At 39.8% G+C, this 144,179-nt stretch overlaps 2 protein-coding genes across 11 annotated transcripts; one reads left to right on the top strand and one right to left on the bottom strand.

Moving 5' to 3' along the window:
* The first annotated feature begins 29,268 nt into the window (after positions 1-29,268).
* Positions 29,269-34,042, top strand: DNAJC19 (DnaJ heat shock protein family (Hsp40) member C19). The gene is made up of 6 exons (XM_010592795.3): positions 29,269-29,401; positions 30,337-30,388; positions 30,466-30,539; positions 31,526-31,605; positions 32,547-32,617; positions 33,889-34,042. The coding sequence occupies exons 1-6, from the start codon at positions 29,399-29,401 to the stop codon at positions 33,957-33,959; spliced, it is 351 nt and encodes a 116-aa protein (XP_010591097.2). The 5' UTR covers positions 29,269-29,398; the 3' UTR covers positions 33,960-34,042.
* Positions 34,043-41,726: 7,684 nt separating this feature from the next.
* Positions 41,727-112,446, bottom strand: FXR1 (FMR1 autosomal homolog 1). Of its 10 annotated transcripts, XM_023551501.2 has the most exons (20): positions 112,353-112,446; positions 112,097-112,166; positions 111,535-111,624; positions 80,216-80,268; positions 78,686-78,779; positions 71,290-71,361; positions 70,728-70,876; positions 70,404-70,497; positions 69,863-69,979; positions 68,824-68,994; positions 65,420-65,498; positions 61,515-61,624; positions 55,262-55,348; positions 53,500-53,557; positions 53,350-53,412; positions 49,771-49,974; positions 47,733-47,933; positions 46,966-47,046; positions 43,458-43,549; positions 41,727-42,754 (listed from the first exon to the last, which is right to left on the bottom strand). In XM_023551501.2, the coding sequence occupies exons 3-20, from the start codon at positions 111,583-111,585 to the stop codon at positions 42,584-42,586; spliced, it is 1,947 nt and encodes a 648-aa protein (XP_023407269.1). In that variant the 5' UTR covers positions 111,586-111,624; positions 112,097-112,166; positions 112,353-112,446; the 3' UTR covers positions 41,727-42,583. The 10 variants fall into 10 exon arrangements, with proteins under 10 accessions (XP_023407269.1, XP_023407266.1, XP_010591092.1 ...); XM_023551498.2 differs by lacking the exon at positions 46,966-47,046 and having other exon boundaries at positions 49,771-49,938; positions 112,353-112,445; XM_010592790.3 differs by lacking the exon at positions 46,966-47,046 and having other exon boundaries at positions 112,353-112,443.
* Positions 112,447-144,179: the final 31,733 nt, after the last annotated feature.

Consider the following 144,179-nt stretch of genomic DNA (forward strand, 5'->3'; position numbering starts at 1 on the left):
CGGGTCAAAAAAAGAAGTTACAAGGGAAATATGATTCTGAAATTATTCTGAATTCAATTGTAAAAAACGCAACATACGAAAATTAGTGAAAGGCAGATAAAGCAGGGTTTAGAGAGAAAAGTATAACTTTAAATCCTAGAAGGTCTAAAATTAACGATTGAGTTTTCTACCTTAAGAAGCTAGAAAAAGAACAAAGTAAACACAAAGCAAGTGGAAGAAAAGAAATTCTACAGGTAAGGGTAGAAATAAATAAAACAGAGAAGTAACCAACAGTCCTGGGTGGTGCAAAGAGCATGCTCAGCAGCTAGCTAAATGCAAGAGGTTTGAATCCCTTCAGAGTCTTCTCAGAAGAATGGCCTGGCCCTCTACCTCTAAAAACTCAGCCACTGAAAACCTCATGGAGCACACCTCTACTCTGACACACATTGGGTCTCCATGAGCCGACTACACCTTACTGACAAGTGGTTTTAACAAACAGTAAAGAAAACTTGATGAAAACAAAGCTGGTTCTTTGAAAAGAAAAGAAAAAGAAAATTGATTTTAAAAAAGGGAGAGACAGAGAGAAGATGCAACTTACCAATACCAGGAATGAAAGAGTAGGTGTCACGAAAGTTACCTCAGTGAAGTGGACTAGAGAATCGGCGTGCAGCCTCCGTATCCACTCTGCCCTCGGGGCGCAGGAAACCCACCCAGTGCTGTCGAGTCGATTCCGACTCGTAGCGACCCTATAGGACAGAGTAGAACTGCCCCATTGGGTTTCAAAGGAGCGACTGGTGGATTCGAACTGCCAACCTTTTGGTTAGCAGCTGAGCTCTTAACCACTGTGCCACCAGGGCTCCATAAAATACTTAGGAATACATTTAACCAAAGAAGTTTAAGACTTGTACAATGAAAACTGCAAAATACTGTTGAAAAAAAAATTTAAAGAAGACCTAAATAAATGGAAAGACAATCAATATTCCTGGGTTGGAAGATTCAAAATTGTTAATACGGCAATATTACTCAAATTTATCTACAGATTCTACACAACCCCTTGCAGTTGAGTTGATTCTAACTCAAAGGACAGAGTAGAACTGCCCTATAGGGTTACCAAGGAGCACTTTGTGGATTGGCAATGCCAACCTTTTGGTTAGCAGCTGTAGCTTTTAACAACTACACCACCAGGGTTTCCACATTCTACACAAGCCCTACTAAAATTCCAACTGCGTTTTTTTTTTTATAGAAATGAACAACGAAATTCAAATGGAATTACAGAGAACCCAGAATAACCAAAAAAAAAAAAAAAAAGTCCTGGAAAAAAAAAAAGTACAAAGCTGGAAGACTCACAATTCCCAATTTTAAAATTGCAACTTTTAATTCTAACTACTACAAAGTTACACAAATTTACATTTATAAAGAGTGTGATACTGGCAAAAGAATAGACATATAGAATGATGGAACAGAATTAAGATTTCAGAAATAAAACTATACCTCTATGGTCAATTGATTTTGACAAGGGTGTCAAGACAATTCCACAGGGAAAGAATAGTCTTTTCAACAAATGGTGCTGGAACAGCCTTATAAGTCACATGCAAAAGAACACAGCTGGACCCCACCTCACACCATACACAAAAATTAACACAAAATGAATCAAAGATCTAAATGTAAAAACTAAAATTGTAAAACTCTTTGACATAAACATAAATTGCACCGCCTTGGATTAGCCAGTGGTTTCTCAGATGACACAAAAAAGCATGAGCAAACAGAGAAAAAAATAGATGAACCGGACTACATCAAAACTAAAAATTTTTGAGCTTCAAAGGAAACCATCAAGAAAGCGAAAGACAACCCACAGAATGGGAGGAAATTGTTGCAAATTATTTATCTAATAAGGATCTAGTATCCAGAATATACAGGGAACTGTTACAACTTAATAGAAAGACAAATAACCCAACTTTAAAATAGGCAAAAGATTTGACTAGACAATTCCTCAAAGACAGTATACCAATAAGCACACTAAAAAATGCTCAACATTATTAGTCACCATGGAAATGCAAATCAACATCACAGTGAGATGCCACTTCATACCCAGTAGGATGGATACAATTTTTTTAAAAAGGAAAATAGCAAGTGTTGTAAAGGATGTGGAAAAACTGGATCCCTTATTCATAGTACAAGGCTGTACAATGGTGAAACCATTGTGGAAAATAGTGTGGCAGTTCCTCAAAAAGATAAACATAGAGTTTCTATATGATCCAGCAATTCTTAGGTATATACCCAAAAGACTTGGGAGCAGGGATCAAACAGATAATTGTACACCAATGTTCACTGCAGCATTATACAGTAGTCAAAAGGTGGAAACAACTCAAGTGTCCTTCAACAGACAAATGGATAAACAAAATGTGGTAAATACATACAATGGAATATTATTTAATAATAAAGAGAAATGAAGCTCTGGTACATGCTATGACATTGATGAACCTTGAAAACATTACACTGAGTGAAATAAGTCAGATGCACAAGGACAAATGTAATATGGTCCCACTTAAATGAAATATCTGGAACAGGCAAATGCACAGAGGCTAAGTTTTTAGTGGTTACTAGGGACTGGAGGGAAGGGGAAGTGACGAGTTATTGCTTAAGGGCTACTAGTTTCTGTTTGGGGTGATGAAAAACTGCTGGAAATTATAGTGAATATAATTAACATCACTGAATTGTGCACTGAAAAATGGTTAAAAATGGCAGTTTGTGTATATGTATATATACATATACAAACTGCTTTTTTAACCGTACACACACATATATATACAAACCACAATAAAATTTAAAAAAGAAGATGGAAAAAAATTGAAAGCTGAAATTAGCAAAAGATAATGACCAATTAATTGTAGGGAGTGAGAAAAAAGATAATGAGACAGAACAGATCAGGAGCAAAGCATAACTGAGGGTCTGTTCAGACCACAGAGGTTAAATATCAAGAGATTATGGTCCTGAAGTCAAAATAGGGAAGGTGGAAATTACCTTGTCTTCAAATGAGAACATAAAATTAAAAAGCCACAGTAGGTAGGCAGGAGGGAGCATACTTCTCATTGAACCACCTAGTCATAGACACAGCCTCTGATGGGGCTGTGTCCTAGAAGCTCTAGAAAAAGAAGACAATGTACCTAGACAATCCAGGCTGAAGCCTATGGAACTAACCAGGGATGAAGGTCACAGTAGCTCCTAAGGAACAATGTCTCCCCGTGACAGATACATTTTCTAAGTGATATACCAAGGTAATGAACCCAACTCAAAAGGAAAGGTTACATGAAACAATACCCAATGTTAGACAGCGGGGCTGGCAGAAACTTAGCACAGAGGTCAGGAATCCAGCAGAGCTAAGCCAGTCAACCTTTGGGGAGGTGTAGATTCCATGGGTCTGTGCCTACAAATGGTTTTCCTACCTGAGAGAAGCTGCCACTTTTCTTTCAGTGTCCAACTATCCAGTTCGATCTCATGTATTTCTCTACCCCTCCTTTCAGTGGCTCGACCTGGCTATGATAATCTTAAAATATCATCTGAATCATTTAAAAACCTTTTCTAATACGTTGCCATTTCTTGAACACCCTATCTCCGTGCAAAAAGTCTATGTGTATCTTCAGCATTCACGTATGAGGCAGGACTGGGGTCTCTATCCCCTTCTTATCCTTGCCCCATTCCATTCTTCCAGGAGGATAGGACAGTTCTCTTTCTGCTTTCCCCATGCTCACCCCAGATAGAAAGGAGGTCATTTAGAATAATAATTCATTCACCTTACACCATAACAGGTTGAGTTGTGCCCTTAATAGCAGCTGCGGTGATATGAAGCCAGGAGCTTCAGGTGGAGGATTTGTAGAACTGGGAGGAGGAAAACAAGAGGGAAGGAGAAACTTCCTCCTGCCCCAGGAAGTAAACTCCCCATTAACTGAAAGGCGACCTGGAGAGAATAAGAAAGAAAAATTTGCAGAATCCTTTGTTGTGGAGAAAAACTTGAATGCTGTTTCACGTTAAATCAGAGATGTTTATTAAGGGTTTAAAACAACTGCAACTGGGGAACTACATAGCCCATTGAAAATGGAACCAGGTAGTGCCAGGGCAGTTCCATTATACGAGTATTCTTAGGGGGTGAAAAGAGGAACTAAACCGTAGGGAGGGCAATTACAGCAAAGTCAATGAATATTGTAATAATCACACTCTAACTGGTTACTGATTATTAATAGTACAGTTAGGAATACTTTCACAGGATGCTTAGATCATGGTCACAGGATGCTTATGTGTATTTTCTTTGTCTATCTTGCCAAAATATCTTGTTGGCAACAGAACCCACACAACACTGTTTCTGAGTATATTTGAGGGTTGTAGATGATCACTTGATTTAAGACCCCTTGGGACATATGGTTTCACATCCTGGTTTTGACCACCGAGGAAAAGCATATTTTTCTCAAAAAACATAGCCGTTAGTCTAGAAATCCATATTAAAATTAGATAGCATGGTTAGCATATTATGCCTCTGTCTCACTGACTGCACTAAAAGTTGTCTTTTCCTGAGAAACTTTTCAACTCCAAATTTATCTCTGTCTCTGAGTAAGATGAATGCTTTCTAGTATTAGGGGTTGACCCATATGTCTTTCTAGCTATTGCACTTCATTTATTATAAACCAAATTTCAGTTTATTGAAAATGAATGACTCAGTTCTTAATTCCAATTTTTTTTTCTGATTTTCCTAACCCTCATTAAGCCCACCACCTGTAAGCTAATCCCATTCTGTTGCTTGACAGATTCCTTTAAGTGGGGTTCAGGTCACTGCTTCACTGTTCTTTATGTTCCACATATCCAACCAAATCAAACCCATTGCCATCGAGTCAATTCAGACTGACAGCGACCCTAAAGGACACAGTAGAACTGCCCCATAGGGTCTCCAAGAAGTGGCTGGTGGATTAAAACTGCCGACCTTTTGGTTAGCACCCAAGCTCTTAACCACTGTTAACCACCAGTACTACACATTCCACATACAGAATCCCTCAATTTTGAAATATTTAAGTCATCTCGAAACAGAAATATGAGAGACGGAGCCAAGATGGCAGAACAGACAGACACTTCCATCAAGCCCTCTTTACAATAAACACCCGAAAAAACAAGTGAAACGAGTATATTTGTGACAAGCTGGGAGACCTGAGCACCAAAGGCAAGCTTTGACAATGAACTGAGGGCCAGGGGGAGGAAGAGGACGTTCAGAAGTGGAGAGAAGTTACCGGACCTGAGTCGTGGGGAGCCCTCAGGCACTATTCCTGGAGCGGAGGCGGTGGCAGCGACAGGCTGGTCCTAGCGTTTGGCTGCAGTTTCCTCAGAGAAAAGCAGCCAGCCACACAGCCCACTCACACCTCTGGAACCTGAGGAGAACAGCGCTCCCAGCAAAAGCTAAGTACTTGCATATATTTTACCCTGCCCCCACCCCCAAGCCAGCTTCAGCAGCTGAATCCCTGTGCCTGAGATAGACCCTGGTGAGCACCTAGAGCCATCCTCCCGGCCTTGGAGGAGGAAAATATTTGCAACTGGAGGGGGAAAGATAATTTACTAGCTCCATTAACTGGGGGAGCTCAGGACAGAAGTGGTTCCTGTCCAGGCATAAAATGTCCGCAGACCTTGAGCACCTTTCCCTTCCATGTGGACCTGTGTGGGCCTATTTTAGGAGAACAGGCCCTTGTTGGCAGACTCCAACCATTTCAGCTGTGTGGTGGAGAGGTGGGTGTTTGATGTTTGACATCGCTTTGACTATTAAACAAGGTCCTCACCTACCCACATCAGGGACCTGAGGACTGGTAGCTCCACTCAGGTCATCCAGCCACCCACAACAGGGGTTCAAAGATAACTGCTACCACCCAGTCCTTACAACAAAAACTTTGATGGTCCCTCTGCAGAGCCTACCCACCAGCACTTTCTAGGGAACAAAGACGTGTTTTCCTCAGAGACACATGGAGGTCGGTTCTCAACCCCCTGCCTTGTTCAGAGCGTGACCCCCTGCTCCAATCAGATACCAGTATATATGCCAATCACCCCTGTTCCTCTAAGACTGTAGGACAGAGTCTGTACCACACACTTGATTTCAGCTACCTGGAAACCTGAGCTGAAATTCATACAAGAAAACTGAATGGACTCCTAGACTGATATACCTGAGAACATCTCTAGCCTGCGGGGAACAGGACACCAGAGCTCCAAAGGTGAAAATGATCAAGCTAGCTCACGCAAGCAACCCATAGGGGTATACCAAAACAAAGCAAGCAGCTACAACACAGTAACCAAGCATAAACTAATACAATAACTTTACAGATGGCTCAGAGACAAGAGTCAATATCAAGTCACATAAAGAAACAGACCCTGATTACCTCAACAGGCTCTCAAAACAAAGAATCAAGGGATCTTCTAGTTGAAACTGCATTCCTGGAATTATCAGATGCAGAATACAAAAGTTTAATATACAGAACCCTTCAAGACATCAGGAAGGAAATGAGGCAATACGCAGAACAAGCCAAGGAACACACAGAGAAAGCAACTGAAGAAACTAGAAAGATTATTCAGGAACATAATGAAAAGTTTAATAAGCTGGAAAATTCCATAGACAGGCAGCAATCAGAAATTTAGAAGATTAACAATAAAATTACACAATTAGATAACTCAATAGAAAGTCAGAGGAGCAGAATTGAGCAAATAGGAGCTAGAACTTCTGAACTCGAAGATAAATCACTTGGCACTAATATATTTGAAGAAAGATCAGATAAAAGAATTTTAAAAAATGAAGAAACCTTAAGAATCATGTGGAACTCTATCAAGAGAAATAACCTACGAGTGACTGGAGTACCAGAACAGGGAGGGATAACAGAAAATACAGAGAAAATTGTTGAAGATTTGTTGGCAGAAAACTTCCCTGATATTGTGAAAGATGAGAAGATATCTATCCAAGATGCTCATCAAACTCCACATAAGGTAAATCTTAAAAGAAAGTTACCAAGACATATTGTCATCAAGGTTGTCAAAACCAAAGATAAAGAGAGAATTATAAGAGGAGTGAGGGATAAATGAAAAGTCACCTACAAAGGAAACCCAATAAGAATAAGCTCGGATTATTCAGCAGAGACCATGCAGGCAAGAAGGCAATGGGATGACATATTTAAAAAACTGAAGGAAAAAGTTGCCTGCCAAGAATCATATATCCATCAAAACTGTCTCTTAAATATGAAGGTGAAATTTAGACATTTCCAGATAAAGACAAGTTGACGGAATTCATAAAAACCAAACCAAAACTGCAAGAAACACTAAAGGGAGTTCTTTGGTTAGAAAATCAATAATATCAGGTATCAGCCCAAGACTGGAACACTGGGCAGAGCAACCAGAAGTCAACCCAGACAGGGAAATCCAAAAAAACAAAGCAAGATTATTAAAAGAAAAAAAAAAAAAAGCCCAAAGCAGGGTAACAGCGATGTTATTATATAAAAGAAGACAACATTAAAATAATAAATAGGGACTAAGAAATGTAATCCTACACCTTGCATATGGAGAGGAAGATACGGCGATACAAAGAAATAAAAGTTAGTTTTAAATTAGAAAAATAGGGGTAAATAATAAGGTAACCACAAAGGAGAAAAACTATCCTACTCATCTAAATAAAGTACAAGGGAAAAATACAGACTCAGCAGAAACAAAATCAACAACAACAAATATGAGGAAAGGACAATATATAAAGAAAATCTACTCAGCACATAAAATCATGTGGGAAAAGGAAGCTGTCAACATACAAAAAAAGACATCAAAATGATAGCACTAAATTCATATCTATCCATAATTACCCTGAATTTCAATGGACTAAATGCACCAATAAAGAGACAGAGAGTGGCAGAATGGATTAAAAAACAAGATCCGTCTATATGCTGTCTACAAGAGACACACCTTAGACTTAGAGACACAAACAAACTAAAACTCAAAGGATGGAAAAAAATATATCAAGCAAAGAATATTCAAAAAAGAGCAGGAGTGGCAATATTAATTTCTGACAAAATAGACTTTAAAGTTAAATCCATCAGAAAGGATAAGGAAAGACACTATATAAGGATTAAAGGAACAATACACCAAGAAGGTATAACCATATTAAATATTTATGCACCCAATGACAGGGCTGCAAGATGCATAAAATGAGCTCTATCAGCACTGAAAAGTGAGATAGGCAGCTCCACAATAATAGTAGGAGACTTTAACACAACACTTTCGGTGAAGGACAGGACATCCAGAAAGAAGCTCAATAAAGACACAGAAGATCTAAATGCTACAATCAACCAACTTGACCTCGTAGACATATACGGAACTCACCACCCAACAGGAACCAACTATACTTTCTTTTCTAGTGCACATGGAACATTCTCTAGAATAGACCACATATTAGGTCATAAAGCAAGCCTTAGCAGAATCCAAAACACTGAAATATTACAAAGCATCTTCTCTGACCATAAGGCCATAAAAGTGGAAATCAATAACAGGAAAAGCAGGGAAAAGAAATCAAATACTTGGAAACTGAACAATACCCTGCTCAAAAAAGACTGCATTATAGAAGACATTAAAGATGGAATAAAGAAATTCAGAGAATCCAATGAGAATGAAAACACTTCCTATCAGAACCTTTGGGACACAGCAAAAGCGGTGCTCAGAGGTGAATTTATATCAATAAATGCATACATCCAAAAAGAAGAAAGGGCGAAAATCAAAGAATTATCCCTACAACTTGAACAAATAGAAGGAGAACAACAAAAGAAACCCACAGGCACCAGAAGAAAATAAATAATAAAAGTTAGAGCTAAACTAAATGAAATAGAAAACAGAAAAACAATTCAAAGAATTAACAAGACCAAAAGCTGGTTTTTTGAAAAACTCAACAAAATTGATAAAGCACTGGCCAAACTGACAAAAGAAAAACAGGAAAGGAAGCAAATAACCCGAATAAGAAATGAGAGGGGTGATATTACAACAGACCCAACTGAAATTAAGAAAATCATATCAGATTACTATGAAAAACTATATTCAAACAAATTGGAAAACCTAGAAGAAATGGATGAATTCCTAAAAACACACTACCTATCTATACTAACAAACAGAGGTAGAACAACTAAATAGACCCATAACAAAAGAAGAGATTGAAAAGGAAATAAAAAAAACTCCCCCCAAAAAAAGCCCTGGTCCAGACGGCTTCACTAAAGAGTTCTACCAAACTTTCAGAGAAGAGTTAACACCACTACTACTAAAGGTATTTCAGAGCATAGAAAAGGACGGAATACTACCAAACTCATAGTATGAAGCCTCCATATCCCTGATACCAAAACCAGGTAAAGACACAACAAGAAAAGAAAATTATAGACTTATATCCCTCATGAATGTAGATGCAAAAATCTTCAACAAAATTCTAGCCAATAGAATTCAACAACATATCCAAAAAATAATTCACCATGACCAAGTGGGATTCACACCAGGTATGCAGGGATGGTTCAACATTAGAAAAACAATTAATGTAATCCACCACATAAATAAAACAAAAGACAAGACTCACATGATTTTATCAATTGATGCAGAAAAAGCATTTGACAAAGTTCAACACTCATTCATGATTAAAAACTCTCTGCAAAATAGGAATAGAAAGAAAATTTCTCAACATAATAAAGGGCATTTATACAAAGCCAACAGCCAACATCACCCTAAACAAAGAGAGCCTGAAAACATTCCCACTGAGATCTGGAACCAGATAAGGATGCCCTTTATCACCACTCTTACTCAACATTATGCTAGAAGTCCTAGCCAGAGCAATTAGGCTAGATAAAGAAATAAAGGGCATCCAGATTGGCAAGGAAGAAGTCGAAGTATCTCTATTTGCAGATGACATGATCTTATACACAGAAAACCCTAAGGAATCCTCTAGAAAACTACTGAAACTAATAGAAGAGTTCAGCAGTGTATCGGGATACAAGATAAACAAACAAAAATCAGCTGGATTCCTCTACACCAACAAAAAGAACATTGAAGAGGAAATCACCAAATCAATGCCATTTACAGTAGCCCCAAGAAGATTAAATACTTAGGAATAAATCTTACCAGAGATGTAAAAGACTTATACAAAGAAAACTACAGTACACTTCTGCAAGAAACCAAAAGAAACATAAGTGGAAGAACATACCTCGCTCGTGGACAGGAAGACTTAGCATTATAAAAATGTCTATTCTACCAAAAGCGATCTATATACATTTAATGCAATTCTGATCTGAATCCCAACGACACTCTTTAATGAGATGGAGAAAAAAATCACCAATTTCATATGGAAGGGAAAGAGGCCCCAGAAAAATAAGGCATTACTGAAAAAGAAGAACAAAGTGGGAGTCCTTACTTTACCTGATTTTAGAGCCTATTATACCACCACAGTAGTCAAAACAGCCTGGTACTGGTACAACAACAGATGCACAGACCAATGGAACAGAATTGAGAATCCAGACATCAATCCATTCACATATGAGTAGTTGATATTTGACAAAGGCCCCAAAACAGTTAAATGGGGAAAAGACAGTCTTTTTAACAAATGGTGCTGGCATACCTGTATATCCATCTGCAAAGAAATGAAACAAGACCCATACCTCACTCCATGCACAAAAACTAACTCAACATGGATTAAAGACCTAAATATAAAATCTAAAACGATAAAGATCATGGAAGAAAAAATAGGGACAACGTTAGGAGCCCTAATACATGGCATAAACAGTATACAAAACTTAAAGAATCTAGAAGAAAAACTAGATAACTGGGAGCTCCTAAAAATCAAACACCTGTGCTCATCCAAAGACTTCACCAAAAGAGTAAAAAGGCTATCTATGGACTGGGAAAAAAAATGTTAGCTATGACATTTCTGATCAGTGCCTGATCTCTAAAATCTACACGATACTGCAAAAACCCAACCTCAAAAAGACAAACAACCCAATTAAAAAATGGGCAAAAGATATGAATAGACACTTCACTAAAGAAGACATTCAGATAGCTAACAGATATATGAGGAAATGTTCACGATCATTAGCCATTAGAGAAATGCAGATCAAAACTACAATGAGATTTCATCTCACTCCAACAAGGCTGGCATTAATCCAAAAAACACAAAATAATAAATGTTGGAGAGGCTATGGAGATATTGGAACACTTACACACTGCTGGTAGGAATGTCAAATGATACAACCACTTTGGAAATCGATTTGGCGCTTCCTTAAAAAGCTAGAAATAGAACTACTGTAGGATCCAGCAATGGTTTCAGGACCATGGTTTCAGGGGACATCTAAGTCAATTGGCATAATAAAACCTATTAAGAAAACAGTCTGTATCCCACTTTGAAGAGTGGCATCTGGGGTCTTAAACGCTAGCAAGCAGCCATCTAAGATGCATCAATTGGTCTCAACCCACCTGGATCAGAGGACAATGAAGAACACCAAGGACACAAGGCGATTACGAGCCCAAGAGACAGAAAGGGCCACATGAAACAGAGACTATATCATCCTGAGACCAGAACAACTAGATGGTGCCCGGCTATAACCGATGACTGCCCTGACAGGGAACACAACAGAGAACCCCTGAGGGAGCAGGAGAGCAGTGGGATGCAGACTCCAGATTCTCATAAGACCAGACTTAATGATCTGACTGAGACTGGAAGGACCCCGGTGGTCACGGCCCGCAGACCTTCTGTTGCCCCAGGACAGGACCCATTCCCAAAGCCAACTCTTCAGATATGGATTGGCCTGGACAATGGGTTGGAGAGGGATGCTGGTGAGGAGCGAGCTTCTTGGATCAGATGGACACTTGAGTCTATGTTGGCATCTCCTGCCTGGAGGGCAGAGGAGAGGGTGGAGGGGGTTATAAGCTGGTGAAATGGACACAAAAAGAGAGAGTGGAGGGAGAGAGTAATTGTGAGTGTATAGCAAGGTGTATATGGGTTTTTGTGTGACAGACTCACTCGATTTGTAAACTTTCACTGAAAGCACAATAAAAATTATTAAAAAAGAGAAAAAAAAAAGCAGAAATATGTCCAAGAATTTAAAAAATGCTTGAACCGGGTCTTTAAAGCAATAAAGTTTTTGAAATTTCAAAGCTACATAGTTTTAATAGAATGACCAGTTTTTAACAATTCACCTCTGTTTCTGAGGATGTCAACTCTCACCTCTAGGCTTCCATTCTAAATTCTAACCCACACTCCATAATTCCAGCTTCTTGGTGAGCTCTCCTTGGATGTCTCATTGTCACAGTACCAAGTTACTGAAATGACACTTAATTCCCATAGAGTTCCCAGGGCCAGAGCTCTCCTGCCGTCTCTGTGTCTTGTTACTGAGAATCAGAACAGCATTGCTGGTGCTCTCCTTTCAACAAGTCCATCATTAAAGCAACTCCTTCAGCTTCTGCCTGAAGTTCCATTCTCCACAAGGCTCAGAGAGAAATCCAAAGTACCAGGTTCTCTTCCCCATCATCATATCCAATCAAACCCCATGAATGACAGTTCAACCCACAGGCTTACTTATAAATCTATTTAGGCTTACAGTGGATCCCTGGTGCTGCAGCAGTTAAGAGTTTAGCTGCTAACCAAAAGGTTGACAGTTTGAATCCACCAGTTGCTCCTTTAGGAGCAGTTCTACTACTGGACAGTTCTACTCTGCCCTATAGGGTTACTACGAGTTGGAATCAACTCAGTGGCAGCAGGTTTGGTTTTGGGTCTTTTTTGTTTTTTAGGCTTACAGTAATATCACCATTAGACCACTAGTTCTCTTTCCCCTCTCCCTCTCTTGTGTTCTTTCCCTCTCTTCTTCCAACTTAATCAACTAAATTTAAAACACTACACAGGCTTATTCATTTTTAGTATATGTTTTAAGAGCTCCCAAGAAAAATTATATCCATGAGGCCAGAGATCTGTACTGTGTAACTAATGTTCCTCCTCACTGGAAGGAGATGAGATGACTACTGCTGATTGCTTTAAGGAAGCGATACAAGGCTTTCTCTGTCCACTCCCAGAAGATGAGCAATATTTTTACAAAAAGGGAAAAGGACATATAATTTCTGTACATTCTTTGTTAAAAGACTTTGTTTGTAATCAAGTCTTGCTTTATTTATTTATCCATTTTTAAATATTGCTATAAAGAACACAGACATTTTGGCTTCTAGGCATGGTTAACAAAGAAATTCTGACTATCCTGCCAACTAAGAAAAACTGGAAACTATGGATATCATATATAAGAAACTGACCTGGATGAATCAGAGTGCTAATTTGTTTGAGATAAGGAGAAGTCAGAAATCCAGAAATGGTAGCCAAATATTGGCCTCTTCTCCCTGGGGACATCTGCCTGCTTTGGAAGAGGCGGGTAAGCTACTGAAAAACACTTCTGACAGGCTCATGGGACTAGGGTGACAGAATTCAGTCCAGACCTCCTAACGATAAGGGCCCTAGGTAACCTTCCACCTTTGCACTGACACCCCAAAGAGCTACACACCTTGGGAGTTAAGTAAAATAGAATGGAATCTCAGTTTTGATTCAACTAAGTGGCACAAAAATACTAGTCTTTGAAATGGGATTAATGTAATCCCAAAGGTTAGTGCCTGTAGACATCTGGAGAAAGAAGGGAAAAAAAATATCCTTTCTGGAAGAAAATAACCTTTTCCGAGTTCTACAAATTATTCGTACAAATAGTTTTTCATAGCCTCAAAATAGATAAAGCGAATGTCAAAAGAACTAAAAGGAGAGATAGACAAATTCATAATTATAGTGGAAGATTTTAACATACCTCTCTTAGAATCTGATAAAACAGACAAAATCAGTAAGATTAGAAGATTTGAATAGCATGAATAGCAATGATCTAACTGATAATAGAACAATGGGAGAATATATAGTCTTCTTAATAACACAAGAAATTATTTTTAAAAAGTAATCATATGCTGAGGCATAAAGGTAGTCTCAAGAAATTTCAAAAGATCAAATAATAAAGAATATGTTTTCTGACCATGTTACAATTAAGCTAGAAGTCAATTACAAAAAATTTTTGAGTAATCTTAAGTTTGAAAGTGTGTAAATTCACTTCTAAACAACCAGTGGATCAAAGAAGAAACCTCAACAGAAATTCGAAAATACTTGTAACTGAATGATAATGAAAGTAGTATATCAAAATTTGAGGGGAACAACAAAAGTAGTGCTTAGAAGGGAATTTATAGTTTTAAAAGTGTACGTTATGAAAGAACAGCTGAAAATCAATCATTAAGCATCCTTCTCAAGAAGTTAGAATATGAAGAGCAAACACAAACTAATTAAAAAAAAAAAAAAAGGAAGGGAGGAAATACCAAAAATATGTGAAGAAAGTAATAAAGTCAACAGCAAGGGGGAAAAAGTCAAATTTGGGTTCTCTCAACTATTTAAATTGATAAATCTCTGATGAGGCTCATCAAAAAAATAAGAAAAACGGCATATCCCAAGTCAGGACTGATGAAGAGGATATCATACAGATAATGTATATATTACAAAGACATTAAGAGAATATTTGAAATACCTTTATGTCATTAAATTTGAAATTTTATTATTTTAGATAAAATGCACAATTTCCTAGAGAAAATATAAATGACTAAGAGAAACAGAAAATACTAACAGTCCTACAATTATTAAAGAAATTAAATCTATAGTTTAAAACTTTTCTAAAAAGAAAACTAAGGCTCAGAGATCTTAACTGGTGAATTCTACCAAACATTTCAGGAAGAAATAACATCAATTTCCACAAATTCTTCCAAAGAATTAAAAAAAATAAAAAACAAGGAACACCCCCCGTATTAAGTTTCTCTGGGTACTGTAACAATTTACCACAAACTGGACAGCTTAAAACCACAGCAATTTATTCTTACAGTTCCGGAAGGTGGGTGTTCAACATTAGTTTCAGTAGACCAGAATCAAGGTGTTGGCAAGGCAGCACTCCCTCTGGAGGCTCTAGGAGAGAATTTGTTCCTTGTCTCTCCCGGCTTCTGGGGACTGACAACATTCCTTTGCATATGGCTGCATCACTCCAGTCTCTGCCTCTGTCTTCATACCTCCTTCACTTCTGTGTATGAAATCCCCCTCTACCTCTCTTGTATAAGGATACTTATGATGGCATTTCAGGCCCATCTCGTTAATCTCTCCATCACAACGTTCTTAATCACATCTGTAAAGACCCATTTTCCAAATAAGGTAACATTTCAGGTTCCAGGACTAGGGCGTGGATATTGGGGGGGGGGGGGCGGAATTTTGAGCCTACTTTACTCCCCAACTCATTTTATGAGGTCACTGTAGCTTTGACATTAATATCTGAAAATGACATTAGGAGAAAGACATACTACAGGCCAATGTCACACATGATCATATAGGCAAACCTTAAATAAAATATTAGCAAACCAAATCCAGCAATATGTAAAAAGAATAAATATGTTATGATCAAGTTGAGGAATGCAAAATTGTCTTAACATTCAGAAATCAACATAATTCTCTACATGAACATTATTAACAGAAGAGAAAAAAATATAGGGAGAAACACATTCCTTCATGTCTTAAATGAGGTAAACGAGTTGTCTTAGATGTCACCCTAGTCTACAATTCTGCCCTGAGAGAATTTCACGAAAAGGGCCACAATGTCTTCACCACCTCCACCAGCACCTCCCCTGAACAGTAGTAGACCATCACCCAGTGCCGTCAAGTCGATTCCGACTCATAGAGACCCTATAGCGACCCTATAGGACAGAGCAGAACTGCCCCCATAGAGTTTCCTAGGAGCGCCTGGTGAATTCGAACTGCCAACTCTTTGGTTAGCAACTGTAACGCTTAACCAATACGCCACCAGGGTTTCTAGTAGACCATTAGGTCTGTGGATGTACCGCAAGTTGTGGGCAGGTATCCCTTCTGCCAACCACCTGCAGTTACCAGGAGAGCCAAGACAGCAGGCACTGTTGTTGGCATGTGCTGTCCAGTCAATTATGACTCACAGTGACCCCACAGGACAGAGAAGAACTGCTCCATTGGGTTCTCTGGCAGAGCAGCTGGTGGGTTCAAATTGCTGACCTTCCAATTAGCAGCTGAGAGCTTAACCACTGCACCACCAGAGCTCCTTAGGGGCAGGCATAGAGCAATTTATATCAGAGATTATGTGGCACTGAATTTTATAAGGAAAAAACAAGCATGTGAAAACTTTCTCACTGGTCTTTGACTTGATGACTTAAAATTTCCATTTCATTGAAATCAAAGTCAGTGTCTGGTCTAGTTCAGAGAAGAGTGGCAGACTCAGTTTTAGCAGTCTCTAAAATATTATAGTGCAGTAGTTCTCAACCCAAAGCATATCCCAGCCACCTAGGGGCTTTGACAAACTATGTCCTTCAAGAGAAATAGTTATAAGGATCCCCTACTGTGGTGAAGGATGCTGCGTCCTCAGGTGTACTGTAGTGGGGTAAAAGATGAGAAATGCTGGAATCATGGTATCAAATAGAAAAATATAAATGCATGGGACAAAAGTATGGACATAGCCCCTGTCCCTTTCCCCAGAAGTTTCTGGACCTTATTATGAAACCAAGTTAATGTGCAGGTGTTCCTTTTCCATTGCCTGGAAACTAATTGCCACAGACTTACGGGTTTAAATGAACACTAGTCTATTACCTCACAGCTTCTGTGGGCCAAAAGTCTGGGCACAGCACAGCTGGATTCTCTCCTCAAGGTCTCACAAGGCTGAAATGAGCATCAGCTGAGGCTTGGGACCTCTTCCAAGCTCATTCAAGTTGTTGTAGAATACAGTTCCTTGCATTACAGGACTGAAGTCGCCATTTTCTTGCTGGCTGTCGATGGGGGGTTGTTCTCAGCTCCTACAGGCCACTCTCAGATCCTAGCCACAAGGTCCTCTCACTACATGGTGGCTTACATCTTCAAAGCCAGCAGGAGAATCTCATTCCAGTCTGCTGTGTTACTGTCTTACATGATATGATGTAACTACAGGAGTGACTATCTCATCATCTTTGCCATATTTTATAATCCAACCGAGGAAGCATCTGTCAGTTTGTCATACTGTGGGGGCTTGTGTGTTGCTGCGATGCTGGAAGCTATGCCACTGGTATTCAAATGCCTGCAGGGTCACCCATGGCAGACAAGTTTCAGTTGAGCTTCCAGACCAAGAAAGACTAGAAGGATCTGGTGGTCTACTTCTGAAAAGAATTTGCCACTGAAAACCTTATAAATAGCAGCAAAACATTGTCTGATATAGTGCTGGAAGATGAGCCCCTCAGGTTGGAAGGCATTTGAAAGACAACTGGGGAAGAACTGCCTCCTCAAAGTAGAGTTGACCTTAATGACATGAATGGAGTCGAGCTCTTGGGACCTTCATTTGCTGATGTGGCATGACTAAAAATGAGAAGAAACAGCTAAGGGATCAGTCCCTGGAGAAGGACATCATGATTAGTAAAGTAGAGGGTCAGTGAAAAAGAGGAAGACCCTTAAAGAGATGGATTAACACAGTGGCTGCAACAATGGGCTCAAACATAGGACCAGGCAGTGTTTTATTCTGTTGCACATGGCGTTGCTATGAGTCAGAACCAACTCAATGGCACCTAACAACAACAATAACCAAGGGAGCAAGTATCCCACCATAATCACAATCCAGCCCATACTCCGGGGGGAAGGAATCATGCATAGATGTACATTTGGGAGTGGGAATCTTGGGGGCCATCTTAGAATCTGGCCTACCACAGTGCGTGTTGGAGGGAGCCAGTGAAAACAAGGGAATGGGAGGAATCTCAAACAGGCAGAGCGTGACTGGAAGAAAGGAATGTAATAGACTGGGGACTGGCGGCAAGACGAAAAAGAGCTGAGCAAACAGCATGAGGGGAGGATTGGCGGTGTTGAGAGTTTTGTCTCCGTGGATTTTGTTTGAGGCGGTCGTGGAGAAAGATGATGGTAAGGAAAGACAAGCTTAAAGAAATCCCATTAAAAACTGAACCCCCTCTTTTGGTATTTTCTTTAGAAGCTACCATAATATATTTTAATTTCTTTCAATGAATTGTATGAGTAAATTGTTTTTGTTTTTTAATTTTTTGCTTCACTGTTGTTACTTTGCAAACCTGGGCTCAAACTCAAACCCAATATGATCCAACATTACTTTGGTTACCTTGGAAACAGCTTGGGCTTAGGATTCAAACACACCTTAAGTCAAATCTCTACTCCTTCGCCTACTAGCTAAGTAATTTTTTAAACTATCATCAATTTGTTAAGTGCTAGTTATATGTCTATTCAAGGAGTCCTGGTGGTGCAGTGGTTAAAGCACTCAGCTGCTAACCAAAAGGTCAATGGTTTGAACCCACCAGCTGCTCCGTTGGAGGAAGATTACACCCTAGGAAACCCTATGGGGCAGTTTTACCCTGCCCTACAGGGCCACTATAAGTCAGAATTGACTCAAGGGCAACTGGTATGTGTCTATTCTAAACAACATTGCTTAGCTTGTGATGAAGACATTACTTCTAGTAGACTCGTTCGTCTTCCGTAACCTAGTTGAGTGACAGCTGCAATTACCAGTTTATTCAGGGTGATAACAAACCAAATAAATACAGTTAATTACTTTATTAAGTTTCTTATGTAGCTGTGTATATGTAAACGGATAATAGTTATAATTCCCTTAGGTATACCATGTCAACTTGTACTATTATAAAAAAAACCCCAACCCAGTGCCGTCGAGTCGATTCTGACTCATAGCAACCCTAAAGGACAGATTAGAACTGCCCCACAGAATTTCCAAGGAGCACCTATTATAATTTTTATTATTTCTTGCATCATGAGAAACCAAGCGGCAACTACTATTAAGTCCATGATCTGAAAAGTAGGAAAGTGAAACTGAGATATATCAGGAGCAGAGCCCATATTACATTATGCTTCTCAGCCTAGACTGCAAAGCCCCCTAGGGCCTGAGATTTTTGTCTGTCTTGTCTACTGACACTTTCTCAGAGCCTAGAATGATGTCTTGCACACAGTTAAGTGCTCAATAAATAAAATACTTAATAAATGAAAACAATCCTCCATCTCTAATCACTAGTTGTGTTATGGTGCACATGGCCTTACTAAAGGGTCCAGGGTAGGGGCAGGGTGAAAGAGCTACCTCTTATAAATGTAAGAGCTTGGAAAAGTTGGAAAAAAATTGTGTTTTTTCTGGAAGATGCTGTTGTTAGGTGCTGTCAAGTTGGCTCTGACTCATAGCAATCCCATGTATAACAGAACAAAACACTACCCGGTCATTCACCATCCTCATAGTCATTGCTATGTCTGAGCCCATTGTTGCAGCCACTGTGTCAATCCATCTCATTGAAGTTCTTCCTCATTTTCACTAACCCTTTATTTTACTAAGCATCATGTCCTTCTCCAAAGATTGGTCCCTCCTAATAACTTGTCCAAAGTAAGCGAGACGAAGTCTTGCCATCCTTACTTCTAAGGAGTATTCTGGCTGTACTTTCTCCAAGACAGATTTGTTTGTTCCTCCGTTAGTTCAATATTCTTTGCCAACACCATAATTCAAAAGCATCAACTCTTCTTCGGTCTTCCTTTTTCATTGTTCAGCTTTCACATGGGTATGAGGCAATTGAAAACACCATGGCTTGGGTCCGGTGCACCTTAGTCATAAAAGTTCTTTTTAAGATTTTAGAAGTCCTCTGTCGCAGATCTGCCCCATGTGATACGTTGTTTCATTTCTTGACTGCTGCTTCCACGGGCGTTGATTGTTAATTGAAGTAAAATGAAATCCTTGACAACCTCAATCTTTTCTCAGTTTATCATGATGTTGCTCACTGGCCCAGTTGTAAGGACTTTTGTTTTCTTTATGTTGGGGTATAATCCATACTGAAGGCTGTAGTCTTTGATCTTCATCAATAAGTGCTTCAAGTCCTCTTTGCTTTCAGTAAGCAAGATTGTATCATCTGCACATCACAGCTTAATGATTCTTCCTCTAATCCTGATGCCATGTTCATATCGTCCAGCTTCTCAGATTATTTGCTCAGCATACAGATTGAATAAGTATGGTGAAAGGATATAACCCTGGCACACATCTTTTCCAGTTTTAAATCATGCAGTATCCCCTTGTTCTCTTCGAACAACTGTCTCTTCGTCTGTGTACAGGTTCTGCATGAGCACCATTAAGTGTTCTGCAATTCCCATTCTTCGCAATGTTACCCATAATTTGTTATGATCCACACAGTCAAATGCCTTTGCATAGTCAATAAAACAGGTAAACATCTTTCTTGGTATTCTCTGGAAGATATTATAAGTAATTTATTCATTCATTTTACAAATATCCTTTGAACACTAGGTTTAAAACACTATAAAATAGTATATGAAACATGATTTCTACTCTCATGGATCCTCAGGCTAATAGGAAAAAGACTTGCATACCAATTATTTCCATACAAAGCTAGATATAGTAAATGCCATGTGAAGCACAAACGAAATTGTACAGGAGTTCAGAGAAAGGAGAGATAAATAGCCCTAGACCATGGGTTGGCAAACTATGGCCCATGAACCAAATTCACAGTATGGCCCATGAGCTTAGAATGGCTTTTACATTTTAACAAAAACAAAGAAGATAACAGAGACTGTATGTGGCCTGCAAAGCCTAAAATATTTTCTGTCCCAAACCGCCAGGCGCTCCTTGGAAACTTTATGGGGTAGTTCTACTCCATCCTATAGGGTCACTATGAGTTGGAATCGACTCGAGGGCACTGGGTTTTTTTGTTTGGGTTACAGGAAAAGTTTGTAATGAACAAAGAACACTTTGCAAAAGGCCCATTTGATCTGGGCCTTTAAATGCTGGATGGAAATGGGATGGGACAAGAATGCTTTGGTGGGAGGGAGCGGCTTGAATAAAAACACAGGGGAAGTGGACTGCAGGACACATTTGGAAAACCTGATGACAAACTCCATTTGCCAGGATTATGAAGTTTATGAAGGGGAGAAGATGAGTCTGGACAGGTCGTCTCTGGCCAGTGGGCTAAGGAAGTTGGCTCAATCTGTTCCATTTTTCTCACTGTATCTGTTTTAGCCTGACTCCCTACTTTCCTTCCCAATTATAAAAACAAATTTTGCCCTTGTTTAGTCTGGAGCATGTGAGTAGAGAGCCAGTAAGAGCTGGGATGTGCTTGACCAGAGGGATAGCACCCAGCAAGCACGTGTTTCTGGGTAAAGGCTCTGCTCTCTTCTCAGGCTGTGAGGAAGGAAAATTGAGGCACTCAGGATTTTACTTGAAACCTGGAATTGGGGTAGCTTTTAGAAGCCCTGGTGGCACAGTGGTTAAAGTGCTCTACTGCCAACTGAAATGTCAGCTGTTCGAACCCACCAGCCACAGTGCTAGTCTGCTTTCGTGAAGATTACAGCCTTGGAAACCCAATGGGGAAGCTCTACTCTGCCTACAGGGTTGCTATAATTCAGAATCAACTCAACGGCTGTGGGTTTTAGGTACATTTTCCCAAATAAAGTTTTCCCAATTGATCTTCCCTTTCATTCTGTGGACTGCCAAAAGAATAGGCAGTCCTTTGCTCCATCTCTCTTCCTTCCGTTGCCTTTCCCAGGCCAGAGGTAATCCCTGAAGTACTTTTTAACATATTTTTCTGGCTTTTATTTACATAATCCTAACTAACATCCTTATATGGCTGTTTCTTGATTTATTTCTATTTTATCATTATTTAGTGATTTCCTATCATAGAAGATAAAATTTAATCTGTCCTATGGTGGTAAAAAAAAAAAAATTTTTTTTTTTATGGTGGTGGCTCAGTGGTTAAGAGCTACAGCTACTAACCAAAAGGTCAGCAGTTCAAATTCACCAGCCACTCCTTGGAAACCCTGTGGGGCAGTTCTACTCTGTCCTATAGGTTCGCTATTGAGTTGAAATCGACTCGATGGCAACAAGTTTGGTTTTTTGATTCTACACATCACCTGTAGCTCTGGAGGCACACTGGAAAAAGGTTGGCAGTTCAAATCCACCAGCTGCTTCTTGGAAACCCTCTGGGGCAGTTCTACTCTGTGCTATAGAGTTACTGAGTCGGAATCAACTTGACAGCAATGAGTTTTGGGTTTGGTATACATCACCCAATGCACATGTGCACATATTTTTCCTCCTTTCATCCCTCTGGAAACCCTGGTGGTATAGTGGTTAAGTGCTCTGGCCGCTAACCAAGAGGCTTGCAGTTCAAATCCACCAGGCTCTCCACTATGGGGGCAGTTCTACTCTGTCCTATAGGGTCACTATGAGTTGGAACCAACTCAACGGCAGTGGGATTTTTTTTTTATCCCTTCAATAAAATTACATGATTGTGTAAATATTGTTTATATTTGAGACAAAGGGTGTACTAGGATTACATATTTTTCCTTGTAATGCTTTTTGTTTTTCCTGGAGTTAGCAATTGCCTTATTTATTTCTTTTTTAAATAACTTTTATTAAGCTTCAAATGAACGTTTACAAATCCAATCAGTCTGTCATATAAGTTTACATACATCTCACTCCCTACTCCCACTTGCTCTTCCCCTCTTGAGTCAGCCCTTTCAGTCTCTCCTTTCGTGACAATTTTGCCAGCTTCCCTCTCTCTCTATCCTCCCATCCCCCCTCCAGACAAGAGTTGCCAACACAATCTCAAGTGTCCACCTGATATAATTAGCTCACTCTTCATCAGCATCTCTCTCCCACCTGCTGACCAGTCCCTTCCATGTCTGATGAGTTGTCTTCGGGGATGGTTCCTGTCCTGTGCCAACAGAAGGTCTGGGGGGCATGGCCGCCGGGATTCCTCTAGTCTCAGTCAGACCATTAAGTTTGGTGTTTTTATGAGAATTTGGGGTCTGTATCCCACTGATCTCCTGCTCCCTCAGGGGTCCTCTGCTGTGCTCCCTGTCAGGGCAGTCATCGGTTGTGGCCGGGCACCAACTAGTTCTTCTGGTCTCAGGATGATGTAGGTCTCTGGTTCATGTGGCCCTTTCTGTCTCTTGGGCTCTTAGTTGTCGTGTGGCCTTGGTGTTCTTCATTTTCCTTTGCTCCAGGTGGGTTGAGACCAATTGATGCATCTTAGATGGCCGCTTGTTAGCATTTAAGACCCCAGACGCCACATTTCAAAGTGGGATGCAGAATGATTTCATAATAGAATTATTTTGCCAATTGACTTAGAAGTCCCCGCAAACCATGTTCCCCAGACCCCCGCCCTTGCTCCGCTGACCTTTGAAGCATTCATTTTATCCCGGAAACTTCTCTGCTTTTGGTCCAGTCCAATTGAGCTGACCTTCCATGTATTGAGTGTTGTCTTTCCCTTCACCTAAAGCAGTTCTTATCTACTGATTAATCAATAAAAAAAAACCCTCTCCTACCCTCCCTCCCTCCCCCCCTCATAACCACAAAAGTATGTGTTCTTCTCAGGTTTACTATTTCTCAAGATCTTATAATAGTGGTCTTATACAATATTTGTCCTTTTGTCTCTGACTCATTTCGCTCAGCATAATGCCTTCCAGGTTCCTCCATGTTATGAAATGTTTCAGAGATTCGTCACTGTTCTTTATCGATGCATAGTATTCCATTGTGTGAATATACCACAATTTATTTACCCATTCATCCGTTGATGGACACCTTGGTTGCTTCCAACTTTTTGCTATTGTAAACAGAGCTGCAATAAACATGGGTGTGCATATATCTGTTTGTATGAAGGCTCTTGTATCTCTAGGGTATATTCCGAGGAGTGGGATTTCTGGGTTGTATGGTAGTTCTATTTCTAACTGTTTAAGATAACGCCAGATAGATTTCCAAAGTGGCTGTACCATTTTACATTCCCACCAGCAGTGTATGAGAGTTCCAATCTCTCCGCAGCCTCTCCAACATTTATTATTTTGTGTTTTTTGGATTAATGCCAGCCTTGCTGGTATGAGATGGAATCTCATGGTAGTTTTAATTTGCATTTCTCTAATGGCTAATGATCGAGAGCATTTTCTCGTGTATCTGTTGGCTGCCTGAATATCTTCTTTAGTGAAATGTGTGTTCATATGCTTTGCCCACTTCTTGATTGGGTTGTTTGTCTTTTTGTGGTTTGCCTTATTTATTTTTCATTGTTTAGTTTTCTATGTACCCACCACTTATTTATCTCTGAGTCAGTTAGGATGTTTCAGCTGTGAGTAATCAGAAAACCCATCTGTTACCTAGCACTGTGATAACAGAAATACCACAAGTAGGTGGCTAAACATTTCACCTTTTGGCCCCCCAAACTCATATCCTCCCCACATGCAAAACACATTCACCCCATCACATCATCCCAAAAGTCTTAAGTGAACTCAAAGTCTAAAATCTCATCTTCTGAATCATCTAAATCAAGTATGGGTGAGACTTTGGGAATGTTCCATCCTGGGACAAAATTCCTCTCCATCTGTGGACCTGTGAAACCTAGAATACAAGTTATCTGCTTCCAAAGTACAGTGGTGAAACAAACACAGGGTTTTTACAAATGGGAGAAATCAGAGGGAAAGAGGGGTTCGTGGGCACCAAGCAAGTCCAAAACCCAGCAGAACAAATTACATCAGCTGTTCTCCAGGACCATCTGAGCAATGGCCTTGCCCTCCATACTCTGGGTGTTAGCCATGCTTTTTGGATTTTGGGTGGAGGCCTCTAGGTCCTGGGTATCAGCCCCATCCAGGTCCACTAGGATGGCAACTCTGCTCCCTTGGCTTTGGGCAGTACCATTATCCTAGTTTATCTGAGTGGTGACCACAACCCCTCAGCCCTGGGTGGTTCCATTCTCCTGGCCCTTGGGAATGGCAGTCCCACCCCCTCTGCTTTGGGTGGCAGTCCGATCCTCCTGGCCCACCCAAATGGCAGTCCTACACTTCAGCACTAAGGTGCAAGAGGTCTAACTCTTTAAAACCTAGGAGGCTGTTTTTCCATCTTTGAAATGGAGGCAGCATTCTACCCTTCTAAACCGAGGCAGCCCTGCTTCCCATGTTCCTTCCAACAGTTCTGCTAATTTCTGAACTGCTCCAGGAATGGTACTTTCTTTTTTTGAAGGACCTCAGATGTTTGCAACCAAGTAGCTGTATTGGCCTATTTCCTGCCTGTAGAATTCCAAGAAATGGATATCCTGTCTCTGTCCCTTTAGTCTAAGCTGATGGGTTTTCTGCTGTGGTAGTGGATTCAATCCATCACTCACAGGCTTATCTTTTTAACAAAAGATTGGGTAGCCATGTCCTTGATGAACATTCTAGGACACGTGTCCTTAGTTTGTACAACAGAATTTTCCAAATCTTTTAAGTCCTGGTTTCATTTTGCACAGTTCATTTTTAAGTCTATCTTTTTCCTCTCACTTTTTACTCTAAGAGGCAAGGAGAAACCACATAGCCCGTTTAAGATCTTGCTTAGAAATCTTCTCAACCAGATATCCAAGTTCACCACTTACAAATTCTACCTTCCATCAAACATTCAAACATAATCCAGATAAGTTCCTTGCTACCACATAAAAAGCATCACCTTCCCTTCACTGTCCAGTCTCATGCTCATCATTTCCTTCTAAAGTCTCACCAGAGCACAGGGAACACCCATATATCTAGCAACATTCTGTTCAAAACCATAGAAGCTTCTATCACAGCTCTCAGTTCTTTCTGAACCCTCATCAAAATTGCCCGTTATGTCCACAATTCTACCAACAGTCTCTTCAAAACAAACAAGAGCCTTACTATGAAGCATACCAAATTCCTCTAGCCTCTACCCATTACCCAACTCCAAAACCACTTCCATGTTTCAGGTATTTGCTAGAGCAGCATTTTACTCCTTAGTAAACCAGTGATGCTGCAACAGAACTGCACGAGTGGATGGCTTTAATGAGCAAATTTATTCTCTCACAGTCTTGGAGGCTAGAAGCCCAAACTCAGGACACTGGCTCTAGGGGAAGGCTTTCTCTCTCTGCCAGCTCTGGGGGAAGGTCCTTGTCTCTTTTCAGCTCTGTTCCTTGCTTCCTTGGCATTCTTCATGTGGTATCTATCTTCCTCATCTGTACTTCCTTGCCTCTGTGCCTAATCTGCTGTTTCATATCTCAAAAGTGATTTGCTTAAGATACACCCTACATTGATATGGGCTCATTAAGACAACAAAGAAAAACTCTATTCCCATATGGGATTATTTCCACAGGTACAGGGGTTAGTATTCCAATACAAATTTGGGAGGACACAATTCAATCCATAACACCATCGAAAAACAGCTTAAGTTTATTTTTCTCTCACAAACCAGAAATCTCCAGGTGGGGTAACCAAAAAAAAAAAAAACCAAACCCAGTGCCATCGAGTCAATTCTGACTCATAGCGACACTATAGGACAGAGTAAAACTGCCCCATAGAGTTTCCAAAGAGTGCCTGGTGGATTTGAACTGCCGACCCTTTGGTTCGCAGCCATAGCACTTAACCACTACGTAACCAGGGTTTCTTTTTTTTTTTTTTAGGGTTTCTAGCCCACCATTAATTAGGTCAGCTGCTCGGTACCACAATATAAACTCATCTTTCTGTTTGTCATCCTCACTGTATAAGCTAGTGTGAAAGAGACTCGCTCTGCCCTGTCCAATAACACAGCTACTAGCCACATTTGGCTGTTTAAAAACAAACTCACTGCCATCGAGTCAGTTCCAACTCACAGAGACCCTATAGGACAGAGTAGAACTGCACTATAGGGTTTCCAAGGCTGTAATCTCTAGGGGAGCTGACTGCCACATCTTTCTCCTGAGGAGTGCCTGAACCACCGACCTTTTGGTTAGCAGCCGAGCATTTGATCACTGCACCATGAGGGCTCCTTTGAAATAAAATTAAAAATTTGGGCTTTGAGTCACTCTAAACCAAACCCAACCCAAAACAAACCCACTGCCGTCAAGTCGATCCCGACTCATAGCGACCCTACAGGACAGAGTAGAGCCACCCCACAGAGTTTCCAAGGAGTGCCTGGTGGATTCAAACTCCCAACCTCTTGGTTAGCAGCTGAAGTACTCAACCACTATGCCACCAGGGTTTCCTGAGTCACACTAGCCACATGTAAGTGCTCAATAGGTACATGCCATCGAGTTGATTCCAACTCATAGTGACCCTATAAGACAGAGTAGAACTGCCCCATAGGGTTTCCAAGGAGTGGCTGGTGGATTTGAACTGCTGACCTTTTGGTTATTTAATGGGTTTCTTTTTTTTTTGTTTTTAATTATTGTGGTGAAAATATATGAAACAAAACATTTACCAGTTCGACAATTTCTACATGTTATAATTCAGTGACATTGATTACATTCTTCATGCTGTTATGATGGCTTGCTTTTGTAGTTGTTGGATAAAAGTTAGGTGAACGAGAAGCAAAAGATGAAGTTAAACACTTAATGCCAGTGTCTTAGCACAAGCTGTCACCCTGAATCACTTGTTGACAATGAATCACATCACAAACATCTTAGAACCTGAGGAGCCCTGGGAGATTCAAATGCAGGATCTTTTAGTAGCTGAGGAAAACAAAGTCAAGAAATGTGCTATTTGTCTAATAACCAGCTATTATGGATGGAATCGTGTCCCTTCAAAAGATATAGTGAAGTCTTCACTTCAAAAAATACGTCGTACCTATGAATGTAACTCTTTGGAAATAAGATGCTTGAAGATGTTATCAGGTTAAGATGAGGTCACACTGGAGAAGGGTGTGGGTCCTAATCCTGTATGACGGGTGTCCTTATAAAAGAGAAGATACACAAGCAGGGAGGCAGAGGAAGAACACCAGGTGATGCTGCAGCGGCAAGCCAAGGATCGCCTGGAGCTACCAGAAGCCGGGAGAGAGGCGTGGGACAGGTTCTCCCTCACAGTTTCAGAAAGAATCAACACAGCTGACACCCTGATCTCAGACTCTCAGCCTCCAGAACTGTGAGGCAATAAATTTCTGTTGTTTAAAGATGCCCAGCTGTGGTATTTTACTGATACACCACAGGAACCCATGAAAGCAGAATCTGTCTGCAGAGTTCACAGATCCTAACACTTTGTAAGTTCTAAGAGGGAAGTAAGTCCCTACGTTTTGGATTTGGAGAGCTGAAGCACTGTTGGCAGTCTGCGTTGATGATCCAAATACGGCATTCTAAAACTTCCATTATTGTTGCCACTTTTATCTTTTCAAGCATGTATGAAGGGATATACAAAACTGATGCCCTGTGGTGGCAAAAACAAACCCTACTTCTTTTGGGGGCAGGGGACACATTCTAAGTAGCATTTTTCAGTTGTGAGAATTTTGAAATCCCATGACCAGAATAGTTTTTGAGGTGGTAATCTCACCCAACAAAACTGAAAACCAAAACATTCGCACAAGGTTCTGTCGAGTCACGTATTTAAATAAAATTACTTCAAATAAAAGAATGCTACCAAGGAGCTCCTGAAATACGCTGTGGTTTTGTTCATTTAAAAAAAAAAATTTTTTTTTATGCTCGGTTGCTACACATTTGTTTGGCTTCATGGTGCAGCCTGTTATTGCGTATTTAGGGGTAGTCATTACCCTTGACAGTTATAAGGTCCTCGGGAGGAGCAAGCAGTCTGCGCTGGACTAACAGAAAGGCTGGAGGTCTGAACCCACCCAGCAGCACTGCGGAAGAAAGGCCTGGCAATCTGCCTCTATAGGAATTACAGCCAACAAAACTCTAAGGAACAATTCTACTCTGTAACACATAGGGTCGCTGAAAGTCGGCACTGACTCCTTCATAATAGTTTTAGTTTTCTTGGCCTTTTTTAAAATTATAAATGCTACTGGAAAGAAAAACGGTCCGAGTAAGGCTGCACAGTATTTGCTTATGCCTTACCTTCCCCTGCAAGAATTTCCAAACGCCCTTGGCCCAGAAGCAGGTGGGGAAGGGGGACCAGAGGGCAGCTGATACCGAGAAGCCACACCCTCGAGCCCGGTAGAAGGTGACCCGCCCACCCACACAGCACCCAATCCGAAGTCGCTCTCTCCGCCCGCCCACTACTTGAGCTACCTTTCTCCACCCCTCTTTCTACCTACCAACCAATCCGAAGTCTTGTTCTCCGCCCACCACCCGCCAACCAATCCGGTCTCATTCTCCGCCCGCCCACTGCTTGAGCGACCTTTCCCCGCCCCCTTCCACCCACCACCCAATCCGAAGTCGTATTCTTCGCCCGCCACTACCTGAGCGACCTTTCCCCCTCCTCGTTCCCCCTTTACGACAGTTTTCCGGCTAGCTTTGCGGCCGCCGCTGCCGGTTTCCTTGGTGCGGGTTCCCGGGCGGCCCGTAGCTGTCTGTGTGGCCGCGGCCTCTGGGCTGGGATGAACTGCCCTCCCGGTGGAGGTAGGGCAGCCGAGCCGGAGCCATGGTGAGTGTGGCCTTCCGGCGCCCTCGGCCCGGCCTCCAGGAGAAGGCTGGCCTTGTGCTCAGCGCCCCGAGCCTTGTGCTCCTACTCGCCTTCCAGCGAGGCTCGCAGCCCTGTCCCCTCGCAGGCAGCCCCGGCCCCTCGCAGGCGGCCCCGGGCCCCTCGCAGCGCTGGCTGGGTCAGTCGCTGCCGGGCTCAGGACTGGTGGAGACGCGGGGTTCTGGCTGCGCCCCGCGGCCCTGGCCCTCCGTCCCTGGCCCTCCTTCCCCCCTTCAGGCCTCTGTGAATGGAGCTCTTCTCCCAGGGCCCCGGACGTCTTTGCCCTTCCTCTCGCTCTCCCCGTGAGGCCAGATGGTGTCAAAGGCGCTCAGAAGAACTAGCGTTCTCCTTAATCTAACCCAAAACCGCCGAGCAGTCGCGACTGACAGCGACCCCATAGGGCAGAGCAGAGCTGCCCCACTGGGTTTCCGAGGAGCGCCTGGGGGATTCGAACTGCCGATCTTCTGGTTAGCAGCCGAGCTCTTACCCACTGTGCTACCAGGGCTCTCCCTAGTCAGCCAGCCCCCGTCTGTCGTTGGAAGTGCTTCCTCAGGTCCTAAGAGAACGCCCGTCATCGGTTCTTCCTCTTCCACCGCAAGCCTTATTTCGGTGGCTCCGGAGGCAACTTTCCTGTGACTTCGTTTGCTCGGGGATGAAAGGGGCATTTTCAAAGGGAAGCAATAATTGTTTTCACTATGTTAGGAGTCCATTAAGTCGACGTGCCCTCTTCCAAGTGAAAATCCCAACGAGCAGAGGTTTAAAGGATCACGGGGCAGGGTACTTTCACCTTGTTTCCCCCATGGAAGGGAAACTTGGAGTGGTTCGGGGCTGGCGAGTGGGCCGGACCGGAGCGGCTGGGCGTTAAAGAAGTAAATACTAATAACTCTTCCCTCCCCCAGGCCGGCACTGTTGTTGCAGTCGGACTGACCATCGCTGCCGCAGGATTTGCAGGTTCGTTTAGGGTTTGGGAGTGGATGTGAAGTGGGGGAGATGGGAGACTTGCTTATTGACTCTTAATTTGTTTTTAGGCCGTTATGTTTTGCGAGCCATGAAGCATGTGGAGCCTCAAGTAAAACAAGTCTTTCAAAGTCTACCAAAATCTGTAAGACTTACTAAACTTTTTTGCTAATTTTTTGCTGCAGAGGATAAATTTCCAAACATTTACCAAGTTCTCTTCTTTGGGCCCCTTCTCTTCTTTTCAGAAGAGAGGTTTCAACGTTCCAAGCTTTGTAATGGTGCTGCCCTCACACATGCAGTGTTATGAGACAGTGTTGGGGGGCGGGGAGGAGGTTGTTAATAATCTAGTATGGAGTGAAATCATCACTTTATTGTTCGCATATTGTTACTGCAGCCTCATTCTCTGTTTACATTCTTGCCTTCCCACTTGGCTCTGCCTCACAAGCCCAGAGGCCTGTAGGGCTTTAAAGTCATCTGCTGGTACTGTGTGGCCTCTGCACCCCCTAACTGGACACTTGTAATTAACTGCACTTAGGCTGTGGGGTATGATGCAGGTAGTGATCAGACCATGGTACCTTCTGTGGTCACAGTTTAGAATGAGTTTGGCTCTGACAGCCTGTTGTGTAGATGCTGTTGAGTAAATATTTTTGCGTGTGACCGAATGTGACAAAATAGGATGATGGTAGGCTTTACCAGTGGATCTGACATAACAAGATCAGAGGACCTGATTGCCTAATTGTGTTTTATTGGTTGCCTTGAGTCTCATGATACCCTTGAACCACTTGCTCCAGGAGGTGTCTAAATCCTCGTCTTGAGCCACTTGTTATTTTAAACATACTCATATTCTGAAATCAGATTTTCACCTAGACCCTGGCCACCTTGGAATAATCTTTTCTTTGTTCCCAGCTTTGAGTCACTGCTCAGTTGTCTTACATTTCCAAAGACAGTTAAGGTTGTCTAAAAAAATGGGTCTATTTAATGACGTTAAAATGATCATTTGTTGCTACTTGTAAATCTAAAATACTGTGGGAATTGCACTTAAAAGTTCTCTGAAATGAATTCCTGTTGTTTCTATGAACATTTACGAACATTTTCTTAGCAGCTTTCTTACTAATGCGTCTCCTCTTGCAGGCCTTCAGTGGTGGCTATTACAGAGGTGGATTTGAACCCAAAATGACAAAACGGGAAGCAGCATTGATACTGGGTGTAAGGTCTGATAATTCCTGATATTTTTGATATTTTTTCTACAACTCTAGAGATATGAGGAAGTGTAAGAATGACTTTCTCTAACAAAACCAAAAACCCATTGCTGTCAAGTCAATTCTGACTCACAGTGACCCTATAGGACAGAGTAGAACTGCCGCATAGAGTTTCCAAGGAGTGCCTGGTGGATTTGAACTGCCAGACTTCTGGTTAGACACTGTAGCACTTAACCACTGCGCCACCAGGGTTTCCCTCTCTCCAACTAGAGGGAGTTAATAGGGGTGTTGCCCCAAGAAGATTGATGTAATCAGTTTTAGTCAACTGTACCTACACTGCTCCCTCCTTTCACGTGTTTTAAAGGTCTAGATACTCCCTACAAAAGTCAGAAGAGAAGGCATACTAGCATATGGTGCTTTTTCATTTACTGATAAACATATCAACAGATAATCACAGTGCTCCATACTTATAACTGATAAACATACGTTCTATGGTGAAACTCTGCCTTCATTTGTAAGTACTAAACATGCTTTCCTTTTCTATAAAATGACTTGTGCTTAAAGCACTGAACTCACCAGCTGCCCTGGGGGAGAAAGATGTGGCAGTCTGCTCTGTAAAAATTACAGCCTTGGAAACCCTATGGGACAGTTCTCTCTCCTATAGTGTCGTTAGGAGTCAGATTCGACTACACAGCAGTGGGTGTTATTTTTTTATTTTTTTAAAACATACTTTCCTTTTATGGAAGAACGCCTTACTTTTCTGAGGAGCAGTTAGTTCTGGCTGAGAAAATTCACCTTGAGTGGAAGAAAAGTTTCTAAGCAGCTCTTCACACTGTCGTGTAGACTTCCTACAGTTTCGTAATACCGTTAATTGGATTTCATGAACAATTTTTTTTAATGTGATTCAGAAATAGACTGAAGTAAACAATACCTTTTTTTTTTTTTTTAATTAGCCCTACTGCCAATAAAGGAAAAATCAGAGATGCTCATCGACGAATTATGCTCTTAAATCACCCAGACAAGGGTAAGTGGTCATAAAGCCTTGTTTTATGTGTTGTTGGAATGACTGTTAATAGTGGAATAATTTTACATCAATTTCTGGTGGTCACCGTAAGGGAAATGCCCAGATGTGTGTGTGAGCGCTGTCTCCAAAAGTGGATGCATTTGTTTTTGGTGTCTTAAAAGAAGAAATGCTGAATGGAAAATGCATGTACAGAACCCTGAGCAGATCCGATAATTACTGAAATGCAGAAGTAATGGTGAGCATTAATGCCTGGAGATCTGCGGTTTAGAGAAGATGTGATTTATAATGTTGACAGAGCCATAAACTCTGCTGCTAACATGGTTTTTTGTTTATAGTCATAATTGAATGAAATGCTACGTTTGTTAATGAAATTAAAAATGTAGTTTTCCCCTACCTGTTAGACTCTTAGAACTAAAAAAAAAAAAAAAAAGACCTAAATAGAAACGTATACGGTGTCGTTAGTTGCTGATACACCTACAAGCAGCTTTACAGTTCCCTCTTCTTTGGCTATGTGGAAAGAAAGCACATTAATTCCTTTGAGTACCAAAATAATAGACCACAAAACCCATGTTCCAATGTTCAAATACTTTTACTTCCATAAGAGAGGACTTTCCTTAAGAAAGAGGGTTTTGACCGTTTAAACAGAATTGCAATTGTTTGGTGATCTGATTTCTCAGCCTCTTCTACAGACTTTGGCTTCATTACCTGGAGGGCTTCTGATGCAGTAAGTCTAGGGTGGGGCCCATACATTTTGCATTTCTACTGGCTTCCCTGTGTGGCATGTCCTGTCTGACTCTGGGGACCACACTCTGAAAATCCCTGCTCTAGTGGCAAAGCAGATTAGCAGGATGGCATCATTAAGGGACAGCTTATAACAGAAAAAGGAAGATCTAAAGCAAACGAGACTTTGCAACAAAGAGCTCACACAGAAGCCTCTGAAAATATCATGGTTTAAAACAACATGGTACAGTCAACTAGTGGTTGTTCATGACTCGGAGTCACTGTGAATAGGTAAACTTGGGCTATTTTCTAGGTACATGAGGATGTCTTTTTTAATCCCATTTCAACCATTTTGTTAAGCTTCAGGCAAATGTCATTTTTAAAGAAATACTCATGTAAATATGTCATCTCACATTGGTCAAATGTATCACCATTTCTGCTAATTTCACCTCAGACAAGCATAGGGATCTTTGAAACAAGAGTAGGTTTTCACCAAGCAAAAGCTGAGAAAATCCTTCTTACAACTGTTCCTTTTTTCTTTCTTCCTGTAGGAGGATCACCTTATATAGCAGCCAAAATCAACGAAGCTAAAGACTTACTAGAAGGTCAAGCTAAAAAATGAATTTTAAAGTACATATTAGTTTGTGTGTATGAATGAGTCTGACTTTTTATAATAAAATACCTCAAAGCTTTGATTTTTAAAAATGATTTAGCACAAAGTAAATCAAAGGCTTATATAATTTTTCTGTTTAAATTTGAGAACAGCTTAGAGTATTTGGCCTAGAATATTTGGAAATCGTTATAGATAAATGTATACCACTTGAATAGAAATACACTCACGTAGCGTATAAATAGGCACTTTTTAAGGTAAAGTGAACATGGTAGTTAGTCCCTGCTCTTGAGGAACCCCGTCTAATGAGAGAATGACAGATAAACTGTTAATTAAAGCACAAGGTGATAAATGTCATGATTTAGCACAAGCTGTTATAATGGGGACTCAACTCATTTGGAGGAAAGGCCATTCAAGGTCCAAAGCAGCACATTGTAAAAAGCAAAGACCTACCTGTGTAGAATCTTGTATTTAGCCATAACTCTGACGTAAGAAACTGACCCAGGTGTGTATATAATGTCACTGACAGAATTCAGACTTCATACATTAAAAACCATAACAGCCCATTGCCTGTTGCCATCAAGTCAACTCCGTCTCACAGTGACCCGACAGGACAGAGCAGAACTGTCCCATAAGGTTTCCAAGGAGCACCTGGTGGATGCGAACTGCCGACCTTTTGGTTAACAGCCATAGCTCTTAACCACTACGACACCAGGGTTTCTAAAACTAACAGTACGCAAAAAATAGACTTGAAAGTACAGTCCTGTTTTTAATCAAGAAAATATTTACATTGTATTCAACTAGCCCCTTCAAGATATCGACCATTTATAGTTTATTTTTTGACATAATTAAAGTTTTACAGATGCCATCACCAAACTTAACTGTTATCGAAACTAAAAATTGAAATGCCCTTAGTATCAAAATAGTATTCAGCCTGGACTCTTAAAAATTTACACACCAATAAATTTAAATGACATTTGAAGCAAATGGCTTGCAGTATATGGAGTATCATAAGAATCTTAAGCATAAAACCAAACCTGTTGTCATTAAGTTGATTCCGACTCCTAGCCACCCTGTAGGACAGAGTAGAACTGCCCCATAGGGTTTCCAAGACTGAAATCTTTACAGAAGCAGACTGCCACATCTCTCTCTCCCAGGGTCGCTGGTGAGTTCCAATCACTGACCTTTCAGTTAGCAGCTGAACACTTAACTGCTGTGGCACCAGGGCTCCTATATCTTAACCAGAGGACCTGTATAAAACCTGGGGTAGATAGCAGTCTGTGGTCACCACTGGGATTATTTATATTTGTTTGAGGATGAATAAGTTACACTACCTACCATCTAAACTTAAATCTTAGAAGTTCTCAATTACTAATGGAGAACACAAGGAATTTTGAGGTGAAGGTAATCATTTTTGTGTATGATGAATCTCTTTAACTAGACAAAACCTCATGTAGTAGGTGTAAATACCTGTGCGTGTTTCATGCAAATAGAATACCTGTATTAAGACAGTGGAAGATCATTTTAATCCTAAAGAGCATAGCAGAGCACATTTTCTTTTACATTCATCAGTTTTATTTTCTTTAGGCTTACCTTTTTCAAGTAGAACACAATCCATATTTGATCGAAGGTTTAACCTAGCATTTTTCTTGGAAAAAATTTATCTGTATCAACTCTAGATTGTATTGGGGAAAAGCTGTCAGTATGATCTAAAAAAGAACCTTTATCCTTTAATGGTTGGGTTTTTTTTTTTTTTTTACACAAAATACTTGATCTGTAATGACAACATTTGAGTACTTACAATGTGCGGGCATAGTGCTAAGCATTTTCCTTGTCTCAGTAAATAAGCTACTTGCTATTATGTAATTTTACAGGTCAGGAAACTGAAGTTTATGGAGATTAACTTGTCCAAGGCCACATGCCGAATGAGGAGACTGAGTGCAGCCCGGTCTGTCCCAGCTCCAGAGCTCCCTATTTGTTTACCTCCATACTGTGGTACCTTTCACAGTTCTCAGAACCCAGGGACGTATTCCTTGGTGGTGCTGAGAGGTGACTCTTGATACTTATCATTACGCATCTAGTTTGGACCCTTTTTTTAACCAGTTGTAAACATTATCAGTGCCTATAACTCGTTGGCACCAAGTCAATTCTGACTCATAACGACCCTATAGGACAGAGTAGAACTGCCCCATAGTGTTTCCAAGGAGTGGCTGGTGGATTCAAACTGCTGACCTTTTGGTTAGCAGCCAAGCTCATAACCACTGCACCACCAGTAGAAATACACTGAAAAATAAAAAGGGGGGAGGTGTATGGTTGAACCCAATATTGGGGGAATAGGAGATGCAAGTTTACTCAGTAATTATGACACTTCCTCCACATTTTATGGAAGAGGAAACTAAAGGACATAGCACGTGGTTTCTAAGGCTGTATAGCTAGTCAAACTAGAATTAAGCCCTGGGTATCTTTTCCTGGTCACTTTGTTCATCTGTAATTTGGTTCTCTACATATTACTATTTAGTAGATATGTTTGGGGGCATTGCTATCCACAGCCTTAATACTAGATCTGGTTTCTCTGTCACTACTTAGCCCTTTCCGTTTTGCCTTCATGGGGGCCTTTGGGTTGACATTATTAGATGAGTCCTAAGCTGCTGTATAAAAACTTGGCTTTGCTGGTGATGAAAATGGGCCATAATGAGTGATCGCTTAAGTTAAATATTTTTAGAGTTTTAAACAAATTCTCGTCTTCAAATATTTTCCAAATGTTGGGATTACCTATAGAAACATTTAAATGAAGACAACAGCCTAGCTGTGAAGTTTAGTATTCCATGAGACCCAACTCTTTGAAGAACTGAGAACCCGGTGAGAATACGAGCCCTGGTGTCATAGTGGTTAAGAGCGTGAGTGCTAACCAAGAGGTCGGCATTTCGAGCCCATCAGCCACTCTTTGGAAACCCTATCGGGCAGTTCTGTGTTCTATAGGGTCACCGGGAGTCAGGATCGACTCAACAGCATTAGCTTTGATTTTCCTGTGAGAATAGGTGCATGTAAGCCTATGCCTGTGTACTCTGAAGCTTGGTTGTATAGTTGTATAGTTTTCTCTGCCATCGTTGATTTGCTCTACTCTAAATTACAGGAGGGTAGAAGACAGCAAGAGCAAAACCACTGAAACGTAATTGGGAAAAATTAGGGCACTACATTCTTTACACGAGGGCAAAACCCTTGAACCTTTCCACACTGAAATACTGTATTCAGCACACTGGAAAGGCCTGCCCTACTTTAAAGCCTGACATCAAAAATATTTAAAAATAACATCCACACAGGCAGCATGCTTCACCTAAAGGATGAGGAGTCAAGTTGTAAGTTTTAACACTTTAGAACTGTTACATTGTTTTAATTACTGAGAATTTATAAGGTATCTTTCTGTTGACAGTTACCTATACATGTTGACCATGTTAAAAATTCCAATGAAAATTTAAGACTGGGCTCAAAAACTTCAAAGTGAATATGACAGAAAAAAACGCTGTAAATTTGATATCAAGAAAGTATAGACACTATTTAGAATGCTTAGATTTTTAGTCCTCTGAAGAATCCCAGACCGGGAGTAACCTTGAGGACTAGGAGACTTCAGTGACCCCAGCTGTGCTTTTTGCCGCTGTAACTGTGATGCAGAATGCTGTTGACCAACCTAGAGCTGAGCGTTGCCTTAGCAACAGGATAGGAAGAGCTTCCTCACCTGACCACAAAGCCATAACCCAATGCTGAGGTGTAATCTGGAACCTGGTAACACTTACTGCCACCTATAACATTTTTATAATGAAAACAGCAAATAAGTTGAAAAAAGTTTAAGCTCCAGACAAAATTAAGTAGAAACTGTTTTTTCTAGAAAAACTATGAAAAATTGTTTAATGTGGTTTAACTAAAAATGAGAAGGTACATTTTACAATTAAGTAAAAAGGGTAAAAAGCATGTAGAAAATATCCATGTAATTTCATCCAAAAAAGAGCACACCAATCACTGAAAATACAAAGAAATTTGAGAAGCTATTTAGTACTTTATAGTGGGGCCGTAAAACAGGAAATCAGTGACGAGTATTTGTCCTTGTTTTTGGCTATCTGTAGACTACATACAGCATAGCTGGAAATTGCTGGGATGGACACAGATGAAACAATTTGAGCGCAGCATACACCTTATTGAGACTGCTTGGGAATACAGTTAAGTATCATTCAGGGTCCCCCATGACGACTCCAGTTATATTAATATTGAAAGGGCCTTAACAATTATCTAGTCCAGCCCTCTTTGTTTAGCAAGGAAATCAGGGCTTCAGACCAGTTCAGTCATGGCCAACAAAGTGAAACTAGAACAGATCCGAGTTTTTTTAAGATTTGGGGGAACCAGAATGGGAAAAATTGCAGGTCAAAGCCCTGCTGGAAACCTGATCTTAGAAAACAAGGACAGTGAACATGGTGCACAGCAACCAAATCTCTTGCCATTGGATCCTGTGCAGAGTCAGAAACAGTGCGCCATCCAAAGATGGTGGCCAGCCACACAACGTTTAGTGCGCCTGGCTCTTCACAGTCATGCTGATGATCCAGTCTCACACATCAAGCTCCTGAAGGGGTTCAACGTGCCTCTTCCGAGTCTCCCATACCAGGACTTTGACCTGTAATTTTTTTCTATTCTGGATGACCCAACTTGTCCTGGTTTCGCTTTCTTGGCCATGGCTGCACTAGTCTGAACCCCTGCACACATCCTAGTTAAAAACTTGTACTTAAAAATGGTCAACAAAAAGAGGTATTTGTTAATTGCTGTCAAGTCGATTCTGACCCATGAAGTCCCTGGATGGCACAACAGTTTTACGAACTTCGCTACTAGCCAACCAAAAGGTTGGTGGTTCAAACCGATTGAGATAGGCCTGGAAGACTGGCTGGCAATCTGCTTCCAAAAGGTCACAGCCAAAACCCAATGGAGCAATTCTCTGCACACATGGGTCGCCAGGAAAAGGGGTATATAGAACTCAAGCCATAATAGCAAAGAAGATGGAAGAGTTTATAACACATCCTACCTTTGCCTTTTGGAATTTTGCCATAATGCTAAGTTCCAGTTCAAGTCTAAGTTCCTGGAAGCATTCTAGGACAGCTGTGAAAGGGATGTTCCTTTACTCTCACTTCCATCAACCACCAGTACCTGACACAGAACCCACCTGCTTCATTGTGTCCGGTTTTTGATCTGTCCTTCGTAGACTCAGTGTAGGTAGGCACAGCCTGTGAGGATACTAATCAGTACATCAGTTATGCTGATTTCAGCATGTGGGTAACATTCAGATTCACCTAGGTTTTTTGTTTTTAAACGTTTATCGGCAGGTTTTCTTTAGATACTAGGAACCAGGTACAGAAGACACAAATGATTCTCTACTCCCCACAGAAGTGCATCACTCAGTTAACCGACCAACTTCACAGAGACCCTTCTCAGGTCAGAAAACCAGACTCACAACAAACAGCTACAAAATTGTGTGACTTGGCATAAAGAAGATGGAACCTACAAAGGATGGCTGTCATGAATGGGGCCCTGGAGTTCAAGTAAAAACACCAGCTGTTTTTCATTTATCACTAGCTTAGTGTTTTCCTGTTCTTCAGTTCTTTTGCTTTATTTGCATTTCACCTTTTTACAGTTGCCTTCCAGTCAATTCCAACTCATGGTGAGCTCCTCTGTCAGAGCAGAATTGTGCTCCGTTAAGGTTTCCAATGGCTGGTTTTTCAGAAGTAGATCGCCAAACCTTTCCAGGTGCCTCTGGGTAGACTTGAAGCCCCAATCTTCTGGTTAGCAGCCCAGTGCGTTAACCGTTTCCACCATTCAAGGGCTTTGTGTGTGCATGCGTACTTTTTTTGTCAAGTATACACATATACTTCCTTAAAAACATATTCATTTAAGCAACCTGCTCGGCCTTGTCCTAAGCAGTGTCCCAGGTGAGTTTCCATGAACTCATGGGTTTGATGTATTGTTTGTCCACCCCCATATTCAAATATGTAACACTACTACAATTTCTGTGTATCCCAACTATAATTTTAGCAATAGTGGCTGATCTGACACAGCACAGAATCCTATCTCCCAGGGTTTCAGGAAAGCAGGTCACTTTGTGCTACATAATCTCAGCTCCTGCTCCATGACTCAGCTCAGGTCAGGGTCCATGCGATTTCAGATATATGTGCTGAAACAGTACCTGAGCTGCACAAGAACTTTTAGATTTTTTTTGCCTGAGTGTGTGTTCAGTGATCCACTTATTAGAAAGTTCCCCCACAGCAACATCTTAGTTAACTAAGACAGCAGCCACAAAAAGAAGATGCATTCCTCTAAGTCTGGAAGGCTACCTGAATCAACAATGGTTACCTTACCTATGGGGAGTGAGCCATTTCACTTATACCTCTGAATGTGACCATATACTGTGGAATTAAAAACAAAAAACCCAAAACCTGCAGTACATGTATTCTTAAAAGGGTAAAACATCGGGTTTAGTAATTTGTAATGAACTCTGAATACTTCCTAAAGTATGGTTATGCATGAATGCTATTTTAAAGAACGGCTTGAGCGGTACCCACTTTTAGAGATTCTGCCTTTCCCATTGAAATCATCTTTATGGTTCTGACTCTGTTCTACATGGAAGAAAATGAAAAATCATTTTCTTTAGAGCACATTTACTACTTTGGGGATTAAAATTCTTCTGATACTTATTATCTATAATCCAATTATGAAAGAGAGCTAAGAATAAAAAAGCCAAGTTAGCTTAGAGGGATAAGAAACATGTTTAAAACACTCGGTACATTTTTGAAGGTCAAGATATGAAGTTATTTACTATCTTCACGCAAACTGCAAGAAGGACGTATTTGAGATTTTTTCAGTTATCGGGGCATTAAGACTTCAGGGCAAGTATTTAATACCAGCACATCTTGACGGTGACTAGAATGTATTTCAGAGCTAGGGTTAATATACCGACCTGGGAAGTTTTACAATTTTTAACAATACCTTGGCTTCTCCTTCAGTTCATGTAAATGAACTAACCACTTAACATTTTTATGCATATTACAAATTCTGCACATAAAACTTCCCAGACATCACATGGCAGGCAAGTAAGCTCTGCCTTTCTTGCCCAGTAGTCTGTACGATATTGTGGAGCCAAACCCTCCCATAAATTCACAACTACCTGACCTCACGAGTAGCAGCATGAATTAGTGTGTATCACTGTTAACTCTGTAGAAAAAATATTGTCTGAAATGAAGCTACTTGGCTAAAATAATTTTATACCTCAAAAGTCTGATTATTGATTTTTAATCATGATTATTGGTATGAGAACCTTCATTCAACCTTATTTCCTTGAGCATCAAATGACAAAGCCAATTAGTGGCCTATTTGTTCCTTATTTAAAAATTACTCATGTTCTTTTTAAAGTTCATTTTTAATAAAAAATCAAAGGCAAAAGTAAAATGCTGGCTTATATTCATTGCCTTTCAAAAACTGCTTTTGATTTGAATCTTACTTTACAAAGACTTCTTCATAATGATCGAACAGTTGATCAATTCCCAAGCCATTCTAACAGATTGTATTTTAAGTATTAAGATTTCAGAAGATTCGTCACAAAATGATCAGATGACCTAATATTTTAATGCTATTTATCAGCAAGTATAGATGCTTCTTAGAAAGCAATCAAAGGGCACTGTTTGAGGCCTTTAAGTGGCTTCAACTATCTTGCAACAACTGGTGTAAAAAGTAGAAAGTTAAAAATCAGCAAATGGAAGATCAAAGTTTATTTACTACCTGCATACAAAAACATATTGCACATCAAACAACCAAAATTAAAAAAAAAAGGAAAAGAAAGAGAAAGATACTCTACTGAGGACTAACATGTAGTTTATACAGAATACACCTTCTGGAAATTGACCTTTTCAGTAGTTCAGGTTATGTCTGAATGGACACGACTAATTCAGCTTAGTGTTTTAGCTAAAGCTATGTTTGATTTTTAAATACTGTACACTTTAATAAATAAACCAAACAAAGCCTCAATGTAGAACAGTCACTGCCGACATGGCCCAGTGTCCCTGCAGATGAGAGTTAACAAATGTATTCCAGTGGTCTGCACATCTTCCCCTACATACAGCATTTAAAAAACACATTAAAACAGACCAGTTTCCAGACTAAACTAATGGAGAAATTACAATTCAGTGCAAAATATCTTAGACTGCTTTTCACTCTAGTTTTCCTCAGGTGAAGAAGTGGTTGCATATTATTAAAAATGTAACAAAAGCAGCTAATGCTTTCATAAAGAATATTAGGGATCCCCCCACCCACCTCCCCCCATCTCTGCCATTTTTTGAAAACAAAATAACATTTCCTATAGCCAGCAACTTTTTTTTAATGTTACATATACTATTCTCAAGGCACATCTGATGATATATTTTATAACACAGTAGGTGTCAAAGTATGTTTAACATATGATTTCTTCAGGATCCCTCCCCTTTCTGAATTCCAAATGGAGGAACTGAAAGTGCGATGGAAAGACTGGCGATCCGTATTCTATCTTTGGCAAGCTTGTACAAGCACTATTGTAAAATGTAATGTAAGAACTGTAAACTAGGAACTTCTTTAGTCTATGAAACACCATTCAGGACTGCTGCTGCTTGAGGATTTTCTTCTTTTAGGGTACTGATCTTTTCTTCTCCCGGAGTACGCTGTAGCTTAGAAATTTCATCGCCAGAAGTACTAGTTGGGCCATTTATTGCCTTTTCTGAAGGACCATGCTCTTCAATCACATCTTTTGCCTGCCAAAGGGAGACAACTTTTTCAACTTCTTTATAAATGCAATCTACAGCTGAGGAGGAAAATAACTACATAAACATTAAATAGCTAATAAAATAATTTCAGCTTCATATATCACAATGGATCAAAGAATTAAAATGAATGTTCTTTAAACTCAAAACAAATCCCAATGTAGTCCACTCTGGGTCTGTCCACTCTGCATCCCTAATGCCCATCAGCACCCAAGCCACAGGCAGCATCTGTATTCTTTATACTGAATGAAACCTGTACTTAATTGTATTGTAAACCACCAGAAAGCTCACCATGTAACTATGTAAACAATACCCAAAGTACCTACTTTACTCACCCTTTGTAAAATCCCTTCAAGCGTCTCCAAGAACTGAAGCTTAAAAGGTTGGTATCCATTACTGAGACAAGGTGTACATCCTACTGCTCCCGCATTAAGCAGTAGTCTTTACTCCCAGTTATCTCCGGGTGGACTAAATTTGACAAATGCTATTTAAGGTTCTAACTGAAAGGTACTTCAAGCTCAAGCATGCATGTCTTCAGTTACCAGGGGCCAAGAACAAAACCAAAAGTCTTTACTAAAATATTATTAATCTATTTGGGGAAACAAGTGATCACACAGCAAGTTAAGAAGTAAAAAAAAAAATAAAAATAAATCATACAAAAAAAAAAAAAACCTACAGGTTAAATTCTCCTTACCATTTCTTTCTTGTTTTTAGCCAAAGTTTCCCTTGGGAGGTTTCTTTGTCTGCTCTGAGACTCAGCTCTAGAAATATAATCTGCAACTGTGACTGTTAAAGATGAGAAAAAAATTACAGGTGTTGAAAAAATACTTCTAAAGTTTCTTTATGGATAAAGAGTAATTTCACTATTACTAACGGTGGGTCACCCAATTTCAATATTTTCTTAAACTTGGGTACCACCTCCAACCAAAAACAAAGCTTGAAAAATTTGCCTGTGACTTAATGCTGATAATAGAAAATTTTAAGCTGGCAACTGGGGAAGCCTAAATTAAATCCTCTTTCCCAAGAATCCAGCCATTTGCTTCTGACTGACTCTAAGGTTGTGGAATAAATTCGGTGTAGAAACCCACAACCAAAAAGAGAAAATGCAGTGTTCCCAGAGAGTGTTAGCAATTTTCAGTGGAAAACACTGGGGTAAATCCGGTGCAAATCATGGTATGATATACTTCAATTTTATAAAAGAGTAATCCAACTATTAGTTGTCTTGCTTTTTTAAAAAAATGGACAAGATATCCAAATGTGGTGGTTCATGGGTCCTTTCTATTATTCCACACTGGAAACCACTCTGAGTTATCTAAAATAAACCATAGCCAACTAATATGACAAAGCACCACCCCAGAAATGTGGAAACTGATTATGGTGACTTCCCCCTCCCCCCCATTCGCTGTGTGTCTGCAGTGGTATAGGCACAAGTAAAGGACTAAGCTAAGCAACCACCACCAGCCCAAGTGCAACAAATGACCCCTGCTCTACAGGTACTCTGGACTGGCCTCCCTTAAAAAGGACCTAAGGAAATACCTCAATCCTTTTCCCTGGAGGACCCTCAATTTAAAATTCACTGATTTGGACAAATGTCAAAATAATCATTCATTGTTTCAAAGACAATTATTTCCTAATCACAAGCTGGTGAAGAAACCTCTGATATGTGAAAATACAGTATATTTTAAATTATGGAAGCAAGTTAATTATGCAAAGAATGGAAACTCAAGTATGGGGAAAACTGGTCCACCATATTCAAATTATATGCAAATAATTACATCATTTTGATGTATTAAAAAATTGAATATTTACAATTACTTTCCCTGATTATGAATTAGCACTAATAGTTTTATAAGATCCAAGAACTTTCTAGGGAATATTATTAAAATGAATCTTTTAAAATCATGAGGAAACAACTTATAATTTGTGCACATCATTTTTATTAGAAACACCACTACAGAAAGACGTTTTGTGTCTAAAACTGCCTCTTTTTCCTTCCAATTTTTAAGAAACTCAGTGTAGCCATTTGGAAATTTTTTTAGTTGTTTATCCATCATAAATGATTTTCTATATACATTTGATAATAGATAACAAAACAGAAGGGTGGGATACTGTCATCATTCATTTTTCTAAGATTCGATTCATTACTATGCCCACGTACATGGTGCGAAGCTGTTCTGAAAAGGCTTCTAGCTACACTTTGGGGAGCAGCATAGAGAATTCACTGTGTCCATAGTTCAGTCCTCAATGGCACCCCAAGAGCTCAACTACTTGGAAACTCTGCTACACAAACACACTGCTAAACAATTCTCAGAACCCTTCCTCCACTCTGTACAGACACAGAACAGTGCACTTTGGTACAGTTATCAATTATGGTCAACTCAGAGGCACTTAAGTTTGGAAAGGTAAAAATTTACTCCCTCCCACCCCTAAATAAGAAGAAACAAAGACACAATCTCAACCTGTTTATAGCCAGTCCTTATAATGCAAACCCCTTAGAAGTTCAAGAATACAGGCGATTTGTGTAGCTTAATTTGAACTCTAAATTTCCTGTAGGGACCCAAGTTAATCAGCTGGACACCAGCCTATTGTCACATTCAAAGTTTAGTAAAGAACATTCTCTGCTTAATTCACACGAAGGGCAACAAGAAATTTTGGCCAAATGAGAGCAAACTGAAAGAAGAAATGAAATGATGATGTGTTTAGGAGAATGCTGACACTGACTCTGGCTGGAAGGCTGCCTCCCTAAGCTGCTGACAGGACCAAGGAACAATGTAATGCTGGTTTTCCCCTCCCCACTGTCCTTAGTTTTATTTTATTTTGCACGGGGCGGGGGGGGGGGGGGCAGTGGGAAGGAGCAGGGAGAGCAAGGAGTTGTAAAATAAGAAAAGCACTAACCACAACACTAAAACAGGAAAAGATTCAGTGCAGAACACAAGTCATTGTCGAATTATTGGAAACTCCAAATCACTCAAAAGTTTCTCTTAATGCACCTTCATAATGTTTTCACATCTGGAAAAATGTCACGCAGAAAACTGCCTCTACTGCAACAAGCCCCACTATGTTACTTTTTTGTGTCCACTGCCTTAGTGATAAACCACCAGCCATCTAGCTAATAAATAAGGATGTCATTTATTCTATGTTAAGCCCATACCGGCTTAAAAAATACATTCATTGCTGTGCCACCTTAAAAAAAAAGAAATAAATATCATCTCTTGATCTAAAATATATTTCTAACACTAACAGGAAGGGAAAACAAGAAGAAATCTTTTCTGGACACTTTGTTTTTTGACAATATTTAATCCCTTTTAAAATTTCTATCTTTAAAACATGAACTTTCAAGAATGGTAACTAATACCTTTACCAGTTCCCAAATATCTATCTCTACAACCACTGAACTTTAAATACTAAACTAAAACTAAGATTTACGTTCTTTATTTGGGGAAAACACAGGAAAGAATCTGTTTTGGAAAGAATGCAAAAATTGATTAGTTTGAAAGGGGTTTATTTCTGGTGCACACAATTTCTTCATTATGAATATACATGTGATACTCTGTACACAGGAAACGGAATTATGTCAAAATAATAATAGACACAGCAAACAAGTTCCTCTGAAGTTACTAAAAGTTATGACCACTAAACATTCTAAAGCTGAGTACTGTTACTCTGAGTAGTTAGTAGATGGAAGGCAAAGCATCATACTACAATAATGAACATAACATGCATTGCTGATTAGGAAAAACACACTTTCAAGTATTTCTCTCTTTTATACCTTTAACTGTGGGTATTACAATTCCCACAAAAATGAGGTGCTGAATCCAGATACAGTAAGCAGGCACCATGCAAAAGCTGCCCAGCCAATCAACCTCAATCACAATCTACAACACAGTCCCTGGGATGGCAGGCCCCATCTCAAGTGTGAGAGACCTGTCAAGTGGACAAAATAATGATCTTTGCAATAGTATTTCCATGTAAAAAACTGAGACACAACATTAGTTCAATCAGACAGATTACTACATCTACCTCGTGAAGGAAGAACGCGTTTTCCTAAGAGCAGTAGTCTCATTATGTGAGTAGAGTTTATGCAATGCCAATCTTGAACACACACGCACACATGTGCACATGTCAGTATACTCTGAAAGCAGACACGGGACATTTGTTTCATGCTTGTGACCTGATGTTGTCAGCAGGTCCACGCAAGTTACCTGGCTGTCTATCTTCTGCCTGACCCCTGAACCGACGCCTGCGGCTACGATTGCGTCGCTGGGGTTTTTTTTCACTATCATCTGTAATTGCAAAGATTACCATGAACTATTCCAACAACAACAACAAAAAGCCCCTTTCCTTCAAAGACTTAAGGAAGGGAAAAAAGAAACGTAAACACTGAAGATAAAACAACATACATTACTAACTGGAAATACATTTTTGTAGTCTTAATCATTCCAAATAGATTAAAAATTGAAATATCTGGAAATTTAGAAGGCTGTAACTCATAATTAAACAAACTCTCAGACATAATTTAAATTTCCATCATTTAGCTAAGTTTTCTTCCTCTCCAGTACTACCAGGTATCATACAAAGTCAAAAGCATTCTAGCCCTCTGGAAATGAATGGCTACTCTTAATATACACACCTTCACAAATGACACTTAGAATTTTTAAAGAGTCAAGTTGAAAGCCCAATTTTGGTTTAGAGACAGTAAGAGCAGTAAGTGCCTGGCATAGTTTGAATATTTCTACTGATTTAAATGGCATCAAAGGGCACATTAGTAAACCCTCCTAGTTTTGGTGAAATAATTCGGTTATGGTAAATCTGAGAACTAGACATTCATGACAGACACAAAGCTATCTATCTTTAAATAAACACTAGGAAAAATTCAACTTGCCAACTGTGTATTTTTTTTTTTTTTGAAAAAGCATCATACATTAGCAACAGGATACAATAGGTATCTTTTCCCTAAGTGCTTACATACCTAGCCCATTTTCATTAACTGAAGCCGTATCAGATTCAGTCATTCCATCCATCAGAACAGCATCTTCATCAGTCCTTCGTCTACGAGACCGCCTACGACGGTTAGTACTGTGATGAGATTCGCTGGCATCAGTGTCTGCAGTCTGATCTGATTCTGTATTATCAAGTAAGCTGTATGGATTGCTGTCTGGATCTTTGAGCACTATATGCATGTCAGAGGCAAGAAATATTTGTTTAAGAGAGCTGCGGTTACTATGACTGTTTTGATCTAAATTGAACTGTATCAGTTAATGGTAAATAAACTTTAATTTTCCCAATAAAAATACATTCTGTCTTCAAATAAAACATTTTCTGTATCACTATGTTACCTGGAAAATAACAAAGACAATTAAATATGAAAAAACTTCAAATGGTGATGAAAAATTAAAGCAGAAGATAAGCAGACTTCTCACCGCCCTAACATTCCTGACATTTTTTTGAAAATATATACTATAAAAAAAATGTACTACGTTTACATGTTAATTCTGCCATTCACATTCCCAACAAAACCTGCACTGCGGCTAGAGAAATACATATTCAGCTAATATGAATTAAAGCTCTAAGAAAAAGCTGTTTCCCCTTTACTGAGTTCAACGTGACATGTTACTTTTTTCTATTGCCACATAACACCTGTACTCCATGATGTCCCTAAGATCTGTTAATATGCACTGAAGCAATAAAACCAGTCCACACAAAGGAGCAGCTAAAAGAAGGCTGAAACTCTAAGTGGCTAAAGAAATGAATGTTGATAAGTTCTCCATTTTCAGAAACAAACAGCGAAGGTAGGGGTAAGGCAGGGTGCAGGTGGGAAGAAAAAGTTTTAAGACATAAAAGAAAAACCCATCTTACCCATGTGCATTTACTGCCTCCAACAATCAAATTATAGAAGAAATTCACTTAATCACGATTTTTCCTAAATTTCCTTTGGTAACAGCTAGCAAGCTAGCATCTATGCAAAAGACACTAAGTTTATCTATCCATCAAGCACTAGGTAGAGTGCATTTATTTTGCAATTCAGCACACGAATTTTACAGACCTTCCTAAGAGTGCACAGTGTATTTCCCTGGAGGCCTATAAAGTAAACTTGGGGCTAGGACTCAAAGAATTATCACTGTGCAACTACGGACACCTTTAAAAAAGTCTAAGTTTTACATTTATTCCAGTTTTTGTAATTTATAAGCATGTCTGGCATATATTTAATATACTACGCATGTCTTCTATACTATTTAAAACACTATATAAACTTTCATATTGGAGGGGGGATACTGTAACATTAAGAAAGAGTGGTTTTCTTAAAGTGGTACGCAACAATTAAATGTCAAAGCTGTATCCCTGAGGCACTCTAGGGCATGCATCCCTGACAATTCTCTCATTCACACTCAAACTCACACACCCGCCAGCCCCACCATGCTACCTCCTACCACTCTACTTAACTTGCAGTACTAAAAAAGACAGGAATAAGAAGTTGCTTTTATACACCTCAAATCTCAAGAGACATCTAAACACTCCTCTTTATAGCTCAACTCCTCAAACAATAAAACTTTCTTAAAAACAGCTGATTCCACAATTTTCCCATTCCCAACGTAGTTCACAGTGTGACAAAGATTCCCTTTTCTGTTCATTTTCAATATTAAGCACACAGAAGCACTGAGATTTCTCTGTGCACTGGAATTCTTTGGGTCTGCCTTGCAAACAGAAATACATAACCCAACAACTTTAGAAAAAAGTATTTCACTTACATAAGCCCTCAAAAACCAAAGGGATGAATATCTGACTGTCAAAACAGCCAACCGGAGCTTCTGACCTCAATATTCTAGATAAACCTTCACTAAAAAACACTCTACAAGCCTTTTCCTTATACTGCAATATTGTCCATTATTTTCCATAGAAAGGTGAATGGAAAGAGAAACTCCCAGGTAGGGGTCACCCTGGGATATGAACTTTTATACGGTTATACTGTCTACAAAACACGGACAATGACATAGTATATAAAAGACTACCAGAACTGATGGAGGATTTGCCACCACGTGGTCCACCACGACCTCGACCCCCTGAAACACTTCTGCCTCTTCCTCCTGGGCGCCTCCTGCTGTCACGCTGATGTCGGCTCTCTCGGTCATCTTCTCCGGCCAAAGACCAATCACTCAGCTCATCTTTACGCTCCGATTCTGTTTCAGAGGGGTTAGACAGCTCAGAGTTTGTACCTTGGAAAAGAAGAGAACATAAGCCAATTCATTCCCATGAGAAAAGAGGCTTGAATTTCTCAAAATTACTTCATAAAAATTGTTTTAAAAAGAATACTGATATGCTGTTTCAAAGAAAGCTAAATAAAATTTCAAATGAATTTGGGATTAACTAAGAAACAGTCAAATGTGAACACTCTATGAGTAGTATAGTATCTAACAGCCATGAGAGATTAAACATATAAATTGTTCTCATGTGCTAAAACCCAGCTAAGAAAACAATTACAGAAAACTTAACAAATGCACTTCATATACAGTAATGCTCCAAAAATTTTTGTTCATTTTTGTTTTAATATCCAAGATTATTAGTATAATAATAAATAACCAATACCCACTATTTATAGCAAATTTCATCATGTTTAGAAAAATAGTTCAATTGTATAGGGTATTCCACCATTATTATTTTACTGATTCTAGGGTGCACTTTATTTTCACAATTTAACAACTCTGAGATTAGGATGTTTCTTATAACCGATGATGTCTTATAAACTGGAAGTGTTTTTCAATAGTGGTGCAAAAAATAAGCACATTTTGTCAGCAGCAACAGTCCTTTGACTACAAGAAGACAATATTTAAAATTACTCAACAAATTTTAAAAAAGCTTCTTCGAGAGGTAAGACAAATTGTACCTAACAATCAATAGAGCTGAAACCTTTATTAGTAAGATGAAAATTCAGCATGCCTTCGGAAGCCTACAATATCATTATCATATTGCACCTGAAGTGCCTGCCGTACAACGCTCATTCCCATTCCTATTGTTAGTTCCTAGGATGCCACTTCCTTCCTCCCCAGTCACGTACGCAAATACACTTCCATCATTTTCAGTGGTCACGCGTGCTAAGCTTAATAGCTAAAAAATACCACATTTTATCACATCCAAGATCCATCAATTACAAGACATACTATTGTGTCCCATTAAAAGAGAGAAAATGCTGCCAATTAAAGTTGTAAGGTGTCACTGATTATAAGATACACACAAATTTCAGGGATTACACGCTGCGGAAGAGGTTCCTTACAGAACTAATGATACAGTCACCTACAAATCCTTCTGATATTAAGTGTACATGAATATTAAGTATACATTTATAATCAAATTCAAAATTGTTTTTACTTCTCTCCCAACCCCATTCAAGTTCTACAGGTATTTCAAGAAATACAATGTTACTCTTTATACTAAGATTCAGAGAGAGGTAAGAGTGCCATCTACTGCACAACTTGCATAGCTCTCTTCAATCCAGGCTGTATTCCTTTAATACTCTCACAGAAATTTGTTGTTTATTTTTGAAAAAACCATGTGCCAAAGGATGACGTCTCGATAAGCAGACTTCCCACAGAGTAATGAAATTCTTCGATGGGTTCAGTATCGTCTAAAAAGCCAAACTTGATTATTTGTGCTAATAATTTATGCCTCAAAAATCAATCAGAATGTGCTTAATATCTATTTAATTACTGCCTAATTGTCTTTTGATGAAGTTATCTTTTCAGGAATACTACAACAACTTGCAGCTCTTGCCCTTCATATGCTAAGCACTTCTATTACTTTACTGAAATTTTGCTTTTCAGGTTTCAATACAGGGCTAAATAAAATAATAAAAAATACCAAAAAAAGGAAAGAAAAGAACATGTAGATGTGAAAATATGATCATGAAGGGGAGGGAAAAGCAACCTTCTGTTTCTTTAACAAATGAAATGTAGTAAATGTTTAACATAACTGCCATCATTGGATGACCCTTGGTCACATAGCAAGCTGGACCTGAAATCTAAACACTCTCTGTAAACTTGCATGTGTTTCTATTCTGTCCAAAAGCCCTAATGAGTGAGCTCTGAAAAAGACTTATGGAAGACTTTTCCAAAATAGTTAAGATGAGCACAGGGGGTAAAGAAGAGAGAAGGAGAAAGGAAACGGAAGGCAAAGAAAATGAGGGAAGAAAAACTGAGGTCACTGCTAACATCCAAGTCCAAATGCAGAAAAATGGAACAACTCCAAAGCTGAAGAATAAACAAGAATTTAGGATTAGAAAATTGTCAACTACCACCACTAGCCCCCTTCCTACCTCAGTTAGGCCCTGCTTCTCACAGTGAAATACATTTCCGAAAAACGTTCTTTTATAAAGTTGTTAATTAAGTTCTATCTTTTAAGCCCTCATTTTACTAGAATGGTGTATTACACAAAATGATTCCAGCTGTGAGATGTTAATATTCAAACCTGCCAAACGAGCCAGTGAAGCACATTTTAAAAGCTACTAAAGATCTGCTATATGCAGTCTTGACACAGTGATTGGCACAATTTTCATTTTTAATTTCTTAAAGGGTGGGCAGAAGATTCCTAGGCGTATCACCACCATTAAGTTTTTACTGGGGTACGTGTAAAATTATACCAGGAAAATAAGTTACATACACATTTATTCTAAGTACTTAGAATAAACATGATCATGAACTACCCCTTAACAAAAACATGTTCATTTTATTACGTAAACTGCTTGAAACTGTCATTAATATTAAATGTGCTATCACTATTAAAGACATAGACCTCAGAACTACCTCTTTGCCTCAAAACAAGAGTGATGAACTAACTACAGTCATGCGTCGCTTAACATCCATGACACGTTCTGTGAAATAGGACGTTATGTGATTTGGACACCGTGCAAACACCATATTACGGATGAAGGTCCTCATAGACATTTGCTTCCAGAATAAGGAGATTCCATCCGTATTAAAAATTCCCTGGGGCAAATAACCCCCCTCTATGATTTATGATTAGTTTACCTAGGTTTCAACAAATTCTACTGCTGCCTTTGCATCAGCCCTCGCAGACTCACCACTCGCTTTCAGATTATGCAGCGAAAAATGTTTGAGAACCTTGAACCACCCAGAGCTAGCACTAAACTCGGTGTTCTAGCCTGGTACTCCTTTTTCTTTTACCCTTTCTGAACAAATTTTGTGCCTTAGCAGTGACTGTCAAAGTGCTGAGAGGGATTCATTTTTGTGCTTGGTCCTAAATCCACGTCATTAGGAATTTCTCCATATCCGATACAGGCCCCTCTCGCATTTTTGTCAGCCTCATAGCTTTGAGCAGAGCCAATCTTTAACAGCTTGGGGAATTTTTTGTTTTGTTTTCGAGGATCATCATGACTGTCGAGTGCAACATGCCTAAATCTACTACGTCCCATTCTCTGGTCAGGATTTGTGAACTCTATCATAACCTAACGAGATCACAGACGTATATGCTGGTGGACGTTGCCTAAATGGACATTATGCGCTGCATGACTGTAATAATAAGCAAAAGATACTGAAGCACCTAAACTGCAACTACTACTACAAAGAAATTGTTTTTACCATAACCGGAGGTGTAATTAGGGCCCCGCCGACCTCTGCCTCTTCCACTATAAGACCTAGAACCTTGTACAGAAGAGACGGTACTTTCATCAGTGGCATATCCTTTTTCTTTTTCAGGCCCTCTGGTGGAAGAAGGTCTGAAACCCATACCAATCTGTCGTAGCTGTTCATCAATCTGTAGGCGTTCCATTCTTAGCTGTTCTACTTCCTATAATCAAAACAAAAATGGGTAAAGTCTTCTTAAAGCCTGAAAACTGTACTTCCTACCCACAAAAGAAGCTTGGGCAATTACTTGGGTAAATAAAGCAGCAACCTCTTGGTAAATAAAACTTATAAAGTCATTTGCTGATCCAATTCAATGAACATTTACTGAATGCCTTAGCATGAGCCAATCACACTAAGTGCTATGGTCACATAACACAAAAAAATACACAGACTCTCCACTCTAGGAGATATTTAACAGACAAGCTTTAAAATCCCTTATTCATTAAATAGCTAATAATCACACAAATACCAGATTTTGTTCTCAAGGAGGTAAAACTGCTGAATGAGGTACAAGCCACACATACAAAAGGTACCATGAACAAGCTACTCTTCTATCAGCGTAATAACACCTGAGCTGTGACCTGGATGGACTGGTAGACTTGGTAATTCAGAAACTGAGGTCATTACAGGATGTGAAGGTAACGTGTCTAAGGAAAGCTCTTGGCTAAAAGGTAACAGAATGCTGAAACGTAAAGCATGGGCTTAAAATGCTAGGCTGAGTTCTGCCTTATTATGGAGATGGCTTTCAAGGAAAATGAATTACAGTACCAGAGGTGCTGTCAAGACATCAAAAAAAAAAAAAAAAACAATGTATAAGAGTCTGAAAGGAAAAGAAACTAGAAGCAGACAGCAACTGAGGATAATACAATACCCTAGGCAAGAGAAACTAGTCTAATACCCAAAACCCATTTTGAGTTGACTCCGACTTATGCAACCCTACAGAGAAGAGTAGAACTGCCCCATAGAGTTTCCAAGGCTGGTGTTTTTGGGTTAATCTTTACAGAAGCAGACTGCCACATCTTTCTCCCGCAGAGTGGCGGGTGGGTTTGAACCGCCAACCTTTCAGTTAGCACCCGAGTACTTTAACCACTGTGACATTAGGGCTCCTTACTAGTCCAATAGCAGGAATAAAAGGATGGGAATGAATAAAAAGTTACTATAGCAATAAAATGTTAATAATTTACAGGTCATTTGTATTCTCAAACCTTGCTCTCTGCGTGCCAACTCAGTCTATTCCGGTAACAATGGTTAAGAACCATCAAACTCTTTCTATGGAGGTAGTGCAGCTAAACCATACACAGTTACCACGGGAAGCCCAACAACGCTCCTTCTGGTTCTACACCTTATTTACATGTGAAGTATAAAAGAAAAAACAAAATGGCTCCAGTACAGAACATGCAAATACTTACGTGATGACACACTACTACTACATTCGCTGCCATCGAATTGACTCTGACTCATAGCACCCTATAGGACAGAGTACAACTGCCTGTAGGGTTTCCAAGGAGCAGCTGATGGATTTGAACTGCCGACTTTTTGGTTAGCAGCCATAGCACTTAACCACTGCACCACCCAGGGCTCCACAAGTAATTATAGCCCGGTCTTAAGTGACAACAGCCCAGTCAAATTACAACAACACAAAGAGTGACTGCTGCTTAAACAATAAGGAAAGGAAAAAAAAAAAAAGTTCAGAGGAAAGAATGGAAACAGTATGCATGCCAATCATTTTATTTGGCAAAGAGCATTCTTAAATCCTTATATAGAAAACAGGAAAAAGCTGAAGATGAATTAACCAAAGATGTGAATTTCTGTATGAATACATATGAAATGTTTAACACATGGGATGAAATATTACAAGTATACAAACCTTCAGATAAGCGATATGGTACTCTAGAAGAACCTGGACGTTTCCAATGCTTTCTTTAGTGCCAACAAATACAAACGGAACCATACCCTATAAGAAAACACAGCATTCTCAGTATTTAACATTTGAACAAAGCTCTAGTCTGAATATGGCATATAACTTACAAAACTTCCCTAGAACACAGCAATTTGCATCTACTGAACTTCAAGACTAAAAAAAAACTTCTAAAGTCACTAATTTGAAGTACTAAGATTTTCAGTAACATCGTATCTGCGCAAAAAAGTTAACAACACGAATCGTGTTGTAAAAAATAGTTTATAAAGGGTTTCCTGATTTCTAATTCTCAAAGTACATAAATCAACTTTAAAGAGATTGTCCTTCAAAATGGCATGAATTACAGACTAGATTTAACAACTTAGTACTGATAGATAGCTTTAAAACATAATAAAGCACTTGAGCCAACTTATCCCTATATTACGTGGTCAGGTAACAAAACCTTGAGTTTGAAGGCCTGTGAGCTGGACAGACAAGGTGTATCCTGACCATAACAGAACTATCACCTACAAAGTATTTACATGATACAAAAATCAAGGAATTACTGAAAGTCTTTAGTATTAAAGCAAATCAAAGGATTAAGCCAGATCTGGTTTACTTTGCTGAACTTCAAAACCCTAAGGTTTTAAAAAGTGGGAGAGAAATAAGAGGGTTAAATGAGGGTTTTTTTTTTTTTTTTTTCTTTAAAGAAACACAGCTCCACCTTCCTGCTGAGGAAATGACAGCCAAGCCTAAGTGAACTCTTCAAGTCAGTTTCACTGTAACTCCTCTCCTTCATTTTACAGAGTAATTCCCAGCAAGTTATTTAAACAGACTGGCTTCAGAATTTTTTCTAAAAACGGAATTAAATGTGGCTTAGGAACCTCAGGTTCTATGTATGAAACTACTCTATGATTTATTTCCAAACACATTTTTAAAAAATGGAAATTGGTGAATTTTAGACTTGGGAAAATAAAAAAGAAGGAAGGCACCAAGGCAGGTGCCAGAGATTCAACAGAACACAGCTAGAGAGGACCTTGGAGAAAAGCCCTAAAGCCTCTGTGGAGTAGGAGACTAGACTGTGCAGAAATAGTTACAACTGCCAAGTATGAAACCAGACTGCACAGAAATCGTTACAGCTGGAAGTAGGAGACTAGAGGGTGCAGAAATTGTTACAACTGCGAAGTATCAAACAAGGAAATCTAACTTAACCGCAGTCAGTGAGGAAGCCTTGCCCTACTCTCAGGAATTCAAAGGCAGGTGAGACATTCAAAGTGAATATAAGCCCATGCTTCTGGAACTATATCATGTATCCTACATCCATATCTTATTTAGTGCTCATTAAAAAGTAACTTTAAGAAATTATTATTATCCCAACTTTACAGAACGAGACAACTGAGGACACAAAAGAAATCATCTGACCAAAGGCACAAAATTAGCAACTGATAAGAGCCAATTTCATATCCCCGTACCTAATTCCAAATACTAAAACTCTCAGCAACCCCACGTCACAGAGTAGACCTGAGCCCCATAGAGTTTTCTTGGCTTTAATCTTTACGGAAGCAGATCATCAGGACTTTCTTCTGTGGCACTGGTGGATGGGTTCAAACGCCAACTTTTCAGTTAGTAGTAGAGCACGATGGCACAGTTTTTTTTTCCTTCTAATCAAGCACAATCACTCATGCTACTGAAGGACCTAATTCCAAATAATACGTTTTTATAATTGCCAGGATCTATGCTAAGGAGGAAACCCTGGTGGCATAGTGGTTAAGTGCTACAGCTGCTAACCTCCCAAGGGCTGGCAGTTCAAATCTGCCAGGCGCTCCTTGGAAACTCTATGGGGCAGTTCTACTCTGTCCTATAGGGTCGCTATGAGTCGGAATCGACTCAACGGCACTGGCTTTGGTTTTTTTTTTTTTTCTGGTTTGATGCTAAGGTAGAAGAGCTCAGCTGCTCATTGAAAGGTTGGCAGTTCAAACCCACCAACTGCTCCACAGAAGAAAGATGTGGCAGTCTGCTTCCGTAAAGGTTATAGCCTTGGAAACCCTATAGGGCAGTTCTACTCCATCCTACAGGGTCGCTGAGTCAAAATCGACTTGATGGCAATAAAACCAAGTCCTAGCCCTAAAGGCACTCATAATCTCAGAAAAGATACTAAACATTCCTACAATAATCTCACTGCACAACAGTAGTGACATGAACAAAAAACAGAGGAGTATTAGGTAAAATGTGAATTACTCCACCCCCAGTGTGGAATGCTGGGGGAATTCGTAAGAGTAAATATTATTATTGTGGACATTAACAACAAATAGAATTTTACCAAGTAGATAAAGAAGGAAAAGCCATTCCAGACAGATGGGTCTGCAAGGAATAAGAGAAACACAATGCCCTGACCTTGAATGAGAGATGTTATCATCAATAGTTACCTCCAAAGAAAAGGAGAAGTGAAAAGAATCCTTAAACGAATATATTTTACAGAATACTTTACTTGGCTATTTTAAAGCCCTAATAAAGAAAAAAATTCAGAGTTAAATGATTATTACGAATAAAAGAGTTCACACTTCTAAGAGTTATTTCAGTAAAACTGCAAGGTTTTCAAAAATGCTAAAAACTGATTTTTATTTAATAGATGGCACTGAGACAACAAAGTAACACTCCAGAAAAAATAAAGCTGGATTTCTATTCCTGATAATTTACATCAATAAATTCCAGTTGAAGAAAAAAATTACACATTGAAGAATAAAATTATGAGTGGATTTCTGAATGATCTAGGAGCAAGATCTTGCCAAACATGAGACAAAATCCAGAATCATAAAGCAAAATATTATTTTTAAAAAACAACAATATTAAAAATTTAAAAAATCTATATAGGAAAAAATTCAAGTTAAAAGAAGCAAGGAATATGTCCCACATATTTCCTTAAATGTAAAAAGAGACAAAATTATGCAAAGGATAAAAAAAATAAAAATGTTCTTTCAAACATGAAAAGGTAACATGTACACCCTTCCAGAGCAACAAAATTTGGTAAAATCCAGTAGCGACAAATATATAGGAAAAGGGGCACATTTTCCTATACTCGTGGAGGGAATGTGTGGGAAAATAACCAACAAAATCTAAAAATTTAAATAGCTTATACCCCTTTGATCTAACAAATCCACTTCCAGGAATTTGCTCTGCAGTTGTACTTGGGAACAGCGCTGTTTGTAACAGCAAACAAAGCCGTGAAGAGGTAGCCTGACAGCTGCCTGAAGTCACGGCAAGGAAGGAAGGAGAGCAAGGGACAGGACACATACTTTTCTTTCTCAGGCTACACCGTTCTGGGCTATTCAACTTCTACATGAACATATTTGTTTTACAATTAAAAACTCAAACCTAGTTTCAAAAACCTTAAGTGAAAACAATATAAGATTGAAAAACAGTCAGTAAATACTGATTTACACAGATATTGATGCTACAGGACACATGGTGAGAAAGATCTCCTCAGGCAAATGGTAGGTCACCAAAGACTTCTGGTTACAAACAGCTTATATTGTGAAATTGCGCCCTCAGTAATCCAAAACCAACCTTTGGATTTGTTTAAGCATGATTTTGAAAACAAAGATTTTACATAAAAATCAGGCTTCCAGCTTCTCTTAAAAATACCTCAGTCACCAATTAGACAGTAGATAAAGAACTTTAGGTGAAGGGAAAGACAGCACACAATTCAGGGGAGGTCAGCGCAATTGGACTAAACCAAAAGCAAAGTTTCCTGAATAAACTGAATGCTTCAAAGGCCAGCGTAGCAGGGGCAGGGGTCTGGGGACCATGGTTTCAGGGGACATCTAAGTCAACTGGCAAAATAAAATCTATTAACAAAACATTCTGCATCCCACTTTGAAGAGTGGCGTCTGCGGTCTTAAATGCTAGCAAGCAGCCATCTAAGATGCATCAATTGGTCTCAGCCCACCTAGATCAAAGGAGAATGAAGGACACCAAGGACATAAGGCAATTACAAGCCCAAGAGACAGAAAGGGCTACATGAACCAGAGACTACATCATCCTGAGACCAGAACAACTAGATGGGTGCCCAGCTACAACCGATGACTGCCCTGACAGGGAACACAACAGAGAACCCCTGAGGGAGCAGGAGAGCAGTGGGATGCAGACTCCAAATTTTCATAAGACCAGACTTAACGGTCTGAGACTGGAAGGACCCCGGTGGTCATGGCCCCCAGACATTCTGTTGGCCCAGGACAGGAACCATTCCCGAAGCCAACTCTTCAGATATGGATTGGACTGGACAATGGGTTGGAGAGGGATGCTGGTGAGGAGTGAGCTTCTTGGATCAGGTGGACACTTGAGACTATGTTGGCATCTCCTGCCTGGAGGGGAGAGGAGAGGGTGGAGGGGGTTAGAAGCTGATGAAATGGATACAAAAAGAGAGAGTGGAGGGAGAGAGCGGGCTGTCTCATTAGGGGGAGAGTAATTGGGAGTGCATAGCAAGGTGTATATGGGTTTTTGTGTGAGAGACTGACTTGACTTGTAAACTTTCACTTAGAGCGTAATAAAAATTATTAAAAAAAAAACCTCAAGAAAAAGCAACACCAAAAGCAGCCAGACTGGAGCTGAGCAGTACCCACTTCTCCTAAGCAAAGGCTCCATCCTCCCCACCCGTCACATACAGCTCAACCTCCGAACAACTTCTATTTCTGCTTGGCCCCTATAATCCTCAACTCTGGCACAGAAACGGCTGTAACAATGATCAAACCTACAAACACAGGGAAGAGTCCAATGATTTCTTTTTTAGGAAGGAAGGCCTAGAAGAATTAGCTTACAACAAGATGGAACATACTGGAAAACAACTGGGGATGATAAGTTAATCTAAGAGAAGACCGGATCAGATATTAACATCAAATTTAGAAATTTATACTGCAGCCATTAATGGCCCCGGCCAGTAAACATCATTTTCAGACCAATTTTTTAGGTGGTGGCGGTACGTCAAATGGATCATCATTATTTTACAAACCAAGTAGAAAGAGAAGAAGTACTGATTATAATGGCACATCATCATTAATTTTAAGCCTTATCTCAAATACATCCTAAAATCATAAAAAACTCCGGAGGGGGGTTGTTTGTAAAAGTTACAAAATTTTTTTGAAGCTGTATAGGATAAAACCACCAGAAACAGTATTCCAAGTCACAACTACTCATTGATCTAATACTAACACATTTGCTTTTCTCATTCATTTTTAGGTGTATATTCATCTCCACATCCTAATTGCCAACAAACCCATTAAAGATAGCCACTTCCTTTGTTCCTTTTAGAATAAAAGAACTGGCTACCTTTAATGGGTTTGTACACAATATCCAATACATGGTGTGAAGATATTTATTGCAGGCTAAAAGACATTTAAAAAAATAAAATAAAATAAAAATTTTTATTTTTTAAATGTCTATACATTTCTTCTTTTCCTTTCTTTTTTCTAAAGAATGATTGTATTCAACAGGCTAACATAAAGTTCTCCCAAACAGTACGCCATTATGCAAAATTAAAGAGGGTGTGAAGGTTCTGCTTTCTGGAGGATAATTTGGGGAAAATCCTTGCCTTATGTTCAGGCATACAAAGTTGAAGTCAAGTATGCAGACAGAGCTCACTGCTGGAGCCATAAATGTGACTGAGATCCTTTAGTGATATGGAGGAAGAAAGAATGGAACTGCAGGCAAAACATCAACATGGGAAAAGACAGTGTAAAAGGAAGGAATTTCCTGAAAGCCAGGGTTAGAATTAATGCAACATAAAAGCTGAAAGGAATTTAAATATAAAATATATTTAAACATAAAAGCTTGAAGGAATTTAAATTAAGAAATGGTCAATGCTTTCAGACTTTACAAAAAGGTCGAGTATGATCTATCAAGAATTCCTTTATAACAGACTGTCTTGTTAATTCTATAATCTTACATGTCAAGTATAAAACAGTACTGTTGAGATTACCAAATTGAAACTTTTAACATTAAGAATTGGCTTTTTTACTGAAGTACTGAGAAACCAACTAAGAACCCAAGGCTTACGCATCAAGAGATGAATTGTCTTCTAAGTGTGTGAAGCAATTTTACAAAGGGGTGGTTGGGCAGGACATCATACCAGAGTGTAAGTAGCTTACTAGATACAACAGTTTCTAAAACAATACCCAAAATATAAAAGAACATGGGGGGGGGGGTACTTAATTACATTTTTAACACTTACATCTTCTCTAGGTAGCTTATTTTCATTGTCTCCTTCAATTCTCACCCGAACCACTCCAGATTTGTCTACTATTTCTTGAATAACTTTGCCGTTTTTTCCAATTACTTTTCCTTTGGTAAGAGAAAACAAATATAATGATGAATTAAAAACCAATACTGCTATCCTTTCAATACCAGTCCAAATAATTTCTGACTTTCTACCAAATTATAACAAGCAAAGCTCCACCTCCTTTTTACTCTCATTTGCTCACCCTAAAGACTATTGAGGAAACTAATCCTTGGTCTGACACTTTCTTTGTTCTTCAGTGTCCCTATTATTACCTGGGATTTACAATGCTCCTGACATGTAAGACATTTTCAAAGTCTAAACACTTTATATGTCCTACACAGCTTTTACTGTTTTAAAACTTTTATTAAGTCTAACCTATTTTGAAAGCCTGGATATATACATAAAGGTTAACAGAAACTTATTTTGTCACTAATCCTATCATTTGTTTATTTTTAATACACATATCATTATTCATACTATTAATGAATCCACCAATCCTGCTTTCATTGGCATGTTTCTATCTGCCCAAGATAACCAGTGACATGAAGGCACCTTCAAAATGAGTATTCTCTTCAGTAAAACAGAATGTTTACGTGTAACAAGTAGCACACCTTGCATCAAGAGGCCCAGTGTATAAAGTGCCTGACGGCTAAGATGCAAGCACACAGAGGAAGGCAGTGCTAGGCCCAGTGTATAAAGTGCCTTCCAGCCAAGATGCACACAGAAGAAGACCGTCTTGCTCACTGCCTTGCTAGGTGTGGGAACTGTCAAATGACATGATGCCCAAATTATTCACCTTCTCCACACTGTAACTTGTCAGTTTGTCAAACAGCAGTTATTGAGAATCCAATAACTAAAGGAGAAACTAAAACAAGGGCAGAAGGCTCTCTTCCCCTGAGAAACTTGCTATCTAGTTATAAAAACAACATACACTCCTACAATAACAAAGCGATACTGGGTAGCATCACCTAGTAATAGAAGCAAATACTCAGGTGACCTTCGGTTTATAGAACAGATGTAACCCTTGTAAAACTGACAGCAATACCTTACTTATATTAGGTCCACATCCCTATTTATTTTATTAAATCAGCAATCCATTTCCACAGAAAAATTCCACTAAAAAAAAGGATTCTGGCTGAAAGAGGTTATACTCGCAGCTTTCCTATTGCATGTTTCAAAGAACAGTTTCCATTAAAGAATGAATAAGGGGACAACAGCAACAGCAACCTGGTCAATACAGCAAAGGCCCTATCCCAGGTAGGATTTTCTTATACTCCTATTCCTGGCCCCAAACCTCCTCCCCATCAATAACTCTAAATTTAAAAGCATCAGCAACTGAACAGGTAACAATGGAGCAGGACGCGGAAGCCAGCATGTTCTCTCTTGTCTGGACAGCCCTATCAGCAGCTCATAAACCTTCACTGTTAGCACAGTGAATCCCAGGCAGCAACTCCATCCCTGACCCTGCCAAAAATAAGCAAATACCTTTTCTAAAAAACTAAAAATCATGATGTATCATAATCCCTCCCCCAGAATCTTTGCTCCTTCCTTCCTGTGAATTATTCCAATGGTGAGTGAACATCCATCACTCTTCTGGAGTCCTTGGCAGGGACCTACCTGCAAGTTTTATTTAGTCCCACCAGAGACTGTCAATACTTTAACTGATCATTTCCACAGATTAAATTCCAGGGCATACTGACACACTGGAGCAGACCTATAGTATAAATTAAGCATAAATGCTAAAGGGACTGAGAAGTGATTAAAGAAAGCTTTCAGGAGTTGAGCTTTGATCCATTTGCAGAGCAATGTTCGCATATTCTTTTCTTCTTCTCATCTGGGAGAGGTGGGAATGGTTAAGTCCTACAACTCCTGGAACACAACTGCAAGGGAATCCTCTCTGGGACTTACCCACCAAATGATTCTCATTTGCTTTTACTCCTTGGTCCTCTTTTTTCTCTTCAACTTGGACTAAGAATTCCCTTTTTAAATGACTGCTTCAACCATAAAACATTCTGGAGGGAGATGTAGTATTATTACCTATGGCAGAGAATGGAAGCCTGTACACTAGTCCACAGTATTTTACCAACACGTAACAGTTGCTGCTACCGTGTATTCCCTAAAGAGCACAAAAACCACCAAATAACAAAGGCCAACCAAGATCAGGTAGAGGAAAAGATAGACATGACAAGTACTCACATCACTGCACTGATAAAGGAAAAAAAGAATCAAAGAACTAATCTATCTAATACCCTTAAATTCTGAAATATCAGGAATTTCTGCTCAGCCCCACAAACTCTTTAAGGCCAAAGCTCTCTTCTACAGAAATGCTGAGTGGGAAAGAGCCATAACTCCCTTACACACCCCCCCGCCAAGTCGTTTTCACAAGTGAGGAAGCCTAGTAAAGGGAGGGTACATTCTGCAGAGCATCCACCACCACACTAGCACTTGATGGAGATGAAAATAAGTATGAGGCCAACAAACAAGGGCAGTACCTTCAAAAGATGCTTTCTTGTCAAGCCATCTCATCTGACAGTGATAAACATTTGATAGCATTTTGTGCCTTACCATTTATAAAAGTTATGCAAAATTCTTGAAGCTTACATTCAATTTTAACATTTCAACTCATCTTTCCAGTTCAGTCTATAAGGAACAATGTTACGCCAAGAACTGATAAAATGCAGTTCACATAATCAGCAGTATGTCTTATCTACCCAATTGTTTAGGCAGAACTTAAAAGCTTTTTACATAACCACTGATAGCTGAATTCCAAGAAACTGTCCAAATTCTTGTGTTGTAAACCATTTTCTCTGAGTTCACTACCTGTCACTGGCTGAAACCAACACCTCTGTATAATGGGGAGCTTTTTCCTCCTATTAATTATTTTACAAGATTTAACAAACAGAACAAGAGCTAGGAAACCATTTCCTACAAGCAGTATAGGCCTAATTACATAAATGGTACCCAAGGGGCTGAAACTATTTTCTTAAGGTCAAAAAACCTAATGAGACAGTGGGGGACAAAAACTCAGCCCCCTCCTAATAATTTCACTAATTATACCAATGCTTCTTTGTATTAAATGTTTAAGATGATCACCGAGTATTTAATACTTAAAGCTTTCCCATTTGTCTCAAATCACATTTAAAAGGATAAATAGCACAGATGTAGTGCTTATTAATAACAGAGCTATTAAACAACTCACCCCAAGGTATAACGCGCATTTACAGTACAGTTGCAGCCTCAAGTTTTGTCACTTAATAGTTTCCATTGATAGTGCTGAAATCTTAACAATGAAACCTTCCCTTGTAACGTCTTCATCATGCTTTTCTCCTGCCCACGACTTCTTACCTTATTCTATGCCTTTGCAACAACCAATTATTACTTATTCAGGGCCTACGTGTGGAAGTTTATTACCCTACTGTTAGTCCACTGTTACTTTTTCTTCTGCACTAAACAAAAGAAAAATATTATCACAAACACCATCTCAAAAAAATACTATCACAATGTTGATGGATATATGAATGATAAAGAAATTAAAGAGATGACAACAGGAAAGAGTCCAAGGGATGAAAAGGCTTAAAAAAACTGTCATGACAAACTTATAAAAATCATGGGTCTTATTATCAGTGGGTCACCCTGTACAAAAGAAAAAAATTATCTTTACTTTTTAACATATCACAGTAACGAGGTATAGTCACACACAATGTTATCATCAAAAACTGAAAACAAGTATTGCTATACAACTACTCGACATAACTAAACAGAACAAGGTATCCGACAACCAAGACTAGTTTTCCATTAAGTCACTGTACGTAACTAAATAATCTTTAACTTATTAAACGTTTAGTAAAATTACGTACCAACGAGATTCCTAGGAACCTGAATAAAATCCTCCACAAATTCCAAGAAACCTCTCGCCTTCTTGACGGCATCAGCACTCTGCAGAGGGGCAACAACAAACATGAAGTCAAAACCTGAAGCAACCCACAACTCAAAGCAGAAACATGCACAAGAAAGGAGACATATCTGAATTCTTATTACGCTCTACTAAAAGATTCTGCTCAGCTGACAAGAGTGACATTTCAAGTTAAGTAATTCACGAAATCCTAAAGAATAAGTAATAATAATCAGAGTAATCATTAAAAAATAAGGCTAAAAGAAAACTGTCAGTACTACTGGAACCCAAAAAATGCCAGAAATCTCTCTTAAGTCTCTTTTAAGTTGCTGAGAAACTCTGAAATTACTTATGTTACACAACTACTTAGTAGCCAAGTTTTAACCCAGCCCTAGGTATCCTGGTCCATACTCCCATGTCATATTTCTCCAGGCAAATGTTAAAAACAGACATTGTTCAAATTGTCTAAAAAGTCTGCATTACTGTTTTCTTTTTTTTAGTCCACTCTCAACATCAAAAATGATTTCTTAAAGCTGTTTTTACAGGTGATTTTTTTTTTTTTTTTCAGAAAGTACCTACTGATAAGATTTATCATTCCTTATGAGTTCAATTTTAAAGGACTGGAGAGTAGGTGGGGGGTTTCTAGAGGGAATATATACTGCTCAAATAACTCTCAAGTTCCACTTTTAATGTCTGTCTGCTAACAACCGTAACAAATTTACTGTGTGCTCACTACATCATACATCATATAAAGATTTCTAAAAACTTTATTATTCACTTCTCACAAACTATAAGGCAAGTATTATCATCACCCTCATTTCATAATGAGAACACTAATGCAGGGGGCACTCTCCAAGCCCGTGCAGGCAGCACAGCTCTGAGCTTACACTCGTGACTACGATGCTACAACGCCCACCTCTAAGGATTCAGAAAGAAAAAATAAGGCTTCTCATAAGATTTAGTAATACGACTCAAGCTTTTCTTAAGTTATATATGAAAAGTCAAATAAAAAATGTTAATAAAAAAAATCAACTCATCCATTTATTCTAATTTGGAGGATGGTCTCAATGAAAAGTCTCAATTTTACATAAGGCAGTCCCCTACTCATGACATATTCAAGTTATGATGAAATGCACTTAACGTCTGGGTGTTTTGGTACATCATATCATTAGTAATAGGTACTACATACAACGCTGCAGGGCATTAATTTGCTTATGCTATCATTCTTAGATGTTCACTCACAGATGTTCAATTTTATAATTTACTGTCCAAAAACTGCTGTATAGCAGGCTATCACCTGGTGTACAATGAAGGCGGTGTCAGGAGTCGTAACACATAGAAAGTTGGGCAATGCTCAACTCTAACGACATACGACAACTGCACTGTGCACGCACATGACAGCCGTGACGACTCTGACTTCGTCGTCACGACACTGAAGCCAACTTTACGTAGATTAGGCCTGCAGCATTAATCTCACTCAGCGTTTCATTCCATAAGACCAGTTGTTACTTTGATGCTGAGAGCTGTTCAAGTTTCTCTAACTGTAACACCTGCACTGTTTATACCTCCAACAACACGTCTGATAATAAAACCCACTGCCGTTGAGTTGATTACGACTCATAGCGACCCTACAGGACAGAGTAGAACTGCCCCGTAGAGTTTCCAAGGAGCACCTGGCGGATTCAAACTGCTGACCTTTTGGTTAACAGCCACAGTACTTCACCACTACGCCACCAGCGTTTCCTATGTCTGATAATAAAAGGCAATAATAACGAAAACTGGAAAGAAAAAGAAGTATTCAACTTATGTCAGAACCGACTTCCGACACAGTCGTCAGACAGGAGCCCCACAGCAAGCTGGATCTACCAGTATATACATTTTTAAGTACCTTATTATTTTCATGTTCGTGCAAATGTCACAATCAACCCATGACGAACCATTACCCAAATTCAAATTCTACAAAAGCTATTCTATTATACGCTATTTACTATTGCCACTGCCTGTCACATAGTAAGCGCTCAAAAAACATTTGAGTAATCTTGTAACGGGCATAAAACCGAGTTAAACTCAGCAGTTACATGAAAGAGCTTCTGAAACTAGTACTACTCAGTAAATCCTGCATGCCCTAAATAGCACAAAATGAACTTCAACTGACCTGCGTAAGTAATGATTACTAGCTGATTCATCTCAAATTTCCCTTAAAAGGAGTCTCACTGGTGAGGTGCAATGGATCGCCTTTACATGGCCTTTCTGGCCATAGTCTTGTAACTCTCACCAAATGACTGGGTAGGGCTATGCAAATGAGGTGCTTGTGGCCCACCAACGGAACTGGGTAGCTTGTGAATAATGCAAATAAGGTACATGGTACCCTTCTGGGGGAAGGAGTACGCAAATAAAGTATATGGAACCCTAATGAGGGAAATGGTCAATTTTGCAGCCTGCTAGGCTTAAAATTAGCTATCCCAGAGGCAGATGCAGGGAACCTCACTACCACCAAGAAAGAAGAGCTAAAAGTGCAGTGTGTCTTTTGGACCCAGGATCCTAGCACTTAGAATCTCCCAGACCCAGGAGACAGAACGAGCTGTAACACTAGAGACAGCGAGACAGTGAACAGCAGCAGCACAGAAATGGTGGCAATGTAGGCAGAACCAGGAGGCTGCCAAGAGACAGCAGAGTGGGCTTCCAGGCCCACAGACTGAAAAAGCTGAGTGCTTCGGGTAGACACTTGCTGGCAGAGTGAGGTGCCTCCAGGCACTTGTCAACCTACAGAGCTAGAGAGCTGAGCACCTTCAGACCGAGGCTTACTGGCGGACTGGAGTTCCTCTGAGCACTTATCGGTGGAGCTAAAGAGCGTTATAATACTTGCCCAAGTAGCGCAAAGGCTGGGCCAGCCAAAGAAACCCAACGGGCCAAGGCACCAAGAAGAGACCTGCCTGTGGCCATGGCCGAGAAGCTGTCCTAACCAAAGAACTGTACCGAGTCATTTCTGATCCTCAATTTTAACCTGCTACTTCCCTAATAAACCCCATAAGCCCAAGTATTGTCTGAGTTCTGTGTGGCCACTGCAACAAATTATCGAACCCAGCAGAGAAGTAGAGAGTACCATGGGAGGGACGACTGGTGTCAGAATTGGTAAAAAGGTGAGAGAGAAGGCATGTCTGATCTCCACCTCAGAGCCATCAGCCTTGGGCTACTGATGCCAATAATGACTCTCCTGCCCCCTGGTAAAGTTAGTCGAGAGACTTGATGCCCTTGTGCCATTTTTACAGTACGGGGAAACTGAAATTCCAGTTAGAAATAACAACATTTAACAAATAACAGACACTTAACGTGTTATAACACACTTAGGCAAAGCAGGAAACAGCTTACCTCTCCATAGATTCTAAATGTTCCCGTATCTTCGTCCAGCTCGATAGCTGTTACTCCAGGAACCTTCCTGGCTTGCTGGATGTTACTACCATGAGTTCCTATTGCCAGGCCCATTAAATCTTCTCTCACAACAAATTCCTCATGAAAAGCTGCTGCAAGTTGTTTTGTGCACTAGTTAAAGAAGCAAATTATATATAAAAAGTTTTTTAAAAAGTTTTATCAGTATATTTAATCATGGTTATAGAAAACAGGAGTTCAAAGACAATCAACTTTCCAGAATTACTGATAGTCAGCTCTCCAATTGAGATGGTTCATGTTTCAAAATTCATGTTTAAGTCCTTCATTTGGAATGTTTAAATTAATAGGTACAACGGAAAGTGTGTCCTAAGGATAAACAAACCTCAATTTCTCTAAGTCAGGATAGTGTGCACTTGAATGTGTATTATTAGGCTGGCGGGGGAGGAAGGGAAGGAGGAAGAGGAGGGGGGCGTGGCGGCCCGCATGCAGCAAAATGACCAAGTATCCAAACAGTGTGACAGTGAGAAAATGGAGTGCCTAGGACACGACAGGACAGGAAGCTGTGATGGCATTAGTTTCTGTCTTTAACCACACACTATGTGATGTCCCACGCCTTGTCCTGGTCTCCTTTTACATAAGAGCTGTTATAGTGAAGCAGTCACTGAGGGAAGAGCGACATGACTGACAGGCGACGGGGTGGTAAAAAGGTTAAGGACTGAGTAAAGAACTAACAATACGGTTCTACGGAGTGTTCCTTTCAGTTTCTAAGCTCTTTTGGTAACTATCACCTAATCCCAACCAGAAAAGTCAACCAGCATTTAGTAAGACAAAAAAGGCTGTGTCTGAGAAAGCAGAGAAAATCAATTCTTCTTAAGAGGCAAGACCCCAAACAGCAACCCCACAAAACAGGTCCTGACCTGCCTTATCTAACGGTCAAGTAGTTTGAACCAGGGAACTTGAATATGCTTATGAAACAAATGGGACACACAAAAAAATCTTTTTTAAGGGCAAACCTACTTACTTCTAAATGCTTCGTGGCCTCTTCATTTCTGGACATAAGCATCAACTTTGTACGAATACTTCGCAAATGCATGTCACTTAAAATATTTACCCTCTTCACAGTTGCTTCACTGGCAGACTGTAAATAAAGTAATCACTCAAAAGCTTAAGGACTTTTCAAAATAACACAAACACAGTATTTCACATGACACCTTCCTTAATTGTCATCTACTTCCTCTTCTCCCCTCACCTAATACCTAACTCCACAAGTAAACCTTGTTTTCTTTCTGATTTCCCATATTATTCTGATCTGATATTAAGAATATGTCGGGGGGGGGATCCAGGACCCCACATGCTAAGAATGTTATGACATTAAGAATTTTTTCTCCTTAGTCCAGAAGAGAGAAAAAAATAATCATTTTATAGCTACAAAAAAATTTTTTCTCCCACACTGTTAATAAAATCACTATACACCAAGTCCACCTTAGCTTTCATCTTTTGAAACATCTACTGTAAAATCTGTACAATATCCATGAGTTGCCTAAAATAAGGTGCTATCTTACCAGTATCATTAGCTGTGTGGTTTCCGGATGGTAAAAAATTCTACATGCTCCTACTGCTTTCTTAAAATCTTTATGTGCATTTTCATTAGCACACCTGAAGAGAGATTAATCCATGGGTAAGACCTTAATAATAGACTGAACTTAGACAGCAGGTACAATGCAAACTTAGCATTTCATTTTGACATCCCCCATTAAAACATTTGTTTATTAAAAAGATTTTTTATCAGAAGGTTTTAATTGGGTTACTGGGGAAAAAAGGTTTTTGTAGCAATGAAAAATCCTCTTAATTTTCAAAACAATTCAATAGTAAACAAAATTACTCACGCCTCTCTCAAATCCTCAGGAACATCCACTGTACATTTAAAGAAGGTATTTTTTTTGACAGTTTTATTTTGATTGACAGGTCGAAGTCGTTCAAATGTGACTATTTCATTGTAAGTGGCATCACAAGCAGCATATTCAATGACATAAAACTAAAAGACACCAAAATACTTTAAAAATCCCATCTGAACAAAATAATGTTCTTCAAATGAGTTCTAATTACCTTGCTCAGCTTAACTAGTAGACCCTCCCCCCGTTGTGGCTCAAATACTAAGCAGTGCTTAGTTATATCTATCTGATTTGCCTAAGCTAGGTTTTCACAGGGCATGAATCTCGATGGTCCTCACATGCTTGGGGTGTGCCTCTGGAGCACAGCTTTGGTGTTTGCAAACAGGGAACACAAATAGAAAGAATGGCCTGATGAATTTTTGAAATGCATCATCAATTGTTTCTGAAGTAGGCTTTCAGAAACAAAACTAAGCATTGGAGTAGTATTTACGGAAAAACAAGAGCTGAAACACTTCCTTGGAAACAAGTCACAAAGCCAACTGTTAACATCACTTACTTCTCCTTTCATCATTCTAACTTTAGCCAGCCACCATCCACATGGTTCTTGCTCATTTGCTCTTGAATAAACCTGTTGCGGGGGAGGGAGAGGAGAGGGGAAAAGCCTTGATCCATTCATACCAAAAAGCAATAATATAAATCAGAACTTGTTTTAAATGACAAATCCCATTAAACTTAAAATCCATTGCCGTCGAGTTGAAGATTTCAACTCACGGCGACCCAATAGGACCGAGGAGAACTGCCCCATAAGGTTTCTGAGGCTATATAACCTTTACAGAAATTGGTGTGCTGAGCACAAATTTAACGAAAATATGTATACTTAAATTTCACTATTTAAAATAAAACTGAACCCTTTCTGAGCAATCCAGCTTCTTGGAAATTAAACAATTCTTCTTCCTTTATTCCAAATTCATGGGAATTTAGAAACAGCCCTATTTTAAAGAAATGCTTTGTACAAGGCAGTTTTACACTGTGTAAGGCATGGGTCTTTTCGGGTTCTGTCAACACTATTTAACCAAATTAAGAACTGTTTTCACAAAGTGATAAGCCTATTTTAAAGTTCCTTGAAAGACAGGACATTTAGATCCCTTGCTAAGGAACTTAAATCAAATGTACCAAAATTTTAGCTGAGCAACAAGAAAAACTACACACAATTTTATTAACATGAGAGATTAGGACAATTTTCATTAGGGATCAGAGTTAATTCTTATGATGTAGCAGCTTATCTGACATAATTTCAATATGTGGAAAATGGGGGAGGAATATGGGAAGAGAGAACTAAGAAGAATCCCACAAAAATCTTGATGATAAAACTAAGGCTTTTCTGAGAAAAGAACAAATACTGTATTTTTAAATATACACATTTAAAAATACATTTTTAAAAATCTTCTGTAACATTTTACTCACTGAACAAGGCAGGTATCTTACAATAAAAGACAAAGCACCTCAAATGTGAAATCACTGAGAGTGGGGGAGATTTTCTACTATCCCTCCTGCCCCATAACCCAGAACACTATATATATATCCAGCTTAAGAGAAACTAAAGAACTCTTCAATATCACATTACCTTCAACTTTATAAGCTTTCTTAGTCATCTTCACAAGTAAAACCAACCATAAAAGCAAATACTTACAAATGGCTTCCTGATGCCATTACTAGACCATGACATTATTTAATGCGCTGTAATTTCATCCGAGTCTCATAAACTGGCTGTAAAATCAAACCTAGTAATCAAGCAGCCAAATATGCCCATAAGAAACTGTCAATATTCAACAACTCCTGACCTCCAAGGGTGGAAATTTCGTATGGTCAACTCTAAATAAATGCCTGAAGAGTTCTATGGAAAGCTCTCTCTTGGATCATTTTTATTCAAAATTTATTAAAAAAAAAAAAGTCAATCCCGACTCATAGCAACCCTCCAGAACTGCCCCACAGTGTTTCCAAGTAGCGGCGGGTGGATCTGAACTGCTGACCTTTTGATTAGCAGCTTGAGCTCTTAACCACTGCGCCACCAGGGCTCCTCTAAACTTTTTTTAAGTGATGGCCAAATCAAAGTCACCTTTTACTTCTTCAAAGAGGAAAGGCTGAGGGGGCTGTAAAAGAACAGGGGTTGTGAGTCTGCCACAAAACTGACCACTCCCTATGAATACATGATAATGTATGGCTGAATAACAATCAGAACAACAGGTGAACCTAGTTATCAGGAGCCCAACCTCTAGGCTATTGGACTTTGGACAAGTTAATAAAGTATTTGGTAGGACAGAGAGCCTCAAGAGACCATTATTTTAAACTGAGATAATCTGTTCAGAAGCCTGTCAGTGCTATTTATACAAGTTGCAGCATACTGCTATTAAAATATTTGTGACTAGAAGAAAGAGTGGCCAATGACTTAAATAAAAAAATTGATACACAGGTAAGTTGCCTGTCTTACAATGGGTTTTGTCGTAAGTCGGTTCTGACATAAATCGAATACCTCTTTTTTTTTTCAGTTTTCATTATTATTGCCTTTTATTACCAGTATCTTTATAAATCCGATCTTTGAACATACGTGAGTGAATACCTGAGAATGGTAACATCAGCAAATTACCACCTGCAACCCTGTATGTAGTGCGTATCACTGACTACAAGACATACCCAAAACAACAGCTTAACAGTTGGTAAGTGTGCTTTGTCAAAACTCAAATACTTTGTAAGCTGGGAACTGCCTGTACTAAAAATATTTTATGCAATAAATTACCCTAGAGAAAAGTTATCAAGTTAGATAGATTAAAAACCTAAATACTTAAAACAAGTCTATAAATACTTTAAAAAAAAAAAAAAAAGTAGAAATTCTAAGGAGAAAATTTTGGATGGCCACACAGAAAAACTGACAGATCTGGATACATAAAAATATAACCTCTTAACGGCAAAAGCCAAATGGTTTCTTAAAATTGCTTGGGAGGAAACAACAGACGACATATATAAAAACCTTTACCCATAAAATGCAGAGATTTCCTATATCAACAACTACCTGAGTTAAAAATAATGACAGCCAATCCACAAAGCATGAACCAACAGCCAATAAATTAAAAGATGCTCAGTATCACTAGTGATCAAGGAAACGGAAACTCATGAGACACGCCTTCCATTCATCAGTTTTACCAAATTTTAGAATAATAATAATACAGTCAGTAAATCTATAGGGAAATTGACAAACTGACATCTTCACATAACAGTAAAAAACTATGCAGTAATTCAGAAACAAAGCAGCCGTGGTGGTGCAGTGGTTAAGTATTCGGCAGTTCAAACACACCAGTGGCTCCATGGGAAAAAGATGTGGCAATCTATTTCTGTAAAGAGTACAGCCTTGGAAACCCTATGGGGCAGTTCTACTCTGTTCTATAGATCACTATGAGTCGGAATCAACTCCACAGCAACAGGTAGGTTTTTAATTAAAAAACAATGACATTTGTGAAAGACGATCTGGTACTGTGAAAATTTAAGTATGCATACTCTTTCACTCAGCAACTGAACCTCCTGAGATCTATACTACCAGAAGATTCACACAGGATGCTAAAGCTGGCATTTGTTTGTAGTAACAAAAGAATCTGCTAATAATTTCAGCATCTTTTTAATTATGATACAGCTATACTAACAAATGGAAACCCTGGTGATGTAGTGGTTAAGTGCTACGCCTGCTAACCAAAGGGTCGGCAGTTCGAATCTGCCAGGCGCTCCTTGGAAACTCCATGGGGCAGTTCTACTCTGTCCTATAGGGTCACTATGAGTCAGAATCAACCCGACAGCACTAGGTTTGTTTTTTGGTTATACTAACAAATATGATGGGGTAGTCAGAATGAGTCAAGTCTGTATGTGCAGACATAACGTTTATGATGTTCTAATTAACTGAATACCAAAAATCATAAATACATGTTCTCAATTTTTGCAACTTAAAAGAAAACAATACATACTCTGTATAAAAGCAAAACAAGTCTGAAGAGACACTCAACTATGATAAATGAGGTTTACACTGGGGTGAGCAGGTAGGCACACCTATACTGAGAGGAAGATTCACTTCTGACTTTACAGAATTCTGAATCATTTCCTTTTCTACAATAAGTTCCACTGCTTTCAATTAAAAAAGGGGCTGGGGGAGAGGCTTCAAAAAGCTATCTAGTTCAAAAAACAAAGCTTCAACAACCAGAGTTCCTAAACTCTCCAGGTCATAGGTATAGCTTCCTAACAAATGGTGACCAAAATAAATCCATGAGTGGCAAGATTAAGTTATACTTCTTTCCTGATACGTACTTTCAAAAATTTCAAAAGTGGAAAAATAAAAATAATGACTCCTTTATTTCAGGTGATGATTTTCAAAACTACAGGAAGCAACTTTTACCAAGACAGAATCCCCAAACACAAAGTGAAATAAAGCCCTGTGAAATCATCCATTGCTGAACCATTTGCTTCTTGCATCAGTGTTTTGTATGCTCTTGGCGAGGAGGCCCGAGAGACCATCCAAGAAGACAGCATGCTACAACACCCCTTGGCACCCCGCAGTGGGAACCTGACCCTTTATGCTACCAAGAATGGTCTGACCAGCCAGAAGCAGCATGAAAAGCACTACTCTCAAAACTGGCTGCCATATGTTTCTAATTCTAGAATATTTCCAAATCTTAACCATTCTTTGGTTGACAACCTGACTCATCTCCAAAATTCCTTAAGAAAAAAACTAAAAACAAATTTTGAAAAATGGACATAAAACTCTATCCATCCTCACACAAAGATGCTAATTAGAAAAGGATGTAACACTGGAAAAAACATTTTCACTGGAGTCCACAGCAGCGTCACTGCTACAGGCCATGGAGCACACCAAGCACCCTACACCTCACACTCCCTGACGTCCAACAGTCACTGTTTCCTCATGTCTCCCCATGCCACCATTTACATTTCCCTCAAGAACACAACAACAGCCTCAATGCCCAGCAACAGGTGAATGGACAAACTATGGTACCTACACACAACACTACCCAACGATAAAGACCACTGATGAGTCCGCGAAACATCTCATAACAGGGATGAATCAGGAGGGCATTATGCTGAGTGAAGTTAAGTCACAAAAGGAAAAATACTGTATGAGACCACTATCATAAGAACTCAAGAAAAGATTTATACACAGGAAAAAGCATTCGTTGATGGTTACCAGGGGGAGAGAACCCAAACCAAAAACCAAACCCACTGCCGTCGAGTCGATTCCGACTCATAGTGACCCTATAGGACAGAGCAGAACTGCCCCGCAGAGTTCCCAAGGAGCGCCTGGCGGATTCGAACTGCCGACTTTTTGGTTAGCAGCCATAGCACTTAACCACTACACCACCAGGGGAAGAGAGGGGGAGGGAGAATCACTAACTAGACAGTAGGCAAGTGTCAACTTGGAGAAGGGCAGGACAACACACAATATAGGAGAAGTCAGCACAACTGCACCAAAGCAAAAGCACAGAAGTTTCCTAGACATATCCAAACACTCTAAGGGACTGAGTAGCTGGGGCTAGGGCCTGGGGACCAGTCTTAGGAACACCTAGCTCAACTGGCATAAGAAAGTTTATAAAGAAAATGTTCTAGATTCCACTTTGGTGAGTAGTGTCTGAGATCTTAAAGCCTGTGAGCAACTAAGATACATCTATTGGTCCCATCCCACCCAGAGCAAAGGAGAATGGAGAAAATCAATGACACAAGGAAAATACTAGCGCCCAGAGGAATAAAGGACCACATGAACCAGAGACTCTACCGGCCCGAGACCAGAAGAACTAGATGGTGCCTGGCTATGACCAACAACCACCTTAACAGGGATCACAAAAGAGTCCCAGACAGAACAGAAGGAAAATGTAGAACAGAATTCAAATTCACACAAAAAGACCAGATTTACGGTCTGGGAGGGACCCCCAAAACTATGGCCCCCAGGCACTCTGCTAACCCAGAACTGAAATCATTCTGAAGCCCACTTTTCAAAGATTAGACAGGCCAATAAAATAAAAAATAACACGTGAGGAACATGCTTCTTAGTTCAATCAAACATACAAGACCAAATGGGCAGCTCCTGTCCAAAAGCAGGACACGAAGGCAGGAAGGGACAGGAACTTAAAGAATGGATATAGAGAACGCGGGACGGAAGCGGGGAGTGCACTGTCACATTCTGGGGATTGCAACCAAGGTCACAAAATAATAAAGTGTATAAGCTTTTGAATGAGAAATTAACTTGAGCTGTAAACTTTCACCTAAAGCACAATAGTAAAAAAAACAAATCCAAAAGAACACAAAAACACACACCTAGACTCCAGTTAAGGAGCCCTGGTAGTGCAATGGTTAAGCACTCAGCCGCTAAACTAACTGAGAAAGGTCGGCAGTTCAAACCCACACAGCAGCTCCATGGGAGAAAAGACCTGGTGATCTGCTCCGTAAAGCTTACAGGCTAGGAAACCCCATGTGGCAGTTCTCCTGTCATACAACTCGACATCAGAGTCCAGTTACAGGTCTCTCATACAAAAAAGTACTTAGTATTTACTTTTGGTAGAAATCAACTATAAAAGAAAAAGGTGAGTAAAGTCAACACCTTAGCATTAGGGGGTGGGCTCGCAGAGCCCTGACATAACTAAGAAGTTAAAACATACTATTTTGGCAAAAGCAAAATAGTGCACAGAGAACTTAGAGCGATTAATTAAAATCCAGGGAGAATTTTAAAATGGAAATCAACTGAGGCTGTCAGGAGTTAAAGTGCTGCAATTCTTTGGCTTCCTAGCATAAAGTCTATGATTAACAGAAGATCAAAAAAATTTTATCATAAAAAATGCTAATGAGAACAAATTGGCAAATAACTAAAGTTCATTTGCAAAGTACTTAGAACAGTGGCTGGCAGAGTGGGTTCTGTAACTATAAAAAAAGTCAGATAGCTATTTCATCCATAAAGTTCCCCCAGTCACCCTACCCCATCCTATACAGCCTAGGTACTAATAAGATGAGAAACTCTATCCCTTTTATTAATATTACCATGCCAACTCCTTAGGAGAAATCTATTTAGCATACCTGATTACCTTAGATGATGGTATCAATTTTGTGAAAACTAAAAATCAAATTTTTTACCTCTATCAAACTCATTGTACATTTACTTGACAAGAGTTTTCAAAGTTTCTTTTTATGTAACAGCAGGCATGTTAATCAAGAACAGTAAAATACCAGAGAGACATCCAGCAGCTAGTAAGATAAAAAAAAAAACAAGCTACAGCAATATAATATAATCCATTTTTATTTGAAAAAGAGAGACAGGGAAAAGCCTGGAAAGATATGTAAAACACGAACAGCAGTTTTTATCTCTGAGTGGTACAATTATCAATAACTTTTGTTTTGCTTTTCTGTACTTTAAAAATTTTCCAGGTATATTTCTAGAATATTCAACAATGCAATACACTATTAATAGAATAATTCACATTACTATATTACTATATGAATTATATTAATGATCACTATAATGAAGAAGGATGGCAATGACCAATATTTTACAAAGCTACTGAGGGAACATTTTAAAGAAATGAGCGAAAAATGCTACTGACCCTACATAGTTCTCTGTGCCACATCTGTGCAAAGCACTTCAAATGCATTATCATATTTAACTCAAATTATTTCCATTTTAGTGATAAAGAAACTTGACCAAGTCCACAAAGCTAAAAGCAGCAGATCAGGGACAAACATTCAGTTCTGACTCCAGAACTGCCTAAGCACTAGCTACATTAAACAACCATGACCAAGAGGAAAAATGAGAGAAAAGAAATTAGGCTCATTCTTCGTTGGCTCAAAAGACTATCCTACAAGCACATTTATTTAAAACAAAAAAATGGGCACAAGAAAATAAACTTAAAAATACATACCTCTACTTCATCTCCTTCGCTAATTTCTTTTTTTATATCAGGTGGTGGAGGTAATCTAACTTCATTAAAGGGAACCTGGCGTTCTGGCTGCCAACTGAGAAATTGGAAAATAAACAATTTAAAAATATTATAAGAGCCCCTAATATGAAAGCTATATAGTCTGTGCTTAGTGCTGAATATGATGCAAGTTAATTTATCATTTACCTTTCCCTAAAGGGGAGCAACTTTCAACTACATATTCTTCTAATAAATAATTAGCTGTTGAGATAGAACAGATTTTATATGACTCTTGGTGAAGTTTATAATTAATATTGCCATTAGTAACTATATATTCCCCTCCTAATTACTCATCCTAAGCAGAGACCAGTACACACATTACCCTACAAATGAACTGGGTTAAGTTCACAATAATAACTTACTTAGATCTGAAATAGTATCATATCTACACACAGCTGCCAAACAAACAGCACAGGGATCAACTTATTCGAACCCTTTTACAACTATATGAGAGCTGTCAAAAAGGAACACATTTTCATAGATTACAGAATTCTATACATTATAAAATCCCATTTTAGTATACATGCTCACAAAAACACAGAACAAAATTAATCATGGATTAAATAGTTTAAGGCTACTTTTAATCTTTGTAACAAATATGACTGTATTAAACAATTAATTTAGCTGTTGCTTAAGTGACACTTATGTGTTATATCTTACCAGCTGAATTAGTAAAGTTAAAATTTCTTTACTACTCTAAGTTCTTGTCACTCATTTACAAGCCTGGAAGGTACTACAGCACAAAAATGTTCCTAAAGCTTATCTGCCAATGCTGTATGCAAAGCAGCAGCTGACAAGGAAAAGACTGAGTGCTTTCTTTTCACCATGACTTTCTCAACAGGAGCTGCTTAAAGACGGAAAGCATCCCAACACTTGTTTCTATTTGAAGCGGCTGTTGGGCAGAGATCTTTCTAGGCAGGTACTGAAGCAGCTTAGAAAGTGGAAGCAGAGCAGCTCTCTTCTGATCTTCAATTCAATGGTGCTTCTTCCATACCCCTACCTAAGTCCAACATACTATCGTTCCCGTATTTATAACACCATTTTAAGATTAACTGGCTCTTACAAAAGATATAAAATTGATAGCATTTCCTATTAATATTAAGCAATTTAAAGATGCAAAATATTTATTCTGACTACCAGAAGCCATTTGGAGGGCCTTCTACATCATTTCAACATTAAGGGTTTTTTTTAAAATTTGTAAGCACATCGTAATTTCATTTGTGCCATTTATCTCTGCATAAACTAGTGACTCATGTCCCTATCTTTTGGCAAAACACGTGTTTTGAAAAAGGTGATGAGTAAATTAAGGGCAGAAAAATAAAGGATTATCAAAATGAGACATCTGAACTCATAAGATGATCAAATAACCAAAGGTCCCCTCCCAAAAGCAAAATAATTTTCCCACTGGCAATGGGAAATCCAAAAGGAAGCAGATCTTTAAAATTAAGATCTCCAACAATAAAAACAACTTACTTATTTTCAAAAACAACTGTGAGGGAGTCTTCGTGAACATCTTTGATAAATCCCTGGAAGAAACAAAAATATCATTAAAAGCGTATCAATATTCAGTTATATGTTCAAAAGCTGTATTAGAAATACAAAGGCAATATGGAGTACTGAAAAGAACACAGGGTTTGGAATTAGGCAAATGTGGGCTTGATTTCTATCACTACCATTTATTTATGAGATATACGACCTTATGAAGTTACTTAACCCCTCTGAACCTCAGTTTTTACAAAGGTATCACGCACCTCAGAAGGAAGTTTAAAAAATAAATAAATAAATGTCCATCCCTAGAACATCACAGGTATTAGCTCACAGTCGAACTGAGTAAGGCAGTATTCAGACTGCAATCAGGAGCTCAGGCTCTAGAGTATTCAGTACTGCAATCGATAGCTCGGGCTCTAGAGTATTCAGTGCTGTGATCAAGAGCTTAGGCTCCAGGGTATTCAGTACTGTGATCAAGAGCTAAGGCTTTAGAGTCAGGCTGCCGGGATTCACATTCCAGTTCTATCACTTACCTAACCTAGAGCATGCTTTTAACTTAATGGAGTTAATAATTATGTCAGACCTCATGGAATTACGAGAATTAAATAATTCATGTTCAGCAAAATGCCTGGCACAGAGTAAACACTCACTTTTATTATAAATTAATATTAAGTTATAGATATTAAATTATAGCTCATCTTTAGTAAAATACATGTTGAATACTACGCTTTCTAATTAATCTTATTTTTCCTATCAACTTCTCTTCCCCCTTCACCTACAAAAAACTGTGCTAGAGTACGTACCACCCTTGCCTCAAAACCAATTCAACATAAATACAAATAGATTTGCAGTGAAAATCAATGGTCATTTTCTAGTCATAAAATCAATTCTTTCTACTCTACCTTCATTTGATTAATGTAACTGAAAGAACTCGTTAAGATCTAACATACTTAAGAAAGAGCAGAGGACTTTGGTGTAGAATGACTGTAGGCCACACACTGTGGAACAATGGGGAAGCTAGACAAGTACTTAAATCACCACAATTAACATTAAATGACACTTTATCACTGTCAGTCAGAACTGAGAATTCAACCTAAGTCAAAATGCTCTCACACATACCTTGAACCTCTGGTACTTTAGAAAATACTTTTGTAGAGCATCATCATCACACTAGGCTCTATAATATCCACTAAAAAATAAAGACAAACACACACACACACAGAGTTATGGACTGCTCTGTGTCCCCAAAAAAATGTGTGTTGTAAATCCTAACCCCTATACTGTGGACAGGAGCCCTGGTGGTGCAGTGGTTAAGTGCTCAACAGCTAACCAAAAGGTCGGTGGTTTGAACCCACCAGCCGCTCTGTGGGAGGAAGATGTGGCAGTCTGCTTCCCTGAAGACTGTAGCCTTGGAAACCCTATGTGGCAGTCCTACTCTGTCCTACCGGGTCGCTGAGTTGGAACTGACTGGCCAGTAATGGGTTTTTGGTATACTGTGGATGTAATCCCGTTTGGGAATAGTTCTGTTACATAAATGAGGCCATATCAGTGTAGGGTATGTCTTAAAGTAATTACTCGTGAGATATAAAAAGAGCAGATGAGGCACAAAAGCAAACAAGCAGGAATGGGGGAAAGACAGGTGCCACACGGAGATCTCTGAATAACAGAAAGTTGAGACAAGGATTTTCCCACAGAGCAGAGAGACAGAGCCTTCCCCTAGAGCTGGGGCTCTGAATTTGGACTGCTGCCTCCTAAACTGTGAGAAAATAAATTTCTGTTTGTAAAAGCGACCCTCCTGTGGTGTTTGTTACAGCAGGACTAAGAAACTAAGACAGACACACGCGGACTACTTGGTTAAAACACGGCAGCTATTAACACATCTGTTTACCTCATCTCCCCAAAAGCCCACTCAAAAACACTAAAGGGAGTTTAAGGCATAAACACACAAGAAAAAAAAAAAAGACAAAACTGCAGGAAAAAATAAAAAAAGGAACTTTACAAAGCAAATGAAAGAGGAGTAACAGCAATTATAAAACAAAGCAACAACTACTAATATTTAAATGTGTCAGACACTATCCTAAGCAAATTAGCAAATCTAAGACTATGGAACAAACCCACAGTGGGAAAAACCAAACGCAAGCAGATCAGCACTAGAAAAAAAAAAAACACTGCTAATGAGTCAATTTCAACTAACGATGACCCAATGTGTTACGAGTAGAACTGCTCCATAGGGTTTTCTTGGCTGCAATCTTTACGGAAGCAGATCACCAGGCCTTTCTTCCATGGCACCAGTATGTACCAAACACCAGTCTTTAGGTTAGTAGTCTAGCACAAACAGTGTGTGCCACCCAGGAACCCTAGATAAGCACAATACCAAAACAATAAGCACTATATATATAAAACCACATATAGATATAAATGTATAGGTATACGGATTAGACATAGATAAGAACTATAACCCCAGAAAATCTTTGAAATTAAAGATACAACACACTGGAGGGGAGAAGGTAACAGATGGGGCTAAAAATAAAACCTGTCATTTTGTTTTCTTTAGTTATGTAGGATTACCAGCTGAAGGTGGTACAAACTGTTTGGTACAATGGTTAAGCACTCAGCTGCTAACCTAAAGGTTGGCAGTTCAAACCCACCAAGAAACTCTGCAGGAGAAAGACAAGGCATTCTGCTCCTGTGGTGCAGTTCTGTGAGTCGGAATCAACTCAACCCAACACCAGTAACACCACTAACCTAAAGGTTGGAGGTTCGAACCCACCCAGCAGTACTGCGGAAGAAAGTCTGGTGATCTGCTTCCAATAAGATTACAGCCAAGGAAACCTTAAAGAGCAGTAATACTCTGTAACACATGGGGTCATCATTAGTTGGAACTGACTGAATAGCAATGCTTTTTGCACCCAATATAAAGAAAACAAAAATCCTCACAACTGGACCAATGAGCAACATCATGGTAAACAGAAAAAAGGCTGAATTTGTCATGGTATTTTCAACTGCATCATATGCATGTGAAAGCTGGACAATGAATAAGGAAAACCAAAGAAGAACTGACACTTTTGAATTGTGGTGCTGGCAAAGAATACTGAATATACCAGGGACTGCCAAAAGAACGAACAAATCTGTCTTAGAAGTACAACCAGAATGCTCCTTAGAAGCAAGAATGGTGAGACTGTGTCTTACATACTTTGGATATGTTGTCAGGAGGGATCAGACCCTGGAGAAGGACATCATGCTTGGCAGAGTATATGGTCAGCGGAAAAGAGGAAGACCCTCAACGAGATGGACTGACACAGTGGCTGCCAACAATGAGCTGAACCATAACAACGATTATAAGGATGGCGCAGGACCAGGCAGTCTTTCATTCTGTTGTGCGTAGGGTCGCTATGAGTCGGAACCAACTCGATGGCACCTAACAACAGCAGCAACAGCAGACTCCTGGAATGTCAGAGAATAAACTTCTCTTTGTTAAAGCCATCCATTTGTGGTATTTCTGTTATAACAGTGCTACATGACCAAGACGTTCACTTTCGTATTTACGGTACCAGTAAATCTATCTATGTTATACCGCTGACATTCTTAAATATTCCAGAACCAGAGAATTTCCAAGTTCAATAATATTAGTAAAACATTTCTTGTCAGAGGTTAGTCATATTTTCAACTTTCATTAACACTGTCTAATCCTTCACAAACAACTTTCTCAGAGTTTGGCAAGTTTCACATTAATTTTTCTAATTTCTATACAATACATAGTGAACTGGTTCAGAACAGAACTTCAAACTACTAGGGAATTCTATTTTTCATAATAATTAAAACCTTCTTTGTATCTAAAAATTAGAGCTTTTACCCCCCCTTTACTTAACCACGAACATCAGCACTGGTCTTTTTTTGGGTGCGTATTTTTCACAAACCTAAGAAGAAAACGCAGCTCTGAACGCCTATTCTTACTGCTAATATCCTTCCGGCATGAGATCAACTAGATTAAGGACCTGACACTCAATCCTTGAAGTTAAAAGTATCTGGGCCTCTGAACATTTAGAAAAACATTCTAATCTCTAAACCCTAGGTTCCATATATAATGCATATCCAAAATCCAGACCCTAGGGATAAAATAACTTGTAATGGCCAGCTCTCTTTAAAATTGAGATCATTTGATACAGGACACAGTCAAGACTTTTAAAGCTGTTTTTTGTACAATCCAACCCAGAAGGACGATGCTCTGTCCCTGTATGCTCAAGAGACCCCCAAAACGGAAGGGTTGAGTCTCTGCCAGTATCTGTGGGTGTCAGGAGACACCAATTACATTGGCCCCACTTGTCTACATATGGCACAGAGGCTTTCTGCCTTCAAGTCTCCATAACTTCCATCCTCCCAGTGTTAGCCCAACCTTTGGTGTGTTTGTCTCTCTGTACCTAACTCATATTTACCTGGCCTAGGACCAGGTATTTCTCAGGACAAAACCATTGACATTTCTTTTTCTTCTTCCCATAGCCATAGAAGATTCCAAGGTATAATTACAAAATGACTGTTTAATTTGTTCATTCATACAGTCCAGTAAATGCTTACATTTCAATCTGTTAACGGTAATTTAAGATACTCATCAATAAATAACAAGGCAGTATGACACATCTGAAGAATGATCAAAACATCTTAAAATTCTATCCCTGTAATGAAACAACAACAACAAACCCAACTCGCAGCTGTCAAGTCAGTTCTGACTCAGAGACCCTACAGGACAGGGCAGAACTGCCCCATGAGGTTTCCAAGACTGGCTCGTGAACTCGAACTGCTGATCTTTTGGTTAGTAGCCGAGCTCTGAACCACTGTGCCACCAAGGCTCCTTTACCCCTGTATGCCTGACAAATTAATAAATACGGCATTATCAAGTTTAAAAAAGAAAAAAAAACAGAAATACCATAAACTAAATGTAAATTTGAGGTAGCAGGCAAGCTGAAGGGAATAGCAGGAATTCTTAGCAGCAGATGCACTAGTCGAAGAATTGATTTTTCAAAAGCAATCTAGACTAAAATAGAGATGAAAACAAAAAGCCCCTTAGTCAAAGATCTAGTAAGGTGGCAAGCTAACAAACGACAACTAATTAGCTTTCTACATATAAAAAATAACCAGCTGAGAAATAAAATATAGAAAAAATATTCTACTCAGAATAAAAACCAAATCAATTGTAGTGAAGTCGATTTCAACTCATGGCAACTCCATGTGTCACAGAGTAGAAGTGCTCCATGTGGTTTTCCTGGCTGTAATCTTTACAGAAGTAGGTTGCCAGGCCTTTCTTCCATGACACTGCAGGGATGATTCAAAGCACCAACCTTCAGAGCAGTAGTTGAGCCGAAAACATGTGCACCACCCAATAGACCTTTACTTACAACAAAACCAAAAAAAAAAACTAAGCTCACTGCTGTCAAGTTGATTCCAACCCATCGTGGCCCTATAGGACAGAGTAGAACTGCCCCATAAGGTTGCCAAGGAGTGGCCAGCAGATTCAGTCTTAGCTTTTACCCACCGTGACACCAGGGCTCCCTACTTAGCAACCAAAAAATAAAACCCTAAAAATACACTCAACAAAAAATGTGCAGCAACTATGTGCAGAAATCTTTGAAATTTCTAGTGACTATAAACAGAAAATTTAAGAAAATGCAAAACACCATCATGTTCTTAGATAAGGAGTCTTGCCCCTGAAATTTCAAATTGTCCCTAAAATCAACCTATAATTCAAAGGGATCCCATAAAAATACTGAGGAAGTGTAGGTGTTCTGTTACGGGGAGAGGGGCTAGTCTTAATAAAATTATACCTAAGTTGATCTTAAAAACAAGCCCAGAGCTGCCCTCTAAGACACAACTCTGAGTCTGTACTCATCAGAAGCAAAATGGCAAGCAGATAACACCAAAGGCACAGAGAAAAAACAAGTCTACAGGAGCCAGAACCTCATCTACCTTAAGAGCAGAAGAACTAGATGGTGCCCAGCTACCACCACAAACCTTCTCACCAGAGTCACAACGGAATGGGAGAAAAATACAGTGCAGAGCTCCAAATACTATTTAAAAAAAGGAGCAAAACAAGCTGCAACAGCAGAGAACAGACAAATCCCTGAGACTACTGCCCTGAAGCACTCTTTAAACCTAGAACCGAGCCTCGCCCCTGATATCACCTTTTAGTGAAATAGTAGTGGCACACAAAATAAAGGATATTATCCATAAGATCGGTGCCCTACTTAAAAACCTTGAGTATGAAACCAAAATGTCAGCAATTACTCAAAGGCAAAGATGAGAAGACAGGGACAGGGCAACCAGAGTACTGGAAAGTGAACAAACTACACACAAAGAGAATAATGACTTATTGTGAAAAATGTAACTACTGTCACCAATTTCTGTGGAAACTGTCAAAGGGAGCCTAACTTGTGTAAACTTCACCAAAAAATCAATAAAACACTTAAAAAAAAAAAAAAAAGCCCAAAAGCACTCAAAAAAGGAAACTTTTGGGGGGGTGGTTTCAAGAACACACTAGCCCTACTAAACAGTAAAGTTATTATAAAGCTACAATATACAATAATCAAGACAGACTAGAGAGACATTTCAAAGGAACAAAAAAGATTTCAAAAACAGGCCTAAATCGTTCATAAAATTTGGAAATTATTTAGGAATAAGGGAAGAATAGATTATTTTCAAACGGTACTGGAATATTTAGATAATTATTGCGGGAAGGTATAAAAATGGATGACTTCACCAAAATTAAATCAACAAATTAAAGATTTGATATGAACTCTGGATATGAGCTATAGGCATGCACCGCATAGCATATGCTGACAATGTCGGACCGCATAGTGGTCCCACAGGCTTTTTTCTTTTTCCTCCAGCAACCAGAAAGAACTTATTGGGGGACACTGGGCATGCAGAGCTGGGCAGCCTCCCTAGAGGGTGGGTGGCAGGGGCCCTTCCCTCTGGAGCCTAATGCAAGCCTGGCTGCCCCACCTACTTCCGCAGCAGACCCTCTGGTGCTGGATGCGCCGTGGGCTCCAGCCAAAGGCCTTGCCACAGGCGCTGCAGGCCAGCATGGGTCCGCAGGTGCTCAGGGGGAAGAAGAGCGGTCACGGAAGGCCCTGAGGCACTTGCAGCACCGTAAGGTTTGTGGCCTGTGTGGATGCACTGGCGCGATGACCACGGAGCTCCAGGTGAAGCCCTGCTGCACTGGCCACACTCACACGACTTCTTGTCCGTGTGGATGCGACGCTGCTTCAGGAGCAGCGAGCTCACTTGAGGCTCTTGCCACACACCCCGCGCCGCCCTGCCTGCCAGTACCTGAAGCCCATGCCCAGGCCGTTACCCAACTTGGCCTGCCGCCGGTCCCCAGGGCTCCCTATGACAAGATGGTCATGCACCAGGCACCCCTCTTCGGCATGCAGAGCTGGCCCACAGGCCACTCCACACCGGCCTCTCGCCCAAAGCTGTCCCCACACTTGGGTCTCTCGGGGAGGGCCCTCGGCAGGCTCTTGAGCACCCCTGCATCCTGGTCCACCCTCACCTTGGAACATCTGGCTGGGGAGACAGTAGCACCTTATTGGGCTCTGACTCAGAATCAGGCCAGGGTATGTTTCTCCCCATCTCCACTTCCCGGATGTCTTGCGGCTCCAGGTCAGACAGCCCTTCCTCTGGCTGTGCTGAGAGAGCACCTCAGGGCTAGAGGGTATCATGCTGATGATCACGGAGGTTAAGTAGGGCTTCCTTCCTCCCAGTAGTGGGCTCTGGGAGGGGTCCCCAGTGACCAGAGACTGACAGGGGGAGCAGTAGGAGGGGACTCCTGATCGTCCCCTAGGCTGCCATCTTCCCCAAGGCCTCGTGAAGGTGTGCATACCTGGAACCCCTACCCTTGCTGTCTGAGCAGAGGTGGGGTCTACAGGGTGGAAGCCCCTTCATCTCATAGGGCTGCAGACCCTCATTCTCAGCTCAGGTTCCATCCCCCACCGCTGCAACAGCCCATGGTGGTAGGGGCAGCAGCGCCACAGGGTCAGGGGCAAGCACACCACCCCCTTACCAGCTGGGCGCACCGTGCCCTGGAGAAGGGCACGACCACAGCCGCAGAGAGCAGCAGCCACCTGGGCTCAGGCCCGCGGCTCCACACAACCCTGTGACCTCAGGCATCATGAGACGTGGACGTTGTGGGAATACCTTATTACATACAGGTATGCGATGTGGTGTCTGCACAATGCCCAAATCACGTCACGTCCCATCTCACAGGATGTATCGTGGAACTAAGCGATGCACCTCTGTATATGAGTGCGCAATTCAAAGCAAAAAGCTGTAATTTTAAGAACACATAAATCTCTAAAAATTTACTGTAATCTATTTTGAACTTTGTTTTTCTCCTCCCAGCTTCGTATCTTGAAGACCCTTCCTTAGGATAATATAAAAATCTCATTGTTTAACATTGGCATAAAGTACTTGGCAAACATTTGCGTAAGCTTAAATGGCCTGTGGAAAGACAAGGAGAGGAACACACGGTATCTGCCTAACTTCATACATTTTTGAGGTTAAAAAACACAGTTGAAAAACAAGGTCTTTCAACTTGATAGAAGTAGTCACAGAAAATAAAGATTCTAAAGGTTCTTAGGAAACCCTGGTGGCATAGTGGTTAAGTGCTACAGCTGCTAACCAAAATATCAGCTGTTTGAATCCACCAGAAGCTCCTTGGAAACCCTATGGGGCAGTTCTACTCTGTCCTGTAGGGTTATTATGAGTCAGAATCGACTCAATGGCAATGGGTTTCATTTTGTTTTTTGGTCGTAGGTTCTTAAGCAGAGAGAAACATGGTATGACACGTTCCGGGAGGTTAAAGACTGAGATTATAAATTTAGTCAAAAATCACAACAAATGAATTACGGGGGGAAGCCACCTAACAACTCTTAGTAAGGATAAACAAAATTTCATTTATTTATAGGAGACTTTCCAGGCCCCTCATTTCAGAAAAAGGGAAGCTGCAACCATATCTATAAAAAACAGCCCCAAAATTACACTCCCTAGGAAGTTATAAATACTGAATTTAAAACATTTTCAGTCTGAAGCTCTTTACATTAAATCATAATGAACCAGAGGAGATGCTTTTGCCAATTCATAAAACTTTAAATTCTAAAAGGATAAAGCCTGGTAGCAATACCAATCCAGAGAAATAAGGGACTTATTGCAAAAAACTATTTAAAGCAAAGTTCCAGAACAAAACATCAAAATCTAGTTCACAACTGGAAAGGCAGCTATCTTATCCAAAACATGGAACTGAGTTAAAATAAAATTATAATGCTTGAGCTGTAGCTTAGAAACCTATAAAAACCAAACCAAACCCGCTGCCGCCAACTCAATTCCAACTCATAGAAACCTAAAGATGTCCTAAAATGTGGGAAGTAGCAGCATCAGAACCAGTCTAACTTTAGGGAGGACAATGCAAATCAAGGTCAGCCCAAGGCTGATCCCTATGAGGTGGAGTTTAGACATTATCTCCACTCTCCGAACTTTCTACTAAAATTCTACCACCAGCCAACCTTCCCACAACACTCTCTACTTCTCTTCTGAATTAATCTGTTGCAATGGTCACACAGAACTCATGGAGCAATGGTCACACAGAACTCATGGACCTTTTTTACAGTTAAGTAGTTTGTTAAAAAACAGAGTACAACTAGGGACCAGGATCAACAGGCCACAACTCAGGATTAGGAAGCACGTAGGCAAAGTTTCCCTTCAGTACAGGACAGCTCTCTCAACTCCTCTCGACCATGTGGGACTCCTCTTGGCCCCCTGTTGCAGCCACTGAGTAAATCAGCTCGTTGAGGGTCTTCCTCTTTTTTGCTGACCCTCTACAAAGCACGAAGTTGTTCTCCAGAAGTGGCCCTCCTAATAACGCGTCCAAAGTACTTGAGACGAAGTATCCCCAGCCTTGCTTATAAGGAGCATACTGACTGTACTTCTTCCAAGACAAATGTATTCATTCTTCTTGCAGTCCATGGTATACTGAACATTCTTTGTCAAAACCATAATTCAAAGGTATTAACTCTCCTTCAGTCTTCCTTATTCATTGCCCAGCTTTCCCACGCATATGAGTCAACAGAAAAACACCATGACTTTGGTCAGACACACCTTAGTTCTCACAGTGACATCTTTGCTTTGTAACACTTGCTGTCTGATTTCTTGACTGTTGCTTCCATGAGTGTTGATTGTGGATCCAAGTAAAACTAAATCTTTAACAACTATATTTTTTTCATTCATCGTAATGTGTTTTATTGAACCAGTTGTGAGGATTTTTGTTTTATGTTGAGGTGTCATCCATACTAAAGGTTCTAGTCTATGATCTTCATCAGTAAATGCTTCAAGTCCTCTTCTATTTCACCAAGCAAGGTTACGTCATCTGCATACCACAGGTTGTTAATGAGTCTTCCTCCAATCCTCATGCTTCGTTCTTCTTCATACAGTCCAGCGTCTCAGATTACTTGCTCAGCATACACACTAAATAAATATGTTGAAAGCATACAGCCCTGATGCACACCCTTCCTGATTTTAAACCACACAGTATCCCCTTGTTCTGCTCTAATGTTGCCTCTTGATCTGTGTACAGGTTCCTCATGAGCACAACTGAGTGTTCTAGAATTCTCATTCTTCCCAAAGTCATCCATAATTTGTTATGATCCACATAACAAAGGCCTTTGCATAGTCAGTAAAACACAGGTAAACATCTTTCTGGTACTCTGCTTGCAGCCAGGATCCATCTGACATTAGCAATGATATCCCTGGTTTCACGCCCTCCTCGGAATCCAGCTTGAATTTTTGGTAGTTCCCTGTTGATATACTGCTGCAACTGCTTTGAATGATCTTCAGCAAAATTTTACTTACACGTGAGATGAATGATATCGTTAGATAATTTCCGCATTCAGTTGGATCACCTTTCTTTAGAATGGACACGAGAGTACGCATCTCCTCCAGTCAGTTGGCCAGGTAGCTTCCAAATTTTCTGGCATAGACAAGCGAGCACTTCCAGCACTGCATCCCTTTGCTGAAACATCGCAATTGGTATTCTGTCAATTCCTGCAGCCTTGTTTTTTTGCCAATACCTTCAGTGCAGCTTGCACTTCTTCCTTTAGTACCATCAGTTCTTGATCATATGCTACTTTCTGAAATGGCTGAACATTGACCAACTCTTTTTGGTACAGTGACTGTGTATTCCTTCCATCTTCTTTTGATGCTTCCTGCGTTGTTTAATATTTTCTCCGTAGAATCCTTCCATATTGCAACTCAAAGCTTAAATTTTTTCTTCAGTTCTTTCAGCTTGAAAAATGCTGTGTTCTTCCCTTTTGGTTTTCTAACTCCAGGTCTTTGCACATTTCATTATAATACTTTGTCTTCTCCAGCTGCCCCTTGAAATCCCACGTTCGACTCTTTTACTTTGTCATTTCTTCCATTTGTTTTAGCTGCTCTGTGTTCAAGAGCAAGCTTCAGTCTCTACTGACATCCATTTTGGTTTTTTCTTTCTTTTCTCTTTCATGACCTTTTGCTTTCTTCATGTAGGATATCCCTGATGTCATCCCACATCTCATCTGGTCTTTGGTCACTGGTGTTCAAATGTGTCAGATCTATTCTTGAGATGGACTCTAAATTCAAGTGGAATACATTCAAGGTCATATTTTGGCTTTTGTGGACTTCTTTTAATTTTCTTCAGCTTCAACCTGAACTTGCATATGAGCAATTGATGGTTTGTTCTACAGTCAGCCCCTGGCCTTGTCCTGACTGATACTGAGCTGCTCCATCATCTCTTTCCACAGATATGCAATGTACAGTCGATTTGATTCCTGTGTATTCCATCCAACAAGGTTCACATGTATAGTCGCCATTTATGTTCTTGAAAAAAGGTAACTGCAATGAAGAAGTTGTTGGTATTGCAAAATTCTATCACAGGATCTCCAGCACCATTTCTACTACCAAGGCCATATCTTCCAATTATCAAGCCTTCGTTTCCAACTTCTGCATTCCAATCACCAGTAATGACTGCATGTTTGATCAAGTTCACACTGCAGTTTCACACCAACTTGGTAAAAATCCTCAAATTTCTTCATCTTTAGCCTTAGGGGTTGGTGCATAAATTTGAATAACAATCATATTAACTGGTCTTCCTTGTAGACATATGGATATTTTCCATCACTGACGGTGCCGTACTTCAGGATAGATCTTGAAATGTTCTTCTTAACAATTCCATTCCTGTTCAATTTGTCATTCCTGGCATAGTGGACCCACACGATTGTCTGATTCAAAATGGCCAATACAAGCGCATCTCAGCTCACTAATGCCTAGGGTGTCAATCTTTATGCTCTCTGTTTCATTTCTTACAACTTCTGATTTTCCTAGATTCATGGTTTGTACATTCCACATTCCCACTATTAATGGACCGTTTGCAGCTGTTTCCTCTCATTTTGAGTCGTGCCACCTCAGCAAACGAAGGTCCCAAAAGCTTTACTCTATCCACGTCACTAAGGTCAACTCACGGTAGTTAAGAGGTATGGCATGCTACGGCTGCTACCAAAAGGTTGGTAGTTCAAATCCACCAGCCACTCACTGGGAACCCTACGCAGCAGTTGTGTTCTGTCCTGAATCGGCTCGATAGCGATGGCTTCAGTTTCCTTGGTTCTACTTTGAAGAGGCAGCTCTTCCCAGCAGCACAGCAACACGAAAGCCACCATAGTATGAAAACTGGACAAACAAGGGGTGTTTTAAAACCTTAGTACTCAGCAAATTGCTACTGAAAGTAGTCAGAAACTAGACTGAATTCTCAATTAGAGTTTAGAATAAAAGTCCAGACCCCAAAATCCAAAATTTACACTTCAAAGCTCTAACTCTTACCCAGATTTCAAAAGTCAAATTAAAAAGAGTTTACTGATTTGGCAATAGTTTGAAAACAACAATCAGCAAGAAACAATGCAATCTTCCTTACTGGAGGTTAGGAACTATCCTTAGCCCAAAAACCTGACTTTTTAGTACTAACTCCAATCTAAAGAGTCTAACCTATAAAAATTGTCATGGTGAAAGTAACAGACCCTTCAGGAATCAAGCCTCTAGTTCACATTTACTCTGTTGAGCAAGGAAAAGGAAATATCAGACTGATATTACTGCCTCCTTCAAACTTGTTCATGTACTTTTATACAGAAGAGCCATTATTTTAAGATTCACTTAATATTTTTATTAATAATTTTAGTATTTTTACCAGTTTTTCTTTTTAAATGTCTTTTCTCGTGGATAACTAGTATAAACTTAAAGAAAAGATTTTCTTTTTCTCTCCACATTTGGTACAATAGTCAAAAATATCTATCACATTTTTGTTACCTTACAGCTGATGGCTTAATTACTGAAACAAAGTTGTGGTAAAGTACTGTACTTGTGAAAACAGACTGAGTGACGAAGAACAAGAAAAACTTCTTATATACCAAAGGTGCTGGGTTCAGATTGTTAAATGCTGAAGGGTCTTTCTTTTGACTAGGTTAACTCTCCGTTTTTCCCAACTACACCAGTTATAGGTTACTGCTGTGGATAAATTTGATGACGAATAACCTATATAAGGGAAAAAATTTCTAGCACAATTTATGTGAAATTCATCACAAGTTTTAGTTTTTCGAGAACTGCCATGCGGACGTGATTATCACCCTGAACAATCATCAGTTTATTTACTGATTCATTTTCTGGTCCAAGCATACCTTCCCAGCACATCAATTCTAACCATCTAACATCTCCGACATTAAGATACTTCTTACAACAGATGGCATCTTAGAATAGCTGACAGCCATGTGGAAGTCAGGAAATGTCACTGCTTAAACCAAAAAAAAAAAAAAAACCAAACCCAGGGCCGTCGAGTCGATTCCAACTCATAGCGACCCTACAGGACAGAGGAGAACTGCCCCATAGAGTTTCCAAGGAGCGCCTAGCAGATTAGAACTGCTGACCCTTTCATCAGCAGCCGCAAGCACTTAACAACTACGCCACCAGGGTTTCCTGTCACTGCTTAGGCATGCTTAAACTTAGTTTGCTTGCAATTTCCGCGGCACCTGACTGCAACCTCTTGACATTTCAGTCAGCAGACCAATGAAGGACCATTTTTAAAAGGATAGAGGTTTCTTCGACTCGACAGCAGTGGGTAGAGGTTTCTTAAAAGAAGGTTGTTGTCTTGATACCTTCTGATAAAATCAAGAAAGCACCAACATCAAAAAGTTCAGAATGGGTGAAAATTCTGATGGTAATAGAGGAGAGCCCTTTTAAAATTGTTTGTATCATAAAGGCTGTCCATGGCACTGAGGGAGATATCATGAGAAGGAACAAACATCTGAATGTAAAGATGCTTTGACCAATGCTTGTATTTTATGTATACAAGTGCTAAAAGACTAAAAAAAAACCCATAAAGATAGAAAAGATCAACATTTTTTCTTTTATACTGGTAGAGTGCCTATTACGACTGATGACATTTTAGATACAATGAAATTACATGCATCCTCTACTATACATGGAAATCTGTGTTAGTAAATCTATATATGCAAATACAACCTATTCTCTCTATACTCAGCATCTAATTTTTTTAATTATAGGCATCTCCACCCATATCTGAGTATATCCCACCTGAATTTAGAGACCATATCGAGAATAGATTTGACACGTTGAACACTAATGACCAAAGACCAGATGAGTTGTGGAATGACATTAAGGACATCATACATGAAGAAAACAAGAGGTCATTAAAACGACAGGAAAGAAAAGACCAAAATGGATGTGAGAAGAAACTCTGAAACTTGCTTTTGAACGTCAAGTAGCTAAAGCAAAAGGAAGAAATGATGAAGTAAAAGAGATGAACAGAAGATTTCACAGAGTGGCTCAAAAAAAAAACAAAGTATTATAATGACATGTGCCAAAAGCCAGAATGAGTTCGGCATTTCTCAAGCTGAAAGAACAGAAGAAAAAAAAAAAAAATCAAGCCTTGAGTTCCAATACTAAAAGATTCTATGGGGAAAATATTAAATGATGCAGGAAGCATCAAAAGAAGATAGAAGGAATACACTGTCATCATATCAAAAAGAATTAGTCAACGTTCAACCATTTCGGGGGTAGCATATGATCAGGAACCAATGGTACTGAAGGAAGAAGTCCAAGCTGCACTGAAGGCACTGGCGAAAAACAAGGCTGCAGGAATTGACGGAATACCAATTGAGATGTTTCAACAAACGGATGCAGTGCTGGAAGTGATCACTTGTCTATGCCAGGAAATTTGGAAGACAGCTACCTGGTCAACCGACTGGAAGAGAGCCATTATTTATGCCTATTGTCAAGAAAGGTGATCCACCTGAATACATAAATTATCAAACAATATCATTAATATTACACAAGTAGAATTTTGCTGAAGATCATTCAAAAGTGGCTGCGGCAGTGTAACAACAGGCAGGAATTCAAGCCAGATTTTGAAAGGACATGGAACCAGGGATATCAATGCTGATGTCACATGGATTCTAGCTGAAAACAGAGAACACCAGAAAGATGTTTACCTGTGTTTTGATCATGCAAAGGCATTAGATTGTGTGGATCATAACAAATTATGGATAACACTGGGAAGAAAAGGAATTCCAGAACACTTAATTGTGCTTATGAGGAAGCCGTATACAGATCAAGAGGTAGTTGTTTAAGCAGAAAAAGGGGACACTGCATGGTTTTAAGTCAGGAAAAGTGTATGTCAGGGTTGTATCCTTTCACCACACCTATTCAATCTGTATGCTAAGCAAATAATCTGAGACTGGGTTCCAGGAAGAAGAACGGGGCATCAAGATTGGAAGAAGATGCATTAACACCCTGCATTATGCAGATGACACAACCTTGCTTGCCGAAGTGAAGAGGACCTGAAGCACTTACTGATGAATATCAAAGACCACAGCCTTCAGTATGGATTACACCTCAACATAAAGAAAACTAAAACCCTCACAACTGAACCAATAAGCAACATCATGATAAATGGAGAAAAGACTGAAGCTGTCAAGGATTTCATTTTACCTGGATCCACAATCAACACTCATGGAAACAGCAGTCAAGAAATCAAAAGATGCACTGCACTGGGCAAGTCTCCTGAAAAAAACCTCTTTAATGTGTTGAAAAGCAAAGATGTCACCTGGAGGACTGAGGTAAACCTGACCCAAGTCATGGTACCTTCAACTGCCTCATATGCATGCGAAAGCTGAAGGATGAATGAGGAAGACCCAAGAAGAACTGACACCTTTGAAATGTGGTGTTGGCGTAGAATACTGAATATACCATGCACTGCCAAAAGAGTAAACAAATCTGTCTCAGAATGCTCTTCTGAAGCAACGATGGCGAGATTATATCTCACATACTTTCGATGCGTTATCAGGAGTGATTAGTTCCTCCAGAAGGACATCATGCTACGTAAGGTAAAGGGTCAGCGAAAAAGAGGAAGACGTAAAAGGAGATTGACATAGTTCCAACAACGGGCTCAAGCATAACAATAATTGTGAAGATGGCACAGGATCAAGCAGTGTCTCGTTCTGTTGTATATACGGTCGCTGAGTTGGAACTGGCTCGAAGCACCTAACAACAACCCATGTATGACTGATACCTCCAATTCAACATGGATGGCACAAACGGTTAAGCACTTGACTACTGGCCGATACAAATCCACCAAGAGGCATCTCAGAAGGCATACCTGTCAATATGCTTAAAAAAGGTCACAGCTTTGAAAACCCTGTGGAATAGTTCTACTCTGACACATGGGGTTGCCAGGAGTCAGAACCAACTCAACAACACCTACCAACAACAAACAGCCAGAATCATCGGTTGCCCTGCACCCTGTACAACAAGGTACCCCCAGGCTCAGAATTTCAGTCATCTTCTAATTTAATCATCAAATCCAATCATCCTGACAGTTCTACAAAGTCACTCATGCTTGCCTATTCCTTTCATCACCAGTGCGTCAAAGCTATTCAAGTCTTCTCATTGCTCAGACCTACACTACACCAAATAATCCTTATCTCCTTGCCATTAGTGCTTCCCAACATATTTTTTAATACAAGAATTTCTTTTTAATGTCAAAAAGGCTCATGAATTTCAAACATGATCGGTACACACAATTATTTACAGATCTCTCACTTGCAATAACATGAAAGTCTCATAAGTCAGTGGACCCCCACAGGTTGGGAGCCACTGCTCTGGTCACTACACTTTCAGAAGGAAAGCAAAATAATTTCCAGGCTACAATACTATATCACCTCACCTATCAATGAGGTGTTAGAGAAGACATGAAAAAGCAAAACAACTACTATCTTCCACAGACCTTTTTCTGGAGTTACTGGAGAATGTGCTCCAATGAAATAAGGGAGTAAAAAAGAAAACAGGTGATTCAATAAACAACAGAGTTCAACAGAACCTGTAGGGTGTGAGTAAGAAAGATCCGAGGATGACAACTATACAGGCAAGTCTGGAAAGCAACTAGTCCAGCTTAGTGGCAAGACAGAGGGTTTGAGTAGAGGGAATCACTACCACTACACCACAAAAATCTATGTGTGGTGGTGTTCAAACACTCCATCTGCTCCTCCACATTTCCTGGACCCTTGTAGTTTCATTGGGGCCTAGTTTCATATGGTTCAAATACAAGACGGTGGAGTCTTCCATCAGCCTCAGTGCTTGAGTGCCTGGTTAGAACATAATGGCCTCATGCTAATAAGCAGGAGACATATAAGAAATAAATTTTGTTTCAAGCAACAGATTTTAGGATAGATTTGTTACCACAACATAATCCAAACTATCCTATTTATTTACCAACAGCGTTCCTAATGTGTTTGTACAGACAGGAATTTTATAGTTCTTCTGGAAAACTGAGGATAAATTATTGTTAACTACACTTTAAAAACTAAGTAAAAAGAAAAAACGCAAGATAACAATCCCAGCAAAACAAAAACTTGTACTAAAAAGGAAATATAATCATACCACTGTACACTGCGGAGCTGAGCTGTAGATGTCTGCAGTCCTAACAGAAACAAGGAATACCAATTGGATTTTTAAAATATAGTTAACTGTATGAGGCAGATGGTGTAAGAAGTATGAAGGGAGGGAGGAGAAAAGTTGATTCTTCATTTCGCAAAATAGAAAGCCAAGATATGTCTAAAGTTAGTGTGGTATAGAAGAGAGGATGTCAAAAAACAGCAGTACAAGCACTGTAAACATATCAAGATAAATAACACCAGAAATAGCTAAATAAGTTGAAAATGACTGCCTATATGGGACTGGAATTGGATGAATGTGGCTATCTGCTTATCATAAAACTCCACCAAAAACCATTTTAAACTATGTACATATTACATAAACATAAAACTTAAAAAGTCATGAGGCTCTGAATATACAACTTCATTCTGGGAAACAGCCTAATGACAATAAAATAATTATTCTGGAGTTGCAAGGAAGAGAAAGCAGACTTCCTCAACAATCAGCTGACTTCTTTCCTCTTTGCAAAAAAAAAAAAAAGATCTTTTGATTTGCAAAGGTATAGACCAAAAACTGACAGAAGAGACCGAGCTATGAGGCATAATAAAATGCTCTAAGTTCAAGTCTCCTAGCTCAATATTCCAAGGTACAAAAATAACCTGCACTGAGGTTCCAAAGCTGTAGGTCAGACACTCAAAACAGAGACTGGGTAAGGAGTCAGCCAAATTTAGTGTAGACCGTTAAGCTCGCTTCGTATCTCTGGCAGAAATCTACATCAAATTATTAAAAACTGTTTCTAATCAATTACAAAATGAAGAATAATCAACAGGACACAGCAAGTCAGACAAGCCTTTCCCTTCTGGCAGGACTACCAAACCAGGGGGTAAGGTAAAATCAGCTATCTCATATCTGGACTGCAAAGACTGCTGACAAGCAATTCTTTCAAAAAACCTTAATAAACTAGACAGAATATTTAATAAGCACTGAAAGAGAAAACTGAAAGAATATCAAATTTATGGGTTTATGTTTGCTTATATAAATTTAAGTCATGCTGCAAGTCTACCCTCGGCCCCGACTTGGTACAATATTCTTTTGGCCCTAACTTGCACAAACTATGCTTCCCTTGGTTAAAATTCAGCTTTGCTATGTAAAATCTTGGGCGTAAAACTGGAATACCACTGCCTACCTCCAATGTAGGGTTGCTGCAATTAAATGAGATAATGTAAAGCACCCTGCACCTAGCACAGTGCCTGAAACAAAGTCCTCACAAATGGTAACCAATGAATGCTAGTATTACTATCCAACTGGACTACTACTCAGTCAACCAACAGAATTAAACTGAACATGAATTACATACTGAATATTAGCTGCTGAACGTTATATACACATACATATATACACACACTCACATATATATTCTCGTATTTAAAAAAATCCTAATATTTTTACCACCTTTTGCAATAAGAAAAAACAAGGTCATAACTATTAGGTTTTATCACACATACTCTTGAACACAGCAATTCCCCCTCTAGGAATTTATCTAACAACAGGAACAGAACAGGGCAAAGATGTTCACTAATGTTTGATTCTAAATGTTCAAAAAGGACGTGAGAGGCTAATAAATGTGCACTCCCAGAAGGGCTGTACTTCTTACAAGACAGATTTATTCGTCCTTCTAGCAGTCCGTGGTATATTCAATATTCTTCACCAACAGTATAATTGGCATCAATTCTTTAGTCTTCTTTATTCGTTGTCCAGCTTTCACATGCATGTGAAGTGACTGAAAAAACACCATGGCTTGGGTCAGGGGCACCTTAGTCCATAAAGTGATATTTTCGCTTTTTAACACTTAAAAGAGATATTTTGCCACAGATTTTCCCAATGCAATACATCATTTGATTTCTTGACTGCTGCTCCCATGGGCCTTGATGTGGATCCAAGTAAAATGAAATCCTTGACAACTTCAATCTTTTCTCCATTTTTTATGTTGCTTATTGGTCCAGTTGTGAAGACTTTTGTTTTATGCTGCAATGTAATCCATACTGAAGGTTACAGTCTTATCTTCATCAATAAGTGCTTTAAGTCCTCGTTTTCAGAAAACAAGGTCGTGTCATCTGCATATCACAGGCTGTTAATGCATCTTCCTCCAATCCTGATTGCCACATTCTTCTTCATAGTCCAGCTTCTTGGTTTATCTGCTCAGCATACAGACTAAGTATGGTGAAAGGATACAACCCTGATGCACACCTCTCCTGATTTTAAACCATGCAGTATCCCCGTTTTGTTCAAACGACTGCCTCTCTTTGGCTGTGTACACGTTCCGCATGAGCGCAATTAAGTGCTCTGGAATTCCCATTCTTCATAGCGTCATCCATAATTTGTTATGATCCACAGAGTCGAATGCCTTAGCACAGTGAAGATCCATCTGACATCAGCAATGATATCCCTTGCTCCATGCCCTCTTCTGAATACAGCTTGAATGTCTGGTAGTTCCCTGTTGATGATGTTGCAACTACTTTTGAATGACCTTCAACAAAATTTTACTTGCATGTGATATCAATGATAAAACCAAAAACCAAACCCACTGCCGCTGAGTCGATTCCGACTCATAGCGACCCTATTCCACATTTGGTTGGATCATTTTTCTTTGAAATGGGCACAAGAGTATGGATCTCCTCCCGTCGGTCAGCTATGTAGCTGTCTTCCAAATTTCTTGGCATAGACAAGTGAGCACTTCCAGCACTGCACCCATTCGTTGAAACAGCTCGATTGGTATCCTGTAAATTCCCGGAGCTTTGTTTTTCGCCAATGAATTCAGTGCAACTTGGACTTCTTCCTTCAGTACCATCAGTTTTTGATCATATGCTACCTCCTGAAATGGCTGAACATCAGTGAATTCTTTTTGGTACAGTGACTCTGTGTATTCCTCTCTTCTTTTGATGCTTCCTGCATCGTTCAGTATTTCCCTGGTAAAATCCTTCAATACAGCAACTTGAAACTTCAATTCCCCACCGCCTCCCCCCCGTTCTTACAGCTTGAGAAATGCCAAATGTTCTTCCTTTTTCGTTTTCTAACTCTAGGTCTTTGCACATTTCATTACTAATACTTTACTTTGCCTTTTCAAGCCACCCTTTGAAATCTTTTTAGCTCTTTTACTTCATTTCTTTCTTTCCCTTTAACTACTCTGTTCAAGAGCAAGTTTCACAGTCTCTTCTGACATCCATTTGGTCTTTTCTTTCTTTCCTGTCTTTTTAATGACCTCTTGCTTTCTTCATATATGATGTCCTTGATGTCATTCCACAACTCATCTGGTTTTTGGTCATCAGTGCTTAATAAGTCAAATCTATTCTTGAATTGGTCTCTAAATTTAGGCAGAATATAATCAAGGTCATACTTTGGCTCCCATGGACTTGTTCTAAGTTTCTTCAGTTTCCACTTGACCTGCATATGAGCAATTGATGGTGTGTTCCATAGTTGGCCCCTGGCCTTGTTCTGACTGATACTAGCTTCCCCATCATCTCTTTCCACAAATGTAATCAACTTGATTCCTGTGTATTGTATCTGACAAGGTTCCCGTGTACAGTCACCACTTATGTTGGTGAGAAAAGGTATTTGCAATAAAGAAGTCTTTGGTCTTGCAAAATTCTATCACAAGACTTCCAGCATCGTTTCTATCACAAAGGCGGTATTTTCCAACTACTGTTCCTTTTTCTGTTTCCAACTTCCGCGTTCCAATCATCAGTAATTATCAATGCATCTTGACTGCACGTTTGATCAATTTCAGCAGAAGTTGGTAAAAATCTTCCATTTCCTCATCGTTGGCGTTAGTGGTTGGTGTGTAAATTTGAATAATAATCCTATTAACTGGTCTTCCTTGTAGGTATATGGCTGTTAGCCTATCACTGACAGCATTGTACTTCAGGGCAGACCTTGAAATGCTCTTTTTAACAATGAATGTAATGCCATTCTTCTTCAAGTTGTCATTCCCCACATACTAGACCACATGACTGTCCTATTCAAGATGGCCAATACCAGTCCATTTTAGCTAATGCCTAAGATTTTGATCTTCATGCATTCTATTTCTTTTTTGACGACTTTCAGTTTTCCTAGATTCATACTTTATACAGTCCACATTCCAATTATTAATGGACGTTTGCATCTGCTGCTTCTCAGAGTCAGGTCACATCAGCAAATGAAGGCCCTGAAAGCTTACTCCATTTACATCATTAAGGTGGACTGTACTTTGAGGCCGCGGCTCTTCCCCAGTTGTATTTTGAGTGCCTTTCAACTTGATGGGCTCATCTTCTGGCACTATATCAGATAATGTTCAGCTGCCATTCAGATAAGGTTTTCACTGGCTAATTTTTCCAGAAGTAGACTGCCAAGTCCCTCTTCCCAGTCTATCTTAATCCAGAAGCTCAGCTAAAACCTGTCCACCATGGGTGACCCTGCTGGTATTTGAAATACCAGTGGCATAGCTTCCAGCATCACAGCACGGGGTGTGATGGATCACTTTTGTGTGGTCTTTCTTGCCATGGTCTTTTAACTCACACCAAATGATTGGGTTGGACCATGCTAATAAGGTCTATGGAACCCTAACAAGGGGATTGGTCAGTTTTGCCATCCCATAGGCGAGAGGAAGAAGATATCACCACGACCAAGGAAGGACAGGGAGGAGAGGAACGCATCCTTTGGACCCAGGCTCCCTGCACTGAGAAGCTCCTAGAACCAGGAGACAAAGAGAGAGCTGTTAACACTGAAGAAGGCAAGAAGCAGTGGCAATGCAATGGTGGCAGGAGAGACTGGCAGGAGACAGTGCAGTGGGATTTCCAGCCCACAGATCAAGAAAGCTGAGTGCCTCCGGGCAGCAGACTTGCTGGCCAAGCAGGGTGTCTCTGGGCACTTGGTGGAGCTACACCTGCCAACCGAGGGAGCGAGAGGTGAGTACCTCCGGGCTGAGGCTTACTGGTGCAGTGAGTGTGGTACTTCGCACTTATCGGCAGAGCTAAAAGAGCTTTGCAACACTTGCCTGAGCAGGGCAGAGGCCAAGGGCCAGACAGAAGAGTGCCTTCAAGCAAGCCTGGGAAGAGCTTGCCCGGATGGAAAAACTGTACCCTGAGAGTTCCTGAACCTGAATTGTAACCTGTTACTTCCCTAATAAACCCCATGATCATGAGCATTGTCTGTGAGTTCTGTGTGGCCATTTCAATGAATTATCGAACCCAGGAGAGAAGCAGAGAGTGCCGTGAGAGAGATGGGTGATATCAGAATTGGTAAAGATAGTGGAGAGAGGAGGCATGTCTGGTCTCCACCACATAGGAATCAGCCTTAAGCTGTTGATCCTGATTCTCCTTCCCCCTCGTGATGTCAGAGCAAGTCAGGTGCCACCCTCGTGATGTTTTTACACAGCAACACAAAAGCCACCACAGTACATAAAACTAACAGATGAGTGGTGGATAGCTCCTATAGTTCCTTCTACATATGTCGAAAATTCTACTACAATATCTCAATTGGACCAAGACCAACATATAACCCCATCTGTCAAATAAATAGATTATTTAAATTTAGAGTCCAAAACAAAATCAGAAATGTAGTTTTGTATATATGCTGTTATTTACTAAGATTACACAACAAATAGTATTCCAAAGCCAGGATCCATTTGTTCATTCAACACATAGATACTGAGGGCCTACTGTGTACTAAGTGGATATATCAAGTCACTGGAAAATTTAACATTTGAAAATAACCTGAAGAACTACATAAGTAAAGAGTTATGTAAAGGGAAAAAAAGAAGAAAAGTTTTACTACAATTAGCTAGCCAGAAAAAGAAAGGGGAGAGAGGTGCTGGAACCTGAAAGATGAGGCTCTTGACCCTGACCTTTGCCAATGATAGCTATTAATACTAGGGGAGACCTCTATTCATCCTCCAAATACAGGCGGGCAAAAAACGCTGAGGCTAGAGTATGGCACATAAGTTAAACAATTGCACTATAAGTGATCTTTTTTTTAAGTGTTGTAAAAATACATAACACAACATTTGCCGATTCAATATGTTTTATGTTTACAATTTAGTGATTATCAATTACATTAATCATGCTGTGCAACCATCACCCATAATTGTTGCCATATTTCCCATCACCATAAACACACACTCACTGCTTCCTAAACAATGACTCCCCCTTTCTCTTTCCCTCCCACCCCTACAGCAAGTAACCCTGTTCTAAAGAAGGAACAATGGGGACAGAAACTTGTCAAATGTATCTGAGATTTAATGTTTACCAATTTTGCCACGGCTTCCACTACCTGTCAGTTTGTCATAAATGTGATGGCTTGCCTGAAGCTATGATGCTGGAAACTATGCCATAAGTATTTCAAATGCCCACACAGTCACCCACGGTGGATAGGTGTCAATGGAGCTTCAAGACTCAGGTAACCCAGAAAAAAAACCCAGTGCCGTCGAGTCAATTCCGACTCATAGCGACCCTGTAGGACAGAGTAGAACCGCCCGATAGAGTTTTCAAGTAGGCTAGAAAAAAGGGCTGGTGATCGACTTCCAAAAATGAGCTAATGAAAACCCCATGGATCACAACAGAATATTGTCAGATACAGTGCTGGAAGATCAATGCCCCAGGTTGGAAAGCAACAATGGACTCTAGCATGCAAGTGATCATGAGCATGGTGCACAATCAAGCAGTATTTCGTTCTGTTGTCCATGTGGTCACCATGAGTCAGAGTCAACCAACAAGAAGAATGTAAGGACAAATAAGTGAAGACACTGCTATTCCTGTAAGTATGTATGTTCAGATTAATAAAGCAATGTTCTGTATGCGTAATTTTGTTTTGTTCTAGCTTTTCGTTATGAAGATATGGTCCCAGAAAATTTAACAGAGCCGTCACAGCAGTTTCTTCCTACTTATTAGCCAAGCATCTGCCTAAGAAGAATTTTCTATAGTCTTGATACTCAAAAACACTAAGTGGCAAGATTACTAAGAAGTGCCATATCATAAAATTATTTGAATAAGAAGTTTCACAATAAGCAATATATAAACTTAAAATACTTCCTAAAATACCTCACATAATCATTATAAAGTTAGTGAGGATGGTACAAATCAGAAATATAATGAGCCATATATGTAATCTTAAATTTTACAGTAGCTTTATTAAAGTAAAAAAAAAGAATGAAATTTTAATGGTATATTTAACCCAATATATTCAAAATATTCTATCAACGAGTAATCAATATAAAAATTGAGTATTTTACATTCTTTGTTTTCATACTAAGTCTTTAAACACCAAGTATCTATTTTACACTTAAAGGATCTCAGTTCAGACTACTGGGAAGAGTCTATTGGAAAGAGCAGATATTATAAAGCAAAGCCATAGCTCAAATCACTTCTCCAGAAGTCCACCCAATCCAATCCTCTTAACTTTCATTGTATTAATTACTAATAATTTGTAATTAATAACAATTTTGCAAACCATGTACTGATGCTTCAAAAAAAAATCACTATACTAGTTAAAAGACTGGGCTCTCTGGAGTCTGAAAGATCAGAGTTTGAATCTTCAATCAGAATCTTATTAATTTTATGGATCTGTGTTCACTTAGCCTCAGTTTCCTCAACTGGTCATAACAGTATCTGCTTCACTGAGATTGGGAGGATTAAAGGAGAAAAGTACCCGCATTGCCTGAGGCAGTTTGAGAGCTCAACAAATAATACCTGTTATTGTTAGAGCTACATGGAACCTTAGTCAACTAACTGAACCTAGCACACATTCCACCACTTGACTGTTGCGGTTAGGTGCCACTGAGTCCGCTCAAATTCACAGTGGTCTTATGGATAATAGAACGAATGTTGCCAGGTTCTAAGCCATCTCCACGATTTTCGCTATGTTTGAGTCCACTGCTTTGCCAATCCATCTCACTGGGGGGTTTTCTTAATTTTTGCTGACCCTATACTTACCAACCATGATGCCCTTTTCTAGCAATAAATATGTGCTAAAAGAAATCCAAATCTCTCGTATTGCAGATGAAAAAAAATCAAGATCTCAAAACTACTTAGTACAAGAGCTAGGGCTCAATCATGGAACACGTATCACTCTTGCCACTGCAAAAAAATTAAAAAACTGCTTTGCTATATTCTCAACATTACGGCAGAGAACTCAAGCCTTGACTTTTAATCCTATCATGTGTCTGTCTTAGCTTCCACAAACTAATGTTTAAGCTCACTGCCTTGGATATCCTCTGAAGGCCCTCTAATGCTATACTAAACTAGACAACTGGAAGTTAGAAGCTCTAGAGTTACATCTCATCTATAGTATAATCTTGTCAAGTTAACTAACCATTACTAAATACGCAAATGCGTAAAATGGGGATAAAAATACATACTTCCCTTGTGGAGTTCTAAGAGAAGAAAATCCAGAAACACACGTAGACGCTTAATAGAAAATCTAGTAACAGGCGCTTATAGTAAACCATTACCTTACTCACAGAAAGTACACAAAGATGTGACGATCTAGAAGACATACAGGCACATGAAAGAGAAAACACTGAACCAACTAGGTTTTCTGGAAGTATGTAAAGCTAAGGCCTTAACCATGAATCTCTAAGTAGATGAGACTATGACTTTTTTCCCTTTTGCTTTTCTGTTTTCAAATTTTTCATAATTATGTATTACTCTTGTAATACAAAAACAAAAGTTTACAAGAAAATATACATTTAAACATTATTTGTAAAAACTACTAATGGTAACATTTTCCCTGTTAAACTTAGTTCTTTTACATTTTATAAAAATTATATTTTAAAATACGTACAACTGAAAATTATCTTTTAAAAATATCTCAAACTGTCTGTTTTTAATTTAACAGTGTCCCTAACACAATTAGGACAGTCACCATCTTTTCCTAAATTACTAATCTCCAAAAGGAAATCAACTAATAATACTCTGTACTAACTTTAACACACTTTTACTACAACTCTACAGGCCATCATCAGTGGTAATACACCTACTGCTTCATTTAGACGATTACCTTCAAATTTCATAAGAACATTAAATTAAGCTAAAGTAATAAGAAAATTAATTCTGCAAATATTGAGTACTTTCAGGTTTGCTTTGCAGTCAAATACGTAAGTAAAGCAGAAATCTCCGATCTCTAAAAGAAATTAATTCTATCTTCTATAGACAGGGTCTGAAATTTTATTTAGCCATCTTAGAGATTATACATTTCCTTGAACACCATGGAAGCTTTCCTCCACATAAGCCAGAAACTGAAGGACTTACTTTCTACTTCTATTTAAAATTCTATTCAGCCCACAGCTATGTAAGTTGCAAGGCTAGTACAAACTTTAAAATCACATGCATCAGATAAAAAGCACTTTAATGACTGCAAATGGGCACAAGGTTTCTTTTTGTGTGGTTGAAATGTTCTAAAATAAGATTGTGGTAATGGTTATTAAAAAAAAAAAATTCCAAACCCACTGCATGGAGTCAATTCTAACTCAGAATAACCCTACAGGGGAAGAGAAGAACTGCCCCATAGGGCTTCCAAGGAGGGGCTGGTGAATTCCAACTGCTGACCTTTTAGTTACCAGTGAGCTCTTAACCACTGCGCCACTAGAGCTCCAACTAGACTCGGTAAATACATTAACAATCATTGAATTGTACACTTAAAATAGGTGAATTTTTTAACACGCAAATTCTACCTCAATAAACTTTTTTTTTAAGGCAACTTAGAAGGTCAGTAGTAGAAACTCTATGATGTCGTTCCAGATATAAAAAGCTACAAAAGCAGGTATTTTATATAAAATTGTACCCCACTATTAAGTGCTTAATTAACACACTACCCATTCTTTCCCATCCCTATAGATTTTAATCAGGGCTGCAAAAAGGCACATGACAATTTCTCTCTTTAACAACTATAGATCCCACTGTTAGGTAAAAAAAGCAAAATGCAGAACAGTATGTTTAGTATGCTACCATTACTGTAAATATCTTTTGGGGAAAAAACTGCTCTAATTTTGGGTAAAATCTTGAGCTGGCTCCAATTAATTTGTGAAATGATGCTTCAGCTCCACTAAACAAAACTTTGAATGTCTACTGAGCACCTGCCTAAGGTATGAAACCTGGTGACTACTTTCACGGCTGCAATGCTTCAGTAACAATTCACACTTACAGGTGTGGGTGTATGTGTAGGGGGGTGGGGAACAGGGACGGAAATCAGAATTGCCTATACACTGAAAATACCCAGTGGTTTAAAAAAATGTCAACCGCTCCCTGTTATCTCAGGTCAACTTTTAGCTTGTTCTGATAGTTTCCAGAGTTCCCTCACTGACCACGTATTATTTTTAAACAAAATTAATTAAATTGTTCCTATGGTAAATGACTGGCACAGTGGCTGCAACAATAGGCTCAGGCACAACGATTGGAAAAGGATGGCGCAGAACCAGGCAGTTTCATTCTATGGTACACAGGACCACTATGAGTCGGAAACAACATGGCACCTAACAAGAACAACAACACTACTAAATGAAAGAACCCAGGCTCCAAACACTGCACAGTACATCCTATGATTTCATTTATATGATATCCTGGAAAAAGCAAAACTGTGGGGACAGAAAGCACTCTAGGTGCTGGAAGTGAGGTTGACTACAAAGGGGCATGATGGCAACCTTGGAGATGGTGAAGTATTCCATCTCTCCATTGCGGTGGTGGTTACGAAACCGTTTAAACATCTGTCAAAATTCACACACGAAAGTCAAATTTTACTGCATGTAAATTAACCTCAATTTTAAAAACCAGATGATAAAGTAATAAATTCCTTGTGAGGTAAGCAGGTTTTTTTCCAAACAAGCAGTTTCATAGGATAAAAAATACTGAGAACCACTCAAGTACTCATTTCACACATTTAAAAAAAAAAAAAAGACCCAGACAGATTTGTTCAGGAGTACACTCCTAGATCCTGGTAAACTGAAGTATCCACCTGTGTACTTCAATCCAGGGCTCTTTCCACTTCATCATTCTCATTCTTCCAGACCACAATTTCCACAAAGGTGCATGTATAAGTGAATTATGACAAATTATAAAACTCTAAACATTCCAGTGCAAATATCATTTTAGTACACACAATTGTGGCTAGGGTCCTTCCCTTTGAGTCATTCTACTCTCAACCTTTCCCAGAAAGCCACTTCACTTTGTTACATAAGATGGACCATGGAGTGAAAGTAAGTAGAACCAAGCAGTAGATCTGCACAGTACGGACAGAGATCAATAATAAACACTTCAGGATTCCAGAACGGGGACATTTGATTTACTGTTAATTGACAGGGGGGAAGAAACCCACCATGAGAAGCCAATCTACAAACAACCTTCACTAAACCATTCAAATTGATGACTTTAAATAATGAATACTACAAAACCAAAGAGAAAGAAAGTAAAAATGAAGAAAATCTTGGACAGCAGGCTATCAACATAATAAAACACATACACCTGACTAAAGTCGAAATGTGTTCTACCACCTACAGGCTGCAAAACAATTTGTTAAAGTAATGTGATCATTTTCTATTTTTAGGAATATGCAGGAAAAACGCATGAGAAAAATTCATCTATGACACAAGAAACATAAAGCCAAACAGTGATAATCTGAAACTTCTTCATGGGGGAAAAGTGTTGACATAAAATGATGAACCGCTCTGTCTATCCTTTATAGGAAAAGTATGGTGAACCAATTCTTTGTCCACTGTGCCCCAACTAATCCTATTTTCAGTCGTTGAAAGAATGCAACCACTAGGTTTCAGAAAAAACTGAAGTCAATGAAATTATTCAAATTCCACTTAGGTCCTTTGTCTGACACCAAGTTTTATACCTAGACTGCTAATATAAGTAGTGTCATATTAACAGGTCATATTAATGACTCCTTTCCACCAGGCAGTCACTGCTTCTACTCTCACGTTGACCACCTAAGAAAATTTAAACTTAGAAAAAGCTTAAAGGGATCCTTTATACGCCAGCTGTGACTCCCCACTATACTATTACCACGTGACAGTTAAACCAAATGCACGGAGCTAATCGGTAAACTCGGAAAGGAAAAACAAAACGCCGAAAACAGGAAAACATGACCACCAAAAATAAAGTCCCATGGGTAGGCCCAGTGAGAATTCCTTCTGCGTACGCACAGTGTTCTTGTATCAGGAGAAGGCCCTTCATAAAAATAGCCAGGGCTCTCAAACATTTGAGATGCTGGCTTAGTGAGAGTGACTGACAGACAGCAGCTGTAGAGATCTTGTATTGATCTTGTAACATCCTGGCATACTTAGGGAGAAACGGAGAATCGGAAAAAGCAGACATTGTAATCATGAAAATAAACTGTTTTAAGATTTCATTTCGCTGTCTGGCCCCTACGCTGGCAGCCCCTACACTACACCAAACTCCCCTGCTCTGGAATCCCTCTCCGCCTCTTCCTGCCCCAATTCAGAGGAATGCCATCTCTTTCCTCCCAAAGGGAACCGGGGTGGGGGGGGGAACTCGCGGAAAAAAAAACAAAAGACAACACCCTCCCTCCAAAAACACAAGAGCAACGGATACAGAGAAACGAGTATACTCCCCACCTGTCTCCCTGATCCGTTTCACATTTTGAAGTCTCACTTTAAAGCCTCGCTGGACTCTCTGCTTTTCTTCCGTTAACAGAGGGGCCGCGGCGCCGCCCCACTTCCCAGTCCGCAAAAATACTTCCCCGCCACATTTCGAGGTTTTCTAGTTTTCTCTTTCCGCTGCTAACCCGCAATTTGGTACCCTCTTTTTCCCCTTTAGAGACTGAAAAACTGGCCGGCCTGAAGCCCAACAGAAAGGTGGATTCCTAAGTCTCCGCGACGTCCTCCGGGTGTGGAGGGTCGGGGGCGCAGGCAGGGGCGCCCCCTCCGCCCAGAGCGAGCGCGGGGAGCGGCGGCCGCCACCACCCACCGCCCCCTCTCCCGGCTCCCACCGCCGGCGGTCGGGCCTGCCTCCACGGCGCTCGCCGCCTGCGGGCACCCACTCGGCCTGGCCTCGCCGGCCGCCATGAGGGAGGACCGGCAGCAGGAGAAAGCCAGGAGGGTCCGACGTCTTGGAAAAACATAACGGAGCCCGGGACCCCGAGACCGTTAAACCGCGGGCCGAGGGGAGCTAAGCCAGGGGCCTGGCGGCCTTGAGCTTAGGCCTGGCCGCCCTTTGCGACCCCACACCGCACTGCTGGAGACCGCCAACCTTCCCTCAGGCCCGCCCCAGCCCTCCGGAGACCCCGCCGAGCTGCAGAAAGGTCAGTACCTTGTAGAAAGCCCCGTTGGAGCCGCGAACCTCCACCGTCAGCTCCGCCATGTTGGAACCGCAAAGGCCGCCGGGAAGAGATTCTAGAAACTTTCCAACCAGAGGGGAAGAGGGGGGGAGGGCGTGAGGTGGCGGGGGGAGGGCGGGGAGGACAGGGCGGGGCTGGAATCCCGCGCCCCTGGGGTCTCGCCGTACAGCGTTGACTCTCCCGCTGGGACCCCGCGGCTCCTTACATCACCCGCCGCTGCTCCGCCCGCCGTCACCGCCCTGCAGGTTCCCGACACAATCGCCGACCTCCGCTGACCCGAGAGCGCCGCCCTCCCCGCTTCGTCCTCGGGTCGCGTCCACGTCCCCGTCCCGGTCCCAGACCCCGCCGTCCGCGTCCCCGGCCCCGTCCCAGACCCCGCCGTTCGCGTTCGCGTCCGCGTCCGCGTCCCCGTCCCCGGCCTCGGCCCCGGCCCCGTCCCCGGCCCCGTCCCCGGCCCCGTCCCAGGCCCTGTGCGCCGCGCACCTTGGCACCCCACTGCCCCGGCACCCACCCCGGGCTTAGCCAGGCTGGTACCTCGGAAGTAGTGTCCTTGTTGCGGGAAGAGCAACTTTCTGGGCTCCAGACGCCTACTGGCACCGCGTTTCTGGGGGGAAGGGTGGCTAGAAATGTACATCCTATTGTGCTGCAAGTTCTTTAGCGCCCTGCCCCCCCTCCCTTTTTTTTTATTTGACGCCTTTTTTATTGACTGAATAGAAGGCCTCAAATTAACTGGCTCAAATTCCGCATTTCCACACCCCCTGGCACAGTCGGGCCAAGCCCTCTCCCCCACCTGTTACCACATCAGCTGTTCAAAAGCCAAACGTATTTTCAAAGGAGCTTAGATGTGTTCGGAGCCCTGGCGGCACAGTGGTTAAGCACTCACTGCTTACCGGAAGGCCAGCGGTTGGAATCCCCCAGCTGCTCCGCGGGAGGAAGGTGTGGCAGTCTGCTTCCTAAAGATTTACAGCCTTGGAAACCCTATGAGGGCATTTCTGCTCTGTACTATAGGGTCGCTGTGAGTTGAAATTGACTTGATGTGTTCAAACCCAAAGCGTGTTTAGGTTAATACCCGTTATTAGAAGGAGTCAGAGAAACCTAACAGAGGGGGAGGCTCCGTTTTCCCCTGCTCCAAGGGCTTGGGAAGTTCCATAAATGAGATCAAAGCAGAACCACCTCGTATGACTTCCTACTGGAACTTACGACAATACAAGCTCACAGTAAAACTTTTACCCAAAGCAAGGCTTTGGAAAGTATACTAGAAGGGCTTGTTTTTGTGTGTTGTATTACCATTTTGACAGAAAAATTCTAACTAAAAAAGGATGCTTTACTCACACTCTATATTCCCAAGAACATGCCCTCTGCACAGCCCTTTTGGAGGGAGGGTGGGCCTCTTCTGCATCTCCAAAGACTCCCAAAGGAAACGGTGCCTGGGAAGGTGCTCCATGTTGTGTTGCTATGTACATGCTATGCTTTTAAAAATGTTGATCACTGTGAGAAAAACATAAATACCCATCAATGAGTAATAGCCAACTTAAGGACTTCTTCTATCCAACATTTATATACCATTTTCTTGTGATCCAAAATCATAATGCCCTAGTTTGCTTTTTTAAAAAACAGCTTTATGGAAGTAGAAATCTAATACCATACGATTCACCCATTGAAAATTCAGTGGCTTTTAGTGTTTTCAAGTTGCACAACCATCACCACAGTCAATTTTAGAATATTTTCATCACACCAGAAGGAAGCCCCTTACTGCTTAGCAGTCACCACCCATTTCCCCCAACCCTCTCTTCCCTATCTACCTTCTGTTTCCCCCAACCCTCTGTTCCCTAATCTACCTTCTGTCTCTATAGATTTTCCTACTCTGGGTACTTCATATGGATTTTCCTGCACTCTGAGCATTTCATATGAATGGAATCACACTGTGTGTGGTCTTTCCTGGCTGACTTTTTTCATTTGGCATAATGTTTTCAAGGTTCATCCATATTGTAGCATGTATCAGTACTTCATTCTTTTCATTGTCGAATATTCCATTATATGGATATACCACATTTTATTTATCTATTCATCAATTGATCAACTGATAGACTTTCCACTTTCTTGGCTATTAGGACTAATTCTGCTATGAACATGTTTGTACAAGTTTTCATATGAATGTGTGGGTTTATTTCCTTTGGGGATATACCTAGAAGTGAAATTGCTGGCACCTACTGGAGCCATGGTGGTTAAGAGTTTGGCTGGTAACCAAAAGGTCAGCCGTTTGAATCCACCAGGTGTTTCTTGTAAACTCTGTGGGGCAGTTCTACTCTATCCTATACGGTCACTATGTGTCCAAATGGACTTAACAGCAATGGGGTTTTTTATTGTAACTTCATGTTTAACCTGCTGAGGAACTGCCAGACTCTTTTCCAAAGTGGATATACCGTTTTGTATTCCCACCATCAATGTATGAGAGTTCTAGTTTTGTTTTGGGGCTTCTTTTCTGTACTCTTCCTCCTCCTCCTTCTCTTCCTTCTTCTGTTTGTTTTGGCCTTCAGTGTATTGCTTTGTTTTGTTTCTCAGTGTGACTTGGGGTTGTGTTGTGAAAGCCTCATTAGGACACATGCCAAAGCATTACTGCCTGAACTCTGAAAATCAGGGTTCTTCCTCTTCAGGTCTTTCATACTGAAAGCATTTGAGTTGGACGCCCTGCCAATACCTTACTATCCCTTGCCAAGTAGACCTCATTATTTCCCTTAAGCAACTAAGGTTTGTAGCAACCAGTAACCTATCCAAGGTTACAAAAATTCTAAGTGGAGGAACTAGGACTTAAGTCCTCCATTATCTATCTCCAAAGCCCACCTCTTGATCAATGATTCTATCTGCTGCTCCATATGCTATTCATAATGGAACGTTAATAAACTTTAATATTTGGATATTGTTCTATTTTCATCATCTTGAAAATATGTCTATTATTAAAAGGAAAAGCAAGTCACAAAACATGCATAATCATGTTTAAAAAATATATGTGCAGATATGTGTATTTCTGTGCGTGTGCATGTGTGTATATATATACATACATACGTGTGTGTATATATGTATACACGTACGTTGTTGTTAGATGCCATTGAGTTGGTTCTAACTCATAGCAACTCTATGCAAACAGAACAAAACACTGTCCAGTCCTACACCATCCTCACAATTGTAGCTATGCTTGAGCCCATTGTTGCAACCACTGTGTCAGTCCATCTCATTGAGGGTTTTCCTCTTTTTTGATGACTCTCTACTTTACCAAGTATGATGGCCTTCTCCAGGCACTGATCCCTCCTGATATGTCCAAAGTATGTGAGACTTAGTCTCACCATCTTTGCTTCTAAGGAGCATTCTGGTTGTAGTTCTTCCAAGACAGATTTGTTCATTCTTTTGGCAGTCCGTGGTATATTCAGTATTCTTCGCCAGCAACCCAGTTCAAAGGCGTCAATTCTTCCTCAGTTTTCCTTATTCATTGTTCAGCTTTCGCGTGCATCTGAGATGATTGAAAACACTGTGGCCTGGGTCGGGCACACCTTAGTCTTCAAGGTGACATCTTTCCTTTTCAACACTTTAAAGAGGTCCTTTGCAGCAGATTTGCCCAATGTAATGTGTCTTTTGATTTCTTGACTGTTGCTTCCATGGGCGTTGATTGTGGATCCAAGTAAAATGAAATCCTTGACAACTTCAATCTTTTTTGTGTTTATCACGATGCTACTTTTTCGTCCAGTTGTGAGGATTTTTGTTTTCTTTATGTTGAGGTGTAATCCATACTGAAGGCTGTGGTCTTTGAGCTTCATCAGTAAGTGCTTCAAGTCCTCTTCACTTTCAGCAAGCAAGATTGTGTCATCTGCATAATACAGGTTGTTAATGAGCCTTCTTCCAATCCTGATGCCCTGTTCTTCTTCATATAGTCCACCTTCTCAGATTATTTGCTCAGCAAACAGGTTGAATAGGTATGGTGAGAGGATACAACCCTGACTCACACCTTTCCTGACTTTAAACCATGCAGTATCCCCTCATTTTGTTTGAATGACTGCCTCTTGATCCATGTACAGATTCCTCATGAGCACAATTAAGTGTCCCAGAATTCCCATTCTCCACAATGTTATCCATAATTTGTTAGGATCCACACAATCGAATGCCTTTGCATAGTCAATAAAACACAGGTAAACATCTTTCTGGTATTCTCTGCTTTCAGCCAGGATCCATCTGACATCAGCAATGATATCCCTGGTCCTACATCCTCTTCTAAATCCGGCTTGAATTTCTGGCAGTTCCTTGTCGATATACCACTGCAGCTGCTTTTGAATGATCTTCAGCGAAATTTTGCTTACATGTGCTATTAATGATATCGTTGAGTAATTTCTGCATTCGGTTGAATCACCTTTCTTGGGAATAGGCATAAATATGGATCTCTTCCTGTCGGTTAGCCAGGTAGCTGTCTTCTAAATTTCTTGGCATAGACGAGTGAACACTTCCAGCACTGCATCCGTTTGTTGAAACATCTCAACTGGTATTCCATCAATTCCTGGAGCCTTGTTTTTCGCCAGTGCCTTCAGTGCAGCTTGAATTTCTTCCTTCAGTACCATCTGTTCCTGATCATATGTTATCTCCTGAAATGGTTGAACATCAACCAATTCTTTTTGGTATGGTGACTCTGTATATTCCTTCCATCTTCTTTTGAGGCTTCATTCATTGTTTAATATTTTCCCCGTAGAATCCTTCAGTATTGCAAGTCAAAGCTTGAATTTTTTCTTCAGTTCTTTCAGCTTGAGAAATGCTGAGCATGTTCTTCCCTTTTGGTTTTCCATCTCTAGGTCTTTGCACATGTCCTCATAACACTTTACCTTGTCTTCTTGGGCCACCCTTTGAAATCTTCTGTTCAGCTCTTTCACTTCATCATTTTTTCTTTTTGCTTTAGTTACTCAAGCTTCAAGAGCAAGTTTCAGAGTCTTTTCTGACATCCGTTTAGATCTTTTCTTTCTCTCCTGTCTTTTTAATGACCTCTTTCTTCATGTGCGATGTCCTTGATGCCATTCTACAACTTGTCTGGTATTTGGTCATTAGTGTTCAACGTGTCAAATCCATTCTTGAGATGGTCTCTAAATTCAGGTGGGATATACTCAAGGTTGTACTTTGGCTCTTGTGGGCTTGTTCTAATTTTCTTCAGTTTCAGCTTGAACTTGCATACGGGTGATTGATGGTCTGCTTGGCAATCAGCCCCTGGCCTTGTTCTGACTGATGATATTGAGCTTTTCCATTGTCTCTTTACACAGATATAGTCAATTTTATTCCTGTGTATTCCATCTGGCAAGGTCCCACATGTATAGTCACCTTTTATGTTGTTGAAAAAAGGTATTTGCAGTGAAGAACTCATTGGTCTTGCAAAATTTAATCGTCTGGTCTCCAGCATTGTTTCTGTGATCAAGGCTGTATTTTCCAAATACAGATCCATCTTCTTTGTTTCCAACTTTTGCATTCCAATCACCAGTAATTATCAGTGCATCCTGATTGCATATTCAATCAATTTCAGACCGCAGAAGTTGGTAAAAATCTTCAATTTCTTCATCTTTGGCCTTAGTGCTTGGTTCGTGAATTTGAATAATAGTCGTATTAAGTGGTCTTCCTTGTAGGCATATGGATATTATCCTATCACTGACAGCGTTGTACTTCAGGATAGATCTTGAAATGTTCTTTTTGACAACGAATGCAACACCATTCCTCTTCAAGTTGTCATTCCCAGCATAGTAGACCATGTGATAGTTCTATTCATAGTGACCAATACCAGTCCATTTCAGCTCACTTATGCCTAGGGTATTCATCTTTATGGGTTCCATTTCATCTTGAATGATTCCCAGTTTTCCCAGATTCATACTTCGTACATTCCGGGCTCTGATTATTAATGGATGTTTGCAGCTGTTTCTGCTCATTTTGAATCATGCCACATCAGCAAATGAAGGTCCTGAAAGCTTGACTCCCTCCACGCCATTCAGGTCTACTCTACTTTGAAGAGGCGGCTCTTCCTCAGTCGCATCTTGAGTGCCTTCCAATTTGAGGGGCTCATCTTCCAGCACTATATCAAACAATGTTCTGCTGCTATTCATAAGGTTTTCACTGGCTAATTCTTTTCAGAAATAGACTACTGGATCCTTCTTCCTAGTCTGCCTTAGTCTGGAAGCTCAGCTGAAATCTTTCCACCATGGGTGACCCTGCTGGTATTTGAACACCAGTGGCATAGCTTCTAGCACCACAGCAATACACAAGCCCCACACTATGACAAAATATATATGTGATGGTTAATATTATCTGTTAACTGGGCTAGTCTGTGGTTCTCAGTGGCTTGGCAGACACTGGACTAGTTGCTGTTCCATAATGTAATATAATGTAATATAATGTAATCAGTTTCCATGATGTGATCTGATGTGGTCAGCCAATCAGTTGAAGGGGGAGTTTCCTTGGGAGTGTGGCCTGCCTCCCAGATATAAATGATATAAATGTATGTTCCAGCAAAGCTCCCTCTTTTTTTGACCATGCACTCTTCCTGACCTCCTAGGATGTAAGCCTGCAGAAGTCTCCAGCCTGCCTCCTGACCTACGGATTTGGGACTTATCAGCCCCCACAAGTGTGTGTGTTATTTCCATGAAGCAAAACTCCCTCTTTTTCACTGACACTCTACTTTTCCAAGCATGATGTCCTTCTCTAGCAATTGGTCCCTCCTGATAATGTATCCAAAGTAAACAAAATGAAGTCTTGCCATCCTGGCTTCTAACGGGCATTCTGGCTATACTTCTTCCAAGACCGATTTGTTCTTCTAATGTTCTTGGCCAATAACACAATTCAAATGAGTCAGGCAGACAGTAAGCACTACATAAGTGTTGACAGCTATAATTTTCATTGTTTATGTTTTAAACAGCTATTTGGAGATATATGCCCAGTGCTAGGTTTAGTGGAAGGGAAAAAAAAAGGTTTAGTGAAAGGGAATACAAGAAAAATAAGACAGGTAGTCTGGAGATTAGGGACAGACAGACACCTAAAGAAGCTGTGACAATTCAACAGACTATAGGGTATAATAGGACCCCTGGTGGTGCAGTGGTTAAGAGCTTGGCTGCTAACCAAGAGGTCACCAGCTTGAATCCACCAGCCACTCCTGGAAACCCTGGGGGGCAGTTCTACTCTGTCCTACAGGGTCACTGTGAGTCAGAATTGACTCGACAGCAATGGGTTTATACAGTATCACAACTCTGCACATGTAAGACGGGTGTTCAAAGCCAGAACACCAATTCTGCTGTTAGAAATCAGTGTTGCCTCCACACAGGAGACAGTTCAGTAACAGCTTGAAGAAACTGTAGTTTGTTAGGAAAAAGACATTACAAACCCAGAGAATGACATGAAAAATGGCCAGAAGTGTGAAAAAAGAAAATCCAGTCCGGCTGAAGGTTTTCACTCTTCACACAGAACTCAGATATATTTCTATTTTGTTGTATTGTACCCGTAATTGTTTGCAATATTTTGCATTCGTGTTCTTTCCCATCAACTCATAAAGTCTTTGAAAAAGTTTTTTATACTCAGCTATACTTGGTAATTAATAAATATTTAATGATTGGATGGATGCATTTTGAATTAAATTTAGAAGAGTACCTCAAGCCATGCTAAAACCAAAACCAAACCTGCTGTCGTCGAGTGGATTCTGACTCATAGTGACCCTATAGGACACAGGAGAGCTCCCCTCACAGGGCTTCCAAGGAGCAGCTGGTGGATTCGAACTGCTGGCCTTTTCGTTAGCAGCCACGTTCTTAGCCACTGTGCCACAAGCCATGCTAGGAGGTTTGAAGTTAACGTATTTCTGAAAGGCAGCTGCAATGTAATATTCAGAGCCAGGGCTCTAGAGTCAGACTGCCTAGCTCAGAGATTAAGGTAACACTTGTAACCGTGTACAAATTATTTACCCTCTCTCTGCCCTGATTTCCTCATATGTAAGATTGGAATTAAAATAGCAGCTTCTTCAAAAAGGGTTGATGTGAGAATTAAATAACACATATAAACTATTTAGAAAAATAAGGCGCCCTGGTAGCATAGTGGTTAAGCGCTTGCCTGCTAACCCAAAGGCCAGCAGATCAAATACAGCTGTTCCACAGAAGAAAGATGTGGGAGTCTGCTTTTGTACAGATTACAGCCTTGGAAACCCTCTGGGCATTTCTACTCTGTCCTATGGGGTTGCTGTGAGTTAGAATCTACTAGATGGTAATTTTTTTTTTGTTTTTAGACATGAAAAATGTATGGTATATTTTAAAACCAAAACTACCATTGCTGTTGAGTTCATTCTGACTCCTAGCAACCCTATAGGACACAGCAGAACTGCCCAATAGGGATCCCAAGGGGCGGCTGGTAGATTCGAACTGCCAAACTTTAGGTTAGCAGCCGGGCTCTTAACCACTGTGCAACCAGGGCTCCAATGGTATGTACTAGAGGTTCAATAAATTTTAAATATGATGATGATGGTGTCAGATAATGAACAAACCACTGCTACTTTAGAAGGAGGGTGTCACTTCACCAAGTTTGGGTTGTTTTTTTTTAATAATTATTATTGTGCTTTAAGTGAAAGTTTAAAAATCAAGTCACTGTCTGATGCAAAAACCCATATACACCTTGCTACACACTCCCAATTACTCTCCCCCTAATGAGACAGCCCCCTCTCTCCCTCCACTCTCTCTTTTTGTGTCCATTTCGTCAGCTTCTAACCCCCTCCACCCTCTCATCTCCCCTCCAGGCAGGAGATGTCAACACAGTCTCAAGTGTCCACCTGATCCAAGAAGCTAACTCCTCACCAGCATCCCTTTCCAACCCATTATCCAGCTCAATCCATGTCTGAAGAGTTGGCTTCGGGAATGGTTCCTGTCCTGGGCCAACAGAAGGACTGGGGGCCATGACCACCAGGGTCCTTCCAGTCTCGGACCATTAAGTCTGGCCAGAATTTAGGGTCTGCATCCCACTGCTCTCCTGCTCCCTCAGGGGTTCTCTGCTGTGTTCCCTGTCAGGGCAGTCACTGGTTGTAGCCGGGCACCATCTAGTTCTTCTGGTCTCAGGATGATGTAGTCTCTGACTCATGTGGCCCTTTCTATCTCTTGGGCTTATAATCGCCTTGTGTCCTTGGTGTTCTTCATTCTTCTCTAAACCAGGTAGGTTGAGAACAATTGATGTATCTTAGATGGGTGCTTGCTAGCGTTTAAGACCCCACACGTCACTCATCAAAGTGGGATGCAGAATGTTTTCTTAATAGATTTTATTATGCCAATTGACTTAGATGTCCCCTGAAACCATGGTCCCCAGACCCCTACCCCATTACGCTGGCCTTCAAAGCATTCAGTTTATTCAGGAAACTTCTTTGCTTTTGGTTTAGTCCAATTGTGCTGACCACCCTGTATTGTGTGCTGTCTTTGCCTTCACCTAAAGTAGTTCTTATCTACTATCTAATTAGTGAATGCCACTTTCCCACCCTCTCTCCCTCCCCCTTCTTTTAACCACAAAAAAATGTTTTCTTCTCAGTTTAAACTATTTCTCAAGTTGTTATAATAGTGGTCTTATACAATATTTGTCCTTTTGCAACTGACTAATTTCACTCAGCATAATGCCTTCCAGGTTCCTCCATGTTATGAAATGTTCCACAGATTCCTCACTGTTCTTTATCAATGCGTAGTATTCCATTGTGTGAATATACCATAATTTATTTATCCATTTATCCGTTGATGGGCACCTTGGTTGCTTCCATGTTTTTACTATTGTAAGCAGTGCTGCAGTAAACATGGGTGTGAATATATCTGTTCGTGTAAAGGCTCTTATTTCTCTAGGATATATTCCAAGGAGTGGGATTGCTGGATCGTATGATAGTTCTATTTCTAGCTTTTTAAGAAAGCGCCAAATCGATTTCCAAAGTGGTTGTATCATTTGACATTCCCACCAGCAGTGTAGAAGTGTTCCAATCTCTCCACAGCCTCTCCAACATTTATTATTTTGTGTTTTTTGGGTGAATGCCAGCCTTGTTGGAGTGAGATGAAATCTCATTGTAGTTTTGATCTGCATTTCTCTAATGGCTAATGATTGTGAACATTTCCTCATATATCTGTTAGCTACCTGAATGTCTTAAAGTGTCTATTCATACCTTTTAAAAAATTAATTGGGTTATTTGTCTTTTTGTAGTTGAGTTTTTTTTAGTATCATGTAGATTTTAGAGATCAGGTGCTGATCAGAAATGTCATAGCTAAAAACTCTTTTCCAGTCTGTAGGTATTCTTTTTACTCTTTTCGTGAAGTCTTTGGATGAGCGTAGCCGTTTGATTTTTAGGAGCTCCCAGTTCTGTAGTTTTTTTTCTGAATTCTTAATAATGTTTTGTATACTGTTTATCCCCCACGTGTCTGTCAGTTTGGTGTACTGTGGGGGCTTGTGTGTTCCTGTGATGCTGGAAGCTATGCCACCAGTATTCAGATACCAACAGGGTCACCCATAGAGGACAGGTTTCAGCTGAGCTTCCAGACTAAGACAGACTAGGAAGAAGGACACAGCAGTCTACTTCTGAAAAGCATTAGCCAGTGAAAATCTTATGAATAGCAGTGGAACATTTTCAATGTAGTACTGAAAGATGAGCCCCCCAGGCTGGAAGGTACTCAGAAGATGACGGGGGAAGAACTGCCTCCTCAAAGTAGAGTCGCCCTTAATGACGGGGATGGAGTAAGCTTTCGGGACCTTCATTTGCTGATGTGGCACGAATCAAAACAAACAGCTGCAAACATCCATTAATAATCAGAACCTGGAATGTACGAAGTATGAATCTAGGAAAATTGGAAATCGTCAAACATGAACTGGAACGTATAAACATAGATACGGTAGGCATTAGTTAGCTGAAATGGACTGCTATTGGCTGGGAGTGACAACTCGAAGAGGAATGGTGTTACATTCCTCGTCAAAAAGAATGTTTCAAGATCTATCCTGAACTACAACACTGTCAATGATAAGATAATATCAATACACCTACAAGGAAGACCAGTTACTACGACTATTATTCAAATTTATGCACCAACAGATAGGGCCAAAGATGAAGAAATAGAAGATTCTTATCAGCTGCTGCAGTCTGAAATTGATCGAACATGCAATCAAGATGCATTGATAATTACTGGTGATTGGAATGTGAAAGTTGGAAACGAAGAAAAAGGATCAGTAGTTGGAAAATATGGCCTTGGTGATAGAAACAATGCTGGAGATCGAATGATAGAATTTTGCAACACCAACAACTTATTCATTGCAAATACCTTGCTTCACCAACATAAACGGCGACTATACACATGGACCTCGCCAGATGGAACACACAGAAATCAAATTGACTACATCCGTGGAAAGAGATGATGGAAAAGCACAATATCATCAGTCAGAACAAGGCCAGGGGCTGACTGTGGAACAGACCATCAATTGCTCCTATGAAGTTCAAGCTGAAACTAAAGAAAATCAGAGCAAGTCCACGAGAAATAAAATATGAACTTGAGTATATCCAACGTGAATTTAGAGACCATCTCAAAAACAGATTTAACACATTGAACACTAGTGACCAAAGACCAGACGAGTTGTAGAATGATGTGAAGGACATCATCCATGAAGACAGCAATAGGTCACTGAAAAGACAGCAAAGAAAGAAAAGACCAAGATGGATGTCAGAGGAGACTCTGAAACCTGCTCTTGAGCGTCGAGCAGCTAAAGCAAAAGGAAGAATTGATGAAGTAAAAGAACTGAACAGAAGATTTCAAAGGGCATCTTGAGAAGACAAAGTAAAGTATCATAATGACATATGCAAAGAGCTGGAGATGGAAAACCAAAAGGGAAGAACATGCTCAGCGTTTCTCAAGCTAAAAGAACTGAAGAAAAAATTCAAGCCTCGAGTTGCAATAGTGAAGGATTCCATGGGGAAAATATTAAACAACGCAGGAAGCCTCAAAAGAAGATGAGAGTAATACACAGAGTCATTATAACAAAAAGAATTAGTCGATATTCAACCATTTCAAGAGGTGGCATATGATCAGGAACCGATGGTAGTAAAGGAAGAAGTCCAAGCTGCCCTGAAGGCATTGGCGAAAAACAAGGCTCCAGGAATTGATGGAATATCAGTTGAGATGTTTCAACAAACAGATGCAGCTCTGGAGGTGCTCACTCATCTATGCCAAGAAATATGAAAGACAGCTTCCTGGCCAACTGACTGGGAGAGATCCATATTTATGCCTATTCCCAAGAAAGGTGATCCAACCGAATGTGGAAATTATAGAACAGCACTGGGTTTTTGAACATTAATATCACACGCAAGGAAAATTTTGCTGAGGATCATTCAAAAACAGCTGCAGCAGTATATCGACAGGGAACTGCCAGAAATTCAGGCCAGTTTCCGAAGAGGATGTGGAACCAGGGGTATCATTGCTGATGTCAGATGGATCCTGGCTGAAAGCAGAGACTACCAAAAAGATATTTACCTGTGTTTTATTGACTATGCAAAGGCATTCAACTGTGTAGATCATAACAAACTATGGATAACACTGCAAAGAATGGTAATTCCAGAACATTTAATTCTGCTCATGAGGAACCTTTACATGGATCAAGAGGCAGTTGTTCAGACAGAACAAGGGGATACCAATTTGGTTTAAAGTCAGGAAAGGTGTGCGTCAGGGTTGTATTCTTTCACCATACCTATTTAATCTGTGTGCTGAACAAATAATATGAGAAGCTGGACTATATGAAGAAGAACGGGGCATCAGGATTGGAGGAAGACTCATTAACAACCTGTGTTATGCAGATGACACAACTTTACTTGCTGAAAGTGAAGAGGACTTGAAGATCAAAGACCACAGCCTTCAGTATGGATTACATGTCAACATGAAGAAAACAAAAATCCTCACAACTGGACTAATGAGCAACATCATGATAAATGAAGAAACGATTGAAGTTGTCAAGGATTTCATTTTACTTGTATCCACAATCAACAGCCATGGAAGCAGCAGTGAAGAAATCAAAGGGCAAATCTGCTGCAAAGGACCTCTTCAAAGTGTTGAAGAGCAAAGATGTCACCCTGAAGACTAAGGTGCGCCTGACCCAAGCCATGGTATTTTCAATCACATTATATGCACATGAAAGCTGGACAATGAATAAAGAAGACCGAAGAAGAGTTGACAGCTTTGAATTGTGGTGTTGGCGAAGAATATTGAATATACCATGGACTGCCAAAAGAACGAACAAATCTGTGTTGGAAGAAGTGCGGCCAGAGTGCTCCTCAGAGGCAGGGATGGCGAGACTGCATCTTACATACTTTGGATATGTTGTCAGGAGGGATCAGTGCCTGGAGAAGGACATCGTGCTTGACAAAGTACACAGTCAGCGGAAAAGAGGAAGACCCTCAACGAGGTGGACTGACACAGTGGCAGCAACAATGAGCTCAAGCATAACAATGATTGTACAGATGGCCAGGACCGGGCAGTGTTTCGTTCTGTTGTGCATAGGGTCGCTATGAGTCGGAAACGACTCGATGTCACCTAACAACAACAACAACAATATACTGTTAATGCCATGTATTAGGGCTCCTAACGTTGTCCCTATTTTTTCTTCCATGATCTTTATCGTTTTAGATTTTATATTTAGGTCTTTGATCCATTTTGAGTTAGTTTTTGTGCATGGAATGAGGTATGGGTCTTGTTTCATTTTTTACAGATGGATATCCAGTTATGCCAGCAGCATTTGTTAATAAGACTGTCTTTTCCCCATTTAACTGTTTTGGGGCCTTTCCCAAATATCAGCTGCTCATATGGGGATGGATTTATGTCTGGATTCTCAATTCTGTTCCATTGGTCCACGTATCTGTTGTTGTACCAGTACTAGGCTGTTTTGACTACTGTGGTGGTATAATAGGTTCTAAAATCAGGTCAAGTAAGGCCTCCCACCTTGTTCTTCTTTTTCAGTGATGCCTTATTTATTCGGGGCCCCTTTCCCCTCCATATGAAGTTGGTGATTTGTTTCTCCATCTCATTAAAGAATGTCTTTGGGATTTGGATCAGAATTGCATTAACTGTATAGATCGTTTTTGGTAGAACAGACATTTTTATAATGTTAAGTGTTCCAAGGTGTGTTCTTGCACTTATGTAAGTCTCTTTTGGTTTCTTGTAGAAGTTTTCTGTAGTTTTCTTTGTATAAGTCTTTTACATCTCTGGTAAGATTTATTCCTAAGTATTTTATCTTCTTGGGGGCTACTGTAAATGGCATTGATTTGGTGATTTCCTGTTCGATGTTCTTTTTGTTGGTGTAGAGGAATTCAACTGATTTTTTATGTTTATCTTGTATCCCGATACTCTGCTGAACTCTTAGTTTCAGTAGTTTTCTGGAGGATTCCTTAGGGTTTTCCGTGTATAAGATCATGTCATCTGCAAGGAGAGATACACTGACTTCTTTCTTGCCAATCTGGATGCCCTTTATTTCTTTATCTAGCCTAATTCCCCTGGCTAGGACTTCCAACACAATGTTGAATAAGAGTGGTGATAAAGGGCATCCTTCTCTGGTACCCAATCTCAATGGGAATGTTTTCAGGCTCTCTTCATTTAGGGTGATGTTGGCTGTTGGCTTTGTATAAATGCCTTTTATTATGTTGAGAAATTTTCCTTCTATTCCTATTTTGCTGAGAGTTCTTATCATGAATGAGTATTGAACTTTGTCAAATGCCTTTTCTGCATCAATTGATAAAAATCATGTGATTCTTGTCTTTTGTTTTATTTATGTGGTGGATTACATTAATTGTTTTTCTAACGTTGAACCATCCCTGCATACCTGGTATGAATCCCACTTGGTCATGGTGAATTATTTTTGGATGTGTTGTTGAATTCTATTGGCTAGAATTTTGTTGAGGGTTTTTGCATCTACATTCGTGAGGGATATAGGTCTATAATTTTCTCTTCTTGTGGTGTCTTTACCTGGTTTTGGTATCGGGGATATGGTGGCTTCATAGAATGCGTTTGGTAGTATTCCATCCTTTTCTATGCTCTGAAATACCTTTAGTAGTAGTGGTGTTAACTCTTCTCTGAAAGTTTGGTAGAACTCTGCAGTGAAGCCCTCCAGACCAGGGCTTTTTTTTGTTGGGAGTTTTTTGATTTCCTTTTCAATCTCTTATTTTGTTATGGGTCTATTTAGTTGTTCTACCTCTGTTTGTGTTAGTTTAGGTAGGTAGTGTGTTTCTAGGAATTTATCCATTTCTTCTAGGTTTTCAAATTTGTTTGAGTAGTTTTTCATAGTAATCTGATATGATTCTTTTAATTTCAGTTAGGTCTGTTGTAATATCTCCTATCTCATTTCTTATTCGGGTTATTTGCTTCCTCTCCTGTTTTTCTTTTGTCAGTTTGGCCAATGGTTTATCAATTTTGTTGAGTTTTTCAAAAAACCAGCTTTTGGTCTTGTTAATTCTTTCAATTGTTTTTCTGTTTTCTATTTCATTTATTTCAGCTCTAATTTTTATTATTTGTTTTCTTCTGGTGCCTGTGGGTTTCTTTTGTTGCTCTCTTTCTATTTGTTCAAGTTGTAGGGATAGTTCTTTGATTTTGGCCCTTTCTTCTTTTTGGATGTGTGCATTTATTGATATAAATTGGCCTCTGAGCACCACTTTTGCTGTGTTCCAAAGGTTCTGATAGGAAGTGTTTTCATTCTCGTTGGATTCTATGAATTTTTTTATTCTATCCTTAATGTCTTCTATAATACAGTCTTTTTTGAGCAGGGTATTGTTCAGTTTCCAAGTGTTTGATTTCTTTTCTCTGCTTTTCCTGTTATTGATTTCCACTTTTATGGCCTTATGGTCAGAAAAGATGCTTTCTAATATTTTAATGTTTTGGATTCTGCTAAGGCTTGCTTTATGACCTAATATGTGGTCTATTGTAGAGAATGTTCCATGTGCACTAGAAAAGAAAGTATACTTGGTTGCTGTTGGGTGGAGTGTTCTGTATACATCTACGAGGTCAAGTTGGTTGATTGTGCATTTAGATCTTTGTGTCTTTATTGAGCTTCTTTCTGGATGTCCTGTCCTTTACCGAAAGTGGTGTGTTGAAGTCTCCTTCTATTATTGTGGAGCTGTCCATCTCACTTTTCAATGCTGATAGAGTTTGTTTTATGTATCCTACAGCCCTTTCATTGGGTGCATAAATATTTAATATGGTTATATCTTCTTAGTGTATTGTCCCTTTAATCATTATATAGTGTCCTTCCTTATCCTTTCTAATGGATTTAAAGTCTGTTTTGTCAGAAATTAATATTGCCACTCCTGGTCTTTTTTGATTGTTGTTTGCTTGATATATTTTTTCCCATCCTTTGAGCTTTTGTTTGTGTCTCCAAGTTTAAGGTGTGTCTCTTGTATGCAGCATATAGACAGATCTTGGTTTTTAATCCATTCTGCCACTCTCTGTCTCTTTATTGGTGCATTTAGTCCATTGACATTCAGGGTAATTATGGATAGTATGAATTAGTGCTAACATTTTGATGTCTTTTTTTTGTGTGTTGACAGCTTCTTTTTCCCACTTGATTTTATGTGCTGAGTAGATTTTCTTTATATATTGTCCTTTCCTCCTATTTGTGATTGTTGATTTTGTTTCTGCTGAGCCTGTATTTTTCCCTTGTATTTTATTTTGATGAGTAGGATAGTTGGTCTCCTTTGTGGTTACCTTATTATTTACCCCTATTTTTCTAAATTTATAACTAACTTTTATGTCTTTGTATCACCATATCTTCCTCTCCATATGGAAGGTATATGATTACATTTCTTAGTCCCTCTTTATTATTTTAATATTGTCTTCCTTTATATAATAACATCACTTTTACCCTGGTTGGGCTTTTTTTTTTTTTTTTTTTAATCTTGTTTTATTTTTATATTTTGGATTTCCCTGTCTGGGTTGACTTCTGGTTGCTGTGCCCAGTGTTCTAGTCTTGGGTTGATACCTGATATTATTGATTTTCTAACCAAAGAACTCCCTTTAGTATTTCTTGTAGTTTTGGTTTGGTTTTTACAAATCCCCTCAACTTGTGTTTATCTGGAAATGTCTTAATTTCACCTACATATTTAAGAGACAGTTTTGATGGATATATGATTCTTGGCAGGCAATTTATTTCCTTCAATTTTTTAAATATGTCATCCCATTGCCCTCTTGCCTGCATGGTTTCTGCCAAGTAGTCCGAGCTTATTCTTATTGGCTTTCCCTTGTAGGTGACTTTTCTTTTATCCCTTGCTGCTCTTATAATTGTCTCTTTATCTTTGGTTTTGGCAAGCTGGATTATAATATGTCCTGGTGACTTTCTTTTCAGATCCACCTTATGTAGAGTTGGAGGAGCATCTTGGATAGATATCTTCCCATCTTTCACAATTATCAGGGAAGTTTTCTGCCAACAATTCTCTGTATTTTCTGTTATCCCTCCCTGTTCTGGTACTCCAATCGCTCGTGGGTTATTTCTCTTGATAGAGTCCCACATGATTCTTAAGGTTTCTTCATTTTTTTTAATTATTTTATCTGATTTTTCTTCAAATATATTAGTGCCAAGTGATTTATCTTCGAGTTCAGAAATTCTAGCTTCTACTTGCTCAATTCTGTTCCTCTGCCTTTCTATTGAGTTATCTAATTCTGAAATTTTATTGTTAATCTTCTGAATTTCTGATTGCTATGAATTTTTCCAGCTTATTAAACTTTTTATTATGTTCCTGAATAATCTTTCTAATTTCTGTAGTTGCTTTATCTGTGTGTTCCTTGGCTTTTCTGCGTGTTGCCTCATTTCCTTCCTGATGTCTTAAAGGGTTCTGTATATGAAACTTCTGTATTCCGCATCTGGTAATTCCAGGAATGCACTTTCATCTAAAAGATCCCTTGATTCTTCTTTTGAGACCCTGTTGAGGTGATCATGGCCTGTTTCTTTATGTGACTTGGTATTGACTGTTGTCTCTGAGCCATCTATAAGTTATTGCATTAGTTTATGCTTGCTTACTGTGTTGTAGCTGCTTGCTTTGTTTTGTTTTGGTATACCCCTATGGGTTGCTTGAGTAGCTAGCTTGGTTCTTTCCGCCTTTGGAGCTCTGGTGTCCTGTCCTCCACTGGCTAGAGATGTTCTCAGGTATATCAGTCTAGGAGTCCATTCAATTTTCTTGTATGAATTCAGCTCAGGTTTTCCAGGTAGCTAATATGAAGTGTGTGGTACAGGCTCTGTCCTACAGTCTTAGAGGGGCAGAGGTGATTCCTTATATACCCATATCTGATTGGAGCAGGGGGTCACGCTCTGAACAAGGCAGGGGGCTGAGAACCAACCCCCAAGTGTCTCTGAGGAAAACGCATCTCTGTTCCCTAGAGTGTGCTGGTGGGTGGGCTCTGCAGAGGGACCATGGGCACCCAAAGATTTTGTTGTAAGGACTGGGAGGTACCAGTTATCCCTGGACCCCTGTCGTGGGTGGCTGGGTGACCCAAGTGGAGCCACCAGTCCTTAGGTCCCTGTTGTGGGTAGGTGAGGACCTTGTTTTATAGGCAAAGCAATGTCAAATGTCAAACACCCACCTCTCCACCGCACAGCTGAAATGGTTGGAGTTTGCCAACAAGGGCCTATTCTCCTGAAATAGGCCCATACAGGTCCATGCAGAAGGGAAAGGTGCTCAAGGTCCACGGACGGTTTATGCCTGGACAGGAGCCACTTCTGTCCTGAGCTCCCCCAGTTAATGGAGCTAGCAAATTATCTTTTCCCCCCAGTTGCAAATTTTTTCCTTCCCCAAGGCTGGGTGGACGGCTCCAGGTGCTCACCAGGGTCTATCTCAGGCCTAGGGATTCAGCTGCTGAAGCTGGCTTGTGGGGGAGGGCATGGTATAATATATGCAAGTACTTAGCTTTTGTCGAGAGCGCCCTTCTCCTCAGGTTCTGGAGGTGTGAGTGGGCTGCGTGGCTGGTTGCTTCTCCCTGAGGAAACTGCGGCGGAACGCTAGCACCAGCCGGCCGCCGCCGCCACAGCCGCCACCGCTCTGGAAATGGTGCCTGAGGGCTCCCCACAATTCAGGTCTGGTAATTCCTCTCCGCTTCTGAATGGTCTCTTCCTTCCCCTGCCCCTCAGTTCATTGTCTAAGCTTACCTTTGATGCTCAGGGCTTCTAGCTTGTCACAAATATACTCATTTCACTTGTTTTTTGGGGTCTTTTTTGTAAAGATGGCTCCACAAAAGCGTCTGTCTATTCCGCCATCTTGGCTCCACCTCCACGTCTCGCTATTATTCTTAACTTTACAAAAGAGAAATCTAAAGTTCAGAGACCTTGTGAAATTTGCCAAGGGCCATATAACAAATAAATGATCAAGTCAGAATTCAGACTCCTTCTTTCTGATCCTAGAAGTTCATGCTCTTAAGCCTACATCAAATCTTAATTAGAAACTTAATTAAGGTGGATGGACATATGACTTGGATGCTAAGGGATGTAAAAATATGGTGAAAGAGGGCGGTTAAAGAGGGGATCAATGATGTGACAGTGTGGGCCTGGAATAGAAGTCTAAAGTTGAGGACCACGTCTTGTTCCTTGACCTTCTGAACACCCCTCCACTTCTGTCAGTCACCATTGGGATGACCTGACCTCAGACTCTCATCATCCCAGTCCTGGTCTAATGCATGTCAGTCCTGGATTCTCCACAGAGCAGACAGAATACTTGTTCTTTCTTCTGAAAAATTATATATCTACTTTTTTTTATTGCTATAGAATATTATACCTAATTTAAAGGATCAGTTAAAAAAACTTTTGCCATGGAGTAGATTCCAACTCATAGCAACCCTGTAGGATAAAGCAGAACTTCCCCCATGGGGTTTCCAAGGAGTTGCTGGTGGATTTGAACTGCCGACTTTTTGGTTAGCAGCCAAGCTCCTAACCACTGCACCATTAGCTCTCCAGAAATTTTAGGAAAACTGCAGTCCTCCATTCCCTCAATAATCATTCCCCCCTTCTGATAGACAATTACTTTTAACTTTTTAGCTCATTATCTTGCTATCTTCTTCCTCATCTCTAAACAATATGTGGATGTTATCTATCGGTTTCCCACTATGGAAGATGACATCTTTACTCTTCTTTGCTACCTCCACTACACACATGCTTACTTTCTACTGGAATTTAAGTTGCATCGATACTTAGTGTTTATACATATGTGATCATATATTCAGAGCTGGGCCATAAGATAAAGGTTTACATCTCTGGAATGATTTTCCTAAATTTTTCTTTTTTTAAGCTTGCTTAATGTTTGTCTTAATTTCTTAGGGATGCCATAACAAACCGTTACAAGGTGCGTGGCTTTGAAGAAGAGAAATTTATCTTCTCACAGTTCTGGAAACTAGAAGTCCAAATTCAGGGTGTAGGCAGGGCTATGCAATTGCTTTGTGAGCTCTAGGGGAAGATTCTTCCCCATCTCTTTCAGGTTTTGGTAGTCCTGGGTGTTTCTTGGTATTCCTTGGCTTGTAGATGGATCCTCACATAAAGTCTTCTCCCTGTGAGTCACTCACTCTGTGTCTGTTCTTCCCTTTCATAAGACAACACTCAGAAGGGATTAGGACCAGTACCCACCCTACTCCAATAGTATTTCACTGATAACAAAAGAAAACCCTGTTTCCAAACAAGGTCTATCATGGATTGGATTGTGTCCCCCCAAAATATCTGTCAACTTGGCTAGGCCATGATTCCCAGTATTATATGATTGTCTACCATTTTATCATCTGGTGTGATTTCTCTATGTGCTGTAAATCCTATCACTATGATGTAATGAGTTGGATTAGTGGCAGTTATATTGATGAGATCTACAAGATTAGATAGTGTCTTAAGCCAATCTCTTTTGAGATGTAAAAGAGAGAAGCAAGCAGAGAGACATGGGAACCCATACCACCAAGAAAGCAGTGCTGGTAGCAGAGCGTGTCCTTTGAACCTAAAGTTCCTGTGCTGTGATGCTCCCAGACCAAGGGAAGACTGATGACAAGGACCTTCCTCCAGAGCCAACAGAGAGAAAGCCTTCCCTTGGAGCTGGTGCCCTGAATTCATCTTCTAGCCTACTGGACTGTTAGAGAATAAACTTCTCTTTGTTAAAGCCATCCACTTGTGGTATTTCTGTTATAGCAGCACTGGATGACTAAGACAAGGTCACATTCACAAGTACAGGCGTTAGGACTTCAACATATCTTTTTGGGGAGCACAACTCAGTGCATACATTTTCCTAGCTACTTAGCAAAAATTCAGTCCCAGACTCTCCAATAATTTTCTAAATATCCTCTCAAAAAGTTCATTCACAACAAGCATTCTATCAGATTCACTTTGAAAAAGTCTATCCCAGTCTCCTCTAAACTGGACTGTTTACACTCCTCACCATCTACACAGCTGTTATACTGAGATCTCCCTTCACCAACATCCTGGGGATTCACTTCACATTTCTTCTGTGTTAGGGTCTGTGAGAGGTAAGGTTGAGTGTCAGCTTGGCTGGGCTGATTCTCAGTGGTTTTCAAATTATGTAATAGCGTGTTTATCTTCCATTTGTGATATAATGTAATCACCTCCATGATAGGATCTGATGTGATCAGCCAATCAATTGTAAGGGGAGTTTCCTTGGGGTGTGACCTTCATCCTATATACATGGACATTCTGGCAAAGCTCGCTGGGTTTTGCTCACTTTGGTTCCTGGAACCAGCTTGTCATCATCTGACCTCTGGTTCTCGGGGCTTGAGCCAGTGGCCTGCCATACTGCCTGCCTATCTTGGGATTCATCAGCCTTTGTAGCCAGTGAGCCAGCAGCCTGCTGTGTGACCTGCCGATCTTGAGTCTGTCAGTCCCTGCAGCCACATGAGTCAGGAGAAACCACCAGCCTGATACCTGACCCATGGACTTGGGACTTGCCAGCCTCTACAGTCTCTTGAGCCATCTCCTTGAGATAAATCTCTCTTTCTCTATGTATATATGTATATACGTCACTGGTTTTGCTTCTCTTGAGAACCCAGCCTGAGACAGGGTCCCTTGTTTGCTTTTTTTTTTGAAGGACCACAATCTTCAATTGCTTCCTCAGAATGAATGAGGGAGGTATTTTTTTTTTGAGATTTTTCTATAACTTAAAAAAAAAAAAAAAGTGCTATCATATTCTATAACTTACTGTATCTTTATTCTGTTTCACAGCTAATGATAGTTGGGGGGGCTATAAAATTCTAAGTTATACATCATTTTCCTTCAGACTTTTAAAAGTCATGGTCAAGTATCTTCTTGTTTCCAGTGTTGCTACTGACAAGCCTAAAGCAATTCTGATCCTCCATCTTTTGTTTGGTATCGTTCTTTTATTTCTGGAAGCTTGTAATATCTTTTCATCTCAAATTTTCTGGAATTTCTTGATGAGGTGCTTTGTTGTGAGTCTATGTGTATCTGTGTATTAGAACTAGGTGGAGCCCTGTGCTTCTTTTTTGGAAATGTTCCTGAATTATTTCATTGACGACTTCTTCCCCTTCTTTTCTGTTTTCTCATTTTAGAATGACTACCACTTTTTTTTTTTTTACCCACCCAGTGGCTCCATGGGAAAAAGATCTGGCTATCTGCTGCCATAAAGATTACAGCCTAGAAAACCCTGTGGAGCAGTTCCACTCTGTCATATAGGGTCCTATGAGTCAAATCAACTTGAAGGTATGTGATAACAACAACTCTTTGGATATTGTTTCTCCTAGATTAATCTGATTTTTTTCTTTTCTTTTCTTTCCTAGGGTCCCATTTCTTAATTTTTTGCTCTGTTTTCTGGGAGATTTTTTCAACTTTATCTCTTAACTCTTCTACTGAGTTTTTACTTTTTACTACAATATTTTTTAATCCCCAAAAGTTCTTCCTAATTCTTTAAAATAAATATATAATAGAGGCAATATAACATATTTCAGAGAATTATATATGTATACTGTACGTATATGATCATGTTATTTTATGGAGGCCTATTAGCGACATTGGAAACCCTGGTGGCGTACTGCTTAAGTGCTATGGCTGCTAACCTTAAAGGTTGGCACATTCGAATCCGCCAGGCGCTCCTTGGAAACTCTATGGGGCAGTTCTATGCTGTCCTATAGGGTCGCTATGAGTCAGAATCAACTGGACAGCACTGGGTTTGGTTTTGGTTTTATTAACAACATTGAGTAATGATCTCCTTGCAATAATTTATCCCTGTTTTCCTTAGATTATCTCTGTCCCCAATAAGCTGACCCACATGACTGTCCTGCCACATGTCCTGTCTGTTCACCTATGACCTTGCTCACCAACTTCTTAAGAAAGGGCTCTTGTAAACTCACAAGAAAACTGAAGCAAGACCATGGTATACAAACAGTTCAGTTCCTTCTCTTGGAGCATATATCTAACAATGGCAATGTTACCTTTTCTATATACATCTAGGTTGGGTTTTTTATTCAGGTTTTTAAAACTAAACAATAAACAAATTATTTAGGAACAGGTGTTGCAGATTATAATTAAAAAAGCAAGGAAATGATTAACACAGAAGTCAGGATAGTAATTACCTCTTAGGATGAGGAAAAGATTTTTCAGTCTGGGAGTGGTACATAAAGGGCTTCTTAGATAGTAGTAATGTTTGATTTCTTAGGCTCATGGGTTCATGAGTGTTCATTTTATTACTGTTATTATTCTGTACACTACCTAATTAAATTTTATATACTTTTATGAGTTTATGATACACTTCAAAAAATCTTAAAAATGATTTACAAACTAAAAAATGATAGTCATTTACTATAGAATTTCTTGTAGTTTGGACATCAATTGTCTTTGAAAGCACATTGATTGCCTTAACTACCATTTCTGCAAAGCATTTTGAAAGACTATCACAGTACTTGTTTAATGTAAGTACTAAGAAGTAAAACTACTTAGAAACACAAGTGAAATTTAATCGTTTCCTCCAATTTCTAATATGAAGGAAATTTCAGAACTGAAAAGATGGGAAATAAATAACTTCCAAAATTTTGCTATCTAATACTCTCAAGGAGGAGTCCCGGTGACTCAGTGGTCAAAAGCACTCAGGTGCTAATAGAGGCGGTTTGAACCTACCAGTCACTCCGTGGGAGAAAGATGTGGCAGTCTGTTTCTGTAAAGATTTACAGTCTTGGAAACCCTATGGGGTTGCTATGAGTTGGAATGGACTTGAGAGTAGTGGGTTTAGTTTTTTTTTTTAATACTCTCAAGAGTTAAGATGGGGAGGGAATTGGTTTTATGAAACATATTTTAAACAGACCATGTCATTTCATAAAGCTATGGAATGTGCATCAAAGAAAATTCTTCTAAAACTCACTAAAGCACGCCTGTGCCACAGTTCTGGTCAATTATGATAAGAGGAGCTGGCTGGAGCCCATATAATCTGCATGGGAATTTGATTAAAATTGTTTTGCTTTAAATCTATACTTGGTGACGTTGAGAGGGAGATACTTCTATATAAGGACATTAAAATCAGGTAGATTCAGTTGGGCAAAAATGGAAAAGAAGACATCTGCTTTGACTGAGGGGATATAGAAAATTTTTTGTTTTTTGTTATTTTAGTCTCGATGAACCATTTGGCCTGGTTTAACTGTTTTGCTTACTTGTTTGTTTTTCCTTTGCAATTTTTTAAATTTCCTAACTGTCCTACCACCATTAATGTAAACTCAGTACCCCTCAAGCAAAAACTTCCTCTCCCGTTTCCACCCTACCTCTTGTAACCACTAATAAGCTTTGGTTTCTATGTATTTGCTTATTTCATACAAGTGAGATCATACAGCATTTGTCCTTTTGTGACTGACTTTTTGCTCAGCATAATGTTTTTAAGGTTTACCAATGTCGTAACAAGTATCAGCTCTTCGTTTCTGTGTATGGCTGAGTAATATTCCATTCTATGTATATATCACATTTTGTATATCCAGTCATCTGTCGACAGACGTTTCGGTTGTTTCCAACTTTTAGCTCTTGTGAAAAGGGCTGCAATGAACACTGGTATACAGGTTTCTGTTTGCATTCCTGCTTTCACTTCTTTTGGGTCTACAAAAAAGTTATTCATGATTGAAATGGCTGGGTCATGTGATCTATGTTCAACCTTTTTAGGAACTGCAAAACTGTTTTGCCCTCATACCCTTTTGATGGTTGAGAATAAAATTAAAAGTTTTTTTGTGGGCTCCCCATCATCTCTCCAGGGAGTGAAAATTGAAAGAAAAGAGGATATAATGCTTGAATCCTCAGTTTTCCTTTGAATCTTCCAGTTTCATAACAAAATTGTGCATAAACTTTACTACAAATAGTAATCATAATACTCTCTCTCATGGGTCACAATGTTTGTTTAAATGAGGATTGACTGGCCATTCTCCATGAGAAAGACTGAATAATGTATGGCTTCATTTGGGAAATGACTTCAGGACTTTAAAAAATTGTTAATGTACCTGTGTGCAGCCTTTATATTTTATTTCAATTTTTTTCCTGAAAGTTTCTTATAGATTTATTTTTTCTTCTGAGCTTGCTTTGTGAATTCATCTTCTACCTTCCTTGGCTGGAAAAATAGAAACATGTCTCCTTTTTGACTAAAAATTATCTTCTTAGGGAAAAAGATGTCCTTGGTAAGGTGACATTTTTGAGAGTAATATGTAATTAATTCATAGTGACTCAATAAAAACTGATAGCTGCATTTCATGTTCTTGATAATCCCTCACCCAAAAACACCAGTTTTCTAGGCAAATACATTGTGAAGGTGTTACAGTGTTGTTTTGTTTGTGTTATTATCATTACTGCATTTTTAAAGAAAAACATCCATGTTAATGGATTAGAGGAAGAACGGAATGATCGGTACCTTAGGGAATTGCATTACTAGTAAAATTTTTTTGAAGTAATAATCTTCAGTACTGAAAGTATAATGTCATGGAATGGAAAAAAAAATCCAACCTTGACTCTTCATTCATGCCACAGTGTTTATTAGACTTTTACTATGTCAGGTGCTGTGCTAGGGTGTAATGGTGAGAAAGACGGGTAGAGTGCCTTTTCTTTCAGAGCTTTCAGTTTATCAGGCAAGAGAAGCAGCTGAACAAGCAATTACAATAAACTGAGTCAGGTTCCAGGATGGGGACGGAGTAGGTTCTCCTAGAGCCCAGAGCCGGGAAACATAATTATGCGTGGAGGGCTCTGCGGGGAGTGAGGTTTAAGCTGAAATCTTACAATAAGAAATTACACTAAGCACCTGTAATAGGAAAATATGTGAATCATGATGATAATACTTAAACACATTCATAAACCTTCCTTCATAAACGTGATGTTTGGCAGGGAGTTAATTTTATCAACTTTTTTACTAAAGATGATCATTGGGCACCATTATGCCCACTTTAAGAAATAGGAAACATGTTTAGAGACGTTAAGGTGTAACTGGGTTTCTAAATCCTTTGAATAAATATATATGGAATTTAGGCTTAAAAAAAAAAGGACATGAATATATTAAGTTTGACCTAAAAAGCTGAAACTTTCCTTGCATGTCAATTTCAGAGGAATAGAACCAAGAATGGAAACTCTTTAATTAATCGGGAAATCTCAAAGCACACTGAATAAGGCCATGAGAAAGTATAGATGTGTTTCACCATCACTAATCAAATATATAATTATTCTCAGATAAAAGGCAACCTTTTTTGATATTGCCATGGAACCCAATATTTTGAAGTATTTTCTTGACTTCAAATTATCTTGAGAACATGATTATAAAGCCACTTGTAGGTGGACCCCTGAAGGAAAAACCAAACTTTTTTTTTTCCTTAAATAAGTCAGTTTAGAGCTCGTAGGCAAAATATGTAACATCTTTGCCAGAACTGGAGCCCTGGTGGCACAGTGGTTAAGAGCTCAGCTGCTAACCAAAAGATCGGCAGTTCGAATCCACCAGCCAGTCCTTGGAAACCCGGTGGGGCAGTTCTACTCTGCCCTGTAGGGTCGCTATGAGTTGCAATTGACTCAATGGCAATGGGATTTTTTTTGTTTTGTTTTGTTTTTTGGTTTGCCATAACTTACTACATAGGATTATTTTGAAAAACCAAACAGAATGTAACGGTGTGTTTTGTAGATGCCTAGCAGCTACATTCTCCAACTTTCTTTTGTTCCCTGAGAGCTGGGACCGTATTTTACTCACCTGTCTGCTCCCACCAACCAAACCAACCTGCTGCCATCGAGTCCATTCCAGCTCACTGCCACCCTGTAGACAGGGTAGAACTGCTCCACAGGGTTGTCTGCTTCCAGTGCCTAGTAAATAATGGAAGTAACCAAGGACTACCGGCCCTATTGAACAGTTTGCAATCATATAACCTTAGGGACACTGCTGGTCAGGGAGGAGGGATGGTTGGCAAAACTGCTCTTTTCATGTCAGCTCTGCATTTCTCTCTTCTACATTTTAGGCTGCATCATAAACTTACCGTAGAGGAAACTGTGGGTTTTGTAAAATTTTCAAAACCACTACAGTAAATAATTACTTGCCACTGATATTCTCAGTCATTCTAGCCCAAATTTATACATTTGGAGTCAATCAAGGATTAAAAAACAAAAAGTCACACAAAACAGTGCTATTTAAAGCTACTCCATTTTTGTGTTATGATATGAGAGCCATGACTTTAAAATAGTTGACTTTATCAGACCTAATTTGAGTTCATCTCCTATCTAAATTCTATAGTGGTTTTCATTAAGTCCATTCCTCAGACAACTGATTTTGTCCAACCTCATGGCATTTATATAGGAGCCCTGGTGGTACAGTGGTTATGTGCTCAGCTGCTAACCAAAAGGTTGGCAGTTCGAAACCACCAGCCACTCTGGGGGAGAAAGATGTGGCAGTCTGCTTCCATGAAGATTCCAAAAACCCGTTGCCGTCGAGTCGATTCTGACTCATAGCAACCCTGTAGGACAGAGTAGAACTGCCCCATAGGGTTTCCAAGGGACAACTGGTAGATTCAAATATCTAACCTTTTGATTAGCAACCCTAGCTCTTAATTACTGGGCCACCAGGGCTCCATAAAGATTGAGCCCTTGGAAACCCTATGGGGCAGTTCTACTCTGTCCTGTAGGGTCGCTATGAGTCAGAATCCATTTGATGACAATGAGGTGGTTTTTTTTTTGTTTTTTTTTTTTACGGTATTTACAAAATTCAATGGTTAATTTCTGTCCTGAGCTTTCACATGTTTATTCCTTACCTTTTTTCTAGAACATAAGCATATAGTAGGCTCTCAAAAAATAATTACTGATTAATTGATAAGTGTGAATTTTACAGTGTGCAGTGGTTAAGCATTTGGTTGCTAATCAAAAGGTCAGTAGTTCAAATCCACCAGCCACTCCTTGGAAACCATATGGGGCAGTTCTCTCTGTCCACTATGCGTGGAAGTCGACTTAACGGCAATGGATCTCTATATTCTGAGACTTGGCAAAGTGCAGAGCGAATACAGGAGAAAGAACATGAGCTTTGGATTCAAAGATGTTAGGGTCCCAATTACACCTTAACATCTCTAGGATGTTGTGAGACAAAAGCAGTCTTTAACACTGGTAATTCAGTTCTCTCTCATGGAAACACATACCCCTTACAGATCATGAACTCTTTGGGAACAGGGACCACGTGTCTATCTTAAGCATCTAGCAAAATGCCTGGTCTGGCATATAGTATATACCCAAGATTTTAAATTGATTGAATGGCATTGAACAAATGGTAGCAGGTCTCCCATAAATGACAAGGTAAACTGTTGTAACTGGATATTTAATTCATAGGTTCCTTTCAGCTAGCATTGCCCTACTTTAGTTACACAGATGACAAGATGGTTAACCTGGTGGTACAGTGGTTAAGCACTGAGCTGCTAACCAAAAGGTTAGAGGTTGGAACCTACTAGCTGCTCCGCAGGAGAAAGATGTGGCAATATGCTACCGTAAAGATTTACAGCCTTGGAAACCCTATGGGGCAGTTCTGCTGTCCTATAGGGTTGCTATGAGTTGGAATTGACTTGACAACAATGGGTTTGAGTTTTTTTTCCATTTAGAGTATTTCATGTGTTAAAGCTTTCTACAGTGTTTTTAACTGCCAGGTCTGTTGTATAAATGAATGAGAAAGAGCTCTTCTCTCGAGCAGCCTACCATCTAACTGAAAATATTAAAACGTCCTTAAGAGAAGGAATGAGAGCATTTGCACAAATAAGCAAATGTCATGTATTATAGTGGCTTTCAAAATTTTTTGTTCTGAGCCGGAGTGAGAAATTTTACATGGTGACCAGGTATACACATATACATAAATAACTGAAAAAAGTTTCATAGAACAATATGTACTCTTATTTTCTAGTTATCTTCTGATATATATAAGATGGGATAAAGTATATATACTTTATCCCATCCTATTTAATTGTACTTGATTTAATTTAAAAAATTTAGAATTATGGAATCTACCAATTAAACTCAATTTATGGACAATGAGTCATGATCCTCCACTGGGAAAACACTGATATTGTTCAATTACTAATAATGTTCTTTCCTTTATCTGTTATACCATTCCTGCTACCCTTACGGAAACCTTGGTGGTGTAGTGGTTAAGTGCTACAGCTGCTAACCAACAGGTCAGCAGTTCGAATTCACCAGGTGCTCCTTGGAAAACTCTGTGGGGGCAGTTCTACTCTGTTCTATAGGGTCGCTATGAGTCGGAATTGACTTGATGACAGTGGGTTTGTTTTTGGTTTTTACTACCCTTATACTTTTTTGATTCACAAAAGTTAAGAATGATATACAAAATGGATACTCAAAGATAATCATTTTGTGTGAGGCAGAAATTGATTGACAGGAATAAAGCTGATATGGCTACAGGTGGCTAACTCAAGACCGTAGAGTGTGAACAAGGCAAAGGTAACTAGGGAGTTAAGGAACAAGAATGGTGAAGACAGCATTTTGCCTAGGAGCAGGGAAAATGAATTGGTATTAGATGAAACAAGAGCAGAGCTGCAGAGAGAGACAGGGGAAGAATTTGGTCCAGGACATTTGAGATGTAGGATACATGAAAGGGAGTTAGAGAGAGAGCAATTTGACCTAAGCTTGGGGTCAAACGTGGAAGGATCCAAAAATACTTGGTAAAGTATTGTACAATGGGGGAAATAAAACAGTCAACCTAAACATAAAGCAGATTTGACATGAGACCCCCACCTACAAAGCTGGTTTCTGGGATTATGTCGTTTGCCTGAAAATTGTGGTTTCTGCCTTGATATTTCTATATAAGTGATGTCAAGGTCACTTTGAGTCACTTTTCTGGTAGTAACTTATGCTAACCTACATTATTCTCACAGATTTGTTGTTGCTGGGTGCCAGGGGGTGCCACAGCGACCCCACGTAACAGAGCAGAACTGCCCCATAGGGTTTTCTAGGCTGTGATCTTTACAGCAGCAGATTGCCAGGTCTTTCTCCTGTGGAGCTGCTGGGTGGGTTGGAACTGTCAACCTTTCAGTTAGCAGCCGAGCGCTCAGCCTTTGAGCCACCAGCACGCTGTAGTAATTTACGCTAATCTGCCTTTACCCTCACACATAGTCTCCTTACAATCAATTTGTGTCAGACAAAAAAAAAAAATCATTTTTGAGATAATAATAAAAGCTAACATTTACTTAATGCTTACTATGTGTCTAGCATTGCTCTAACCGCTTTGCATGTATTACTTCATCTAAACCTCAGAAAGACCATTTGAAGTAGATGGTATCATTTCAGGTAGATGGATGGTATCATTATGGAAACCCTGGTGGCATAGTGGTTAAGTGCTACGGCTGCTAACCAACAGGTTGGCAGTTCGAATTCACCAGGCGCTTCTTGGAAACTCTGTGGGGCAGTTCTACTCTGTCCTGGAGGGTCACTATGAGTCAGAATTGACTCAACGGCAATGGGTTGGTATCATTATTCCCTACTTTACAAATAGGTAACACAGGCAGAGAAGTAGAAGAATTCACCCAGTATCATACAGCTAGCAAGTGGCAGAGTCTGGCTTGAGAGCTCCTATTCTTAAGCATTGAGCAATACAGGTTGACTCAGGCTAGTAAAAATAGTCTGAGGACCATAGCTGCTCTCAACATCGTGTTCCCTGTTATCAGGCTCTGGCCATCTGAAAGAAGTCCAAGTGGCACAGTTAAGCACTTAGCTGCTAAGGGAAAGACTGGCAGTTCAAGCCCACACAGCGGCTCCTCGGGAGAAAGACCTGGCAATCTGCTCCCATAAAGATTAAAAAAAAAAAAAACCTAGGAAACCCCATCAGGCAGTTCTACTCTGTTCTATAGGGTCCCTATGAGTCAGAATGGACTCGATGGCACAAAACAACAGTAACAGTGGAGAATTCCAGCAAAAGATCGAAGTGCTGCTGGAGAGCTTTGGGAACTCCTTCCACCAGCTCACCTGTTTGCATCTTTTGACCAAAGGTCAACATACCTGTCAGATGGCCCTCTCCACATAGCTTTCTGTGTCTCCAGGGGCCACAACATCCCCTTGTTCTTCAGGCCTAGCAGTAGCAAAGAAACCCAAGGCCCATGGCACTGTCTCATGTAGTTTTCTCATGCCCTAACCGTACTTTAAGAATCCCTTTTTAAAACTCTCTTCAAATTATGCAGTTTGAGTATGCCATCTATTTCCTGCCAGTCCCTGTTAAACCCTTTAGGACTCTGCTGCTTTTGATTCTTGCTCTAAAGAATTTGAAAATAAATAAGGCAAAACATGTAGGATTTCCATGATGTATTTTTTCCAACATTATGAAGCAATTTTTTGTGTGTGTGTGTTCTTTCAATTCATATTGGAAAGGGAAAGGAAGAGCAAGGGAAGAAAAAGAAAAAGGGAAAAAATAGAAAATGAACATTAAATCAGGAGACATAAGGAAATTAAGATCATTCAGATGGGCAGCAGAATATAGTCCTCAAGGACTAAGCTTCTGGAGGCACACAGGTGCTGGGCTGAACGACACAGCTACTTACTAATTGTGTGATATAGAGAAAGTTACTTTCCCTCATCTTTAAACTGTTCGAAGTATTTCCTATGTCATAATACTGTTGTAAAGATTAATGAGAAAACATTTGTATCAGTTCCTGGCAAATGTAGCATTTTGATAATTGTTACTTATTTCTTTTTTCCTTTTCCCTAAGCCTCTATTGGGAGTCCCTGGGTGGCGCAAATAGTTAAGTGCTTGACTGCTACCTAAAAGGTTGGCAGTTCAAACCCACCCAGAGGTGCCTCAGAAGACAGGCCTGGAGCTTTGCTTCCAAAAGCCTTGAAAACCCTATGAGGTAGTTCTACGCTGCACACGTGGGGTCACTGAGTCGGAATCAACTCAACAGCAACTACCAACAACAAGCCTTTATTGAAAACTACTAAAACAAAATGCAATTTTTTAATGTGTGTTTTCATTGATATTGAGTGAATGTAGAATTTGAAAGAGAATCAAGATGCTCCTTTTCATTCCAAATATCACAAACTTAATCCTTTCAACCTGCTCCAATTAACTTGTGTTTCATAAATTCAGATTTTCCTATCCGAACTCAAGATTTTCAATATAAATTGAATTTATCATCCCTAAAATAAAAATCTGGTT

The sequence above is a fragment of the Loxodonta africana genome, chromosome 1 (assembly GCF_030014295.1).
Source record: "Loxodonta africana isolate mLoxAfr1 chromosome 1, mLoxAfr1.hap2, whole genome shotgun sequence".
In the NCBI taxonomy this organism is placed as follows: Eukaryota; Metazoa; Chordata; class Mammalia; order Proboscidea; family Elephantidae; genus Loxodonta; species Loxodonta africana.

Bases quoted from the DNA above. Each gene is read 5' to 3' on its own strand.
- DNAJC19 (XM_010592795.3), top strand. The intron at 30,540-31,525 runs GTAAGACTTACT...CTCCTCTTGCAG, and splicing joins TTCAAAGTCTACCAAAATCT to GCCTTCAGTGGTGGCTATTA. The intron at 32,618-33,888 runs GTAAGTGGTCAT...TTCTTCCTGTAG, and splicing joins CTTAAATCACCCAGACAAGG to GAGGATCACCTTATATAGCA.
- FXR1 (XM_023551497.2), bottom strand. From the start codon at position 111,585: ATGGCGGAGCTGACGGTGGAGGTTCGCGGCTCCAACGGGGCTTTCTAC. The intron at 49,975-53,349 runs GTAAAAACAATT...TTCTTTTCCAAG, and splicing joins TAATTACACCTCCGGTTATG to GTACAAACTCTGAGCTGTCT. The intron at 42,755-43,457 runs GTAAGGAGAATT...TCCCTTTGGCAG, and splicing joins CTAAAAACAAGAAAGAAATG to GCAAAAGATGTGATTGAAGA.